Below are 144179 nucleotides of genomic sequence, written 5' to 3'. Positions count from 1 at the left end.
ACATTAGTACTGTTGGTACACCAATTTTTTGGGGCCCTCGTCTACAGTGTAATCCAATTAATTTTTTGCCCACCTGCATTAAAGCTGACGTTACCTCAGCTGTGCTGGGCACTGCAATGGGATATATTTATGTACCGTTGGTGGGTTCCTGGCACCCACCCATGCTGTCGGTCCACACGGAGTTGTAACTGCATGTGTCCACTTCTAAAGAACCCCAGTCTGACTGGGGCATGCAGTGTGGGCCGAAGCCCACCTGCATTAAACATGACATTACCTCAGCTGTGATGGGCAATGCAATGGGATATATTTATGTACCGTCGGTGGGTTCCAGGGAGCCACCCATGCTGTCGGTCCACACGGAGTTGTAACTGCATGTGTCCACTTCTAAAGAACCCCAGTCTGACTGGGGCATGCAGTGTGGGCCGAAGCCCACCTGCATTAAACATGACATTACCTCAGCTGTGTTGGGCAATGCAATGGGATATATTTATGTACAGCCGGTGGGTTCCAGGGAGCCACCCATGCTGTGGGTCCACAGGCACTTCACAATAGGGAGTTGTACCTGCCTGTGTCTATGAATTAAAAACCCTGGTCAGGTTGGGGCATGCAGTGTGGGCCGAAGCCCACCTGCATTTAATCTGACGTTAGCTCTGCTGTCCAGGGCACTGCAATGGGATACATTTATGTACAGCCGGTGGGTTCCAGGGAGCCACCCATGCTGTGGGTGCACACGGAATTCCCATTGCGGAGTTGTACCTGCCTGTGACTATTTATAAAAAAACGCGGTCTGACTGGGGCATGCAGACACCTTGACAGAATGAATAGTGTGTGGCACATAGGTTACCCATGGCTCCTGATGGCGATGGCACAGGATTAGATTTCTCATTGCTTCTGTACAGCATTGTGGGCTATCGCCCCGCCCCTTTTAAAGAGGGTCGCTGCCTAGCCGTGCCAACCCTCTGCAGTGTGTGCCTGCGGTTCCTCCTCATGGCTGACGCACTTATAAATAGACATGAGGGTGGTGTGGCATGAGGGCAGCTGAAGGCTGCCCAGGGACACTTTGGTGTGCGCTGTGGACACTGGGTCGTGTGTGGGGGGGGTTGGGCAGCATGTAACCCAGGAGAAGTGGCAGCGGGGTGTCATGCAGGCAGTGATTGTGCTTTGTTGGAGGTAGTGTGGTGCTTAGCTAAGGTATGCATTGCTAATGAGGGCTTTTCAGAAGTAAAAGTTGTTGGGAGGGGGGGGCACTCTTGCCGCTATTGTGGCTTAATAGTGGGACCTGGGAACTTGAGATGCAGCCCAACATGTAGCCCCTCGCCTGCCCTATCCGTTGCTGTGTCGTTCCCATCACTTTCTTGAATTGCCCAGATTTTCACAAATGAAAACCTTAGCGAGCATCGGCGAAATACAAAAATGCTCGGGTCGCCCATTGACTTCAATGGGGTTCGTTACTGGAAACGAACCCTCGAGCATCGCGAAAATTTCGTCCCGAGTAACGAGCGCTCGAGCATTTTGGTGGTCGCTCATCTCTAGTTATCATGTCATTTTTGCCACTGTGTGTATGCAGTAAAGACAAGACCCACCAGAGATGGCGTAATTTAGTTTTTTCCATTTCACTCCACTTAGAATTTTTTTTTAAGTTTTTCAGTACATTATATGGTACATTAAATAGTACCAATGAAAAATACAACTCGTCCCGCAAATATCAACCCTCACACATGTAATAGTGTAATACAGGTAAATTCTGAGAATCTAGTATGCATGTTGAGGGGCTGAATTAACAGAAATTCCAAACTATTGGAATCTTCTTTGGATGTTTGTGCGAGTTCTATTTATCTAATGTATGCATTTTATAGCCAATTTATTAGGGACATCTCTCTAGTAGCAAGTTGGACCTCGTTTGGCCTTCAATTCATCATGGCGTCCATCCACAGGTATCAGAGTGCGCCAAGAAAACCTTCCCCACCTCAGCATAAATCAATGACCACCTCCACCAGCTTTAGGGCTTATTCAGACGACCGTATATCGGACGCGTATTCATGCCGGCCGATATACGGCATCCCTCTCTGCAGGGGGAGGAGGCTGGAAAAGCTGGGAGCAGTGATCTGAGCTCCCGCCCCCTCTGCGCTATTTGCAATGAGGGGAGGCGGGATGGGGCGGGGCTAATTCCAAAAGTTAGTCCCGCCCTGCCTCCTCTCACTGCAAATAGTGCAGAGGGGCGGAGAGGGGGCGGAAGCTCAGAGCACTGCTCCTGGCTCTTCCAGCCTCCTCCCCCTGCAAAGAGAGATGCCGTATTCATGCCAGCAGATATACGGTCATCTGAATAAGCCCTTACTTACAGAAAAGGGTGATTGATTCATGCTGCTTGCACCAAAGTCTGACCTCCCATCAGCATGGCGCAACAAAAATCTGGACCCATCTGACCAGGAGATGTTTTTCCGCTGCTCAGTGATACAACTTTTGCGCTCTTTTTCCCCGCTGAAGTCTGGCTTTTCTGTTTCTCTTAGACACAATGGTGCTGGAACTTTTCGTCTGCTGTGTTGGCCATCTGTGTGGAGGAGCGGCGAGTTGTGTGTTTGAACACGTTACTTGGAACACTAACATTGTATCCAGCTTTTGCCAGATATTTTTTTCCGAACACACCATTCTCTGCTTCGCGAGAAAGCTGCGCAGGGTTGGCCGTGGGACCCCGGCTAGTCCAGTACTGATGAACAATTGCTCAATCTTTTCCATCCATGGTAAGTTGGATTCACATGGAAACTGATTCACGGACAACTTGCTCACTTGGGTTCGGGGTCTAATTACTGTACAGGGAAGCTCTCTAATAAAGTGACCATTCAGTGTGTATATAGCACATTCTAGAAAAGCTACAGAGGCTTTAGGATATCCTGAATTTGCCCTTTTAGTTTTCTTTGGAGAGTTCCTAGACTGATTGTTGCTTGGAAACTCCGCTGATCACTGTATGAAGGCTCTCTGTTTCCAAATAATCATTCTCACTGTAAGATAATGACCGTCAAACGGTTTGGAAATGGTTTGATAACCCGGTACAGAGTGATGAGCAGAAAAATTGCTTCTCTGAGTTCATGATGTTGTTTCTGCTCCTGGTGTTAACACCTGAACACTCTGAGCCGAGCTGTTGTCAGGCAGTAGGGGGCAGCGCGTCATGGTGATCGGATATACAAGAGTATTGTGGCACTATACAGAGAATTCATACATTTGCACTACCATTATGGTGGAATTTAGATACAGTTGCAGTTTATCTGCAGCATTAACAATTATTCTAGATGATTTGCCTCCACTGCTTTAGACGACACGGATTCATCACCTGGCAATGGCTGATCACAATTACAAAGTTGCTATGACTTTCTTAGTTGTCCCTGAAAAGAAAATCAATCTATATTAACCAATCCTGTGTATCCGGCTTATCTCCATGGAGCTGTTGTGTTTACATTGGATGGACTTTGTCTTACAATGCTTAGAAGTCTGCTCTTACATGTATCTCAGCTAATAGGGGGGGGCGGGGGTTAATAGTACAACATACTACAAAAACTGCATTCATATTTTCAATGATAAAGCTGAAAAGAGAGAGAGAAGAGTGCAGAGCAAATGGAGGAGAGATAGGAAAGGAAAGAGAGAAGTAGAGAGGAGAGGAAAAGAGAGACAAGTAGAGAGAGAGAGGAGAGAGAATAGAGCAGATAGGAAAGGAGAGAGAGAGAGTAAAGAAGTGAGATGGAGAGTGCAGCGGGATGGAGGAGAGAGCGAGAGGAAAGGAGAGAGAAGTAGAAAGGAGAGCAGAGAGATGGAGGAAAGAGGGAGAGGAAAGGAGAGAGCAGAGAGATGGAGAAAGGAGGGAGAGGGAGAGAGATGAGAGGAGAAGAAAGGAGAGAAAGATAGAGAAGAGAGAGATAAAGTAGCTTTGTGCCTTGATCTGATGGGACCAATATAACCCTGGATATAATTGTACTGTAACCATAATATGGGGGCATTATCCAATCCCAATGTGGGGATAGTTGCGTTATTGATAATATTAGTCTTTGTATGGTTGTTTTCATTGAGTAACACTATGGTAATATTAATGAGTCACTATTCAATGGTATTAGTCAGGATGTGTTGGTATTATTGTTGGCCTTGCACAGTGGTATCACTGATAATATTGGTCTTTGTATATTGTTTTTTGTTCAATATGTACAGACCTAGCAAAGTTTAACTTGACACTTACCATATTAATAAACTGCAGCACAGAACTTTTTCTTGCCCTCTCAATAGCTTTTCAAGGGTTTTTGTTGAGTAAAGATAATTTGTTACAGTACAATGTCAGTGTTGGGTTAAATTTTGCTGCATAGGAAGGTAATATTTAAAGGGTTTTTTTAGGACATGAAAAAGTTAAAATAATATGAAAGTTAAATAAAATTGCATATTCACCCAGCACCAGAGTGAATGAGCCACCGAGATAGGGGAGTATTCAATATTTTATATTTTAAGGCCGTATAACCTTATTTGATATAATAGAAAACCCCATTAATTACTGTATGGTGGTGATATTTGTTCATGGTGTATCAGCAACATTATGTCATAATTATGTATATCAAACTTTTTTTTTCTCTCATAAAGTAGATGTAATATCCCTGTGATATTGAGGAATACAAGAAAGCAGGCTATCTGTAAGCAGAAAAATGGTGAAGAACACTTAGCTAACCTAAATGAATTCAAGTCTCAAGGTCCAGATGAATTACATCCTAGGATACTAAAGGAGATAGCAGAGGTAATTGCTGAACAGAAGTCCCAGAAGATTGGAGAAGAAAAAACATCCTCATCTTCAAAAAAGGGAAGAAGGTAGACCCAGGAAACTACAGGCCTGTGAGCCTGACTTCTATACCATGAACAAATGATTAAACAGCATGTATGCAAGTACTTGAATGAAAAGAGAGTAATTAACCAGAGCCAGCATGGGTTTGTAACAAACAAGTCAGGCCAGACAAATCTAATTTCTTTCTATGACAGAATCATCAAATGGGTTGATCAGTGTTCACATGAGACAAATGAACTCCAGAAAATACCACATAAAACAAAAAAACACCACCCAAACAAATAATGGGAAAAGATGGGGAATCTAACCCTAATAACCGAAAGGGGAAAAATACACCTGCCTAAAATTAGGCGATTGTCCCGAAAAGAATGACCCCACGTCCTGAACCTAGGCCACCTGTACTGACCCTGGGTGGATACAGGAAATGTCAATAATAAGGTGGCAACAACTAATGGCAGTGGGAGCAATGGGAGAAACAATACAAAGATATACTGTATATTTGCTCTATAAGATGCACTTTTTCCCCTCCAAAGCGAGGGGGGAAAAAGTCGCTGCATCTTATAGAGTGAATGCCGAAATTTTTCCACGCGACCGCGATTTAGTTAGTGCAAGTGCGCGTTAACCCCTTAGTGACGAAGCCTGTTTGCGCCTTAGTGACGGAGCCAAATTTTGGAAATCTGACATGCGTCGTTCAACATAGCATAACTCCATAAAGGCTTTACATATCCAAGTGATTCTGACATTGTTTTTTCGCCACATGTTGTACTTCATTTAGGTTGTAAAAAGAGACCGATATAATTTGTGTATATTTATTAAAAGTACCAATATTGGAAAAATTTTGAAAAAATTGTCATTTTTTCACATTTTCAACCGTAATATCTCAAATATGTCCAAACATACTGTACAAATTTTTGATAAGATATATATTTCCATCTGTTTACTTTATTCTGAATGCACACTTAAAAAACTTTTGTGTTTTTTTTAACCATTTAGAGGACATACAAATTTAACATTACTTTTCAGCATTTTGAGGGACACTTTGCTTTCCTGCACCAAACCAAGTTTGCAAAGGCTCATAAGAGTCAGAATAATAGATACCCCCTCAAATGACCCCATTTTAAAAACTATACCCCTTAATGTATTCACTGAGGGGTGTCATGAGTATTTTGACCCCACCAGTTTTTTTCAGGAATTAATTCAATTTAGAGGAGAAAAAATAAAATTTCATATTTTTGCAAATATGTCATTTTAAAGACATATTTTTTCCTATAGAGCCCATGAAAATGAGGATTTACACACCAAAATGGATACCCCTGTTTCTCCCGTGTTCAGAAACATACCCATTGTGGCCCTAATCTTATGTCTGGATGCACAACGGGACCCAAAATGAAAGGAGTAGTCGGTGTCTTTCAGAACATAAATTTTGCTTGAAGGCGTTTTAGGCCCCATAGCACTTTTGTAGAGCTCTTGAGCGGCCAAAACCAAAGAGAGCCCCCACCAGTGACCCCATTTTGAAAACTAGACCCCTTAACGAATTTATCTAGGGGTGTACTGCCCATTTTGACCCCACAGTTTTTGAATGAATTCAAGCAAAAGCAAAAGGAAAAAATTGTGATTTTTGTTTTTTTGTCAATTCTGTCATTTTAAAAACAGCTTTTTTTGTACAGCACACACATGAATGAAGCCTTGCCCCCCAAAATGGATACCCCCATTTCTCCCGTGTTCAGAAACATACCCATTGTGGCCCTAATCTTATGTTTGGATGCACAACAGGACCCAAATTGAAATGAGTAGTCGTGTCTTTCAGAACATACATTTTGCTTGAAGGCGTTTTAGGCCCCATAGCACATTTGTAGAGCTCTTGAGTGGCCAAAACCAAAGAGAACCCCCACAAATGACCCCATTTTGAAAACTAGACCCCTTAACGAATTTATCTAGGGGTGTACTGCCCATTTTGACCCCACAGTTTTTGAAAGAATTGAAGCAAAGCAAAAGGAAAAAATTGTGATTTTCGTTTTTTTGTCAATTCTGTCATTTTAAAAACAGCTTTTTTTGTACAGCACACACATGAATGAAGACTTGCACCCCAAAATAGATACCCCAGTTTGTCCCGTGTTCAGAAACATACCTATTGTGGCCCTAATCTTTTGTCTGGATGCACAACGGGGCCCAAAATGAAAGGAGTAATCGGTGGCTTTCAGAACAGAAATTTAGCATGAAGGTGATTTAGGCCCCATTGCCTACTTGTAGAGCCCTTGAGCGGCCAAAACGACAGAGAGCCCCCACAAATGACCCCATTTTGAAAACTAGACCCCCTAACGAATTTATCTAGGGGTGTACTGTGTATTTTTACACTACAATTTTTGAATAAATCTAAGAAAAGCAGTAGGAGAAAAATTACAATTTTCATTATTTCGGCAGTTGTATCAATTTAAAAACAGCTTTTTTTGTACAGCACACATAGGAATGAAGACTTTCACCCCAAAATGGATACCCCCGTTTGTCCCGTGTTCAGAACCATAACCCTTGTAACCCTAATCTACTTAAAGGACACATGGCTAGGCCTATAATGGATGGAGCACCCATTGGATTTCAGGGTACAAAGGTATAAATTCCAGGCCCCATTGCCCACTTATAGAGCCATTGAGCGTCCAAAACGATAAAACCCCCCCACAAATGACCCCCATTTTAAAAACTAGACCCCTTAATGAATTCATCTAGGGGTGTATTGCGTATTTTGACCCCACAGTATTTGAATAAATCTAAGCAAAGCAGAAGGAAAAAATTACGATTTTCATTTTTTTGGCAATTTTGTCAATTTAAAAGCAGTTTTTTTTGTACAGTGTACATAGGAATGAAGACCTTCACCCCAAAATGTATATACCCCCGTTTGTTCCATGTTCAAAAACGTACCCCTTGTGGCCCTAATCTACTTACAGGACACATGGCTAGGCCCATAATGGAGGGAATGCCCGCTGGATTTCAGGGCACAACTGAATACATTCCAGGCCCCATTGCCCACTTGTACGGAATAAAAATTGACACCTTAAAAAAATATCCTCCCCCCCCCACACACACACACACCCACCCCTACCGCTCCGCCCTTTTCGGCGTTCCCCAAATCTTAGATAAAAGTAATAATGTGAACTGTGTAATATTTCCAAAGACGGGTAATTACAGAGGCTGGTTGGGATGGGCACATGGGGCTATAAAACCGTGTATCCCCCCTCCTCTCATGCGTTTTGGGGGTATTTCTTGACCTCAGTAGCGGGTATGGGGTGTAAAAAGTGGCGCTCTGTGAGTCTCCGTAAGCTTAATGAGATGCGGCGGTCTCACACAGAAGGCGCTCAACAAGCTGCTCCTGGAACTGCAGGAAGGCGAGCGTTCCCGGGGCTTCTTGTTAATTACGTATTACAGGTAGCGGTCTGAATAACGCCGGACTCACACAGCCGGGGGTGGAATCTGCTTGTGGAGGCCCGCAGCTGATCCCAGCTGTGAGCCCGGCTGTGACCCTGCGTACGGCCGCGTAATGTACTGCGCATAACTGCTTACTCACACAGGCGGTCATACGCAGTATATATATATTTTTTTGTTTGTATTTTCCGCACCGTCGCTTAGCGATGACCCGGGTACCCGCAGCCCGTATACAAGGTAGTTGCGTATGGGCTGCGGGTATATCCGCGACCATGGAGCACAATGGGCTCTATGTTGCCGATATCCGCAGTAAAATAGAACCTGCTGCGTTCTCTTTTCTGCGAGTGGATTACGCAATTCCAACCCGCTAATGTGAGTGGAATTGTGTAATCCAATGCGATTGATCTGCGTATTACCGCGGATCAGACGCATGCGGAATCCGTAATTCCTATCCGGTCATGTGAGACCGACCTAAGGTAGATCGCTACCTTTTTTTCACGTGACCGGGGAACGCTCAACGAGGCCACCCGTCGCTGCTCCAGGCTCTCGGCGACCGTTGGTCGCTGGGAGCAAGGAGATTTTAAATTTCCTGAGCTCCCCGACTGCTGCGCATGTGTCCGATGTTTTGCCGGCGGTCGCATGCGCAGAATCCGGGAACGTTCACGGAAGAAGATTGTGTCGGGTCGCAAATACGGAGGCCTCCGGCAAAAAGTTTCATCTCCTCTCACCGATCGCATCAGTGAGGGGAGATGAACCTTCACCTTTTTTTTACTTTTACGTGATCGCCATTATCCATTGGATAACGGCGAACACGTGATCAGGAACCGCTCACCGCGGCCCCCCGTGACATCTCCAGGCTCTCGGCTAAGTTTTGTAGCCAGGAGCAGGGAGATTTTAAATTACCACGGCTTTTGCGCATGCACCTGCCATATTGGCGACGGGCGCGTGCGCAGAAGCTGGGGTAAGGTCCGCGGATAAATCCGCGGGCCTTAGGTACGTCATTTCATCCTCCCTCATGGATATGATCCGTGGGGGGAGATGAAACGCAAGTTTTTTAAACTTTTTTTATTTAACTTTTTGCACTTTTTTTTTTTACTTTTTACCCCTTTTTTTATTTTTATTTTTTAACTTTTTGCACTTTTTTTTTTACTTTACATGATCACTGTCATCCATTGGATGACAGTGATCATGTCCCCAGTGACATCCCTCTGCTCTTGGCTACACATGGCAGCCAAGAGCAGAGGGATTTTGAATTTCCCGGGGCTCGAGCCCCTCTGTGCACGCGCCCGATGTCAATCATCGGGCGCGCATGCGCAGACCGGGATTTCTGGTCCCGGGACATCGGGACATCGCAGAGGACCGGGGGTGAGTATTTTCACCTCCCCTCATGGATCCGATCCATGAGGGGAGGTGAAACCTTACTTTTTCTTTACTTTTTCAACTTTTTCGCGATCGCCGCTATCTAATCGACAGCGGCGATCGCGGGCCCGGGGACCGCTCACAGCGGTCCCCGGTAACACCTCCTGGCTCCCGGCTACCTTCAGGAGCCGGGAGCCAGGAGATTTTACATTTGCCGGGGGCTCCCGGGCTTCTGCGCATGCGCGTGACGTCATCGTCTGGCGCGCATGCGCAGAAGGCCGCCGGCGGGTCCGGGAGGACGAGATCTCCGTGGGACACCGCCGACAAGCCGGGTAAGTAATTTCAGCTGCCCTGGTGGAGCCGATCCAGCAGGGCAGCTGAAGAACTAACTTTTTTGACAGTTTTCTTTACTTTTTTGCGATCGGCGCTAGCCATTGGCTAGCGCCGATCGCAATGCCGGGGGGGGACTGCCCGCATCCTGGGATGACAGCTCCATGCTGTCGGCTACCTGCGGGCACCGACAGCATGGAGCTGTCACGTCCTCAGGCCAGTGGGCATTAATCCAAAGAGGATGCATAAAACTACGTCCTCTAGGATTAAGGCCCACTTTCTGAGGACGTAGTTTCCCGATGGGGCAGTCGTTAAGGGGTTAAACTCATGATCGCACAAACAAATGTGTGATCGGTTAGCAGTTTTTTCTCCTCCCCACTGCCGCCCATATGTACTGCTGATTGCTGGTGAGCGCCAGCAGGGAACTGCTGCTTCTCCCCGCCTCCATCAAACAGCTTCTTTACTTCCTCCTGCTGCACACAAGCGCTGGCGTGACACGGTGCTCCAGTTTTTCAGAGCTCTGCTGCTTCTTATGCTCCATCACCTGGAACTATTCCCTGCGCTGTCCCTGGGTGAGTTCCAAATATGTTTTCCCTCTTTTCTTGCTCTAAAACGGGGTGTGTCTTATAGAGCGAAAAATACATCAACTATTCAATACATCAATATATTAATACATCAACTATTTAGCTTGATACAAATAGCAGCACCGAGGGAAAAAGGATTACACCAACTTCATCCATAAGAGATGACTTAGCCAGTAGTGTCCAGCCTGTGGTCCCAAATACCGTAAAACTGATGCCCCGACAGCAGGAGGCCGTTTACTTGCAGAAATGTTAAATGACCCCAATTTGCAGTAAAACCCACTTCGGCACAGTTTGTTTGGCTGATAGGGGTAGTATGTAGCTTATCACATACACCACAAGAATTTAGCACATTGAGTGTTACATTTTGGTCTGATCTTTTGCTCCCAGGGAGATAAATGGCACCAATAAAATGAATCAATGTAAACAGAAAAGAAACCACTGAAAATCTGCACTTCATCTTATACAGTTCATTAGAGTCAGTGAAGAATCACGGATTTCTTCTCGCAGTTAGAAGGGTGATGGTCACAGTAAAAACATTCAAAAGTGAAGAATCCTGTTGTTTAATTTCCTGCGTTTCTAATCGATTTCCTCTCATTTCTGAGAACATTTTTCTGCTTTTCATCTTCCTCCGTTGCATGGCTTCTCCTGACATGATGCACACTGACATAACGCGTTTCAGGATATTGCTCAGCTTGACCTCTATTAGTTCAGAATTGTTAATATCATGTGTTTTTTCCAATATACAGAATTGGGGGTGCAAACGTCAGATGCCCCGGTCATCAGGGCCCGTGGCGCCTCCTTAGGCGGAGCAAGAAGAAGGGAAGCATAAGTGAATTAATACGGTTTAACCCTTTCCAATCCACTGTCTGACGTCTAAAGACATTATGATTTAAGGCTGTACAGCTCCGATGTTGGAAGACGCTTGCCGGGGTTCTCTTACTGTATATTGACAGCCTCTTTGCTGTCGGAGCCTATCCAACGTGTCACCTCATGCAGTACTGGCTTTAGCCAGCATATCGCGCCGTTGTATAACGGCAGAAAAAAAGTAAGCCCCCTAGGAAAACCGGAATACAAATTGGATTGGAAAGGGTTATCATCATAAATTCATCAAGTGCTTTACAATACAGTAAAGGGGATCAGTGTTAGGCGGTAGAGCAAAATATCATTGTTCTCAGTACAAGCAACAACATAGTCTTGTAGGTATGAGACCTTTTAATGACCAACAAAAAGAAATGATGTTGCAGCGAGCTTTCAAGGATACGTGGGCCACTCTCACACAACTCTTTGTAAAAACGCAGCTTTTTGTGAGCATGTGCTTTTTTTGTACTTCATATTTTGTGCAGTAACATAGGCAAAGTAAGCTGATGTCCCCATTTTTCCCCTCACGGTGGAATAGTAAGCAGTGTTAAAAGTGCTGTAAAACGCTGTACACAGTGTTTTAAATGCCATTTTTAATGCATCCCATTCATTTCAATGGCACAAGACATAAAACGTTCGTTTTTGCGCGGACTGTAAAGATTGCATCAAAACGCCCGTGCGATAAGCTCCATTGAAATGAATGCAGACTTAGTGCCGAGGTTTTTATTTAGCTTTGAAAATGCCCACTAAATTCTGTAAACGAAAGGTCAGTGTGAGAGAAGCTCAAGTCCTCGTCATCAGGTGCGTATAACAAACTATCCGAAGAAACACATGTATGTATATTTATCATGCCTGGTGTATATATCTGCATACATATATATATACACACACGTGCAAATGCAGTGATTTTGACATCTCATCTAACCAGATTTTATTCCCAATAGGACATAAAACACGTATCAGAGATTGATGGCAGCAACACATCTCACAAAAGTTGGGGCCGGGCCATGTCCACCATTGTGTGGGATCCCCTCTTCCTTTTACAACAGTCAGTAAAGGTCTGGGAAGTGAGGAGACCGATTGCTGGAGTTTTGGGAGAGGAATGTTCTACTCTTGTCTGCTGGATTTTTTTTTTATAATGCGCCACATATTTTCTATTGGTGGACAGTCAGGACTGCAGGCGGCCGGTTCACCCCGGGCTCTTCTACGAAGCCATGTTGTTGTGACAGATGCAGTATGGGGTTTAGCATTGTCTTGCTGTACTATGCAAGGCCTTCCCTGAGAGAGACGTTGTCTGGATGGAGTATATGTTGTTCTAACACCTCTGTATACTGTCAGCATTGATAGTGCCTCTCAGGATGTGTGAGCTGCCCATGCCATAAGCCTAACGCAACCCCCATACCATCAGAGATGTAGGATTTTGAACTGTGCGCTAATAACAAGCTTGATGGCATGATTTTGCCTGATGAAGAACCATAAGTAGATTTGAAAGCTTGCTGTAACATCATCTCTTTTTGTTAACCATTAAAAGGCATTTTATATTCAAGATTACTTTGTTTCTCTTATTGAGAACAATCACATTATTACTGTTGGGTACAGGTGTCAGTAGGGAGTGTGCCCACCATGAGCACCTATACGCACTTGGATCCTTGCAATCATTGAACCAATAAGTGTTTGGATATCTAGTTGCCTGCATGAATTGTGCAGTCTGTTGTTGTACATTTTGTGGTGGGTGGCCATGTGACGTAATGCGTCTACCCATGGCATCCCAGAAATGCTCTATTGAGGATAAATCTTGGGACCACACGGGCCAATCCATGCTCATAAGACCTTGAGGAAAAGTCCTGTGATGGCTGCAAAATGCAGACAGGAATTATACTGTTGGAAAATAACATTTTGGATGATGGTCATGAAGGTTATGACAACAGGTTGTCCCACTCTGTCCACGTACTGGTGGGCAGTCATTGTGCCTTCAACAACCATCAATACCCTCCTGCTGTCATTGCTGATTGTCCTCTAAACCATAACTCCAGAGATTGAGCATGTGTGGTGTTCTGAAATCACACAGGGTGGGCTTTCTCCAAAACGCAGATGGATACGTTGACGATTGTCACTTTACTTGAGACAGATTCGAGATTTGTCACTAAACACAACTGTTTCTGATTCATATGCCCAGCTGAATCCACCAGTCCACCAAGTTAGTTGTCGCTGGCAGTAAAATCAGGTTAACAGAACACACTGCATGGGGGGCTGAGAATGCAACCCATCTTCAATCAATTGGGTTACAATTGTTCGAGGGGTGACTTTGACTCCAGTCACTGCTCAGATCTGTGTTGCAGTCACCCATATACGAGTATCAGCAACTGCCATCCGCACAATTTGGCAGTCTCACGTGGCGTTGTCCTTCTGCATGGACTTGTGCCAGATCTGCGAGTACTGGGGCCTTCCTGTGTCTATTGAGCAACTGCTCTTTGTACCGACACTACACTATGGCTAGTCCTTCAGAAGATTTCATGATAGGATGCCCCCATTTCGAACATGCCAATTATCTAACCTCTCTCAACAACAGACATTGTGGCATTTTGGTGTACGGAATTCAAACTCTATGATTTGGCATACTTTGTCAACAACAATCTGTGGACAAAAAGGACCTTCTTACATAAGAACCATTTACCATTTATAAACTAACATAATGTAGGATTTTGCATAACAAAGAGCCCCATAATTTGCATACTAATAGACAGAATTTTTAATTATTCAATTCCCTTTCATCGAAGTTTCATACATCTTCTGCAACTCTCTGTGAATGTAACACTTTCATTTTCCACTTGTGTATTACATATATATATTTTTTTAAACATGTTTTCCCCCTCTAAGATAACAATGTAAAAGATCTGTCCCTTTCTGATGACAGCGTCCCTTTAATACCAACATCTCATTTATCTGCAAGAGATTCTTGTGATCACACAATTATACATTTGCAGAGATGTGCAAGAACAATTTTACTATAAGCCATTTTTTTCAAACAAGTTGGGAACTGACTGAATGTCTAATAAGGAACCAAAAGTACAAAGCTTAAAAAAAGAAAGGAAAAACAATTTTCTGGACACCTTGTCAGTAATCTTTTTGAAGGACACGAAACTCAAGGTCCCCATTCACATTAGACTAAAATTTAAGAAAATGGACAATTTCAAGCAAAACAATTATTTTCCTAATGAAATGTAACAATGAATGATTGCTTCAGCTGATTGATGGCACACAGTCATCATCTAGAAAGAAGTTGACTGTGTTTGAAATTTTCTTCCGATAGTTAGATAAAGATTAGAGATGAGTGAGCACGCCCGGATAAAGCAGTTACTCGAGGGAGCATCGCTCTTCTCGAGCAACTGCTTACTGGTCCGAGCGTGCTCGGGGGGGGGGGGGGAGTGGCGGGTAGAGAGAGAGAGAGAGAGAGATATTGAGTACCTGCTTTATCCGAGCGTGCTCGCTCATCTCTAATAAAGATCTGTCCTTCATAGGAAACATCCGTCGCCCAAGAACAATTTTTCTTTGAAAGACCATTCCCAGAAAGATCTTTCGGCCGTCGCCCAGAGTCATTGATCATGTATGACCAGTTTGAACAACCTCAATAGCTTATATGGGCAAACAAGGGTATGGTGGCATCTGTGAAATGATCATTCACCAGACAATCGCTTGTTCAATCACCAACCTATTTTTATGTAATCTGTGGAGCCAACTTCAGCATCTCCTCAGCCTGACTGGGATGATAAGTAACAATAGATTTTATAAAATTGTACACTAAAAATGATAATCTAAATGTTATAGCCACTGTCCGGTGTGACAACCACACTAGGTATGGAATCGGTCTTGAAAAGTTAGGGTGAACAACCATTAAACAAACAATCATCTGTTTTGCCTGCATGGACATGGGATGACCCTTGCCTGAATTTGCGGTTTGCAGTGATAATTTGGCCGATAATCAGCCCATGTAGAAGTACCTTCAGTCATACACATTTTAGTCCATACTATTAAAGTTGATAGAAAAGAGTGGAAGCGCCAGATAAACAATGGGTCCCTGAATGTTCCAAAAAGGAAGGATGGTTTCTGGTGTATCAAACCAGATGTCTCACCTCAATGCCGACTTTTCGTAGATCTGTATTTAAAATAACCCACTTTTCACAAGGGGAGAGTCGCTGGGAAAAGTTAAAGGGTCCATCAAAGGAACCCCCATATGAAATGCAAAGAAATAATCATTTAATAAAAAATTCTTTCCTGCGCTCACAGAACCCACTTATAAAGACATGGTGTAAATGTTGATAAGGGTACATTGTGTACCGAAACGCGTTGTCATTATACCATTGTCTGGTTGACTTTAAATAAATACAAAAGGAGAAACTCTTGGCTGAAAGAAAAATCTTTGGTGGCTGCATAGATGTGTTGGAACTAGGAGGGGGAACGTTGGACATCATAAACCGCTCCTCCAAAGTAAGTCTCCTTCTTTTGGAGGAACATTTATACTATGTCTTTACAAGTGGGTTCTGTGAGCGCAGGAAATAATTTTTTATTAAATGATTACTTCTTTGCATACTATTAAAGTTGTTTAAGCTGGCCCTACCTGTTCGATGACACCGGGTGATGGAAGAGCAATCTTTCTAAGAACGCTTTTCAATAAAGATCTTTTGTGAAAATGAAAGAGCGTTCATCTGACTACCGGATTCAGCATGGCAGACCTATTTCCCTAGAATTATAGACTGGTAGAGTTGGACGGGACCTCCAGGTTCATCGGGTCCAACCTCCTGCTCAGGGCAGGACCATTAACCCCCTAATGACACAGCCTTTTTTTTCCATTTTCGTTTTTTCCTGCCCCTTTTAAAAAAAATCATAACTCTTTTATTTGTCCATCGCCGTAGATGTCTGAGGGCTTTGATTTTTGTGGGACATGTTGTATTTTCCAATGCATTTAATGTACTGAAAAACTTATTCAAAATTCTACGTGAAGTGAAATGGAAAAAAAAACTGAAATTCTGTCATTAAGTGTGCCTTGTTTCTACGACATACAGACTGCAACAAAAATGACATGATAACTTTATTCTGTGGGTCAGTATGATTATTACAATACCAAACTTATATAGTTTTGTTTTTTTTCTGTACTATTTTGCATGGCTTCGTAGGCAATTTGCAATGACAGTCCTGGGGCCTTTTAGAAGGCCGCCTGCTGGAATGGCAACCCACGATTTTATTGCGGGGGGCAGTGCAAGACCCCTGAACATCAGTCGGGACATGTAAATGCCGCTGTCAGAATTGACAGTAGCATTTAAAGGGTTAACAGTGCGGCTTATCATAAGAAAGAGCTGGCACCTGCGTTGTATGAAGCGAAGTTGGCCCCCGAACTCCCTTCATACATACCCAGAAGCTGCAGGACGTAACTGTATGCCCTGCAGCATTAAGGGGTTAAATCATCCCAGACTGATGTCTGTCCAGCCTCTGTTTGAAGACTTCCATTGAAGGAGAACTCCCCACCTTCGGTGGCAGCTTGTTCCACTCATTGATCTCCCTCACTGTCTAATATCTAATCTGTGTGTCCTCCCTTTCAGTTTCATCCCATTGCTTCTAGTCTTTCCTTCTGCAGATGAGAATAGGGCTGATCCCTCTGCACTGTGACAGCCCTTCAGATATTTGTAGACAGCTATTAAAGGGGTTGTCTCGCGGCAAACATCAAAATTTTTCATTAGCCCATTCCCCCTGTCACCCCCCTGGCATAAAATAGCATTTTAAAACGGTTTTTAAACCGCTTGCTACTCACCGATGTGATGAAAGATGAACTTATAAAATTCTTCTCCCAAGATGGCTGCCGGTCCTTTCCCAGGGATGCACTGCGGTTTTCTCCCATGGTGCACCGCGGGTCTTCTCCCATGGTGCACCATGGGCTCTGTGCGTTCCATTGCCGATTCCAGCCTCCTGAGTGGCTGGAATCGGCACACGTGATGGGGCAGAGCTACGAGATGATGCGTAGAAGGGGCGGAGCCAGAACGCCGATCGTGCCCAGACCGTCCAGAAGGTAGAAGACCCTTCTGCGCAAGCGCGTCTAAAAAAGCAAGAAGACCCCGAAATTAGACGGAGCCATGGAGACGGGGACGCCAGCAATGGAGCAGGTAAGTGAATAACTTCTGTATGGCTCATATTTAATGCACGATGTATATTACAAAGTGCATTAATATGGCCATACAGAAGTGTATAACCCCACTTGCTTTCGTGAGACAACCCCTTTAAGTCTCCTCTCAGCATTCTCTTCTGCAAGCTAAACATTCCTCATAGGAAAAGATTTGTCCTTTGTGTTTGCCTTTTTGGCTGCGGCATCACATTGTTGACTCATGTTCAGTCTTGGATCTATTTGTATACCCAAGTCTTTTTCACATGTGCTGCATAGTTCAATTCCTCACATTCTGGATGTGTTTTTTTTTTCAGTTTTCTTGCTCAGATGCAGGACTTTGTATTTCGCCTTGTTAAATACCATTCTGTAATATAGTTAAGATCTCCCACGATCACTGTCGTTGAGAACTTGGCCATCTGATGTAGAAAGCGTTCATTCAGTAAATGCCTATAATCGTGTCATTTCTTTGTGTATTCTTACCCAGTTTCTACAGCACCACCGTGCTCTGAAGCTTGAATCTCCATGGAGCTGATGCTTTCCAGATATACAGTGCAGCACTTCCTTCCCTTTTATTGTCTGTTTCCACATGATGACGGTTAATCATTGCTCAGCTAAAACGATCGTTTATTGTAAAAATTCACCCGACGAATGATTGTTCTAATTGAAATCGTCAAATTCTATCAACTTTAGGGCTAATGTCCACGGGTGTTTTTTCACTGCGTATTACGCGTGCAAGACACGGAGTGAATGGAGGCAATAGAAGTCAATGGACTTTCATTGTTCCATGCCCCCCCAGCATGTACACAGTGTTTATATACCTCAGAGAAATAAATCGCAGCATGCTCTATTTCTCTGCATAAGATATGGTGTCCTTCTATGGACTTCATATTAAAAAGATGACCCTATGCAGGCATTGCGAGAGGGCAGCGCTTCGAAACGCATCCCTGCTCTGAATTGAGCAGGGAATTGCAGAAGAAAAAGTCACAATACGCATGTTCGTGATATCAGATTCTTGGACATGCGCAGTCCATAGGCGGTCTCTGCCATGCCCATAGCAGTGCCCAGAATGACTACAATTTATAAATAATATTAGTCTATCTGAGGTCGTTCATTTAGATCTAGAACCGTCTTCTATTGATGGGACAATCCAGACAAAGGCTCATTTCAAACACACAGACTGTTATTTAAACTTTTCAAGCTGCCATAAGACAAGTTGGAAAACCAATATCCCCGTCGGGCAGTTTAAACGCATTAGAAGAAACCTCCTCAATTGTGGTATTTAAAGAACAGGCCTTGATATTGAAAGCACAGTTCACCGAAAAGGGATATCCTCAGACTCTGATGGATTCCGCTTACGAGAAAGCACTAATTGTGAACCAAACCTCTATAAAACAGAAACCGGTTTAGGCCAGAGAAGAAAGAAAAGAGAATGATTTTAATAAAAGAGCCCTCTTCATAACAAAATAGGACTCCCAATATAGTCAAATTGAGGGAATTTCAAGAAAGAACTGGGATATTTTGCGGAGGGATCCTTTTTTACATAATGAAATCCAGGAAAAAGCATTAGTATTTACCGGAGGAATAAGACACTTTAAACTAATGAACATAACAACAGAACCATCGACCGGGGTGTATCGGCGTGGCCAGAAACGCGGTAAATGCTGCCCATTAATAGAATAAGAGAAAAAGGAAATCTTTATAAACAAAGAATGATGAAAATCAAACAGTTTTTGAATTGCTCTGTATTTGTGGTTTATTTAATAGAGTCCTTGCAGGTTACACTATATGGGGCGTACAATCCCTGCTCATAGAACCCGTATGAACCAACATAGGTTCAATATCTCTGCAGCCTATACTAAGCACAGTGTTTCACGTCATTTCTTGGAGACACACTACAAAGATCAAAGAAATTGCAAGTTACCCCTTTGGAATGTATCACCTCTAAGTCATTCTCTCAATTGCGAGCAAGAGAAATGTTCTGGATCTATAGAGTGAACGCGTCATAGAATCACCAAACGGTCTAAATGAGATTTTAGAAAAAAGATTTTTTAAAAAACGTATTTAAAATTATCTTTATTTCTTGCATTTTTTTAGAGAAACCAAGGTGTTCACAAAGGTTTGTGAGGAAAACCGAAAAGAGTTTATATGAATGAAAAATTATTATTTTTATGATGTGAAGTGATTTTATGAGGTTTTTCTTAACCCTTTCCAATCCACTGTCTGGCATCTGAAGACATTATGATTTGAGGCTGTATAGCTCCGATGTTGGAAGATGCCCATCGGGGTTCTCTTACTGTATATTGCCAGCCTCTCTGCTGTCAAAACCTATCCAACGTGTCACCTCATGCAGTACTGGCTTTAGCCAGCAGATAGCGCCGTTATATAATGGCAGAAAAAGAGTAAGTCCCCCTAGGAAAACCAGGATACAAATTGGATTGGAAAGGGTTAATGTACCGTTTAATTCTAGCATTATTGATAATGTAACATAAATAGAAAGATTTTATTCGTATTGCCACTTTTGAAATATTAGAAAAGATCGCATAATTTGCTTGATAAGCATAGAATATTGCATGGTAGGTTAAACACATGGACTGGTTTACAGGATAATCAAAAGCTGGGGGAGCTATGTCTCTTCTATCCGGTATCCTGGTAGTCCATTGATACTAGTTACTAGGGAACGCTATAACATCCGGTATATTAGAGATGATGGCGTAGTAGGGACACATCATGCCACCTACGCCCGATGTTACATTAGACCTTGATAATCTCAGGACCAACAGGATTACCTCGCTAAAGTCAAAGTGTGACATCATCACGCCACCTACGCTTGGTGTTACAATGGAATGCGTTTGCGTTCCACAAATCTGAGAGCATGCGCCTATGGGACTACCTGACCAAGGGGATTACCCCGCTGACGTCAGAGCTGCACTGCGCGCCCGGCATCTGTACAGCGGGATCTTTTCAACACACTTAGATTAAGAGGTATGTATGGCTTTATATAGATGGATTGTATGTTTTGCCTTTTATGCTTGATAAAGGTGTTCTGTATACGCCAAAACGCGTTGCATCTGCGTTTCGTGGCATGACAATTGTATGTTGCCATATGTTCATATGAAATTGGATTGATATCTGCATTTTTTGTGAAGAATACTACTACTTTGGATTATATTTCCGGATCTGCCCATTTGATCCCAATTGCTGACATGAGGACCGCAACACGAGCGCAAGAAAGTTTTTTTCCGCTATTTCTTGACCATTATATATCAGATTATCTTCCCCAAATGTCCTCAAACTTAGTCAAACAGCCTCTTTTTTGATATATCCCCCTTTCCTAAAATACAACCTCTCTTATCTTTTGGGCAAAATCTCCCATACGCAAGGGAGCAGGCTGCATCCAACATGCTGTTATCAACTTCTGTACCTGATGTAAAGTTCTCTGAACTCCCAGAAGAGTATACCCATCAAGCCCATCAACAATACCCAATATACAAGTTCTGGGATTAAGACCAATATCTACAAGATGTCATTTTTTAATTATCTCTCATACCCCATTTCAAAATTCATGCAATTTTGCGCAATCTCCAACCAGGTGCATTAAATCTGCAACATCCATGTAACATTTCAAGGAAAGACTAGAAGCAATGGGATGAAACAGAAAAAGGGAGCAGATACAGATTAGATATTAGACAGTGAGGGTGATCAATGAGTGGAACAGGTTGCCACGGGAGGTGCTGAGTTCTTCTTCAATGGAAGTGTTCAAACAAAGGCTGGACAAATATCTGTCTGGGATGATTTAGTAAATCCTGCACTGAGCAGGGGGTTGGACCCGATGACCCTGGAGGTCCCTTCCAACTCTACCATTCTATGATTTCAGACAGTCTGAGTTTCATCTAATACCCATGTTAAACAACTTTATTGGAGTGCGATAAACTCAACCCCCCCCCAGCTTATACTCGAGTGAGGTGTTAAAAAAAAACAAAAAACGCAATACTCATCTCTCAGCCGGCGTCGCTCTACCTGGCGGTGAGGCAAGCTACTTCATTCTTCTTCCTGCTGTCATCTCCCTGGCTCGTTCAATTCCCCCGCCGTCAGCGCTGTGATAGGCTCGAGCGCCGGCCAATCACAGCCGGAGCTCGATAAAGCAATCACAGCCATTCAGTGATGCCACTGAATGGCTGTGATTAGTTTATCGAGCGCCAGCTGTGATTGGCCGGTGCTGGATCCAGTCACGCGCTGGCACCATCTCCTGCCGCACAGCCGCAGAGTAGTGGGAGGTCTTCTCCTCCTTCTGCTGCCGGGAGTCCCCATCCCTTGGTGAGTGCTGCTGCCAGTCCTCCTCTCCTCCCCGCCAGACAGTCTGCCGTCCCGAGAAGATAGTGGTGAGCGGCTCTGCAGCCCCGGAGCTTCTACTGCACCCGAAGGAGGGAAGATTCATCCTGCTGTATGTATGTATATAGTCTGTCCATATTAAGGGTATATGGCTGTATACTATGTATGTGTGTATATATGTGTAGTCTTTTCATATGGCTGTATATATGTCTGTATACTACACTGTACAGTCTGTGTGTAAATGGTGTGTATCTGTATATGTATAGTGCGTGTGTGTATATTTGAGAGTGTGTGTGTCAGACCCCCATATTCCTGTGTAGATGGTGTCTGTGTGTGTTTGTATATGTGTATGTGTATATACACACTGTATATACTCTAGTATAGCTAGACTTATACTCGAGTCAATAAGTTTTACCAGTTTTTTGTGGTAAAACTTATTGACTCGGCTTATACTCGAATATATACGGGTAAATAAGATATTACAGCCCTCGTAGCTCCAGAACACCCAAGAAAATTCACTAAATGGCGTTGAACCGTAAGCACAGATACTGACCGTCTGGAGCAGCAAACACGTTGTAATTGAAGTAACTAAAAAAAGTCACTATGAGGAAGATCATAACGCTCTCTAAATTGTTCAAAACTATAAAACAATGTACCTGTTCCAAAAAGATCACCCCTCTCTTCTCCCATGGTGAAAATCCATCCAACCTAAAAAGCTCTGACAATTAGGGTTCTTCCAGAGGGGGTGTATATCGTAAATCTATCTACTTGCACTAGATGCAGTCCCCTTTTCCCCTTTCATCCCTCTCACACAGTTTCAGGGGGGCTACAACCTGTTAGTGTAGGAACCAATTGGCCTTTCAGCCCCCCCCCCCCCATTTCTTTCTCCCCTTTCAAATGTTGCAATTGAGACACCAAATAATATATTCACATTGCCAACTCTTCAGACTGTTTAACCCTTTGAAGGGGCTCCAAGTTAATTGTAGCAGATGTGTTATTCCATAATGAATTCCTAAATATCATATGAAGTCTAAAAAAAGTATTGTGGTGGAATCAAAACCAGAGAATTGTGAAGTATATAAAAGGAGTTGTGGCATCAAACCCCTTCTAATAAGATTTCCCCTGCCAATTATCTTCAAACTTTTGTATCAATGAAAGCAAATTGGCAAAAATATGGTCTTGAGGCTTAGAAGATCCCCAAAATTTTTGAATTCCTTTATCAGTTGTAATTGCGTATGTTCCAATGAATAGTCCAACGGCAAGAGATCTAAGGGAATAAATTACAGCCCCCCCCCCCCAATTAGTAGTAAGACAACATCTTACCAAATATATAAAAAGTTGACATAATAGGATTCATTGATCTACTCTGTATACAACTAAATATCATCTACATATACTGAGATACATTCCTCAATTTTTCCATTCTGCAATCCAACTTTATCAAGCGATTGCCTTATCAAACCAGCCAGGGGCTCGACTGCCCAGGCAAAGAGAAGAGGAGACGAGGACACCCCTGCCTTGTGCCACTCTCTAACACCATTTACCCTCACTCTTGCCCCCGGCATTGAATAAAGCTGTTTAACCCATGCCAAAAATTTCTCACCAAAACCAATCCTATGAAGAACAGCCCATAGATAATTCCATTTGATGCTGGTAAAAGCCTTGGCAGCGTCAACTGATAAAACAGCCTTGCCCCCACAAGCTCGATAATTCATATCGGTCTACAGGTTGTTTGTTGTATTGCAACTCTTCCCCATTCACTGCTATGGAGGTAAGCTGCAATACCAGGCACAACACATGGACAGACGCGGAGCAGTTATGGGAAGAAAGCCGCCATGGTTTTCTAATCCTTAAAGGGGTTGTCCCGCGCCGAAACGGGTTTTTTTAGTTTTTTTTTAACCCCCCCGTTTGGCGCGAGACAACCCCGATGCAGGGGTTAAAAAAACAAACCGGGTAGTAATTACCCGAATCCCGGCGGTCCGGCGTCTTCATACTCACCTGCTGAAGATGGCCGCCGGGATCCTCTCTCTCTGTGGACCGCAGGGCTTCTGTGCGGTCCATTGCCGATTCCAGCCTCTTGATTGGCTGGAATCGGCACGTGACGGGGCGGAGCTACACGGAGCCGGCATTCTGCACGAGCGGCCCCATTGAAGACAGCAGAAGACCCGGACTGCGCAAGCGCGGCTAATTTGGCCATTAGAGGCCGAAAATTAGTCGGCACCATGGAGACGAGGACGCCAGCAACGGAGCAGGTAAGTAAAAAACTTTTGATAACTTCTGTATGGCTCATAATTAATGCACAATGTACATTACAAAGTGCATTATTATGGCCATACAGAAGTGTATAGACCCACTTGCTGCCGCGGGACAACCCCTTTAACAGCTCCTTTAATGTCCATGTAAGATTCTCTCAGAAGTCTTTTTCTAGCGGTCTAGCTATACTCCACCTCTTGAAAACAATGGCGCATGTGAAGACTCTTCCTGCCAATGAGCAGACATTACTAAACTAGGCATTTGGTCTCCTGATAGAAGCAAATCCAAAACAGATTTTGTAAATAGCAAGAAATATGGGGCCGATGAGAACTGGCCAGATGGAGAATACATCACACTTTGGCGACTTAGTATCCTTTGTCTTTTAGTGATAACGTGCATCAGAGATGAAGTCATCATTGATTTATGCAGCTCGTTTCTATGCAGTTTAGAGTAGTTATTCCATGCTACGGTGTCCAAACTCATTTCTACAGGCTCATTCATTTATGATCCATCAGTTTTTCCACTGGACAGCTGCTCAAAAGTTGAGGAGCAGAAACAGGGGTTTTTCTGCCAGTCCTATCTGTTGAGTAGTACCTTCTCTTCTACATAATTGGCTCCTCAGTGAGTTATCAGGGAGGGACAGGCCCAGGGTGGTAAAACAACATAAAAAAGCCATACTTATCTCCCCTGCGGATTCCCTTATGCCTCTGCCCGTCCCCTGCTGATCTTTACTTCACTCAGTAAGCCAGTGATGACATCACTGATACTAAAGACATGTGATTGCCTGCAGCCAATCACCTGCTTACTTTAGCCAGTGCCTAGCTGCAGTGGCCACGCGTCACACTGTCAGGGCGCCATCCCTATGTAGACAGAAGTAAAGGCCACAGAGATCAGGCAGCGGCAGAACAGGATCAGTGGGAGGGCCGAGGATGGCTTTTCTGCGTTTCACCAGCATAGACCTGCTTTAACAACTTTTCCTTCCTGAATAACTACTTTAAATGAAGTCTTATTCAGAGTAAAGCTAGCTGTATACAGGAAATACCTGCCGACACCCGGCCGCAACAGCCATGGTCACAGATAACTCTGGGCTTGGGTTTAAATGCTGCTGTCAGTTTTGATAGCGGGATGTATATGTCCCACTGGTCATTTAATTTTCCTGAATGCCCCCCCCCCCCTCCCACAAGGAGCCCTGTTCATGTGCAATACAGCTCAGGCTGCCATGCGTATCTGCCTATTAAGATGTGCCTGTGACATGTCCTAATAGAATGCCTGCAGAGATATGGAAATACTGCAGTATAATGTTTAAGCAATCAACAATTGTAAGTTCAAGTCCTCTACGAGACCTAAAAAAAAGTGCAAAAGCTTCTTTTAATAATTACCAAAAAATTAAGTTCAACCCCTTAGTGACCAAGCTTTTTTTTGATTTTTCCATTTTTGTTTTGTTCCTCCTTTTAAAAAATTGGAACTCCTTTATTTATCAATCGACGTCGCTGTATGAGGGCTTTTTTTTGCGGGACGAGTTGTATTTTTCACTGCTGCTATTTATTGTACCATATAATGTACTGAAAACTTTAAAAAAATTCTAAGTGGAGAGAAATGGGGAAAAAAAATGACATTCCGCCATCTCTCGGTGCAACTTGTTTCTACAGCACACAAACGAGATAATAACTTTATTCTATGGGTCAGTACGATTACTATGATACCAAATTTGTATGGTTTTAATTTTTTTCCAAAGAGAATTAATTTTTAAAAATTATTTTCTGCTGCCATCTTCTGACCACAATAACTTTTTTATTTTTCTGCCAACATACTTGTGTGAGGGCTCTTTTTTGTGGGACATCCTGTAGTTTGCGTTAGTACAAATACGGGATTACATTTGACTTTTTGATTGCTTTTTTTCTTGGAGACAGGGTGACCAAAAAGTGCATTTCTAGCCTTATTTTTTTTTCTGATGACGTTCATTGTGCGGGGTAATGTTTTACTTTGATAGATCGGACTTTTATGGACGCAGCAATACCAGCAGCAATGTGTTTTTGTTTTATTATTTAGATTCTTTTATAAATATGGCAAAAGATTTTTTTTTTTTAATGATTAGTAAAACTTTATTGATCTTATTTTTACTTATTATTATAGTCCCCAGAGCGGACAACAACTTGTGATGCTTTGATCGCTCCTGTAGTATGATGCAATACCATAGCATTACATCATACTGCTATCGGGCAGTCTATCAAGCCACCCCACGGGAATGGCTTGATAGGCAATCTGCAATGACAGCCCTGGTGCCTTTCAGAAGGCTCCCCGACTGCCATGACACCTGCACGGCTCCTTACCATCTCATCGCAGGGGGCCGTACAAGACCCCCGAACATCATTCAGGGGATTTAAATGCCGCTGTCAGAATTGACAGCGCCTTTTAAAGGGTTAACAGTTCTGATCAGCCTCACGGGTGATTGGGGCTGTTGCTGCTGGCTGTTGTATTTTTGGTCACCCTTTCCCAAAAATACAATTAATAAAAAATGAGCAAAAAATATTACACACGCCAAAATGGCACCAATAGAAACCACAGGTCACCCTGGAAAGAAAACATGCCTTCACACAGCTGCATGGAAAGAGAAATAAAGTTACGGCGCTCAGAATGTAATTTTTTTTCAAGACTATTCTTTTAAAGTAACATGCTTCCCTGAAAATAAGACACTGTATTATATTATTTTTGCCCCAAAAGAGACACTAGGTCTTATTTTACTTACCCAGCAGGCTTGGCCTAGGTCCCTCCTGCTACTCTCCACATCTCTGGCGTGGTTCCTGCAGTCCTCGATTGCCTACACAAGATCACTTTCTGGATATGGGATTCATAAATCTCGATTCCACAAAGTGATGGCTGTGATTGGTTCTTTGGATGCAGCTCTGCCAATTAATGCAGCGCTCGATGAACCAATCGCAGCCATTGCGTTGTGGAGGCGGGATTTATGAATTGGCTGAGCCGCAGCAGATAATCAGTGATAATCCTGGATTATGTCGCAACTCAGCCAATTCAAAAATCCCGCCTCCACAATGCGATGGCTGTGATTGGTTCATTGAGTGCTGCATTGATTGTTTTTTTTAGGTGCTGCTCTGCCAATCACAGCCATCGCTTCATGGACGTGGGATTTATGAATCTCATAACCAGAAAGTGATCTTCTATGGGCGGCCAAGGTCTGTGTGAACCACACCGGAGCTGTGGAGAGCAGCGGGAGAGACCTGGACCGAGCCTGCTACGTAATTTATTGCTATTTTTTTTTAATGTAATGCAGCTAGGGCTTTTTTGGGGGGGTATGGCTTAAATTTCAAGCCTCGGCAAAAATCTTGAAAAATCATGCTAGCGCTTATTTTCAATGTAGTTATATTTTCGGGGGAAACAGGGTAATATAGCAAAAAGAAAAACAATAAATTTGATATCATTGTAACTATAGTGACTCAAAGAATAAGGTTATCGTGTCATTTTTGCCACAGCGGTACGTTGTAAAAACAAAAGTCCCCCAAAGATAGTGCAACAGCGTTTTTTCCCATTTCACTCCACTAAGTCCCCCTGCACACGGGTGGAAATTCTGCAGCGGGATTTCCCGCAGAACGTCCGCCCATGCCCACCTGCATTGCAAAACGCAATCCTATGAACACAACCGCGATTTGTCTGCGTGAAAACACACGCGGAAAACAAATCGCAGCAAGTTTTATTTTTGTGCGTGTCTCCCCCAGGCCCGCACAGAAATGTCAGTAGTGCCTGGCCGGCTGCACTCTGCGCATTTTCCGGCTGCCGGCGCATAGCTGAGACCGAAGACGCCGGGAGCAGGTGAGGCGCAGGCCTCTGCAGGGGCGCAGGTCCGCATCTCGCTGCGAGAATTCTCACAGCAAGATACGAGCCGGCCGTCTGCAGGCGGACTTAGAACTGTTTACAATGTTTTAATACATTATAAGGTGTGTTAAATAATACAATTCATACTGCAAAAAACAACAAACCCCCAGACAGCCAGAAAAAAACGAATCTATGATTTTTTAAAGTCGATGGATTATATCAGCCGCTCTGGGGAACTTTTCAAATTAACACCAAAACGAGTCGCCCCAAATCCCATTCTTCCCATTTAGAGCTACAAGGCCGTGTATTTATCTCAGTACTTGATAAATGGCTACTAAAGATGAGTGCGACGTGTGGCCCAACCTATGGAGTCAGCATGGCTTATAACAGTTGGAGGACGGAAGAGGCAATTTTTTTTTGTAGCCATTTAGAGTTTTTCAGCACAAATATTAATGGAAGTCAGCTGAATACGTGAAGTAATCTCGGTGGAAGGTGTAGCGGCGGCTGGATGTGTGCGCTGTGGTCCAATCATGACAAACCTTCTGGGTATAGTGGTTGTGATGTACATGAAGTCCTTTTACTTAAATCCCCAATTAATTATCGAGTCTGAAGTGTCATAATTAATTGGATGTGCTAGGTATTTTTGCTTTTAATGAATGAGGGAGGGATCTTGTATGCGTGTTTAATTGTCTTGGGTGATCACTGTGACGACTAATATATATGGGGGCGGGGGAGTCTGAAGTCTGACAGTGCTGATGATGTTAGAGTGGTCTCTACTATAGTACTGAACTATTTGCTATTCATTTTGGTAGAGCACAATATGATTTATAGATTTGCCAATAATTTCTAAGAACAGAATTCTTTTTCAATTTACTGTCCATATATGGAGTACAGACCTCGGAGAATATTGTCCTGATCTTAAAGGCTCCTTCTACAGAAGAATTAAATTGTTCCAATGCACCTAAAGTACAGATTGAAGCAACTGTCCCTTGATTAACAATCTCCTAGGGGGACATTTATTAGAGGTTGTGCACTACTATTGGGGTGTAAAAAAATGTGCAAATTCGTAGCTCTTCCTGTCATTTTTGTCTTTTTTTTTCTTCTAAAAACTAGACCTCAACGGTAGAGGAAGGGTCTACAGTAGGCCAACAGAATTACAAGAATTTACACCCTAAATTTGTTTTGGGCAGTTTGACTGAATGTGCCAATATGCTTGTGACGGTTAATGCGGTCAAACGCCTGGATGTAGTCGATGAAGTACTTGTAGATATTCTTTTGATATGCTCAAGCTTTTTCCATGGTCAATCGCAGGTTTGCAATATGATCGCGGTTGCCTCGTCCTCGCCAGAGTCCTGCCTGTGCATCATGGAGCGCCGCTTCCACTACTGATCTCAGTCTTTCCTGTATGATTTTGACAAGGATCTTACTTACATGCAGAATGAGGGCCATTGCTCGGAAGTTGGAGAAATTCCAGGACTCGCCTTTCTTTGGTAGAGGGATGAAGACAGATCTTTACCAGTCCTGTGGCCATTGTGTGGATGTCTAAACTGCCTGCCACAGCGCTGTGATGGTTCTCACTGGTACTGGCAGCAAGAGCTCTGTCGGTATGTTATCTGTGCCTGGCGTTTTATTTTTGGCTGGTTGTTTCATTGCCATATCGACTTCTGGCCCCATAACGGGGGAGGCTCAAAGTCCTCAGGCTCCACCTTATGCAATAGTCCAGGTACATGGTTACAGAGATATAGTTCCTCTCTCTATTCCCTTCACCTATCCTGGATACTCTGTTGGTCATTCAGTTCCTTCCCATTGTGCTGTTGCTGCCATGAAAGGTTTTCGGGCCATCTTGACTTGTGAGAATAGGCCTCACATATGGCCTTTCATGACTTCTGCTTTATGTTGTCTGCAACTCCCATTCCGGTCCATTTCCTTATCTTTCATAACGGCTCGTTAAAAAAAAAAAAAAAAAAAAAAACGGCAACTTTTTCTTTGCTGCTGGCCGCCTTTGCTGTTCTTCTTTTATCGTCCATTTTTAGAGTTTATTCGGACAACCCATAGCGTTGTTTTTCACTGGCTGTTTCAACAACCGTGGACTGTATTTTGTGCCATAGTTCCTCTGGATGCTTTTCTTATGTGTCAAGCAGTTGGAATCGGTTTGTTACCTCAATAGTGTATGATTGGGGGATTTTAGAGGTTTTGATTTTTCTCAATAGAGCACCTTTCTTAATGCTACAGAATTTAATCTTGATCTTAGCTGCAAGGAGTTCATGATCCGTGCCGCAGTCGGCGCCAGGAAAGGTTTTTTATTGCAAGGACTGAACTTCGCCAATGATTATTACACAGGATGTAATCAACATGATTTCAACGGAGGCCATTGAGAAATGTCCACGTGTGCAGTCCACGTTTGGGTTACATAAACCATGCGTTTGTTATCCTGAACCGATTTTCTTGCCCTTTGACAGCACCGACCATGACAAGCTATGGCACACCCTACAAGAGCTGGGCGTATCGGCACATCTAGTCAAGCTGATAAATCACTATACCAATTAAGAAGCCACTGTGAGAACATAGTATGGAAACACAAATTGGTTTAGGACCGACAAAGGTGCCCGACAGGGCTGCATCCTCTCAGCCTTCATGTTTAACCTATATGCAGAAGTGATCATGTGGAAAATGGACCTAGACGAATTGGAAACCATTGTGAAAATAGGTGGCAGAAAAATCAACAATCTCCGTTATGCGGATGACATGACTCTGCTGCTAAGCAGGTCTGAAGCCGCTGATATGGAAGATTAAAACTGAAAGTGAATAAATGGGCCTCTACCTGAATGTAAGGAAGACTAAAATTCTGATCATTTCAAAAAATGGCCATATTAAAATAAAAATTAAAAACGAGGCCATAAGATTGCGTGCGAGACTTCATATTCCTTGATTCGAAAATTGACCAGGATGGAGAATCTACGCTAGAGATAAAATGTAGACTAGAAATGGGGCGAAGCGCTATGCTAAACAGGCAAAATCTGGAAAAGTAGGGATATCGGTATGGTAACTAAACGCGGGATAGTGCAAACCACCGTTTTCCACAGAGCCATGTAGGATGTGAAAGCAGGACTGAGAGGGAAGCTGATAGAAGACGGATTGATGTGTTTGAGCTGCGGTGCTGGCGAAAGCTGCTGCGTATGCCCTGGATGGAGAGAGGAACAAACAGAGAAGTCCGGAATCGTATAAGACCCGAGATATCACTGGAGGGCAAGGTGACCTGGGGTCAGACTCAAGGAGGAAAAGATGGCCAGACTCAGACTCACGTAAAATCTATAATGCTTGTTGGACAGATTAGTGGCAAAAAAAGACCCGTCCACCAAAGGACACGATGGCTGATACTGGCATAGATATCACACAACTGAAAGAAGCAGTGCAAAACCAAAAAACATGAGAGTGGGGGGAGCTTGTCTTTAGGGTCACTGAGGATTGTGAACGACTAAACGGCTAACAACATCATAAATTGGCTATGAGCTGGTGTAGATTTCAGTTTATGGCACATAGATGGCTCATGAAAATCCAAATGTATTAGGAGGTTTGTACCTCAATATATTTGGCACATCTTCTTTCAGCAGGCTTTAGATTAAAACCATCATATGAAATTCGAATCCTAATAAATTTCCCCATTAGTCAGAGCTTTAGATGGCAAGCAAAATGGTCACCGATGCACTCTAAAATTTGTAAATACAGACAGTAAGTTACATCCTTGTCCATTTGCGACTATCCCTGCCACCACTTTTCGGCAGCTGTAACTTTAAGAAAAAAAGCCATTCCACCTGTGCCTTCTAGACATGCCCAGCATTGTAGGGACATAAAGACCAGCTTTCAACATATGCCACACTCAGCTACTATTCTCAGGCAGCCCATGTAGTCTGAAGCTGGTAGCGCCATCTATAGGGAGGAGCAGCTTGTAGCATCCCAAGACTGTGGAGACACAGGAGGACGGCTTGTAAAAGGTCCGCAGCACCAAACGTCACTACTGGTGGAACTGCAGACATGTGTGTGAAGTTGTCATAAGATCCTCCAGAACTGCTTCATGGAGAATACAAGATTTACTAGAACATACAAGTCCTGAGAGGTTCTGGATCCTCTTTAAGATGTTTCCAGGGTGCTCATGCCGAGGATTTTCTGTGCAGAATGTCCATAGTGTTTAATAAATGGCTTTAGTCTCATCCACACTCTGCAGGAAAAGTCCACACAAAACCAGCAACCATGCAAAGGAGGCAGATCTTATCTACATGGTGCAGAACAGGTCCACTGCGGATTGGCACGCGGTACAGATTGTAAATTGGCACGCGGTACGGATTGTGGATTGGCACGCGGTACAGATTGTGGATTGGCACGTGGTACAGATTGTGGATTGGCACGTGGTACGGATTGTGGATTGGCACGCGGTACGGATTGTGGATTGGCACGCGGTACGGATTGTGGATTGGCACGCGGTACGGATTGTGGATTGGCACGCGGTACGGATTGTGGACTGGCACGCGGTACGGATTGTGGATTGGCACGCGGTACGGATTGTGGATTGGCACGCGGTACAGATTGTGGATTGGCACGCGGTACGGATTGTGGATTGGCACGCGGTACGGATTGTGGATTGGCACGCGGTACGGATTGTGGATTGGCACGCGGTACGGATTGTGGATTGGCACGCGGTACGGATTGTGGACTGGCACGCGGTACGGATTGTGGACTGGCACGCGGTACGGATTGTGGACTGGCACGCGGTACGGATTGTGGACTGGCACGCGGTACGGATTGTGGACTGGCACGCGGTACGGATTGTGGACTGGCACGCGGTACGGATTGTGGATTGGCACGCGGTACGGATTGTGGATTGGCACGCGGTACGGATTGTGGATTGGCACGCGGTACAGATTGTGGATTGGCACGCGGTACGGATTGTGGATTGGCACGCGGTACGGATTGTGGATTGGCACGCGGTACGGATTGTGGATTGGCACGTGGTACGGATTGTGGATTGGCACGCGGTACAGATTGTAAATTCACAGCATCTCAGTTGTTTGGTGCATATTTTCACTGCAGAAATTCACAGCATTTCTGCAGCGGGCAGAACAAAAATAGACGATAATGGTAATGTCTAAATGCACGGCTATCGTGTACGATCCGTTGGTTGCTCAGTTTCAACCAGCGTAAAATTATCGCTGATTCACTGGCTTCTCGCTGCGTCTGGACGCTCCCCGCTTCACATAGAATGTGAATCACTAGGCGAGAAGTTAGTGATACTCAGCGGTGATCTGCCTGTCTAAATGTTCTGCACGAGCGTGACCTTACGGTGACGTCAGCACTCGTGTAGATTGTTTAGCCGACAGGTCGTCCATTGTAAATAGGGCATTATACTCACCTCTCCTGGTTCCCTGCATCTCCCACGCCACTCCTCAGTATTCTGTGCCCGATGTTCTTTAACAGGCTGCAGCTAGGACATCACAAGCTGCTGCAGCCAATAACACCTCAGGGATCAAGTGCTGAGCTCCAACAATGGCTGCAGCTGCTTGTTATGTCCCTTAAACCCCTACCAGCTTCAGGGTGTACATTTATGTCCTGAAGCATCGGGGTATGTATGAAGAGAGCGCGGGCATCAGCTGTTTATTATAGCTCACACCTGCGGGCAATAGCTGCTATTAACCCTTTAAATGCCGCTGTCAAATCTGACAGCAGCATTTAAATCCCCCGAACGAAGTTTGGGGGTCCTGTACGGCCCCCCGCGATGAGATCGCAGGGAGACGTGCGCGTGTCATGGCAGCCGGGGGCCTTCTGAAAGGCCCTAGGGCTGTCTTAGCAGACTGCCTATCAAGCATTCCCATGGGGTGGCTTGATAGACTGCCTGTCAGATTGCAGTATGATGAAATGCTATGGCGTTACATCATAATGCAGGAGCGATCAAAGCATCACATGTTGTGGTCCCCTAGGGGGGGCTAAAGAAAAGGAAAAAAAAGGAAAAATAAGTTCAATAAAGTTTTACTAATTGTGAAAACAAAAAGTATTATAAATTTAAGTCACGCTCCTTTTGCCATATCTATAATAAAAAAATCTAACTCATAAAACAAAAATACATATTTGGTATCGCTGCACCAGACAGATCTATCAAAGTAGCGCATTATTTACCCCGTATGGTGAACGTTGTCTGAAAAAAAAAAAAAAAAAAAAAAAAAAAAAAAAGGCCAGAATTGCACTTTCAGTCACCTTGTCTCCCAGAAAAAACGCAATAAAAAGCGATCAGAATCATATGTATACCGAAATGGTACCAACGTAAACTACAGGATGCCTTGCAAAAAACGAGCCCTCGCACAATGACATCGACGAAAAAAATAAAAACGTTATTGCGCGCAGAAGATGGCGTCAGATATTAATTGCAAAAAATAAATGTCTTTGAAAAAAAAAAGTAGTACAACAAAAAAAAACAAAACATAAGTTTGCTATCGCAGTAATCGTGCTGACCCATAGAATACAGTTATCATGTCATTTTGTTGCAGTTTGTGTGTCATAGAAACAAGACGCACCGAAAGATGGCGGAATGTCCTTTTACTCTACTTAGAATTTTAAACAGCACCAATGGAAAATACACCTCGTCCCGCAAAAACAAGCCCTCATACAGCGACGATGATGGATAAATGAAGGAGCTACGATTTTTTAAAAGGGAGGAGAAAAAAAAAGAAAAAAAAAAGGGGCGTGTCATTAAGGGGTTAAAGCTCATGAACATGACATCACAGGAGAGACTCAGAGCAGCCAGCAGGGGGCACAGCAGGGAGTCAGGAAAGGTGAGTTTAAGGGCTCTTTCATACGAGCTTATATCGGCTGCCGATTTCACGTCCAGACGATATACAGTACGATGTGGGGTAAAAACTTGTGAACGGACGTACAAATCTAATGTTTGTGCACTTGTTCAGACGGCATGGGCACAGCTGCATATATGCAGAGGCCTCCATGCCATTGCCCTTTCCCTCCCCCTCGCTGGCTCACCTCCTCTCTCTTCCCCTCCGGCTGATTACAATGGGTGGGGTGGAGCGAAGTGCTGCTCCGCCCCGCCTCCTCCTATTACTGGCTGCGGACAAGGGGCACTTAGCTCCGCCCCCTCCCATTGCAATCAGCCAGAGGGGAGGAGAGAAGAGGGAGGGAGTTTAGCAGCGGCCTATGCAGCGGCCGACGTATTCTGGCCCAAAAGATAGTTCCAGGACTATCTTTTGGACCTGACGTAAAAACGAATGGCGCTATATTGGCCGGCCGGGTGCTTTTACATCGCTGGAATACGGCCATGTATTCTGATGTATTGGAATCCAATGCATCAGATCACAGAGTATATCGTCCGACCGTGAAAACAGCGGGCCGATATACGCTCGAGTCAAAGAGCCCTAAGGCTCCTTTTACATGGGATGACTATTACGCCGAGTTCACATGGGCATAAACGCATTTTGGCTGCACAAATACACCTAGAAATTCCACCATGTTTTTTGCGTTTTGCTTTCGCAGCGTTCACCGTAACCTGATAACCTTCTTATCTGATCGGCGCGATTACGGAGAGAATTCTTTTTTTTAAACCACTTTTTCACAATAAAAACATATTTTTTAAATCAAAGAATTTTTATTGGCATTTGGTTCATACAACATCTACAAGGATTAGGAAATTGTTTCGCAATCAACGTTTTACAGAGTTGCATGTTACAACTTATTTCTAAACGGGGAAAAAGGAAAGTTGGAGGGAAGGAGCAGGGGGGGGGGGGGGGGGGCAGGGGAAAATTAGGAAAGAGACTTAACCTCAACTCTAAGGTACCTAAACTCGTTGACACTGCATTTTCGAATGATGCTCCTATAAAGTCTTTGTTCTTGTTGTTCCGAAGAAAATACTCTTGTGGGTAGGCTTTGCGGTAGGGCATGCGATGGCCCCCGTCCCCCTGGAATATTTGGTGTGTTCCCTCATATCCTCCATTAGGCAGGGTTAGCGGGTAGGCGGTGCAGGATGGGAAGATAGAGGGGAGGGGAAGGGGCAAGGGGCAGAGGATGGAGAAGATGGGGACTAGTTCCCGACTAGTCGTAGCCTATTGGCATTTTCATTGTTTGGGTCCACACTGCCCAATTTTTACAAAACTGGGGTAGTGTATCTTTTTGATGGGCAATCAATCTTTTGTGTACACAGTTTAATGAGACAATATCCTGCATTTCTTCTATAGATGGAATATGTTTGGATCTCCAATTCCTCACTATGAGACCTCGCGATGCATGTAGTATGTGAGATACTATTACTCTGGGGTTTCTGGGTGTGTTTCCTATACCTATTAAAAGCAGAGCAAATTCAGGTTCTAATTTGTTTGAGGTGTGTAGCAGGTTGGAGATATATTGTGAAATTTTAGTCCAGTATTGGCATATGTGGGGGCAGGACCAGAATATGTGGAGTAGAGACCCGGTTCCCCCACAACCTCTCCAGCAAAGAGGTGAGATGTCTTTTTTCAACTGTGACAATCTTAATGGAGAGCAATACCATCTGGTTAAAAGTTTTTGGTATGGTTCCCAGTGAGGCGCAGGCGGAGGACTTGTGGGCCCATTTAAGGGCATCGCACCACATGTTTTGAGAGAATTTCTTATTCAAGTCTTTTTCCCAGTTTAGGAAATTTATCGTTTTCTTGAAAAATTGGATGCCAGAAAGACAGGTGTAGATGGTTTTTGTTAGTTTTTTCTGTGTTGCTATTTTTGCGTTTAACAGGTCGTTAAGAGGGTCTGGAAGGGATACGGAGGTGGCTTTATGAGCTTTTAAGTAGTTGCAGATACGCAGATATGTATATTGTTCTGATGGGGGAACTGCATATTTTTCCCGTATCTGTCGAAAGTCAAGTAGGTTGCTACCCTGGAACAGGTCTGAAATAGTCATGGATGCTTTGTGTGAAAAACATATTTTTGAAGAAAAACAATTGATACCACATCGCTGCATTCTTAGGGCGGTTTCACACTCGTGTTGGGGATTCCACCATTCGGGGAGTAGGAACGGGGAACGCTCGCAGCCAAACGGTTCTGTCTCTGGATGGAAGTGAACAGCGGCGGGTGAACCTCATTGACTACAATGGAGAGCGCCCCCTCTTCACCCAGCTAGCAGGCTTTGGGATGGAAGAAAAAGCACGGATGCAGAGCTTTTCCTTCTGGTATTTACAGCCAGATCAGCGACAGCCGCTCCGACGCAGACCGGAAAGCTCCGTACGGCTGCCCTCACACAGGCGTCTGTAAAAAAGCAGCAAACGCATTCAACAGCATTTTTAAACGCACCCCCTCACTGGCGAAGACCGGCGAAGACGCGTGAACACCAAAAGGACATACCTGTGCTTCATTGACTACAACAAGTTTAACTGTGTCGAACAGGACAAGCTGTGGAAATGCCTAAAGCAAATGGGAATATCAGAGCGTCTGGAAGAACTGAGAAGATCACTTTAGGAGAACCAAGAAGCTGCAGTCAAAGCTGCCTTTGGTAACACTGACTGGTTCGAAATCAGGAAAGGCGTCCGAAAACTTGTATGCCCAAATCATCATAAGACAATGCAATCTGGATGAATCCCCAATGGGAGGGAAAACTGGTGGAAGAAACCATCTTCAATACGCTGACGGCACGACTCTACTTCAATACCTTATTCAAGGAGTCAAAGAAGAGAGTGAACACATGGGACTGTATCTCAATATTAAGAACACAAAGCTGCTGATAACAGCGAGCAATGTTGTACCACGCAGAACAATCCACAATGAAGAAATTTAATCGGTCCAAGATTTCACTTTCTTTCGATACAAGATCAACCACACTGGTGAGACGGGCCTGAGATCAAACGAAGACTCAGCCTTGGCCGGAGAGCAATGCAAGGAATGGCGAAGATATGAAAGAGCCAAGACATCCGCATTACAGCAAAGACCCGAATGATCAATGCAATCATTGATCCAATAACTACACATACATGCGAAAGCTGGACACTCAAGAGAGTAGACAGAAGGATGGAGGCCTTTGAGCCGCGGTGCTGGCGGCGTATGCTGCGCATCTTATGGACAGAGATGGTCCCAAATACGGCAATCCTAGATGTGTCAGACCAAAAGTATCACAAGCAAAGACACCAAACAACAGCTTTCATACTGTTACCATGCAGCGGTGTGCAGGGTCCCGCGGTCAGGACACGTCCCCCCGACTTGTTGTTCGGCTGCCATGGGCATGGGTGCCTGGTCGGCGTGGTGCTGGTGGCGCACACCCAAGAGTGCAGCTGCTGTGCACAGGTTCCCTTTTATCATGTTCTGTTGGGAGTTGGCTGTCCCCCTCTCTCCGCCCCTGGGCGGAGGCTTTTGTTTAAAGATCTGGCAGAGACTTGCAATCACTGCCAGTTATTGGTTTCCCTCAGTGTGTTAGCTAGTCGTCCTCTGTTGGTCCCCTGCTTCTGTCATCTTGTCTGCTATACTTTGCTATTGTCCGCCAGGTTTTTCCATCTGCCTCGGTTCTGCTTAGTATTGTTCATGTTGGTTATTTACATCTGCCTTTTCTGTCGGTATTCTCCTCTTTCCATCCAGGTACGCCAGCGTCCCTTCTCGGTCCCTAGTGAGAGTAGGGACCGCCGCCCAGTTGCCCGCCTGGGGTTAGCCAGGAGTGGAGGCAAGCAGGCAGGGAGAGGGGTTGTGGGTGAGATCTAGGGCACCCGGGCTGGCGTATCAAGGGTAGTATACCGTAACACATACTTTGGTCATACAAGCCAATTCTCTGGAAACAACATTAATGTTCAGCACAATCAGTGAGTCCAGAAGAAGACGCCAAAGAACAGCTGGCCGGACGCAATCAAAGTTCACACGAAAATCTGAAGAGACGGGCCAAAGACAGGGAAGCGCAGCGTATGCCGATCCACGAGGTGACCGAAAGTCGGCAACGACTGAACAGATAAATCATCATCATCATCATCGCAATGGGTGATGAGGGGAGAAAAATCACTGAAGTAGGTCAGATAGTGCTTGAAAATCGTAGCTTTAGAAACGCCGCGCTCCGGCGCTCGTCTGAGAAGCCCCGCTGAAATCAGTGGAGGCGTTTTACAGCGTTTCAAACACAGCGCTAAATACCGTGAAGCGCCGGTGTGAGAGCGGCCGCAGACCCAGAACTATACTTACTGCCCGGAGGCGGGGCTCTGGGGGGCTTGTTTCATTGGTTCCTTCTTGGGGTCCCTGTGACTGCTGACCGCTCGGCAAATAAAAGAAAAAGAGCAATTCCAGCATTACTTCATAAAATAACATTATTTTTATACCGCTCATCTTGCATGAAAAACAACCAAATATTTCCCTTGTCTGCGTCGTCACGAAGGCGCTCACACCCATCAGGTGCGGCTTTTTACAACATTTTTTCACATATTTTATCCATTTTAAATAATTTTTTGTGAAAAGAAATGTTCTCTTTTAAATGTTTTTTTTGACCCTTTTTTTTAGTCCCTGAAGGGGACTTGAAGTTGTGCTCATTTGATTGCCAGGATGGTACTCTGCGTTACTTATGTAGTGCCTTCTACTAATCTGATGACAGCAGTCCAGCACACCCAGCAGGGAACTCCCATGTTACCCCAAAAATACACTGTCTTATATAAAATTTTGCCCCAAAAGAGGCAGTGTCTTATTTTCTATGGGGGCGTATACTCCCCTCGCAGCCGGCGTCTGTGCCACCCACAATGGTCGCCCCGGCGGTGCGGCAGGCTGCTCTGTAATCCTCCCCGCTGTCATCACTCTCTGGCAAACGAGGCTTTGACTTCACTGAATGGCTGTGATTGATTCAATGAGCGCTGGCTGTGATTGGCTGGCGCTCGTTCCAATCACAGCGCTTACATGCTGTAGGTGGGGGAATGACAGGGGGGAGGATTACAGAGCAGCCTGCCGCACCGCCGGGGAGACCATTGTGGGGGCACAGACGCCGGCTGTGAGGTGAGGATTGCGCTTTGTTTTTAACCTAGTGTGGCTACGGCTTATTTTCGGGGATGGCTTATATTTCGAGCCCCCTGAAAATCAGGGTAGGGCTTATTATTGGGAGACATGGCAATAAGCAGAGTTAGGCTGCCTGCAGATGGGTGGATTTGCATTGCAGAATCCAGCGCAGGCGTCCGCCTCCGGATCCGCAGCAAATACGGCCCATTGCATGCTATGGAAACCCCCTTTTAATGAACACGAGTGGAAATCACCGATCGCGGAGGAAACGTCGCGCCGCGCTCTAGTTGTATGCGGATTCCTTGTGGACGGCTTCCATTGAGGTCAAAAGAAACCGTCCGACCCGCGGCCCGTCGGCAAGAACATTTAGGAAGGGTCGCGGATTCTGTGTCATCACCTAGCAACGGCGCGGGGAAAGCTGGGATTTAAAAAAAAAAAAAAAGAAAAAACTGTACTGCGCACATCTGGCGGCTCGCGGTGCGGACCATCCGCAGTACCGCTGGCCAAGAAGAAAAGCAGCTGCCAGCGGGCGCCGGCTGGGCACAGGGGAGGTTCTGCTGCGGGCTGCCACATGTGGAATCCGACTCGGTTGGTTGCAGCCAGCCTTACATGGTAGACATGGAGGCCTTCGTCAGGCTTCTGGGCGACATGGGAACCAATTGGTACCTTGCAGGAGCCCCTCCCCCATCACCTGCTTACAAACTGCAGCTTTTAGTGATTGTGGCATGTGAGGGGTTAAAGGGGTTGTCCCGCGCCGAAACGGGTTTTTTTTTTTTCAACAGCCCCCCCGTTCGGTGCGAGACAACCCCGATGCAGGGACCTAAAAAAAAATCCACACAGCGCTTACCTGAATCCCCGCGCTCCGGTGACTTCTTACTTACCTGCTGAAGATGGCCGCCGGGATCTTCTCCCTCGGTGGACCGCAGGGCTTCTGTGCGGTCCATTGCCGATTCCAGCCTCCTGATTGGCTGGAATCGGCACGTGACGGGGCGGAGCTACACAGAGCCGCTCTCCGGCACGAGCGGCTGCATTCAGAAAAGAAGAAGACCGGACTGCGCAAGCGCGTCTAATCCAGCGATTAGACGGCACCATGGAGACGAGGACGCCAGCAACGGAACAGGTAAGTGAAAAACTTCTGATAACTTCTGTATGGCTCATAATTAATGCACAATGTACATTACAAAGTGCATTAATATGGCCATACAGAAGTGCTGAACCCCACTTGCTGCCGCGGGACAACCCCTTTAAGCTACCAGGATCTGAGGTTTCTCCGCTACTGGCTGTTAGAGCAGGAGCCCCGCTGTCAGTAGTCAGCCGAGCCCCCGCCGCTCCTGCTTCGGTGTGCCGCACTATAAGCCGCTCCTGCCCTCCAGTCTCCCGTACTATGCACCCCTGTATTTGACTCCCCACCGCAGCGGCCGCCGTCCTCTCCTCACAGATAACGGAGCTGCAGTCACATGACCGGCCCACCACGTGACTCCCATCATCGTAGGCGCGTCGTGCCGGCTCCCCAGGACTGCCGTGACGTCACCAGCCCCGCCCCCCACGCTGAGCTGCTGCGGCTGGTAGCGGCGGTGTGGCCGGGCCTGGCGGCCACGTCTGCTGTGCGGGAGCGGCCGGCCTGTGTGTGCACGATGTCCGGCGCTCGCCTGCTGCTGCTCCTCCTGTGCTGCTGGCAGCTGCTCCCCGCCTCCGCCTGGGACAGCGGCGACCTGGAGCTGTTTGACCTGGTGGAGGAGATTCAGCAGAACTTCTACCAGTTCTTGGGGGTGGAGCAGGTAAGTGGCCCCTCTGCGTATGGTGATGCCGGGTGAGTGGCCCCTCTGCGTATGGTGATGCGGGGTAAGTGGCCCCTCTGCGTATGGTGATGCGGGGTAAGTGGCCCCTCTGCGTATGGTGATGCGGGGTAAGTGGCCCCTCTGCTTATGGTGATGCGGGGTAAGTGGCCCCTCTGCGTATGGTGACGCGGGGTAAGTGGCCCCTCTGCGTATGGTGACGCGGGGTGAGTGGCCCCTCTGCGTATGGTGACGCGGGGTGAGTGGCCCCTCTGCGTATGGTGACGCGGGGTGAGTGGCCCCTCTGCGTATGGTGACGCGGGGTGAGTGGCCCCTCTGCGTATGGTGACGCGGGGTGAGTGGCCCCTCTGCGTATGGTGACGCGGGGTGAGTGGCCCCTCTGCGTATGGTGACGCGGGGTGAGTGGCCCCTCTGCGTATGGTGACGCGGGGTGAGTGGCCCCTCTGCGTATGGTGATGCGGGGTAAGTGGCCCCTCTGCTTATGGTGATGCGGGGTAAGTGGCCCCTCTGCGTATGGTGATGCGGGGTAAGTGGCCCCTCTGCGTATGGTGATGCGGGGTGAGTGGCCCCTCTGCTTCTGGTGACGCCGGGTGAGTGGCCCCTCTGCTTCTGGTGACGCGGGGTGAGTGGCCCCTCTGCTTCTGGCGACGCGGGGTGAGTGGGCCCCCTCCGCTTCTGGCGACGCGGGGTGAGTGGGCCCCCTCCGCTTCTGGCGACGCGGGGTGAGTGGGCCCCCTCCGCTTCTGGCGACGCGGGGTGAGTGGGCCCCCTCCGCTTCTGGCGACGCGGGGTGAGTGGGCCCCCTCCGCTTCTGGCGACGCGGGGTGAGTGGGCCCCCTCCGCTTCTGGCGACGCGGGGTGAGTGGGCCCCCTCCGCTTCTGGCGACGCGGGGTGAGTGGGCCCCCTCCGCTTCTGGCGACGCGGGGTGAGTGGGCCCCCTCCGCTTCTGGCGACGCGGGGTGAGTGGGCCCCCTCCGCTTCTGGCGACGCGGGGTGAGTGGGCCCCCTCCGCTTCTGGCGACGCGGGGTGAGTGGGCCCCCTCCGCTTCTGGCGACGCGGGGTGAGTGGGCCCCCTCCGCTTCTGGCGACGCGGGGTGAGTGGGCCCCCTCCGCTTCTGGCGACGCGGGGTGAGTGGGCCCCCTCCGCTTCTGGCGACGCGGGGTGAGTGGGCCCCCTCCGCTTCTGGCGACGCGGGGTGAGTGGGCCCCCTCCGCTTCTGGCGACGCGGGGTGAGTGGGCCCCCTCCGCTTCTGGCGACGCGGGGTGAGTGGGCCCCCTCCGCTTCTGGCGACGCGGGGTGAGTGGGCCCCCTCCGCTTCTGGCGACGCGGGGTGAGTGGGCCCCCTCCGCTTCTGGCGACGCGGGGTGAGTGGGCCCCCTCCGCTTCTGGCGACGCGGGGTGAGTGGGCCCCCTCCGCTTCTGGCGACGCGGGGTGAGTGGGCCCCCTCCGCTTCTGGCGACGCGGGGTGAGTGGGCCCCCTCCGCCTCTGGCGACGCGGGGTGAGTGGGCCCCCTCCGCCTCTGGCGACGCGGGGTGAGTGGGCCCCCTCCGCCTCTGGCGACGCGGGGTGAGTGGGCCCCCTCCGCCTCTGGCGACGCGGGGTGAGTGGGCCCCCTCCGCCTCTGGCGACGCGGGGTGAGTGGGCCCCCTCCGCCTCTGGCGACGCGGGGTGAGTGGGCCCCCTCCGCCTCTGGCGACGCGGGGTGAGTGGGCCCCCTCCGCTCCTCGGGGGTTATGTCTTGTTGTCTCAGTCCCGCCCCCAGCCACATCTGACCAATAATAATCAGCCGCCATCCTGCTGACCGCGGCTCCGTTGCTGGTTGGATCCAACCAATCAGGCAAAAGGGATCCGGATCTCCATGTGTCAGTGAAGTCCCAGCGACGTCCAATAGACGTCTCCTTTCCAAGTTTTTGTCGTGGCGCCCAACAATACATTGTCACTAGGAGTGAGCGTCTCCGTACTGACAACAACCCGTCACGTTCACCGTCTTCCTGTGCCGCCATGATGTTTCTTACAGCGGAGTTGTTGCCTAGCAGCAGTCCATGCACATGTTGGGTGATCGCCGCAGAGCTGCGGACGGCATGAAGGCTTCTGTAAACCGCAGGGTGTGTTTATGTCCTAAGTGCACGGGGCTAAGAGTTGTGCGGTTCGTGTTTTTTCCACTGGCCGGGCATGCAGGCTACACGGCACCTTATTCCGGTAGATCAGACGTGGCGTTGCCAAATGTGTTGGGGTTATTTTTTATTGTAAGTACGGACACGGGGTTCTATAAACTTTTTAATATCCTTTTTTATTTCTTTAAGTGGGGAAAAAAGTTTATTGTAGTTTTGCTTTTTTTATTTATTTTTTATTATTCTTTTTAATTTTTTTAGCCCTTAGAGGGGACTTGAACTTGTGATCGTTTGGATCTCAGCCATATAGAATCCATACTTGCCTCTCTTCTCCCCCTGAAGCAATGCTGGCTAGTAGAGATTAGCGAGCGTACTCGCTAAGGGCAAATACTCGAGTGAGTATTGCCTTTTGCAAGTACCTGCCCGCTCATCTCAAAAGATTCGGGTGCCGGCGGGGGTGAGCGGGGAGGAGAGAGAGATTCCCGCCCCCGCCGGAACCCAAATCTTTTGAGACAAGCGGGCAGGTACTCGCAAAAGGCAATACTCGCTCGAGTATTTGCCCTTAGCGAGTATGCTCGCTCATCTCTACTGGCTAGAAATCATGTGACCGCTGCGGCCAATCAGAGGCCACAGTGTCCCCTCCTGTCATTAGCGCTCACATCCTAGGCGCCAGGAGGTCAAGACATTGTGAACAACTCCTTAGACACCTTAATTATGGCATGGGCCTGAAAGTGGAGCGTGCGCTATACGCTGACACCCAACTGCAATCAGAGTTAACACAGATTACTGCAATAAAATCCCCTAATTGGCTTCAGGGGTCCCGAACAGCCAACCATAATGAGATCTTGATGTGTTGATTTGGTTGTCATGGCAACCAGGAACCTTCTGAAGGCTGTCATTGCTGCCTAGTATTTCTATCAAAATGTGCCTGCAGCCTGTCATAAGAGAATGCCTGCAGAAATACCATATACTGGGTATCATTGTACCTTGTCGCCACCATCTAGTACAGCTGGAGAGCAGTGACAGCCCGGTGATGCCCCCTGAACCTTATTGGGTGCTGAGATCGGTGCCCTGCAGGTCCTGGAAGGGCAGTATGAATATGCCCGGACGGCTGCTGCTGTCCTCCCTGCTGCTGCAGTAAGTCTCCCAGGCTCCCCGCACTGCAGTTCTGTGTTCCCCGTCCATCTCCCTTCTCTCACCTTCCCCGCTGCTGCTGTAGAACGCCGCTGTCATTCTCTCCCCAGGCCCATCGCCGCTGTCCGTGTGGCTTCTGTCCTTTTCCGGGTCCTGCTCATCGCCATTATCTTTCTCTCCTCAACGGCAGCGGGACATGCCGTGTATGGTGAGGCAGTGGCGGCACGACAGTGGAGTCCGGCCCTTCCCTGCTGCAGCTGCTTTAACCCGCTGTCACTGTCCCTTCTGTCCGGACTGACCGCTTGGCCAGGGGACAAGGGGCGGCTGCTGGTGGTAAACACATTGCTGCCTGCTGTGGAGTGATGTTTGCCTGCCGTGGACGGTTAGGCTTCAGGATTGCTTTGCTGTTAGGCTTACATGTTACAGGTATAACATGGAAGTATCTACTAGTAATCATGTAAGCCTAACAGGACAATTATCCCTAACTGTCCACGGCAGCCAACAATCACTACACACGCTGCTACTAGGACCCTAGACAAGATGGCCTATCGGGAGCTAGGAGTATGACAGGGGCATTCCTGCTGTCAAACCCCTAGCTTCCGGTGGCGTCAAGATACAATAATACCCATATATGAGATCTAAACGATCACAAGTTCAAGTCCCCTATAAAGACTTTAAAAAAAAAGTAAAAATAGGTGGAAAAAAAAAGTTTATTTTTGTAAAGAAATAAAGGATACCAAAAGGTTTTTTTTCATATTTAGGGTAAGAACTAAAAACCAACCCAAAACACATTTGGTATCGCCACATCCATGAAAGTCAGATCTACCAGAATGTGTTAAGCCCCATGTAGACAGGACGAATGTCGGGCAAACGATGCCTGACCCTCATCCTACACAGGAGCGAGTATCGCTGGCTCCCAGCGGGGCGGCTGCAGGTGATTTCAGTTAACATAGTGGCTGTTCAGTACTGAACAGCTGCTATTTACACTTCACTGTCATAGTTAAACTCATCGCTCGTCGTTTATGCTGCATAACATCCTGGACGGTGAGCTGATTGCTCAGTGTAACTAGCAGCTGTTTAGTACTGAACAGCCACTATGTTAATTGAATGGAGAGGGAGGAGGGGAGTGAGAACTGAAATCTGCTGCTGCTGCCCCGCTGTGAGCCAGCGATACTCACTCTTGTGTAACAGCGCGGGAGCCAGTTTGTATGGGGACGAGGGGCGGGCATTGTTTGCCTGACATTCGTCTGTCTAAATGGGGCTTTACACGCTGCATGGTGAACCGCATCAGAAAGAAAACAAACACGAGAATTGTACTTTTTTTGTCACCCGGTTTCCAAGAAATAATTCAATGTGCAGCGAAAATTACATTATGACAGAAAATGACGGCAGGGTTTTTATTTTTTCAATATATTTACTTTTTTAGGCCTCATGTCCACGGGCAAAAGAAGAATTAAAATCCGCAGCGGATCACCCGCATGTGGATCTGCACCCCATAGGGATGCATTGACCACCCGCGGGTAGATAAATACCCGCGGATGGTCAATAAAAGTGATTTTAAAAAAAATGGAGCATGAAAAAATCTGGACCATGCTCCATTTTCGTGCGGGTCTCCCGCGGGGACGGCTCCCGCGGGCTTCTATTGAAGCCTATGGAAGCCGTCCGGATCCGCGGGAGACCTAAAATAGGAATTTAAAAGAATTAACTCACCCGCAGCGGGCCGGGAAGGTCTTCTCTTCCTCACGGCCGGATCTTTCTTGCTTCGGTTCAGCGGATGTGCCCGGCGCATGCGCGCCGCACGTCGGGACGTGCCGCCGGTGTGACAAGTTCATCCGCCGGCCGAAAAAGAAGATCCGGCCGTGAGGAAGAGAAGACCTTCCCGGTCCGCTGCGGGTGAGTTAATTCTTTTAAATTCCTATTTTCAGCGCTCATGTCCGCGGGGCAGGAGGGACCCGCTGCAGATTCTCCATGGAGAATCCGGAGCGGGCCTGATTTTCCCCGTGGACATGAGGCCTTAAAAGTAGTACAGAAAAAAAGAACCTAAATGTTGTGGCGATTCTGACCCACAGAATAAAGTTATCGCGTGGTTTCTGCCACAATACGTACCTTGTAAAAACAAGACCACCCCTCCCCCCACAGATGGTGGAATTGCATTTTTTTATATTCCAAGTCACTCAATTTAGAAGTTTTTAAAAGTTTTTCAGTACATTGTGTTGATACATTAAATAGTTCCATTCGAAAATACAGCTTGTCCCACAAAAAACAAAACGGACCGCGACGGGGATGGAAAGTAGTAAGGTTTTAGTAAGTTATACATTTTTGAAAGTGAGGAAAAGAATGAAAAAAGCCTAAATTTGACTATTTCCCTTACGCGCTTCACAAACTTTGGCTCTTACTAGATTCTGGCTCACTAACATAGTCATGGCAGTTGTGGAGCTCCTCCGCTCACATGGAGCTCGCCTGCTGGGGATTTTCCACAGCAAAAAAATAAACTGCATCAAATTTGCAGCATTTGGTGAAGAATTTGGTGCAGATTTTTTGGGTTGCGTGGAATCCCCAGCACCTCGGCTACGTGTGACCGCCCTCTTTGGGAGGACCTTCCCTTTAAAAGTCTGACATGTGTAACTGGGCCAATAACTGTGATGGGGCTATGCTGGTGTAATCCCTCATGTGACCTGACGTCGGGGTTGGATAGCGGCTGCTGGAATGGGACAGTCGCCAAGGGGGTGTACCGCAACTGACTTTTATTGCCTATTCATAGGCCGGGCCGTGTCCACCATTGTGTGGCATCCCCTCTTCTTTATACAACAGTCTGTAGACGTCTGGGAAGGGAGGAGACCGATTGCTGGAGTTTGGGAGAGGAATGTTGTCCCATTCTTGCTGATGTAGGACCATCGCTGCGCCGCAGTCCTCGGTCGTCTCTGCTGGGTTATTTGTTTCATAATGCGGCAAGCGTTTTCTGTTGGTGGACGGTTCACCTCCGGACTCTTCTTCTGTGAAGCCATATTGTTGTGACGGATGCAGTATGGGGTTTAGCATTGTCTTGCTGAAATATACAAGGTCTTATCTGAGAGAGGCATTGTCTGGGTGGTGATTTTTTTTTTTGTGTTTCTGGATTGTGCTGATATTTGGCTTCTTCTTTGCATGATGCAGCTCTAACTTGCTTTTTTGGATTTCTATGTGAACTGTGTTCAGTTGATAATTTCTGGACGTACTCTTGAGCCCATGCAGTGATTTACATTACAGAATCATGTCTGTTTTTAATGCAGGGATCCCTGAGGGCCCGTAGATCTCAAGCATTCAATATTGGGTATTAGTGTATCTTGACGCCACTAGAAAGTGATGGGGGTGACGCCCTCTGTACCTGATTGGCTGAAAATGTGGTTGGCCTGTAGGTCCTGGAAGGCTACAAACGATTCCCTATCCCTGCTGCGGACCACTAGGCTGGAGTGGGGCAGCATTAGGAGTGGACAGTGCCCATCATGATTACACAGCCGATGGCCGGCAGCCAGGCCGTAGCAGACAGTAGGCAGTGGCCATCCAGCTGTCCCGCCGCCTGAGCACAGCCACAACCACCCTCCAGATTAAGAGCGATGAACTAGGGACTGGCGGTCATGGAGCAGAGAGGCTGCAGCGGGTGTCGGGACTCTGCAGTGAGGTGCTGGCCGTCCGCTGTCCCGGCACCGGAGCACAAGCACGACCAAAGGCAAGATCGCAGTGAGATGGGAAGCGCGCTTTAACAGTTCACATGCGCTGCGGCGGCTGCCGGTCGGGAGCCGGGGACAGACCGTCGCTGACTGTGCTTGCTGCAGTGTGTGCATTGATTACTGCGTGCCCTGCAGGCTTAGGCTTACAGTTACTTCTCTTCTTAGCCTTACATTATCAGATGCGGTAACATGGCAGCATTTACAGCTCGTAATGTAACGCTCACAAAACTAGTAACCCTCAGCCTAACGCTGCAGGGCACACAGTAATCAATGCACACTGCTGCTAGGACCTTGCATACTTGGCCCTATCAGGAGCTGGGGGTGTGACAGGGGCATACCTCTTGTTAAACCCCTAGCTTCTGGTGGCGTCAAGGTACACTAATACCCCAACATTGACCGTCGGCCTTGTCCCTTGTGAAGATGAATTTCTCCAACATATCTGAATTTTCGATGCTATTATGTACTGTAGATGGTGCGATAGTCAAAGTCTTTGCAATTTTATGTTGAACTTTTTTAATTGTTCCTCAATTTTTATACACAGTTTTACACAGATTGGTGAACCTCTGTGCTTCTGAGAGACCCGGCCTCTCTAACATGCTCTATTTATACACAGTCATGTGACTTAGTAGAACATTGACCCTCCAGCTTTTCTTCATTAGTAGCACTTACATTTCCAGCCCTTTGTTACCCCGGCCCCAACTTTTGTGAGATGTGTTGCTGCCCTCAGTTTCTAAATGAAGCTGCACAATGTCTCCCCTCCCCCTCTGACATGTGACCTATGTTCTACTGTTAATAGAGTATGGTTGGGCTGCTTTCACATCTGCGTCGGGGCTTCCTTTTTCCTTCTCTGTTATAGGAACAGAGGCCGACTGGTTCCGTCCTGTGATGGAGCTGAAGGACCCCTTTGACTATAATGGGGTCCGTTTGGTTTCCGCTCGGCTGTCTGCCTTTTTACCAGACCAACTAGTTTTGCACGCAGAACATTTTCTTCTGGCATCTCATGCTGGATCTGCGACGGAGGTTCCTGATATGAAGGCGGCTTATATCAGATTTACAAATCCTTGCTTTCTTTTTTTCTTCTAAACATTTTATTTACATTTTATTTGGCGACTCACATTTTTTTGACTTGTTTATACGACTGACGGCGCGGCGTTGTGCTTAGAAGAGTTCAGCCATGTTTTTTCTTGCGTTGCATTCCCACGTGGTGCTTGTATAGTATTCACGTGGCACTCTATGGGTAGCTTCACACAGGCGATCGCAATATCGCCGCAAGAAATTTCGCCACAAGCATTTTGAGAGGTAGGAACTCAGCTTTCCCAGGTTGATATCCACCTGGTATTAATGTTAGGACCCATCTGAGAGCTTGGTCACCTGGACGTTGGTAGATGGGCCAATGTAATTTGATCAAATTATATACTAAGAACCTTGCATTATTTAATGTGGTTAGATTATAGGTTTGTATACCTCTGATAGTGAATTTATTTTGTGTGCTGCTGACAATTTTGGTTTCTGCCTTTACTGTATGTTGCAGCCATGGTTTAGCGTGCACCTATACATTTCTATTGGGATATATTTCCAATGGGTAGTGCTGACCCCCCCCCCCCCCTTTTTTCCCTATATATCGCCGCAAGAAATTCGCAACAATATCGCAATTTTGCTCAGGAGATGGTGAGTCGGTGCTGCTTATTTTTCACAAAAACATGGCTGCCGCTTGCACGTTTTTGTGCGTAAGATGGGACGTGCCGCGACATGCAACATCCCATAAGTGAAAATAATTCTTCGTCTTGGCGCGGTCTCGCGAAAACCATACTTTTTTTTTTAAATCTCCCGTGTGAAACCGGCCTGGTGGTGTCTTTTAATGTGCGCGTCAATTACATATTAAAAGCGCGCTCAGAAAACTACATGCAGTTTACGATCCAGTTTGCTGCCGATCGGCTTCAGAAGGTGATGCGCATTGCAGTTATCTGCTTCATCTGCAGGAGTCAATCGGCAGAAACCCGCATCGCAAAACGGCCGCATGTCTGACATCACATAGCGAAAGTAACGTGACTAAATAATATGACAAAGTGTCTTTAAATCCCTCCATAAACTAGTGTTTCTCATGAAGACCACTCCGTCTGTATGTTCTAGTACGGCATATGGTCGTCGTAGAGGGCGGTCACCCCGTTCTATGAGCCAGAATGGAGAACCGCTCTATGAGCCCTCCGGCAGGCTCGTTCCTGGTTGACCACATCTTCGTCTGAAAAAATTTGCTGGAGGCCTAATAACATTGTATACTCTCTGTGACATACCTTCTACTAACGTCTGATACACTTCAGCTGGTATTTCCCTCCATTCATCCTGTAAACGTCTAGCAAGTTCTCTCAAAGAAGGACGTTTTTCATATTTCCTGACCCAACATTTCAGTTTGTCCCAGAGATGTTCAGTAGGTTCAGGTCGGACTCTGTGCAGCCGGTCCAATCATGGAACATCAATATCCTCAAACTAATGTAAAACGGCGTTGGATTTGTGACCATTCCCAGAGTGTTCTTACATTAATATTGGGGCTACTACGGGGGACCTCATTACTGCGGCCACTATGGGGGTCACTGTTAGTATACAGTCTTACAATTGTACCGTTTAAGTTGACCATAAGGCTAATGTGGCCCTCGGTGAAAATGAGTAAGGCACACCGGGTCTAGAATTTTATGGTCACCTCTGTGTTCATGGTCTGTCACTACAACCAACGGACCGAGACCATGCCACATAGCACATCCCCAGACCATAACAGAACCTCCGCCGTACCTCACTGTTGGCACAACACACTCAGGTATGAGGCATTCCCCAGGATCCTCCACACTCAGGTATGAGGCATTCCCCAGGATCCTCCACACCTGGGTACGTCCGTCTGATGTGATGATGGAGCAGTGTGATTCATCACTCCATAGAACGTTCTTCCATTGCTCATCTGTTCAGTGATGACACTGCTTCCACCATTGTAGACGGGCCAATGCATCTTAAGAGAAATCTACCTTGTTTGCAGGATGAATGGAGGGAAGTGTATCAGACATTAGTAGAAGTTATGCCACGGACAGGGTCCAATATCACTGGGGGCCGAGGGGCCCCACTAAGGATTAACATGTGGAAATAAATCCTGTAAATTCTCACTCAGGGGTCCAATTGCTTTTGGTAGGACAGTGTATGAGCGGCCAGCAGATACAAACGAGGGTGTCTGCGCCCATAAGGCTGCGGGCCGTGTTGCATCACAGGCTGCATGTGGCCTCCCCGCAGGCTGTGGCATCGGCTGCGCAACTACTGCATCCACAATATGTAAGTAGTGACATAAGAGACCTCTCGGAGCTCCTCGGGAATCTATCTGAATATAGTGAAACTCATCTGGACTATCTTTGGCCCACAGTTATCTGACCCCACCGCCTCATATTTATGAAGTACCCGCTCGGGGGGCCTTTATAGTATTAGGTTTTTATTAATCATCTATTAATCCATCAGTTTTTTTCCTCTAGGTTATTGCTGCATTAGTTGAATTTTTTGCTGAATTCTAATTCATGTATTTTCTACCTACCTGTGAATGTGTACTTACCTGAGGTGCCACGTCACTGGTGGAATGTAAAAAAAAAACCCAAAGTAAAAAAATATAGCGCTTATCCTCAATATGACTGCCACCAGGCCATATGGACTGCGGGCTGTAGTCAGCGCTGCTTCTACATGCAGGCCTGGACCTAGTAACCTACCCAGGCTCACATGCCGGCCCGTTTCTGGCCCTAGTAGACTTGTCTGGCCATGAGACCTCCGTGCCTCGTCCTCGGCTCAGTACTGGGTAGGAGCGCTCAGGACTCAGGAGGACATGAAGGAGACGCACCCTGGACCCGGAGGGAGGCAGAGAGTCACAGAGCCGCAAGTGGTGCCATTGCATCTGTATCGCCCTGTTTGTGAGTGGAAGCTGACCGCCCACCGCTGCCAAGTACCACCTTTGGCCGCCTCCAGATTCATCCTGCACGGTCCCCTCTCCCTCCAGGCCCGGTCATGGTCGCACACGCTGCAACTGTGAGCACTACGCCCCTGCCCTTAATAAAAAAGAAATAGTAAAAAAGGCTTACCTGCCTCGCCAAGTTGCCACGAGCATCTGGTGTAAAACAAAGTATTTTATTGTTTTAACCCTGTAAGGACCAGGCTGTTTTGTACGTTTTAAGGACCAGACACTTTTTAGGAATTTTACCCATATTGTGGTTTTAATGCCCAATCTTTTTTTTCTTCAGCTACCAAAATTGTTTTGTTCCCCCCCCCCCCGTGGCATATAGTACTAATATATTTCCCTGACTTTTTCCACCCCCCCCCCCTTTTTTTTTTAGTTTTATTGGGGGGTCAAAGTTTAAAAAAAAAACCTTTTAACATTTCTAGTTATTTTTTAAAAAAATGTGTGTATTTACGCTAAAATAGAGTATGGGAACGGGTTCCACATTTTGTATCGGACATTTTGATATATAATGTGTGGTTTTGGATTACAGAGCGCATACGGCGACAGTTTTGGTTGGTGTCTGCTTTGGGCTCTTCATTTTTATGTTTTTAATTTTATTCTGTAATTTTGTTTTACTTCATATGTTTTTTTTACTATCTATGTCCCCTTCATGATGTCATATAAGACCTCTGGGGGGGTATTCACATTTTTTTATTTTTTTTATTTGACACTTTCCCACTGTAGCTTAGGCATCCATAGGTGCCGTATCCAGAGCAGGCCCAGTTACAGGGAAAACAATACTCACTGTCAGCGCTGATCAGGGTCTTCTAGGACCCTATAGCTCTGCTGTGACAGGATCCTGGCAGCCAGCTCGCGTCGAGGAAGAACGATTTTCACTTGCACTCTTTAGTCCATAGCACTCATTGAGCGCTGTGTACTAGAGAAAGGAGAAGTCAGATAGGGTTAAAACCTTATTCTGGTCTTCTCCCACGGGTTCTTAGCTGTCACTAACAGCTGACAACCCGACGTGATTCTAATTTATTGTAGAAGCAGAGGCTTTAATCCTCCGACGTATTTTTACCATCTGCTGGGTTTAAAGCCCAGGACCAAGCGCTGTTAATTTACTGTGCTTGGCCCTAAATGGGTTAAGAAAGTTTACGATTTGTACTGGGCCAGATTCATAGCCATCCGGCCAACGGGCTGAACATCCCTGCCGTAAAGCATAAATACTGTATCCTGCTGCGCTGCCTCCAATATGCCCACCTCCAGGAAAGTTTAAAAGAAGGGGGAAAAAAGTACCTGAGGGACTCGACTCGCACCAGTTTTCTGCTGGAAAAAGAATCAATACCAACAATTTGCCATTGTTTCTTACTGCTGTTCTTGACCTTTTTAGTGGGCGGTGCTTAGCGGGTGGGGAGGGGCTTGAAGGATTTACTATAATTTATGCTAGAAACTGTTGGAAACTAAAGCACATTGACAGTTAAGATGCGCCAAAGCTCTTGGAGTCTCTTAAGAAATGTGGTGCTCTTCACTCCGGTTTAGGCCGGGCTCACACGCGTAATTTAATTGCGTATTACGCACGAATAATATGCTTTACATTGATTTTCATTGATCGTTCACACTTGCGTAGGTACATTGCGTACAATATGTGAGTAAAGAACGCAGCAGGTTCTGTTTTACCGCGTATTATGCGCAATAGAGCCCTATTCTCTGGGTATGCATGAAAACGCTGCACGTGAGCAAGTACGCCATTTTTTACGCATGTCTCTAGGAAACATAACTTAAAAGCTGAAGAAAAAAACAACTTGGTGATGCGCAGCTCCACACGCCGGTATGATGCTGCGTTCTGCCATCCGGTGGTGTGAGCCCGGCCTTGCTTATGATTTAGATTGGCGCAGGGAGCGCCGCTTGTAGTAATTCGCCGTTACTTCTCTTCTGCACACTTACATCTACAGCCAAGTACGGCCGGCATCTCTGGTAATAGATCTGCACTCGGACCGAAGCTGAAGCAGCGCCTCTTGACACGTCTGTTCTGCTGCGGTCGCAGTGACTTGCTAAATGTCTTCCAAATTTGTGCTAAATCGAAGATATCTGTATATCGTCACTTCTGCTTCAGTTATCGCCAGCCGACTCCTAAATCCTTTCTCGGCTGCTCCCCATTGCATACACTTAAAAAAGTTCTTCATTCACGTCTCCACCGGAGTAGCGGTGCCGAGTGCGGGAAGTCATGACAAGCTGAAAAACAATACTGTGTAATAAAAGGGATTGATGTTTTCGCTGGCCATAAATGGGACTTTACTTCGCCTGTAGGGGTCATACATTCATAAAGCCATCTCCTAGGCAGAAGTGTTGATGGGCTTCATGCTTCAATGGGAGTGCGTCGCACAGCCTGCAGCTTTGCGTTCGCTTTACGGTCCGTGTGCATTTGAGCAAGAATCACAAGTAGTATTTATTCCCATATGTTAATACTTAGTGGGGCTCCTTTGCCCATAATGACATCAGATACTCTGTGGCATACTTTCTACTAATGTCTGATACACTACAGCTGGTATTTCCCTCCATTCACCCTGCAAACATCTGGTGACTTCTTTTAAAGATGATGGACTTTGTTCGTATTTTCTGACCCGTTTGTCCAGTTCGTTCCAGAGATGTTCATCGGGTTCAGATCGGGACTCTGTGCAGCCGGTCCAATCGTGGAACATCCATATCCTCAGACCGACAGCGTTGGTTTTTCGACAAGGCTTCTTGTCTTGTTGGAAGTATGGCCGACCATTCCCAGAGTATTACCACATTGTCAGCAGCACATTATTGTCTAGAATGTCAGGGTCACCTCCGTGTTCATGGTTTTTGCCACTACAACCAACGGACCAAGACCATGCCATGTAAAACATTCTCATACCATGATGGTACCTACGCCGTACTTACCTGAGTGTGTTGTGCCAACAGTTAAGTCATTTCCCAGGCCCCTCCACACCCAGGTACGTCCATCTGGTGTGAAAATGGAGTAGCGTGATTCCTCACTCCATTGAACGTTCTTCCATTGCTCAACTGTCCCAACGACAACGTTCCTTGCACCATTGCAGACGGGCCGATGCATTGCACTTTGTGATGGAAGGCTTGTGTGCAGCGGCATAACCTGTATATCTAATGGCGTGTAGTTCTAGTCACAAACTATGGCTTAAAGTTGGACATGTGACCTGCTAGTAAGACACAATCCATTCTAATGATGGGGATGTCCCAATGGTAGGGTAGTGTACGTCACAGAATGGGCTCACAAGGGTCCCAGAGCCACCTCTGTTATGGAGAACGAGGGCGTCTCTGCTCCCTGCCCGAGTCACTTCTTCAGATCCGATGGTGACCCGGTTGTCCGCCATGTGCGTGGGTCCCTTCAGCCTGGACGACTTCCTCTTTTCACCCAAACCAGTGAGATTTCATTAAATCATTGCGTGTCTTGGTTGGGCCACGGATATCCCAGGTCAGGGGCCAAAGTCTAGATCTCCCAGATGGGTTGGAGCCTCACAAGCACATACACTCCTCTCCTAGTAAATGGGTTTTGGATGGGGTTAGAAGCGTTTTCATTAAGCATCCTGACGCCGCTGTTTATTGGCGTAGCTGTTATAGACGGTAATACGTGAGTTCGGGGAGACGCCGACCTTTCAGTTTACTTAAGTGATGTTAACAAGTGGCCTAATAGCGTTACATGGAAGATGAATGTTGGTGCGGCGGCGCGTTCTGTATGCTTTTAGGATGTGAGCGCCGAGCGGCTGTTTATTTTGCTTGATACATTTGATGCTTTGTAGCAGTTAATAATGACGACCCTTCTGTCCTGGTTTCTTTAACACTCCGGTGTTTCAGTGAAGACACATTCCAGTGTTAATGGCTCTTGAGATGTGGAGTTAATGCGTTTCAGACCCAATCGCGGCCAACAATAATGTCACCTAGTTGACGAGGAATTCAATTATTATGGGTGAATGTCAACATTATATACATTTTGACAGCCCATCGCTTCAAGAGACTCCGCCAAACAGGACTAAATGGGCTGTCAGTGTCATCCTGCAATACAGAAGTGATGCAGTGTATTATAAATGTTGTGTAGCCTACTAAAAGATGTTAAAACCCCCACTAGTAGCATGCTGACGTCCAATACACAAAAGGCAAGACTAAAGTATGTTTTTCTATAAAATATACTGGGACAGTAGACGTAGCGGTCTCGGGTTCATGCGGTCTGATTTGGGCAGTAGACGTAGCGGTCTCGGGTTCATGCGGTCTGTGATTCGGGCGGTAGACGTAGCGGTCTCGGGTACATGCGGTCTGATTTGGGCAGTAGACGTAGCGGTCTCGGGTTCATGCGGTCTGTGATTCAGTCAGTAGACGTAGCGGTCTCGGGTTCATGCGGTCTGTGATTCAGGCAGTAGACGTAGCGGTCTCGGGTTCATGCGGTCTGTGATTCGGGCAGTAGACGTAGCGGTCTCGGGTTCATGCGGTCTGATTTGGGCAGTAGACGTAGCGGTCTCGGGTTCATGCGGTCTGTGATTCGGGCAGTAGACGTAGCGGTCTCGGGTTCATGTGGTCTGATTTGGGCAGTAGACGTAGCGGTCTCGGGTTCATGCGGTCTGTGATTCGGGCGGTAGACGTAGCGGTCTCGGGTTCATGTGGTCTGATTTGGGCAGTAGACGTAGCGGTCTCGGGTTCATGCGGTCTGTGATTCGGGCGGTAGACGTAGCGGTCTCGGGTTCATGCGGTCTCGGGTTCATGCGGTCTGTGATTCGGGCGGTAGATGTAGCGGTCTCGGGTTCATGCGGTCTGTGATTCGGGCAGTAGACGTAGCGGTCTCGGGTTCATGCGGTCTGTGATTAGGGCAGTAAACGTAGCGGTCTCGGGTTCATGCGGTCTGTGATTCGGGCAGTAGACGTAGCGGTCTCGGGTTCATGCGGTCTGTGATTCGGGCAGTAGACGTAGCAGTCTCGGGTTCATGCGGTCTGTGATTCGAGCAGTAGACGTAGCGGTCTCGGGTTCATGCGGTCTGATTTGGGCAGTAGACGTAGCGGTCTCGGGTTCATGCGGTCTGATTTGGGCAGTAGACGTAGCGGTCTCGGGTTCATGCGGTCTGTGATTCGGGCGGTAGACGTAGCGGTCTCGGGTTCATGTGGTCTGATTCGGGCAGTAGACGTAGCGGTCTCGGGTTCATGTAGTCTGATTTGGGCAGTAGACGTAGCGGTCTCGGGTTCATGTGGTCTGATTTGGGCAGTAGACGTAGCGGTCTCGGGTTCATGCGGTCTGTGATTTGGGCGGTAGACGTAGCGGTCTCGGGTTCATGCGGTCTGTGATTTGGGCAGTAGACGTAGCGGTCTCGGGTTCATGCGGTCTGTGATTTGGGCAGTAGACGTAGCGGTCTCGGGTTCATGCGGTCTGTGATTTGGGCAGTAGACGTAGCGGTCTCGGGTTCATGCGGTCTGTGATTTGGGCAGTAGACGTAGCGGTCTCGGGTTCATGCGGTCTGTGATTTGGGCAGTAGACGTAGCGGTCTCGGGTTCATGCGGTCTGTGATTTGGGCAGTAGACGTAGCGGTCTCGGGTTCATGCGGTCTGTGATTTGGGCAGTAGACGTAGCGGTCTCGGGTTCATGCGGTCTGTGATTTGGGCAGTAGACGTAGCGGTCTCGGGTTCATGCGGTCTGTGATTTGGGCAGTAGACGTAGCGGTCTCGGGTTCATGCGGTCTGTGATTTGGGCAGTAGACGTAGCGGTCTCGGGTTCATGCGGTCTGTGATTTGGGCAGTAGACGTAGCGGTCTCGGGTTCTTGCGGTCTGTGATTCGGGCGGTAGACGTAGCGGTCTCTGGTTCATGTGGTCTGTGATTCGGGCGGTAGACGTAGCGGTCTCGGGTTCATGCGGTCTGTGATTCGGGCGGTAGACGTAGCGGTCTCGGGTTCATGCGGTCTGTGATTCGGGCGGTAGACGTAGCGGTCTCGGGTTCATGCGGTCTGTGATTCGGGCGGTAGACGTAGCGGTCTCGGGTTCATGCGGTCTGTGATTCGGGCGGTAGACGTAGCGGTCTCGGGTTCATGCGGTCTGTGATTCGGGCGGTAGACGTAGCGGTCTCGGGTTCTTGCGGTCTGTGATTCGGGCGGTAGACGTAGCGGTCTCGGGTTCATGCGGTCTGTGAGTCGGGTGGTAGACGTAGCGGTCTCGGGTTCATGCGGTCTGTGAGTCGGGCGGTAGACGTAGCGGTCTCGGGTTCATGCGGTCTGTGAGTCGGGTGGTAGACGTAGCGGTCTCGGGTTCATGCGGTCTGTGAGTCGGGCGGTAGACGTAGCGGTCTCGGGTTCATGCGGTCTGTGAGTCGGGCAGCATAAACCTGATAATGGGATCCATTTGAAAAAGAAAGGTAACTGGTTACTGACAGCGCCGCTACAATAGGGCTGCCTGTATTACAATAACTATACTCACCCCGCCGGGATCCAGCGCTGCAGCCGCGCTATGGGCCTGGCGCTCAGTGTGACAGATGATGTCGCCAGGAGTAAGGTGATCGCTGTAGCGTCACATTCTTGAACCCCTGGCATCGTGGCCCTCAGGATCTGAGCGCTGATGCCAGAAGAGCGAGCAGTGATGCTGCAGCAGTCACATGACTTCCAACGATGCCAGCTGTCAAAACACCAGGACAGCTGCAGCGCTGGATCCCCGCAGCGGTGCAGTAAGTACAGTTCAGCTAATACAAGCTGCCCTAGTGAAGCGGGGTTATGCAGGAACTGGACAACCCCTTAAGGATGCTGCCTTTTTAAAGAAAGTAAAAAATAAATTTTCCCCATTTTTGTTTTTTCCTCCTCACTCTTAAAAAAAATCATGTCTTTTATTTATCCGTCAACGTCGCTGTCTGTGGCTTGTTTTTTTGCAAGACTAGTTGTATTTTTTAATGGTACCATATACTATGCTGAAAAACCTGTAAAAAAATCTAAGAAGTGAAATAGAGGGAAAAACTCAATTTTGTCATCTTTTGTGAAGGGGCGGGGTCTTTCTACACACTGCAGCAAAAATGACAGGATAACTTTATTCTGTGGCTCCGTATGATTACTACAATCCCAAATGGATAGCGTGTTTTATGCTGCACTACTTTTAAAATGTATGTTTTTGCTGCCATCTTCTGACCGCTAAAACTTTAGAGAAAAAAATTGTTGCCATAGTTGTACAGAGGCTCATTTTTGGTGAGATGTCCGATAATTTCTATTGGTACCGGCTGGGTTCACACGGGGCGTATTCCCGTCGGAAATCTCGCGGTTTGGCCGCAGCCAAAACTGCGAGATTTCCGCCGGGAGAACCGCCGCGGTTTAAGCCGCGGCGGCTTTGAAGCGGCCCGGCCGCTTGCTTTTCCGTTGCGGCCGGCGCTCCATAGAGGAGAGCGCGGCCGCGACGTAAATAAACAAAAAAGAAAAGTAAATAGACATGCTGCATCTTCTGAAACCACGGTGGCCGCAGCCACGGTTTCAGCCGGATTTACCACAGCGGATTAGTTTTGTTTTATTCTTCTGCCCTAAAAGATTTCAGTTTGGTTTTCCCGTGGATTGTACAGATAGCGGGTCCCGCTGAGGGGGAAGGATCTGCAATGATTCATCTTTGGCGGCATTTTTTATAGGCTGTTGGACTTTTTATATCTGCTGTACGGCCTGCAGTTCTACTAATGAATCTGCAAAATTCAACCCTGTGGAAGTCTGTTCTAAATCTATATTCATGGGAGTGATGTCTTGTGATGGGATGTGGCAACACAAAGGCAGGGGGTTAAAAAAATAAAAATAAAAAAAAATTTAAATTGTGCAAAACAAATACAAACGGTCTAAAACTGTATCGCCCCAAATGGCAGAATAAATATACTGTAGTCGCACTACAAGGGGATAGCTTCCTAAAAATTGGTGGAATTGTTTCCCTATCCTCAAAAAATATTTAAAAAAGGCTTTATATTTATCTCAAAATGTGCTATTAAAAAAATCTAACTCTTTTGCGCAAAAGACGACTGTAAATGGAAGAAATTAGTTATGGGTTTCTGAATGTAGGGAGGAAACACAATTGTGTCCTGGGGGGTGGTCTCTCCATGAATTGAACTAAACCAATGAAATTAAAACCAGATTAAGTATTTTCCCTTTTTATAGTCCTGTTTTTAACTTCCACTTGTAGGTGCTCATTTAAAGTAATCTCATGGGCCGTAGACATGATGGATGAGGGAAGGGACGCATAGACTTCTAGGGGAAAGTGTTGTGGACATGCTCTATGACTTGTGCATTGAGGGGGAGGAGGTGAGCTGTGACATCACCTATTGTGAATGGCATATCATGTGTTATCTATATATGGGTGTCACCTCTCAGTGTAATCCTGTCTGTGATAACAATGAGATGACAGCTGAGAAGTTCTCTACAGTAGAGGAAGTGTCAGACTATTAGGCTTGTTGGACAATGTGCAAGGAGTGGGAGGAGGTGAGCTGTGACTACTGCGAATGGTGGATTCTGTGTTTGCTATGTATAGGTGTCCCCTCTCAGTGTAATCCTGCCTGTCATGATGATGAGATGACGGCTGAGAAGTTCTCTCTACAGTAGAGGAAGTGTCAGACTATTATTGGGCTTAGTGTTCAGTTTGCAGGGAGGGGAGGAGGTGAGCTGTGACTATTGTGAATGGTGGAGCCTGTGTTTGCTATATATAGGTGTCTCCTCTCAGTGTAATCCTGCCTGTGATGATGAGATGACTGCTGAGAAGTTCTCTCTACAGAACAGGAAGTGTCAGACTATTATTACGAAGCTTCATGCCAGTGCGAGAACTGCAGGGTTCTAGAATTTTTTTTTTTTAAATCTAGATGGTGACATGTAATTCTTCAGATATGTGTAATCTTCTTACTAATTCGTTTTGGGGTCTGTCTTGGCTCTAAACGAGACACATTTGCGTTGAATTTATATGTTAAATGGAAAGAAAACCTAAAGTTGTAAGAAGTGTTTAAGGCGGCTCCCACCGGCGGCGTTAGGGTCAGTTCAGGGTTTCCGTCTCTGCTCTGTTGTTGGAAGAGAAACTGAGATAAAACTGATTTCTTTTTTTACCCATTGATTTTAATGGGGTTTTGGACAGAAAAATAACTCAGACTGCGCTATTTTCCTGTCCAAACAAAAGCTGAACAGAAGCGAACCGTAGCCGCGCAGTTTGCTTTCTGTTTTTGTTTTTTAAAACCCATTTGAAAACAATGGGGTAAAAAAGGGATCAGTTTGTGTGGGTTTTTTTTCTTTACCCGTTTTATTTCAGTTTTTTTTTTAAAAAGAACAGAGCAGAGAAATGCAAACCCTGAACTGACCCTAACGCAGGTGTGCAATGTTGACACCCGACCGTTTTTAGTGTTTCATTTCCACCTTCCAAGAGCTATTGCTTTTTATTCTATTCTATTTTCTTTTGTGGTAACGTGGCACATGAGGGCTTCTCTGCAGTTAAAGTGGTATTTATTAATGGCCTCATTTAAAGCAGTATATAAAGTGCACGTTACGCCTTTTCTTTTAGGGGGGGTTTGGGGGGGGGGAGGGGTTAATTTTCATAAAGTTTACAACATGGTATAAATGACATTCTAGCTTTATCCTGCAGATCAGATGATAGAATATGAAATTATGTATATTTTATATATATATAAATAATAAAATAAATAAATTTTTTTTTGGGGGGGGGGGGTGTTTTACTAATGAACCTCTTTTTTTTTTTTTTTTTTCCCCTCACCTTTAAATTGCACCCTCTCATCGCAGTCTGAGACCCATGATGTTTTACATTTTCTTTACCTCTGATGGAGCTTTGTAAGGGCTGTAGTTTTTGTTGGTGTCATTCTTAATTTTTTTTATTGAATTTTTTTTCCTTAGGGGCTGCAAAGTGAACAGCAATTGTGGTAGATTTTATTTATTTTTTTATTTTTCATTAGCCGCATTAAAATTGTGATTAAGCTCCTATCTTCGTAGTTCAGACTTTTATGGATGCGCAGATTTTCTTTCATGCAATAAATCTGAAAATGGAAGGTTTTAATGAACTTTTTAACTCCTTCAGACTTAAAAAATCCTATTAAACTTTTTTAGTAATATTTCAGTCCTACTAGGGTACTTGAACATCCAATTGCTTGATCCTGGCCATTGAAGGCGGGCGTCACCCCTGCAGTGACACCAGCATGAAGGGGGTGCTGGCCAAGCATACACGGTCAGCACTACATTACATTCAGTGGGGCTGAGGAAATAGCCGAATGGCACCTGTTGGGCTATCTCCACGTTCCCGCTGAAAGTGAATGCCCCAGTCAGTCTCCTCTCAACCCCGCATTGAGGCTGATGGGAGACATGGGAGCCCCGTTCTGGAGACCCCGCTGATCAGCAGGTTGTCCTTTTATCCTGTGGATAGGGTTAACCTGTAATTCGGGTGCCACCCCTTTATATAACAGCTGTAGATATCTTACTAACCCCGTCAGAGTAGAGCTCTATGGATTTCGAGAAATGAGCAACCTGAAAACACAAAATATAATGACCTTGTGCCCCATGTGTCTCTTCTATAAAAGGGCTCAAAAACAAAATATTTCTTCCTCTGTGCCCAAAAAGTTACATTTTATATGTGAAACAGCCTATCTTTTTAAATGCCACATTAGTCATTGGGTGATCGAACTTCGCTGCCTTCATACCAACCTTGTAATGTATTCGCACCCTGAGACCGGCTGTGTATCCAGTATCCGTGTAGCCCTGGGCTCGGGCCTAGAAGCCGTGTAATGGGCCGCCCACCCCTTCTGGACAATGTCAGCAGACCTTTGCTCAGTAGATAGCCCATGTATTCGTTCTCCCTGCTTTCCCCTCCGTCTTCTCTCATTGACAAGTTAATCTGTAATTCATTTAACTCTAGGAAGGCCGACTTATTTAGATGATGGCCTGAAGTCCGTCTCCCAGCCGTGTCTCCATTAAATGTAAACAGCGGCTGCCTGCAGTCTGCACCATTTAGGTAGCGGCGTAATTTATGGCCTCCTGTTAGCAGACTGATGCATTATAACGGGCAGCGTTGGTTCGGCTGGTTTTTCTTCCCTCCGTTCTTTGTGATGCCCTCAGAGGCGCGCCCCGTCGGCACACTTGAGAACCATTTCTGATAAATTATCGCAGGCCGTATCCATCAAAGCTAATGCAGCTTCCATCTCCAAAGCTTCCCCCGGATTGGGTCCTGTAATTGCCGCACCGACCCACCATCATCATTCCTTACACTTATCTGCCAGATACTATCTGTATTATTTCCTGGCCTCGCAGTTTTAGGACATCCTAAGGGTTCTGTTCTCGAGGCACGGCAGAACTTCACATCGCGGTCCTGGAACGGCGTGGCGTTTGCATCCAATAAATATTAACGTGTGTCACCGACAATCTAAAATGTAACTTTAATTAGTTATCATATTAAAGTAGCGAATGCATTTTATTACATATTTTATTTTTGCACATGTGACTCCAAGATTGAAGGATCGCACATAGAAAAAAATGTGAGTGTGATCCTTCAATGGAGTCACATGTGCAAAAATAAGTATGTAATAATAAAATGTATTCGCTACTTCAATATAATAATTAATAAAAGTTAATCTTTAGATTTGTAGTTCTTTTTTGGTGATGCATATTAGTTCTCATAAAAACTTTCTGCCATTGTGTGGATTTAAAAAAAAAAAGAAAAAAAAATTATTTTTTTATTTTATTTATTTTTTTACTACATTTTAATTGTTCGTTAGTTAGATTTCATCAATCGTCAGACAGCCGGGCCTTGCGCTCTTGACACGGAGCCCCTGTATGATGACACCATTAGTGACCATAGAAGTAATGTCTTGCGCAGAAAGTCTACAAATCCGGCATTTGATGGATTGTAAACACTTTCTATTATATGGAAAAACCCCAAAGACCTGTATGACATCGGAAGCCTACAGAGACGATGCACAGGTGTGACGTGGATCCATAATACATTTATGTAAATTAGGTTGTTGTGATGGTAGGGTAGCCCCTTGCGCCCACCGCAGGGTGTATATTTACATAATTGGGATGTGGGATCGGTAGCTGACCCAGCTCCATGCACTGTAGGTGCCCACTGTCTGACAGCTGACATCCGCCCGCAGCAGCCATAATCTGCGTTCACACTGATTGTGGCAGCTAACCCCGACAGCATTCAAATGTCCTGATTGGTGTTTGGGGTTCCCAAAGGCGTCCCTGCCATCAGATTGTGAGCTGCCATTTGGTTTGATGGCAGGCAGGGGCCTTCTGAATGCCTCAGGGCTGCCATGTATTTCTGCCTATTAAGATGAGCTTGTGGCATGTCTTGATAGACTGCCTGTCAGAATGCAGTATAATGCAATATTATGGTATTGCATTATACTGTATGAGTGATCAAACAATTGCAGCTTCAAATCCCCTGAAAAAGTGATTATTTTTAAATTTTTTTTTTTTAAGATTTAAAAAAAATGAAGGATATTAAAAAATTTTAAAAATCCCTTTTGCCATATTATAATGAAACCTATCGGTAATTGCAGCATTTGTAAAAGTCCAATCTATCAAGTAATACATAATTTATGCTGCATGGTGAACGTCATCAAGAACACAAAAAAACACCAGACTGCAGTTTTTTGGTCACTCCAACTCCAAATAGAAAAAAAACAAAAAAACGTAAAAGGCAATCGAAAAATCCTATGTACTCCAAAATAGTACCAAGAGAAAAACTACAGGACGTCCTGCAAACACAAGCCCTCGCCCAACTATATTAAGGAAAAAAATCAACAACTTTGTGGCGGTCAGAATTTTTATTTTAAGGTTCTATTTTTTTAAAAAAGAAATACTGAAAAAATATAGCTGGAAGGTATCATTGTGATGGCACGGACCCCCAGAATGTCATCATTTTTGCTATTGTGTGTGCGCTGTAAAAATGGAACCCCTCAAAGATTCTGGAATTTTTTTTTCACTCCATTTATGGTTTTTTAAAAGTTTTTCAGTACATTATTTGGTACATTAAATGTTGCCATTGAAAAATACAAGTTGTCCCGCAGGAAGTGAGCCTTCAGACAGCGATGCAAAAATAACAGTTCGACTTTTTGGAAAGTGGGGAGGGAAAACAAAAATAAAGGTTCAGGTAAAACAGTGTAGTAACGCCTGAGCCGTGTGCAGGAGGCGCCACATAGGCTGAGCCGCTGGTACTGTGTGCAGCCAGACCATGCGCAGCGGGACCCGTGTGTTGCAGGGATGCTCTGTTATCTCTGTGAGGCCGCGCTCAGACGAGCGTATTGTTAATCTGTACTCTGGCGCTCATGTAAATCTACGTATTCACGCTCAGGGCCTTAGTTTTTAGCGCTGTCCTACTTTTGTCAGTTTTGACTCTTTGCATTCACTGATATTATTTTCTATTGGACAAGTAGGGATCTGTATTCACCCAATAGAAAATCAAACAAACGGCACCAAATACGGAAATAAATACAGATCAAGCAGCGATGACCTACAGCTGAGAAGCCGTCCAATGGCATCTGCAGCGCATCCCTCTTACGGACGTGTGACAGCGCTCCTCTGAAACTGCCTGATACATACAGAATGGGACAAAGTATCAACCGGGAGGGGCAGTAGAGCCCCATAGAAGCCACGTGTGACCCATTATGGTTCTGTTGGACTCGTGCAGGAGTCCTCTCAGTCCTTTACAGGGACCTGAATAATTGGGTCTCGTCAGTCTGTAGAATAAACAGAACTGTAGGATATAGAATCTATTCTCGAAGACTTGGTGCAGAAATGTATAAATGGGTTGATTGCCGGGGGAAGTAATGGCTAAACATAGTCGTTCCACGTGGACATCCCTTTAAGGTGGGTTCATGCACCACATGGTTTTGGGGAGAAAAAACACGGATTTGGTGTCCGTTTTCTTCATGCAGTTTTTTAAGCAAAGCCGGAATTGGAGGTCGTTTATTTTTCCCCATTTCTTTTCAATCTACTTTTAGCTTACAAACAATTGCATCAAAATGGCGACAAGAACCGCGGCTTTTTGTCAGAATAAGCAGTTTGACGCCATCGCAACAAGGTTTCCTGATATTTGTTCAAAATGCAGCCAATGTCCCATTTAGTGCTGGTGTGGCGGAGGCCCCGTATATATGTAATAGCGATCATTGTGATTTATATCCGTATGTCCAGAGCGTTCACACGGACCCGTAATAGCCGTATAACGCAACCCGCACGATTCTGCTCTGTTCCTCAGACGCGTCCAGCCCATCTACTGTCCGTGATCCATGACACTCGGAGCGCTCATGGACGGACGCTGGTTGTGTCTTCTGCTCTGTTCCTCAGACGCGTCCAGCCCATCTACCGTCCGGGATCCATGACACTCGGAGCGCTCCTGGACGGGTGCTGGTTGTGTCTTCTGCTCTGTTTTGACGCCCCAACATGGGCGTGCCTGCTGTGAGTAGGACCTTATAGATATACCGCTTCATACAATATCGGAGTCTGGGGCGATGCGCCGTTGTGGTCTAAAATGATGCTTTTTGTCAAATGTGGAAATTATCAACAACTGCCCCAAACTTCAATGAAAATGCCATTTTTCTCCCCATGTCCTCAGTTTATAAATCTTGTTGGATTTCTCCGTGATGTTCGCGAACCCTCCCGCCACTTGGGGACCGATGCAATTCCTTTTATTTTTCACTTGTTTCCTGTGAAGAAAATCCTAATAAATTACCCTGAAATCCCCCTAATTGGCCAAGTATCGGTGATTAGAGACATTGTAGCGGCTCCAACATGTTTCATGCATTCCGAAGCCTAAACGGGTCAGATCAGTGAAATCTCCCGGTTTTCCACAAGAACACCTTAATGTTGCAGCTGGATGATTTATATTAAATTAAGGGCCTCTAGGTGGAGCTTCAGCACTTCCAAACGTTGTGGAGCGCCCGGCGTGTCCTGCGGAGAGCGGCACATCACTCATCCAGGGCTGCTGCCTGCATACAGCCTCCTCCTGTAGGGGGGCTTCAGCAGAGCCCGGGGTACGAAGGTTTTGTTTTGATTGTAAAATGTGTGATTTATTATTATTTTTGTGTTACTTTCTAGTTTTACATAGCATTTAATTTCCTTAATATGGGGGGAGGGGGGTTCCCATTGCTTCCTATTAAAGTTGTGCACTTCAGTTGTTTTTCTCAGTTTGGTCTCTTTTTAACAATTTGTCATAATTCTAAAAAATGTTATTTTTATCCTTAAAATATAAATATTCCTTAAAAAATAAAAAATGTGCTTTTATAAAATGCCTGCTGCCGGTATTAATGGTTATTTGGCATTTATTTCCATTGTTATGGTAACAGGCAGAAGCTGAAGGGTCTAGATGTCACTTTGCAGCAGTTGCAAAGATTCAGCCAATAAGGAGACGCTTTACTGTAACTTAGTTATTTTCTATATAAACTTTCTTTTGTAATCAGACTTTATATATAAATTCCGTAATCTTGTGCTTCAATCATTCTCACTGATTATTGGCTGGAAACCATCCATAAGTCCGGAGGCATCACATGCTGTTCTTTAGCCTTTCGTAGAGCGTTTGCTATCCTCGCCCACGGGCGCCATAGTTGGAGATTTGACGACGATCCTATTCACCCCAATATTTAACTTTTTTTTTTTTCTTGGAAAAATGCCTGTATCAATGCAAAACCGAGCGGCCCGAGTCGGTCTCCTTCTGTGTATGTATCTACGTATTTGTCTTTTAATTAAGTAGCCTTCCTATTTTTGTTGCTGCACAGGCGAAGAATGCATTAATGACACATTTGTACTGAAACGCCTTTTTTTTTTTTTTTCTTGTTCCTCAACTTCCCTGTAAGGGTGCCGACCCACTACAGTTTTTTTTCACTGCGAAATTCGCAGCGTTTTTTTTCCCTGCAGGGGTCTATGGGACTTGTAATGTTAAAATCACATCGTGCAAAATCACAATTTACCGCAAAATCGTGATTTTTAACATTATAAGTCCCATAGACCCCTGCAGGGGGAAAAAACGCTGCGAATTTTGCAGTAAAAAAACTGTAGTGGGTCGTCACCCTAAGATATGTGATCGGTCCCTGTTTATATTGATGGAGGATAGGACCCCCATAATCTTCCCCCCGGCCCTCCGTCATCACATCTGCTCTGTAGGAGGGGGGCCATCGTGTTACCAGAGAGGAAAAACACTTTTTACAACATCAAAAATGTTAGTGAAAACATAAAAGGAAACACGAGGAGCGGAGTATATATATATACCTGGGGGGCAGATAATAAGGGTTCTCTCAACTTACTGGAAATACCAGAAACTGGAAAATATTTTTATTTGGTGAGATTATACTCTGTGCGGTGAATCGAGCAGCCGAAGGGTTAAATGGGCGATGCCCACGCGGCTGCCATTAATCATTCAGTGCCCAGGCATCCCCGGTGCGGAGGGAAGGCTGAAAGAAAAAGCTGAACTTCATGAGACTGGAAAACCACGCCGACCGGTCCGGTGTATACACTAAGATTGGCCCCGGGCCGATAACCGGCTGATACTTTGTAAAGGATTCTCACAAAAACCTTCCTAATAAACACAATTTTTGGGAAGTAGAGAAATGTGACCTTTTTAAAGAGAAAATGTATTCTTGGTGGCTAATAAAGCCCCCGGCTGCTATTCCCCATAAGGCTGAATTCCCAACAGCTATGAGGACTGATTCCTTGACCAGTCGGTTCAGTTTGAACTTCTAGGCAGTTTGCCGCTGTCCGTGCGATTCATTATCTGTTGGGGTTTTATTTATTTATTTTTTTTTTGTGTAATTTGGCAAACAAGAGGATTTAGTATTACTGAAAGAATTGTCTTTTTCCCAAAGTCTATTGGTTTCCTCCTCTAATCCTCTGATATTGTGAATGATTTGTCGTGTTTGGATACTTTTTATCTGTTTTAATTTATAACTACATTGGCTCAGATTAATGCTTCGTACCGGGTAGTTTGGAATCCCCTGCCCTAACTGAACACCCTGTTGTAGGTCACAGATGTTGGATGCACAGGAGTCCAGGGTTAGGTTAAAGGGGGAAAAAAGATTATATATCTAAAACTTTTTTTCCCTTTAACCTAACCCTGGACTCCTGTGCATCCAACATCTGTGAACTACAACAGGGTGTTCAGTTATAAATCTGTGCAAAAAGAAAAAGTGCTCCAGTAAGTAGGTGCGGAAAATGCTACAAGGAACGCTTTCAGAAATAGAAGTGTGAATAGTTTTTTGGTAAGTTAACAAAATGCAAAGTGAACGAACAAAATTAACAATCTAAATCCCATCAATATTTGGTGTAACCGGCCTTCAGCATCAGTTCTTCAAAAACGGTGTACACTTGTACACCGTTTTTGATGGAACTCGGCAGAGCTGTTTTTTCAAACTCCTTGTAGAACTCAGCACAGATCTATAGATGTCGGCTCGCTACTATCCTTCTGTGTTTTCATGTAATCCCAGACAGACTGATGATGTGAGATCAGGGCTCTGTCAGGGCCATATCCTCACCTCCAGGACTCCCTGTTCTTCTTTTACCTTGAAGATGGTTGTTAATCACCTTTGGCTTTAATTTTTTGGGTAGTTGTCCTTCCATTTTTTAAAACTTTCTCTGCAACATTTGTTTCTTCACCTGCCTAAACCTTTCCCAAAGGACTGTATATGAAGCCCCTTACTAGCAGTCGTATTTTAAGTAATTTTGTGGCAAAGGAGAAGCTCTGCCTAAAGTGATTTTTCTTGTGTTCCAAGACCTTTGTAAGAATGCCGTATCCACTAAGGGCCAGTGGGGCCCCTTTAATTGTCATACTACTTCGAATGTGATATTTTCCCGTGGTGGAAATTGCTGGCAACACGAAATGGGATCAGCAGTTTTCACGGTACTTTGCTCAGGGCTTGTTCAGATGTTGGTATGGGCTCCATTATGGGAGCAGCACAGGGGCCCCAACTAGCCGAGCGGACCCCGTTGACTAGTTCTTCCTGCATATTTTGTAGCGCTATTTCATCCTGTGTTTTAATTAATTTCCGCGATGGAAACCTGCGAAGATGATGTGAACACGTCTTAGAATATGTTGGAAATCTGAGGGGTGCCGTAGAAGTTTGGGTGCGGTTCACAAGTCTGCAGACCCCTCTTTATGGAAATCGTTAGGGATCCAAATGTTAACGGTCTTTACTGCTTCTTCGATATCCCCACTAGTAAAGCTTCAGACGATCGGTTCAGGCCGGACTTGGAATTTATAAAGTCTGAATTTATCTCCTTTATATTTTAAAACTACTTTTGCCCTAAATGTTAAAATCTTACAATTTTTATTGTTGGTGGTATTTTAGGTTTGAAGTCTTTTTACGTTTCTTTTATATATATATATATATATATATATATATATATATATATATATATATATATATATATATATATATATTTTTTTTTTTTTTTTAAGCTAGATTTTTGGGATATCCATGGAAAACCCAGAACAACTAATGACCTGATATTCTGTTTTTGTGTGTCTGGTGATGGAGCTGCTCAGAGAGAAGTATCCAGATCTGGGATTGCTTTCTTGTGGTTTTCTTCTGTTGCCGCTGTAGATGGGGGACATAAACTTACGCTTAGATTTCTGTTAAAGCCCATATATTTAGGATAAAGGGAAAAGTGACCAAACGAACATTCAGTGTGTGTACATTTTACCTGCAGGTGCTTTATTGTAGACGCTAACAATATCTACTATTATTCAGTATTATTTGACAATTAACCATTTAATGCCTACTGAGAAGAGATTGTGTATTTAGTAATGCTGGTTCTTAAGAAGTTTGTGACACTCGACTTTTCCCCACAAACTCCTAAGTGAAACCTAACCTGTATAAACTGGTAAAGTGATGGGAGATCTTAAGGATGGAAGATATTAAGGATGTTTCTAGACTCGGTGATGAATCCTTTGTTTGGTCGCATCAAAAAGGTTACATTGTAGTTAATAAAAACTACTTTTCTCTTCCCCCCCCCCTGACCATATAGCAAATAATCACAAAATATGCGCCTCTTTATCAGAAGCAGAGGATGTCCGTAGATTCCGGGTCGAATCTCTGATCTGTTTTTGTTTTAGACACCCAAGCCGCCCGAACTCATGAGGGTAAAGCTGAGTCTAATGTACGGCTCTTGTGTGTAACTCTTGGCTTTGTCTTGGGGGGACGCCATGCGCCTCGGAGTCGTCTCTATCTTGTAAAGCTTTGCAGGTTAATAAGTCTCTGAGTGGTAAAGTAGATATTATTTTCTTTAGAGGGTGGGATATGATATTCACAGACATGGGGAAGAAAGTGAAATTAGGCTGCATAATTGTTCATTCATGTGGGTCTCCTTGCTCCCCGATGTCTCGGATTACATCGCCTTGGGTCCTGCGCTGGGTTGGCTATCTCTACATCTTAACGAGGCTCTGGGAATTTCAGCTTCTTTACAAAAGTTTGCTTTGTGTTCCCTCATCTCCCTCCCACCTCTTCTTGTTTGCAGGATGCTACAGCTGCTGACATCAGAAAAGCCTATCGCAAGCTCTCCTTAACGCTGCACCCCGACAAGAACAAGGAGGAAAACGCCGAGACCCAGTTCAGACAAGTAACTCCACATATATACCCTGGGAGCGTGTATCCACTTGTTTGTGTTCTGTCTGTTATATAGTCCTGTTTAGTTGTGTTAGTCACAAATTCCAAATATTTCTAGATCTTTTTTTTTTTTAATGGCAAGGAGGCGGGATATTTTATAGCTCTTATACTTTTCCCATATTTTGGTTTTCGGAGTCGTTGTAGAATTTTTATTCCTTTTTTTGTTTATAAACTGTTTACATTATATTGTAGTTGGTGGCCGTCTATGAAGTATTAAAAGATGAAGAGCGGCGAGCGAGGTAAGAATCCCTTATATCCTGTGCTTTGGTCCTGGAGATACTGCAGTACAAGGTCGGGGCGCGATGGGGGACCCCCAATAGTGAGCTGGTGGGTGCAGATACTAGGTGGGATACAAGCCGAAAGGCCGAGAGGAGTTTGGATGGTTGTTGTAGAAAATACAATTTGGTAATAACAATCGGTGGATCTTATTGACCTAAAAGAGCTCCATAATAAGGAGGCAGGGTTTTTTTTTCTCTAATTTTATTGTTTACTGCGCAATTTTTTTTTTTTGTTTGCATTTCATATTGTCAATATTCTGGCCATAAGCAGCATATTTATGAATGTTTGTTTTTACCTATTGATGCCTAAATGTCTTACCACATTTGTCTGTACACGTGCAGCTGTGAGGTCACTTTTCCTTACAGTATTTTGGTCCGTATTTTCTCCACTCTTGATTCTGGATTATAAATAATGATGCAAAAATCCTGCCTGGTATATTGCTCTGTGAAAGCCGCCTTAATCTGGACTGTAGTCGGCATTTATTTGTAAGGTTTGTCGCCTCTTTTAGCTGTAGTGTAAAAAAATATATATATTTTTTTTCAATTTTTAGTACAAATCCTCCCCTGTCACAGAGAGAAATGCATGGAGAAATAAGCTGGCCGACTACAAAGGGTAATCGTGGCCCACCGGACTATTACGTTCCCCCCAGACCTGTTACTAAGGCAAGGGGCATCTATGGATACCTGCGCACATTGGTTCCCCCTTTTAGGGGTCCAGTGGTAACGTGCCATAGACATGAGGTTGGAGCTTAGTGCGTTGCTCCAGGCACACATGCATGGGCAGCAAACCAAATCCTTCATGGACTCTCAGCACTGCATTAATAGAAGCTGTTTGCTAACATTAATTTTCTTATTTACTCATCTCAGACACTTCATTAGACACACTTTTTGGCCACGACGCCTGGCACCAAACCGCTAAACAACCCAAAAGGGAGAAGGAGCTGAAGTGTGTGCTTTAAGCCCTGCCAAGGCAGCAGATCCTTATCTCCAGGCTGGTCCAGTCGGTGTTACTCTGTGACATTCTAGATGGAGCGCTGACATTGCTCAACCCTAATAAAGTGCTATCCATCATTCTGGGCAGAGAATGGAAACCCATGTGATGTAGTGGCATCAGAAGTACCCGTTGTAGATCCCACTTCTACTCTGGAAGTATTACGAGCCCCCCCCCCCCCCAGCCTAACACAATATATAAGCCCCCTCCATATATCACTCTGTGCCTGTTGTAGTTTACATCACCAAGTCGGAGTCTTTGCAGATACAAAATAAGCTGTTAATAGTCTGTAATAACATTTTTGTATTAAGAGGAGCGCGTTCTGCGCTCTGGGCTGTTTCTGGGATTCATCCATTGCTTTTACATTTTGGTCGCTGAGGCATGAAAATATCAGTTTTTCCCAAACGGCGTGCAGAAGAGTCCTGGGAATCGCGTGTCTTAGGAGGGGACCCTGATTCTTCACCCCATCTTTGACGTCTGCCCGTTTTATTTTAACACTCAACTTCAGCCGTCCTTTATTGGTTTATTATACAGCACTTTCTCTTTTTGGCCTTGTGCCTCGATTTTGCTGGAGGCGAGCAGTAATCCCCCGTAAACACTTAATCTTTTGGGCCTTTTTGGTAATTGAGATAAATATATAAATATCGAAGCCATTTCTGCCGGGGCTCTGCTGGTCGACTTTTTCCTAAAGAGAAATAGGTATTCTGTCGAGAAAAAAAACGAATATTCGGGGCGGGTAACAATTGAGGAGGGCCGTCATGTGCAGAGGGATGGGTAACGATCAACTGTGACATTGTAATTCTGATGGGATGCAAACCATTGTCAAGGCTGGAGATAAGAAAAGGGAACATGGAGCTAATGAAAGTTATAGAGCCTAACGTTTATCATATCTGATGCAAAAGTATAATACGTATATATGTGTGCATGTATAATATAAAAATAAAATATATATATTATGTAATTTTTTTTTATAACCCCGGTCATAATAATATATATATATATATATATATATATATATATATATATATATATATATATATATATATATATATATATATATATATATATATATATAAATAAATATAATTTTTATGACCGGTGTTTTAGTTTTGTAAGAGTTTAACTTTTTTGCATAATGTTTAACTTTTGAAAACTCTAGTAAATATGATGACACGCAGAATGTGTTTATTACCTGTTATGATGTTCTATAGGGCCATCAGTTGTGTCCCTGAACAGATATGTAATATATTGTTATCACACACATATAGTACACGGACTCGTTAGGCCCTGTTCCCATAAGGCCTCTCAATCTATATTCCCCTATTTAGTATGTTTTTGGACACGTAGAGAACATACAAATAACATGCAGATGGCGCCCTTGGGTGAGTTACAATGTTTCTGGAAGCGGTTAGGCTGCGTTCAGTGGTGATTGCTTCCTGGTATGAGGATGGCTGGACCACCATACCAATACCGCTATTAGTTATGTAGCCTTTGTATTGTTTGTTGCGCAGTTTGCGGTAACGTTGGCATTTATAATGTAATATTGCGCTATTGGCGCTGACACAAGGTATAATGTCCCAATAGACAGCGGTTATATTTCGAATGCAAAAAAGCAGCTTTCTTCTTGGCTCGGCTAATGAAACCTGTCAGGAATAATAGAGAAGGAAATTGAGCGTGCCTTTTATTGGTGCAGCGCGGAGCACCAAGGTATACACGGGGTTTCTGGTCCATTTGGCACTGGGAGGGCTCACATCGTCTTCAGAATTCCTCAGATCACAATCTTGGTATGTTTTAGAACACAAATGGCTGTTTTTGAGAACTTCAGAGTAGTTTTGCACAAGAGGATAATCTGGGTCCTTCTGTAAGTTGGCGATTCATACATATGAGGTCAAGTATTACCCTGTTTCCCTGAAAATAAGACACACCCTGAAAATAAGACGTAGCATGATTTCCCAGAATTTTTGAGGATGCAGAATGATTTTTCAGGCTTTTTGAGGATGCTTGAAATATAAGCCCTACTCCAAAAATAAGCCCTGCTAACAGTTAATTAGAAAGTCAATTTAAATAGTGTCCAGGCAGCCATACATGTAAAAAAGTTAAACCTTTTTGAACAAAAATTAATATCACACTGTCTTATTTTCGGGGAAACATGGGTATATATGTTAACACTTTGGGCCAACAGTTTGTGCACTTTAAAGAATAAAAAATTGGAGCCATCAGAAGATGATTGTCTGTAAGCTGGCATTAGAGTTTACTGTCCCCTCAGTGGTCGGCCCTTGTCTTACATATAGCTCGCCCCAACCCCACATGCACACGGCTTGCGATTGGACTACACTTAGTTCCTTGCAGTTAGGTATCCCCCATGGTAGCCGTGTAATAGATATGTGTATCTTTATGTAGAATCGGCTGCAGTCTTACACGTGACGGCGTACCGGAGCCGTGTAACAGTTGTATTTATTTTTTTTAGCACTTAACGGCCATGCTCACACGGGGTGGATTTGCCGCAGTGTTTCAGCGCGGACCCTCTGCATGAAAAATTTGCAGTAGCAGCAAAATGGATGAGTTTTTGAAAACCTCGACCACATGCTGCGGGAAAAATCCACCAAAAACCCGTGCGGAAATGGCCATGCGGTGCAGGATATAAACCCGCAGCGTGTCATTGTATCACACTTCACGTTGCAGAATTCAACCACTCAAGAAGGAGGTGAACTCCATATTAAAATCTGCGGGTTTTAATGCAGACTTTCAGCTGCAGACATTCCTCAGCAAATCAGCGGTGCGAACAAAGGGGTGTTCAGGAATATTACACTGATGGCTCAATGTAGACGATGGGCCGTTCATGTATAATGGAGTCTCCTATCTGGGACCTCTGCGATCAGTGGGGCGCAGGGTGTGAGAGGACCTGGGGCCGCAGGTAGCTGAGGGCTTATCAGTATAAAAATCCCAGAATACCCCTTTTAACCCACGATTGACTGTTAGGCCAATAGGCCTGTTTGCATATGCATGTATGTAGATAGCGTTATGATAAATGGTAGACTCCCCATTATTGATAAAATAGATTAAGGATAACACTGTTACACCGGTTCAAACCTTTTTTTTTTTTATTTTTTTTTTTTTTTTAAGGGTTGTCCAAATTACAAAAAAAAGGAAATAAAAAATCCTTGCTCCCCATGTATAAAACATAATTTAAAAAAATCCCGTACCCCTGGTTCCACTGCAGCTTCAGCACCACATCTGTAGCAACGTGTGTACAGGACGTCAGTCTCCTGCAGCCAATCACAGACCTCAACATTTGAGTACTGAGGTTTGTGATTGGCTGCAGCAACCTGTCAACAAAAACACGCCTACAAGAATGGAGCTGTGGTTCCGGAACTATATATAATCCTTTATTATAGCCAGAATGACAGCCAACAGTTTTACTAACAAATTAGGAAACCCAAATTAAATGCTATAGATGTGATGGGTCTATAGCGCACAACAAGCTGCGCCTCCTGAAAAAAAATTACAGCTTTTTTTTTTTCCCTAACATGCCCGATCCAAATGCACCTTTTATTCAGATTGTGAGGGTTTCATTTCCATAATAAGTGACCGGCTACAAAGACCTTCCTCTAGTTCTTAGTAGAAACGTGGTCTGAAAACAGAAGGAATCATGGGAGCAGCACTTGTGGAGGATTTGAGACAAGATTTTCTTAGTTGTTTTGCATCAAAGTGTAGCAAACACAAAAAAAGGACAAACTTCCTATTTCAGGATTGTTGGGGAAAATGTGGCCATGCAGCCAGGAAGCTTCTAGTAGTTTTCGCAAATTACATTGAGGTCCTGACCTGTTCTCACCAGCGGACAGGAAGGGGTCATCCACTCATACCGCTTGCATAAAATTCTGACCTCTTATCTGCATGGTGCAACAGGCTGGATTCATCTGACTAGGCGATGGTTTTCCGCTGCACGGTGATACAAGTTTTGCGCTCTTTTGCCGCGCTTTTTGTGTTTTGTCTTTATAATGGCTCTCAAACTGGCTGGCTGCTATTATAGCCCATCCGTGCTGAGGAGCAACCAGTTTTGCATTAAACCATATTACCCGGAGAACCATGGCTTTATTTGACTGCAATTTGCTTGTTTTTGCATTAGATCTGATTCTTGACATCCTCCTGTGACCCCTTCCGCCAGTGAGTTTCCATCCACGGGATCCCCTCTGGCTGGACGTATTTTCTCACTCGCTCTATTCTCTGTATAGTATCCACCATGTTGCCCGAGACTCCATACGGTTGCAGTGAAATCCTGGCCCCAGCTAGTCTAGCACCTCTTCCAAAGTTGCTCTGCTCACCTGCTAATGTGGATCGACGAGGCGTCTGCTGTCGGAAATGCATTGAAGTATCTTTACAGATTTTTGGCTGGATTTTTAACTTTGCCCCAAGAGTTCTGAAGAGTTTTAATCCTGAGAGCTGGATAAAGCAAGTAATGTGGGTCCACAGTGAAGCTAATTCACTGCAAACTTGCTTACTTGATTTTAGGCGGCACTTCGGGGGTCGCGGGTCTAATGTCTGTACAGGGAATCACCAGTCATGAGGGGGCTGCTGTCTCTAATAATGTGGCCATGTAAGTAGTAATACGTCTGCTGCGTTGTGACGAGGCGCAGAACAGTTCAGTTCTTCATCTAGAGTTTAATGGTCACCTGATGGCAGGTCTGGTTTGTGACATCCGTACTCTTGATCCTTCTTTTGGGTGTTTGTGTTCTTCTATTCTTCAGCTGGGGCGCTGAAGAGCAAGAAATGAAAACTTGGACAAAGCAGCTTCTATGACAAACCCCGTGTATTCTCGCTCGCGCCCCGTGCTTCTATGACAAACCCTGCGTATTCTCGCTCGCGCCCCGTGCTTCTATGACAAACCCCGTGTATTCTCGCTCGCGCCCCGTGCTTCTATGACAAACCCCGTGTATTCTCGCTCGCGCCCCGTGCTTCTATGACAAACCCCGTGTATTCTCGCTCGCGCCCCGTGCTTCTATGAAGGCCAGCCAGACGAGCGCCGATCTCATTCATTGGTTGAGATTGACACTTATAAAAGGACCTTAACTCGCATCTCTCACTCTTTATCATTTGCTCATTCTTGGACTTGACTGGATTTGCATATTTACATATTCCTGGATGTAGCCATGGTAACCGGAATAAAAACTTCCAATCTTTTCTTTTTTCTTTTTAAATAAAACAAAAAGTTTAGATCTCTGCTACCCTACAATTAAAAAACAAAACCCTCAGCAATAATTTTGTGTGAATGTGTCTGCATTGAGCATCATAATGTGCTGGAAGTCTGACCTCCCCGTTGGCTGGGATCTAGCGGCTGCATTCTGGAGCCCCCTTTGACATTTCAGTGTAGCGGGGCGATGTCCTCTAGTGGTGAGCGGCCCGAGGGCTCATTACACTTGCTTTACACTCAATGCGCCTGCTGGCTGCTTCTCCACATGTTCGTTAACAATGTAAAGAATCCCCCCTTGCTCCTTTTCTGGGCTTGTCGGTCCTTGTGTAGTCCAGTTCAGTCTCCCATCAGCGTACGAGCCATCTTTATGATGGGAGCGGGTTTAATGCTCAGTGGCGTCACTAAGAGGAGCGACACAGAATCTGAGCATCTTAAGAAAACCTCCCCGATAAGATGCGCTTGGTTTAGTTCTTTTCTGTGGGCTTCCCCATTCACTACCGGATGTGTGACCAATAATGGAGATGACCAGTCCTTGTGTATGAAGTCAGTGCTGTGCCCTAAATACATCCATAGCCGGTAGAGGCGACTACTAAACGAGCCGCACAAGATGACTGGAGGGGGGAGGGGGGGGGGTGATGCCACAAGACGTGTTCACAGAAACTTGATTGTAACCACAATCCTTAATTGTTGCAACTTTAACTGTTCTAAGATTTTAATCAGTGTGTATATATGTGTGTTTGTGTGTGTGTCTATGTATATATGTGTGTTTGTGTGTGTGTCTGTATGTATATATGTGTGTTTGTGTGTATATGTCTGTATGTGTATATGTATCTATGTATATATGTGTGTTTGTGTCTGTATGTATCTATGTATATATGTGTGTATCACACACATATATATATAAAAATTATATAATTTCCCGTAACCGTTGTGCTGATATCTCATGTGATCGTGTGACTTGGATTAAATAAAAGAAAATCCAAAACCTTTCATGAGACTCCTAATTCTGTCGTCCTTCATGGTTCCGGCATCATAAGCCATAATTATAAATGAAGCTCTCTTATTACGGTATATCATGATTTCCCCTGGCCCGGTCATGTGAGGGTTCGCTGCGTGTCCAGCTGTATTTATTTGTATCATTTTAGGCTGTAACCTTTGAGGGGGAGGGGGAGGGGGGAGGGGGGGGGGGGGACAGACAAGAAAATGGCCATATTATTTTTTGGTTTATATAAATGTTAAATATGAAGTATTAATGACACCTTTTTTTTAGGTTTTTCCTCTTTTGCACAATAACTCTTTTGTGAAAACTCCCCATTTTGTATCGCCGCATTCAAAGGCCCATAACTGAAAAATGATTTGTGTTTTGTTTGCCATCATCAGATCTTTTTTCCATGATTGGCCATAGTTTTTGTTGGCACCGGTTTCATGTTTTCTTTTTGTTCGTTCTGCCATTTTTGCCCAGTGTTTTATTTTTACGTTTTTTGCAGTGTTAACCTTGCCGGGTGAAGGTACGCTGCTTGTTGTATGAGTCGGTACGGATGCAGCGATGCCAAATGTAATTTTTTTTTTCCCCCCTTTTTCAAAAATGAGTGCATGAAAAAGGTGGTCTTTACTTAATTGTTTTTTCATGTCTCCAATAGGGGACTTTGAAAATATGATCCTGTGATCACTCTGCTAATGTACCGCAACACAGTAGTAGTGTATCTTCTATGTTTTACACTGGCACCTATGGCATGCTTGGAGGCCATTGTAGACATCTGGTTGTAATGGAAACCCATTGGCCCTCTGTGGATGTATTGTAGCGGGCCAATGAGGTGACAGATGGAGCTCCCTTACTGTCAACCACTTATATGCCAAGGTCTGCTTTGACTGCAGCATCTAAGTGATTAATGGCCCAGATTAGAGTTATCTGGCCATTGAAGTGGGACATTGGCTGTCGGTTACACCCAGCTGCCACTGCAGATTGTAGGGTCTTGCCTTCTGAGCCCACGCCATAGATATACAGCATTTCGTGTTAAGGTCCTCCCATGCATGACATAAATGTACATCATGGGGTGGGATTGTCTCACTGATGACATTTATCATGTATCCACAGGATAGGGGATACATGTCTGATTGCTTGGATTCCAGCTGCCAGGACCCAAATGGTAATGACATCTGCGAATCCCAAGATCCCCATGATGATTGGGGCGGCAGGGCACATGCATGACCATTGCTGCATTCGTTTCTTTGGAATGGAAGAAGAATTCTGAGTGCATTGATCTCTTCCCAATAGAAGTGAATGGGAGTTGTGATCACACCGCAGCTCCATTCACATGGGGTATCCAGGGTATACAATGTCGGGATTACTAGGTCTGCGCCCCAGCATTCAGATGTTCCCTATCCTGTAGAAATGTCATTTTTTGGGATCACTTGGCAAGGTTTTTTTTAACATTTTTTTACATCTTTTAATTTCTCTTTAGAGGCTGAATAAGCTGAAGATAGTTTTTTTTCCATGTAACAGAACCTTGTGCGTTATTAGTTGGCCCAGATGTTAAAGGCCTTGTCGCGTTTGGACACCTGAGGTACGAGCTGATTTTGGGGAGCTGTAACGGCTTTCATGATAACGTTTCTAATAAGGGCGTGCGATACAGAAAGCCCCTTTAATACTCCATCCTGTTGATGCTTTCTTGATGCCTCGCCGTACGCGAAGTCGTCCTTTGTATTCTTTTTGCTCGTTATACCATATTTCGTACTTTGCATTGCTACGCGGCTTTTTAAAATTTTTTTTTTTTACCTTTGTTTTTTCAGCCTCTGTTTTAATGGAAGCGATCTTCTTTTAGAACGGACAGTTGTGCGAGCCGCGATGTTCATTGATAGTAAAATCAATGGGGGATTGACTGTAAGGATTAATCCGTGGAGACGTTTGCTCAGAGCAGCAGACATTGTTGAGTAAAGTGCTCTTAAACATCTAATGCATTAAATGTATACCGCATTAACCCCGTGTGGTCAAGGTAAAGCGTAAAACCACATGATTGTGGCCGACCCCGAAACGTCATTTTGTAACGTTAATTTGTCTTTTTTGGCTTTTGTAGCACAATCGTGTTTGTGGTTTTTCTATTTATCTGCCAACCAGCAATTAATTTTCCTCGTCCGCCCGAGAAACATTTCGACTTGAAATACATAAATAACACCTTTCTATTCCCCTCCGTTCTGCGTCTCCCTCTCCCCCAGCCCGTCTCTCCTGCCGCCCCGGCGCTCTCCAAATAACACTAGGTATCAATTTAATAATAAGGATGGAAGTAGCAACTGCATTTGTTGGTTTTAAATTGATTTACATGTCAAGACTGGCAGTTTAGCAGCTGCGCTATTATGCCTCGATTGGTCAATTTACTGGAGAAAAACCTACTCCGGCGTCCCGGTGACCTGCATGACAATATAGGCCCCATGTCTATTCCTGTAATTAGGCTTGCCACTAACTCGGAATATTTTTAATTAAAATATTTTGGTCAATGTGTTGCTCCAAATTAGGCTTTTCAAAGCTGATTTTAATTCTTGGCAGAGTGTGACCAGAATCCCCGATGACGGCTGCCGAATTTAAGGTTAACAGGTTGTATGTCTTTACAAATAATAATAATGCTTATCTCCCCTCCCCCCCCTTCTTTAATGATAAACCCGAAATTCAGACAGAGCTGGATGTGCTTTGTTGGAACTATTTCTGTAAATTCTGTGTATATGTGAAGCTCAAGGTTTTTCTTGGGTTTCCTTAGCCAATCCAGGCATTGACTTGAGTCAAGGCCGGACGAAACCAAGAAACCTGTTGGCTAATGAACCTAGAAGTTTTCCGGTGGTGACGAAGTCTTTGAACTATTTTCGGTTGATCTCTGTGTATCTAGGAGTCGATCAAGGTCAGTTTATTTTTCTAGCCTCTAAAGGGTTGATCCATCCAATCACAGGCAGATTATCTGCTCATGTAAAACTGCCCTTAGACGAGGTGCACATATATTGGGTCTGTGGGATTCCACCGACAGCGCGTTGCCCTATTATAGCCTATGGGGCTATACTCATGGATGGTTATTCATGTGGACCAATGATCTGTGTGAAAACTTATTGCATGTTCTATTCCTGCCCATTGCTTGGTTGACAAATGGGAATGTTGGTGCATGTCAATGTGCTGTGTCCGTGTATATGGAATAACAGTGGTCTTGTTCCATATACTTGCCGTTATGGCTAGTGTGCAGCTAGGCCACACAAGATATTCTTGCTATTATCCCCTTTAAAGATCATACATTTCACAGCATTCTGTATTCTGCCCATGCCATTGGCAGTAGGTGTCGGCTGACTTCAATCCCAGGATGTAGTTGTGGCCCATGGCACCTAAGTGGTTATACCTAATCAGATGTTGGCTGCATGGTTCATCAGTTATGTGTAGCAAAGCTGTATCCTCTAGAGAATTGTGATGTTTTGTGCCAATTACAAGATCGTGGACATATTGGTCCTTATTTATGAATGTGTTTACAACAGATTTGTGTCTAATACTGCGCCAAAATTAAGGCGCAGAGTTTGAAAAATTTTACCAATAGTTTGTGCCAAAAAGAATGAAAAGATCCAACAAGCTCGTCAAATTCCCCTCCCCTCCCCCAGACCCAAAAGCTAGAGTGGCAAGCTTCTGATTTCCCAACAGATTTATGAAGCGCTATTACAAGGATGTGTCAATAGGTGGCGCTAATAAAACCTTAAGAAAGTTGGTGTAAATGAAGAGGCATTGGGTGCAAATTTGTCACAAATCTAACTACATATTTAGCATGTTTTTTGGTTTGTTTTTCTTGAATTTTGCCACTTTTTTTTGTTCTATCATTATTTTGACTGTTGACCAATTATTTTATATTAGTAGGTGATGCAGAATCACATTTGTGGATCAACCTGTTTCCAAATGCAAACTGGTACAATTTTGGCTCGCCTTGTAGTGTGATGCGGAAATTGTCGCACTTTGTGGTGCAAAATAAGCTGCGTGTCGCAGGGTGGTTTTCCATGTTTTTGCCCCCATTTTATGTGTTGAAATAAGTAATTAAACTGACCTAAATTTTTTATATTCGTTCTTAAAATAGAATTTGTGTTGCAAAACATATGGCAGAATGCAAATTGTTGCATTTTTTTAGCACACAGTGTTGCTATGCAAGAATTGACACATTTTTTGCACTTCTTTCCTATTTTTGGTGCCGTGTGAATTGTGCCAAATTTACAAGTCCTTGGGCCGCTGTGTAAACTGAAGGATTGATGCTGAACTGATAAGTCAATCTGTTGTGCTGAAGAATCAATATCTCATTATACACTTTGTTTTCCTTGGACAAAGCGCCTAGGAGTTGTCATTTTGTGCAAAACTCGGCATGCGGCTCCATCTGCAGCAGTCTTGTTCCTGTCTGGGATTGCAGCTCAGTCCCACTCATTAAATGCACTATTGAAGAAAAATCGCGCCCCTAGAAGAAGTTCGTGTTTTGCTGCAAAACTCGTCCGGCAGTTCCATCTCAGGCAGACATGCGAGCGATGAGAGTTGTGGTGTGATGAGATAAGTCTTGCCATCCGCGGCCCTAAAAATGGTTCCACTTTGGGTCACTAGACACTAGATGCCTCTGAGAGACTTTTTATACAACACTTCTTCCGCTTGTAGAGCTTGTTGGCCACTAGACGCCTCTACGACGCAGAGAAGAGATTTCACCCCGTTACCAGAGGGGGCGCATTATTGGGATGTGAGAAGCTGGATAGTTGTATTGTCCTCCACTCAGGCCATTCTGACCGGACTGTTAGGAGGGGTCCAGTGCCCTGTCTGGTCGCCACATTTATCACTAATAGAATATGTATGGAACCAACTAGGACACCAACTTCAACAGCCTACAAGTTTGCACGATTTTGAGGTTCAGTTACAGCAAATGTGGATTGATATGTGGCAGGATACCATACGGAACCTGTATGCCTCCATGCCCGTCCGTATCACATCTTGTATCCAAGCTAGAGGCAGTACAACAGGGTCCTAGAGCCTCCATGCCCGCCCGTATCACATCTTGTATCCAAGCTAGAGGTGGTACAACAGGGTACTAGAGCCTCCATGCTTCCCGTATCACACCTTGTAGCCAAGCTAGAGGTGGTACAACAGGCTACTAGAGCCTCCATGCCACCTGTATCACATCTTGTATCCAAGCTAGAGGCGGTACAACAGGGTACTAGAACCTCCATGCCCCCCGTATCACATCTTGTATCCAAGCTAGAGGTGGTACAACAGGCTACTAGAGCCTCCATGCCCGTCCATATCACATTGTATCCAAGCTAGAGGTGGTACAACAGGGTACTAGAGCCTCCATGCTTCCCGTATCACACCTTGTAGCCAAGCTAGAGGCAGTACAACAGGGTACTAGAGTCTCCATGCCCGTCCATATCACATTGTATCCAAGCTAGAGGCGGTACAACAGGGTACTAGAGCCTCCATACAAAGGGTCAGTTCTCCACCATAAATGACCCTTTTGCTCTGATGTTGTAATCACTTATATCAGCGTTACAATCACAGAGAAAGTTTCATCCATCCAACAACTTCTATGGGAGGGGGGTTACTGACAGCGAGTGTTATTTTTATATATATATATATATATATATATATATATATATATATATATATATATATATATATATATATTCTTCTAGGGGAGGATCGGTTTGGCAGTGCATCTGCTCTAAATACAATAAAGATGTCCTGTGTGTTGGGCTCGGCCCCAGTCTTGGTTTGGTGGTCCTCGGAGTAGGTCACGTCAGCGTGGCATTTTCCTTCCATCACACAGCAGCATCTGCTTCACCTGGTAGATGGTAATGATTGTAATAACCATTGACAATTGTCAGCCATCCTTCTTCAATTACAGCACTCACACTTTTGACCATTTTCTTAAGGTCTAAAAGCATTTTGAAGGTAAAATTTCAGCGTTTTACAGAATGATGTTCTGCCATGTAAAAGTACAGTGGTGTCTCTAACAAATCACCTACTCCGTGGAAGAGGAACGCTGAACCCGCGGTAATTGGTATCCAGCCAGAACCTCAGAAGATTTGAAAGGGTTTTGGCCTATAAATTGTAACCCCAGACTTTCAGATCTCTCACCTTACGAGCCATGTGTATGTCAAAGGCTTTCCGGTAAATCCTGGTAGGAAAGAGGAAACTGTAGGCTGCTACTAGGAACAACAAAAGTTTCCGCTCTCTCGTCTTTCGCACCTTTCCACCGATTCCACAAAGACATTGACAATTACTTGCCATTAGAGTGCACCTCCAGCTTATCCAGAATGTTCCAATGTCCGCACCCGAATACAACGAGGTCATAAAACGCCAAAGTCTTAGTTTTTTCAATGAAATGCCCTTTTTTTATATTAGACAAAAGAATCGGGCTGTTCGTATCACGGCTATTGTTTGTCTGTATGCTGGTAAAAGCTCCTGAAGAGAATATGTGGTTTGGCACCCATAAGTTTGGGGTTTTTTTGCTGGATTTATATGAAAGTGATTAAAAGAAAATTATGGAGTTCATCACACTCAATAAGTAAGATGAAATGCTTGCAGGGCAGAGTATGGTGCTGTACGGAGGCCCCCTGCATAATACCTAGAAACTTAACCCTTTGCAATCCAATTTTGGAATCAGGGTTTCCTAGGGGGCTTTCTCTTTCTGCCATTTTAGAATGGCACCACCTGCTGGCTAGAGCCAGTACTGCGGCATGGGACATACCACGGAGGCCCCTGACAACAGAGTGGCCAGTAATATACAGTAAGAATACCCTGCCGGCCGTCTTCGAACATTGGAGCTGTACAGGCTTCAATCCGAATGTTGGAAGACGTCAGACGGGGTTGGAAAGGGTTAATGCTGCCATATAATTACTTCTTGCGCGTGATTTTGCTGAGACTTGTGCTGGGGATAAATACTGGAAATTTTTCAGCAGAATATTGAATTCTGTAAATTAGATTTCACATTAATGTTCTGTGAGAATTCATAACATTTCCTCCAATTTAGCGGTGATTAACGCGCTCTTCTTCCCTGCATTATTGATGTTTATTTCCTGGCTGTACACTGAAGGCTGCCAATGGTTTTGTTGTCTTAGGTACGATGATATCCTTGTTAATGGACTCCCGGATTGGCGACAGCCTGTGTTCTATTACAGGCGGGTGAGGAAGATGAGCAATGCCGAGCTAGCATTGCTCCTGTTCATTATTTTCACAGTGGGCCATTATGCGGTGGTTTGGTCCATCTACCTGGAGAAGCAGCTGGTGAGTATTCAGAAGAAATGGGGATTAAAAAGAAATCATTATTTCTAGCTGTCTCTCCATTTTATTACGTTAAGGGGGATCTATCACTGAGAAATGTTTTATGTGCCTTTTGTGGCTCCCTGGAGCACACAGCTAGAGAGAGAGTTTAGTTTTTTTGTTTCATTTTGTTTCTTTTGTTCCTCAACTTTATCAACTTTTTTTTTTTTTTTTTTTTAATATTTTTGTGACCTTTTCTAGTATATTGAAAGAAATGTGCGGGGCATTGTTAACTTCTTGTAAGGTGTTGGCCTGGCTTTTGGAGGACTACTTGTAAAGCAGGAGCACTGTCACTTGACCGGAATCTTGTGACTTTCACACGGCTTGAGTCACTGAACTTTCCATTGACTTTTAGGAAATGTTGTTGATGGTTACTGACCTATTATAGCATCTTCAGGACCCCCAGAGCTGCTGGAATGGAATGGGTGGGCTTGAGCTAGCCACATATAAGGACTGCTAGTCATCTGAATGGCCGCCAAGTAATGCTGTATTTCTGGTCACAGAAGGTTTTGCCTGTTTGCTGTAATATGTGAAGAGTTACATTATAAGGAAAATTATGGCCAGCAACAGCTTCCTCCAGAAATAATGGGTAATCACTAGGGATTCCAAGAGCCAGACTGGTGGCGGTTGTTGCTAATCTCCCAGCCATAACACATCACGTTCTTATGGCCGCCTCCTACTTTTGACATCTGCAGCACGCAGCCCATGAAGGAAGTGACGTGTCGCGGGCTAGCTTGGGTGGTATATAGGGTGTGCGATACCCACATATCACCCGTTGTTGGATGATTATTGGCTTTCGGGCCAAGGCTGGCAGTATTTCCCAAACCGTGCAGTATGTAAACTGTTTGTGAAATGCTGTGCTGAAAGTGTATCTTGAATGGATAAATGCACCATTGGGAGAAACTTGGAAACCGGGGGTCACCACGTGCCCCTGATGTGAGGTGAACGTCTGCCGTGAAGGTGCACGAGGGCCGATCGGTACGCTACAGTGTGGCAGCTCACCATGAAAATGAACCAGGAGGCTCCCAGACGTCTCAAACAGTTAAGCGAACCCTACGGTGTAGGGGGCTCCCTAGCAGACGGATGGTTGCTGTACCTATGCTATGCCACCAATGGTGCAAAGAAAGAAAAGACTTACACTTGCACAGCAGTATCAGAATTGGACCACCGCTGATTGGCAAGGGGTTGCCTTCTCTGAGTCACATTTTCTACTTCATTGAATGGATGGACGTTGACATGCCGGCCAAGGAACATTAGAGAGCAAACACCCTGCAACCATTGCTGGAGGAACACAAACTGGTGGTGGCAGCACTCCGGTGGGGGGAATCTTTTTGTGATATTCTCTGGGCCGCTCATCCATGTGGAAGGCCCTCCTAACCCATCTGGTTGTGAATCCATCCTTGCAGATCACATACACCCATACATGATGTCTGTCTTCCATGGGGCAGATGGGATTGTTCAGCAAGACGATGTAACATCTCACACTTGTAGAAATGTCCAACGGTGGTTGGAAGAGTGCGACCAAGACTTCCAAGTAACTTCCCTGGCCCCCGATTCCCCACACGTGAGACCACCTCAATCATTGGGTTCTCTCTATTTATCCTCCCCCATGCAACCTCGAGCAGCTGTAGGTTGCACTGCAGTCAGCATGGCTCCAGACACCTGAGACCACCTACCCGCAGTTTCCATAAATAACTTTTTTTCTTCCCTTTTGAAAGTGTACCTGCAGAAAACGGCTTTTAAAGTCTCTTGCGCTGCATGCAATAGTCTGCAGTCCAGTGGGCGGGCTCGGACCATCTCTTCTGGACGTCATTGTTGGCATAAGCCCTGCCCACCTTTACTACAGGGGTTGATATCCCCTGCTGGAGCGCTTTTATCTGCGCAGACGTGAATGGAAATTCCTCTGATTCAGCGCTTCGCCCCTGTAATTAGTTCAGTAGTGTTTAAATTGGAACCTATCAAAGTTTAAAGGGTTTTTTGGGGACATAAGTGTTTTTGCATAAACTTGCTCAGCCTGCTGTAAAATAACGGATTACACACTCGCCTCCCTACTGGCCTTCACTTTTGGGTGTAGGGTGCTGGCGATGAGGATCATTGGCTGTAGCACTCACATGACTTAGTGTCATGTCATCACTCCCCTCCCGCAAGTGACGTTCAGCAGGGACTGAGTAGAGGTTCAGCAGGGACGGGGGGAGCGGGGGAGGTGATGATGTGTTCTCTTGCTTTACTATAGCAGGCTGAGCAGGATATTCCTAGATAAGACACTTTTTTTTCTTATAAAAAGGTTTTTTTTTTTAATTACTTGCAATAAATGGTTCATTACAGCTGAGGAGCTGCTGACATTTAATGTTTTATGTTTAGGATGAACTTCTCAGCAAGAAGAAAAAAGAGAAGAAGAAGAAAGCTGGAGGAAAACTATTAGAAGAAGTGAAATCTAATCTCTTAGAAAAAAATGAGCGGTAAGATCGCGGTTTCTGTGCAAAGAGGTTTTCGTGGCGTTAAGTGGCGGCTCTACTGTTCAGTCTTCAGCGTGGAATTTCTTTATTCCCTCTTTAAAGATACCTGGTTATTTCCTGCTCTGCTGTGGATATACCATAAGTGTCTGTCTTCAGGATATATATGTTAAAGGGTCACTCCGGGGATTTGGGTTTTAATTGATTCACTATGGAGCTGTCCCCCTAGTATACAAATTGACTAGTTTTACTTTGGTTAGTTATTTTTCTTCTCAGATGGTCATGTGATCTCATTTCTGACCACTCAGATCTACTTGGGGTTATGGATTCATTTTCTAGTCAAATTCTCAGTCTGTGTCATGCTGCTGCATGGATCGATCACATAAACTGCATAAAGGGGGAAACAAACACCTGTCACAGTTACTGATAATAATCTCGCAGCTCCTGTCACACAGGTATAATAGAGGAGATCACAGCTCATCCTCCTGACTGTATACTTATGGGCTGTAACTTATTTAGGTGAACATAGAAGGTAATTTATAATTAAAATGTCTGCCCCAGTAGGAAAATTGGTCTAGACTCTAGCTAATAATCTGCTGATGCATCATGGGATAGAAGTAAAGCACAGTGTAAAATCTCAGCCTCGTGATGGTGTCCAATAAGCATCAGACAAGTGGCTGCGCTGCAGGGAAGTGGCTGCAATACACAGAGGAGACCTCTATAATCCTGCCCCGTGTATTAAAGGGATTCCGCCCACTTAAGACATTAATGACATGTCAGTAGGTTATTCCATCGGTGTCCATTCCAGCTGATGTGGCCTCCGATGATCACTGGAAGAAGGTGGCAGCAGCGTTAGGACAGCGGCTCTTGTTCGTCCGGCTTCTGGACACAATGAAACAAGCTGAGCGGATAGAATCTGCGAGGTGTCCCGTTTGTTGGACCCCCACTAAAGAGGATCCGTCTGTCTTGAAATATCAGTTTTAGTAAATGCTTGAATATCCCATAGAAGATAAATTCTGTAGCCTTTCATTAGACCCTTGCATCGTACGAGCAGTGCTTCATTTTTGAAGGACTGTCTACTTACTGCGAATGGAGATGGGTGGGGGAAGAACGCTCCTCTATCCGCTCCCTCTCCATTCCGGCAGCCCTGTGAGTGATGCCAATGATACTCGCTCCTGTGTAAGAGCACAGGAGCGAGCATCACTGGGACAAGCTGCCAGGCATCCCATGTAAAAGGCCCATTACTGAGGGATCTCCTATTAATACCCGGACTGCAGTTTCTATATATGGTGATATGTAGAAGCTCAAGAAGACAAACGCTGCAGAATTGTTAATGAAACCCGATTGTAAAAATGATGATTAGCCCAAAATACATGCATTTAAATAAAGCAAAATGACCCCCCAAAGGTGTCCATAGCATTTGTGTTCTTGACAGTGCCCAGCTAATATGGTAATACAAGGGCTTGTATAGGAGCCAAGTACACGTAATCGAATGTTATCAAGTCGCTGCAGGTTTTTAAACCACAAATTTAGAGATGTATCTCTGTGTTTACACGCAACATGAAGGCCCAACCGCATTATTAGACAGTCTACACGGCATGTAAAACCACTCATGAATTACGAGGCACATGAAGGGTACCCATGATGAGGTAACATTGGAGTCGTCAAAAACGGGAGTTAAGCTGCAATGAATCATGGGAGGAGGGGGGGGGGGTACTGTTTAACCCCGTGTGCAGTGCTGCAAGAGCATAGGGAATCTAATAGGCCATCCAGTGGTCCCCGGGAAAAGTATGCAAACTGGAAGATGGAAAATGCCTCTGGAAGATGGCTACCCTGTGTCTCAATGTGTGACCTTTTAGCAGGCTTTTCAAAATGAGTCGAGATGTAAGCCAGACCAGAGTCTTCATCATAAGAAAAGATGACCCTCTACAGACAGCTGTTTCTGTCCCAAGGGTGCCCCCCCCCCCTCCCCCCACCTCTACCCCCACCTCTACCCCCAGCCCCTCATCATTGCCGGGTACATTTCTGGTTGGGAGGCTAAGATCATCGATCTAGGGACATTATGGTTTCTCCTTGTGAAGCGCGCCTCAGTGCAGTAAATCCAAAGCATGCCAATGATACCGTGGCTCAGTGATGGACCAAAGTATCATTCCACAATAAGGGTGAATGGATGGAAAGAAATCGGCTTTTTCCTTTTTGGGGTGTTTCTTATTGTGACTTTTTTGATCCCACAACAAGTGCAGCAACGTTCTGGATTACCGTAAGATCATTGTTTACCTATAGAAGACCCAATCTGAGGGAAACTTAGGAAATTGCAAGACTCTTGACTTTGTAACTCTGTTCCTCTTTAGGGTTACATTGCGGTTACAGTAACCCGTTATTTCGTCGTCATGGGCCCCTGGTCTCTGAATGCAACTAAAGTGATAGAATTTTTTTGACCGTGCAAGAAGCATGAAGATGATTGACCTCCGGCGCCGCTCTGCATGGACATCAGGATACTTTGTGGTGGGCGATAATGAACGCTTATGATGAAAGCTTCTACCGGATAACATTCGACTTTGTTCTCGGCCTCGACCCTATAAAGTTGGTGAAGTAGAAGCCGTGTTTGGCAGATGTAGGGCTTGGTGGGTAATGGCATTCAGTGTCCTGAAAGATAAAACCATTTTTCCTATTGACTTTTAGAGAGAATTAAAGCATTTTTGAATAGTTCGCCCAGCAGGGGCCGAGAGCGGGATCAATGGGAAGAGGAGATCAGAGGCCGTTCTGCCTGTTTTCTATTCTGGTGACATCAGCCTGTAATGCTTCACTGAACTGCTGATGACATTAATGTTGTTTTAAGACATTGGCTTGTTTGTACAGCTTTCCAAACTAGTTATTTCAGTATTGATTTTAGGACCTTCCTATAATGACTTGTTGAGACTTTTGGTTAAAGCATCCTACTTATAAATGTGTGCTGGATGGCCCCAACCATATCCGTGAAGGGAGGCTCGAGGTTAGCGCTCCATTGTTAAGTGCTTTTTGAATACTTGGTTTGTTCTGTCCGGTGCTTGGAGGAGTCAAACCCTTCAAAGGGAAATAATGGAAGCCTAAACGATAAGGACACCAGACGGCAAGAACAGAAGCTGTAAGACTGACTTATTGTGGGACTACAGGGCTAGCCATGTAAATGGTCCCAGCCATAATGACTCATCACACATCCCGTGAAGCTGGTGGATCTACAGTAATACGGCCCTCCTGAAGATTATAGTCATTTTAAAGCCATATTATGGGGGTGTCCAGCTACGAGCTGTTGATGGCTTGCCCTCTTGTTGGGTCATCACATTGGCGGGTCCGCTACTCTGAATCTCTGGCGATCAGCTCTTTGTCATGCAGCTGCACTCGGCCACTCAGCTGATTTCTGTTGGAAGCCCACAGCTTTGTTTCCATTGCAGGGTCCGGCATGGTATTGCAATTCAATTTGCCATTCATTTCGATTAGAACTTGGACTACAATACTAAGCTGGCCATTGCAAAGGGAACTGAGCGGGCAGAAATCTGCTGCATGCCTGAGTGCAGCTTCCTGGCAAATAGCTGATCGGGCTAATCTGACAACTGGTCAGTCCCTTTAATTCCAGGGCATTGTTTGTAGAAAAGGTTTAAGTATATACCAGAAAAAAATGACCGCGTTATTGAGTATTGGCCGGCAGGATACATACAGAACAACCCCATGTTCCAATCTCAAGTCCTGCTCACCGCTTGGTGCTCTTCGCTTGCAGCATGGAGGCCCTGGGTTCGAATGTAATGGGATTAACAACTGTGCGTTTGATCTGGTTTCCGCTCCAAGAGCACAAGCATTTTTCTGGCGTTGACCTTGAGATGCGTAAAGCAGATTGATAGGAGCCCCCGATGAGGGCATCTGCTGCAGAACATGTGGGCTGTGTAGGGGCACTGAAGGGCTCCGGTCACCTGTGGGCGCTCTGCTGTTTTCACTAACCCTAATTTTGCGTCCTCCTTGGTTTCCCTTCTTTTGCTTTTGTCATGATCTTGTGTTACTTTTATCTTTTTTAAGGGTCATCGAAAAACCACAGTGGCGAGATTTACTTCCTTTCAAACTGGGCCTCTGGTTTTATCTGACGGTCCGGTCCCTGCCGCAGCTATTCCAGGTGAGCCGCGGTGTAATTGGGCATGGAAGCGCTCGCTCACTAATGCCCACCTCTTCCACCTCCGTAATGTGAAGATTAAACAGGCTCTCTTCTCGTTGGTGTCTCTTGGTGTTACCGTGTTGCTATCTTGCATGTCTGAGGCTTCTTGCGCCTATTTTCCCATCTTTCCAAGCACTGGTTGTGTTGTGGATTACATGCATTACGCTCGGCACACGTTGGCAGCTGTCATTCTTTGTAGTTATATCCTTCGTATGAAAACGCTGATGATACGCTGCTGTAATAGTTCTCACAACAGGTAATAACAGGCTGTCCAGATGTAGACAACAGCAGCCCGGCTCCTGATAGAATCTGTCAATGGAGGCTGACACCAGCGAGCCTGATACTTCTAGAAGAATTAACCTGCTATTGAGATGATACAGGAAACGTAGAAACGTTGTTGTGTTCTGACCAATCGCATCCTTCCACATGGGAAACTGATCATGTAGAACATTCTTCATCCAAATCTTATCGATCTAGTAAGCCTTATAAGTTAATGCATTTTTTTTTTGCACCCTGGAAAGTGCTTTATGCTGAGGTCCTTATAAACAGTCTGCCGTATTGAGAAGGAGAGTGCACATTAAAGGCTATGGAAAGCTTTGTGCATGAAAAAATCAATATACACATAACTTACTAAGTCTCCGCTGAAAAAGATGCACTTATCTGTTTCTTTGTTTGTTTTTTTTTTAATTGAGTTTTCTTTCTAAGCATTTAGAAAGCCTCATACTTGGTTTGCAAGCCCTCCTACATTTGGTGCATTCCATGGTAACGGACAGGACACGCACACACATTTTGTTTTTTTTTATAACTTTTTGTCAAACTTTTTAAAAATAGCTATAGGTAGTTAAACTATGCACTGTGACAAATGTCTGTCATACCTACCTCCTAACCTTCTATCAACTCTCAGTAAATGACATGTGACTTTTAGTAACAGACAGGACATGCAAATGAATAGCAATTGCAGAATGCTTGTTTTTTTCCAAAATTTCTGTTCTAGTTTTATATAATCAAGACTCTTTCGCATTATTTTCTGTATACTCTTAAACTGTCTGTGTTGTACTTGTTCTCATCTGTTAGTTATAAACACCCCTAATTTATTTTTTCATATGGTAACAGACAGGACATGCGGGTAACAGACAGGACGTGTTTGAATGTAAACTTACTAAAAATAAGAATTATCATTGTTTTAGATGTTTTTTTCAGTAACCGGTAACTGCAACATATATGAACCTTATAAGACTTAAATTATGAACTTTTGTTGTAAATTATAATGACCATTAACGAACAGAGCGATTAATTACACTTTCTTGGTAACAGACCGGACATCTAGTTGGTGGGCTATTGATTGTACTATAAATTACATAATATAACACATATAATAAGTTACATTACCTCACTGGCTTATATTTGGTCACATGTGTTCGTTAAAAACATCTATTCACTTCTATACTGAAATGCAGACTGAATAAATCTTTCTCTTCAATCTGTCAAAACTTGTGTGAACTTGCATGGTCCAGTGTGAGTGCGGTATTAGATCGGATTGTTAGAAGAAATGCTTGAGAATAGTAAAATATCCTCTAAGAGTCATAAAAACATAAAGCATCAAAAATATAAACATAAATATATTGATATTTTTTTCAAAAATTCCCTCTTTAAATGGAATGAGCCATTTAAGTTTCTGGCTCTGGGGTGTTTATAGCGCTGATCAGCTGGTCTTTCATAAATGTGCACAAGCTGTGCTCCCCTTTCCCTCTTTTACAGAGGCTGTGTAGCATAACAATGGCCACTCAGTACTACACAGCTATTTCTCTATTTCAGTGTTTATCAACTCCAGTCCTCAGGACCGCCCAACAGGTCATGTTTTCAGGATATCCCTTAGTACGAATACCTGTGGCAATGTCTAAGGCACTGACAATAATTACATCACCTGTGCAACACTGAGGAAATCCTGAAAACATGACCTGTTGGGGTCCCTGAGGACTGGAGTTGGGGAACACTGGTTTACTTCATCGTCTGAGCAGCTGCTGTACTGTTACCCTCATTACTGATCAGAGCACTGTCATACAGCCCTCTGTAATAGTAGCATTCTTTGCTCTGTCCTCTCGATCCCCTCCACCATCCCCCGCACTGTCATACAGCCCTCTGTAATAGTAGCATTCTTTGCTCTGTCCTCTCGATCCCCTCCACCATCCCCCGCACTGTCATACAGCCCTCTGTAATAGTAGCATTCTTTGCTCTGTCCTCGCTCCCCTCCACCATCCCCGCACTGTCATACAGCCCTCTGTAATAGTAGCATTCTTTGCTCTGTCCTCTCGATCCCCTCCACCATCCCCCGCACTGTCATACAGCCCTCTGTAATAGTAGCATTCTTTGCTCTGTCCTCTCGCTCCCCTCCACCATCCCCCGCACTGTCATAGAACCATCTGTAGTAGCCCAATAGAAAGGCAGTGAATACACTTGACAACAGGGGAGCAGCTAGGGGGCAGAATTGTCAGTTTACTGACAGAATTTGCTAAGATTTCAGTCCTCTAGTCTGCAGAGGCTTAGAAAACAGTACAGACATAGAAATCAAGTCAGAAATTTTTAATGAAAACCAATTACAAAAAGTCACTCCTCTTCTACCTGTTGAACTACGCAGACCCAGCTACCTCTCTGTGTGAGGCACCTCCCTCTCCCCTTCTCTCTCCCCTTACCACATCCAGCTCGCAGGTGCATCGGGCATAGGACATCGCAATAGTCCCATTTCACACAAGATGGTAGGGAAATCTGTTTTCATCTACACTGAGTAAACTGTGGTAAACATTTGGACCCGATATATTCCTCCCCCCCCCCCCCCCCCCCGTACCCATCCCCTTTCCTAATACAGATTTCTGTTTATCAGGTTGGAGGTATAATGCAAATTCTATTTGATTGTTCGAGTTCCTACTCTACAGACAACCTCCCATTGTTATCGTTACCGTATATACCGGCGTATAAGACGACTTTTGAACCCCGAAAAATCTGCTCTGCAGTCGGGGGTCGTCTTATGCGCCGGTAATACAAAAAAAAAAAAGTGTAAAAAAAAAAATTCATTACTCACCTCCCACGGCGTTCTGTCACGCTCCGGCAGGATGTCGCTCGCTCCTCGTCCCCGGCGCAGCATTGCTTTCTGAATGCGGGGCTTGAAATCCCCGCCTCCAGAAAGCTAATACACACGCCGGCAGCCATGACAGCATTGAATGGCTGTGATTGGCTGAAGGCGCACGTGTTAGCAATCACACCCATTCAATGATGTCATTGAATAGTGTGATTGGCTGAAGCCACGTGCGCCTTAGCCAATCACAGCCATTCAATGATGTCATGGCTGCCGGCGTGTGTATTAGCAGAGGTTCCCAAACTTTTTTGCCCCGTAGACCACTTGCTGATTTTCTTTTGTTCTCCGTAGACCCCCTGCCTGAGGCTTTATTCACACCAGTGTATATTGGCTGAGTTTTCACAGCCGGCCCATATACCTGGATTCCAATGTATCGGTTCAGATGGGCGGCCAGAAAAGATGGTGCATACGGTGGGCATTCCAAGAACACACACAGCAGATGGGTATAGTTTACGCAAAACCTCTTGGGCTCTGGTGAATCGCGTGAAAACCATGTGCAGGGAAAGCTTTATGGGTAAATTAGCAGCTGCGCCGGTCTGTATTGTCCGTCGCCAGGGCCAAGATGTTTTGCGCTAACTCTATATAAACCATTTTATATAGGCTGGATTCACACGGGGCAAATTTGCTGTGAAAATTCTGTCCGGAATTTCACTGTGGCAAATCCGCCTGCTTCCCGGAATTAGCCCGCCATGTGGACGAGATTTTTTTTTTTTCCCATTGTGGCCAGAGCGCCAGCTGCAATGGAAAAGCATGCGGCCAAGCCGCTCCATAACCCGCCGCAAAAAGACGTGGGTTTTGAAGCTGATCTTTCTTGGCGGAAATCTTGCGTTTTTCCGCTGCGGCAAAACTGCGAGATTTCCGCCGGGAATATGCCCCGTGTCACCCCAGCCTAATTGCCCAACACACTGAAAGAACAGGTAATGCATATGTTCATAAGGAAACCTATACCGGCCCGGTCACATCAGGCGATGGCAGGAAGATGCTGTGAGAGTTACTGTTATTGATGGTCGGTCATATATCCCATGCGGACCGTCCTGCGAGAGCGATATGCAAAATGATGCAACTTGTTGTTACGATGCAGATGTTCTTGCTGCTCACTGATTGGTAGACATATAATAATCATGTAAGAGATCATGTGATCTGTCCGCCGCGCCGATCACGGTAAGCAGAGTATAGAGCCTAACAAGCGCTGAAGTTAGTCATAAAGACGATTCATTAGAAGAACTAATTCTGTGAAAACCTCAGAAGAATCTCCTCTTTTGAGGTATTAATTGAGAATTTAAAGGCTTTTTAACGAGTTTTAGTGGAAACTTTCTGATTTTCATGTCCTTTTAATTCAAATGATTAAACAGGATGCAAAGCAGTTTTATGGGGAGTACAGCGAGAAGAAAATGAAAGAGAAGGAGGAGGCTGAAGCCCAGGCGGAGCTGGAGACCCTGATAAGTACGTTGCTTCATGTCTGTGTTAGCCTGGGATTATCTGTCCGACGTAACAAATGGCGCAAGGCTGCCCTGCGCGACCTCCGAGCGTGCGGCCGTGTGTATACGGCTGAGAGGGAGTTGTGCCCGAGATCCCCAGGCGCGACTCGCATTGCGCAGCACATAGACACCCGGCACGTGGGACGTACGGGAGGCCACACCGGCAAGTCTGTCTGCATGAAAATAGGATATGATGCACAAAGCTCGCACGTTCTTCTCAGCCGTGTAAGTACAACCACCGATTTTTGTGTATGTAAGGTGCGTTTTGGCATTAATGTACGTGTGGTTTTCATGTGTGTGAATAAAGAAAATGTAGTTCTAATGGTAAAATGCTATAAAAACTGGTGGCGCTCACGTGCAAATTGCATGATACATGAGTGTAACGTGTTTAGGGCTCCAATAAAAAATTATGGCTGATTCCTTAACAAGGTTCACCCAAAATAGGACCTTTTTCCATCTGGTGGACGGTCTGAGTGATCACTCATGTGAATGAACCCGCTCCAATGAGTAAGTTCTGTCAATCTTTAAATTGGGCAGAACTCACAAGGGAACATCGCCCATGTGAATACAACCTTAGAGGGTGACCTATCGGTTCTCGGGTGTTCGCCCAGCGTGACCATGTCTGAGGCCAACACTCCACCAAAGACCCATCACTAGTAGCAGATTAAACATTTTGCCATAACCACATTTTATGGGTCACAGTTACTAATGAGGGGGGAGCTATTGGGGGGATGTATCAGTCTTTGGACCAGAATTCTGGTACAAAGAATTGAAGGGGCCCCCAGTGTCTCCACTAACTTCAGAAACTGGTGTAAACAATAACGCACCTCCACATGTTCATGTCTGGAGGCCTAGGAATAAGTGCCTCAATCCTGCCCTTGCTGTGGAGCAGCACACAGCACACTGCCCCCTGCTGGTGCGATGGTCTGGGGGCCATCGCATGTGACAGTCGGTCCCCCTAGTGGTGACACGAGGGATAATGACAGCTCAGCAATATGTTCAGGACATCCTGCAGCCACATGTGTTCCTCTCATGGCGGCTTCCAGCAGGATAATGCTCAGCCGCACACACAAGGGGGGCACAGGAAGCCCCCACAACATTGTCACACTTGTCTTTAAAAAAAATATTAATGGGTGACAGACAATGGTTCAGCCAACAGTTAGCATGATTGATACTTTTTCTTTGCCCCGTGTGTGCTATACTGATGGGTCTGCAGGATTGGTGTCTATTTCCAGGACCAGCAAGTGAATTCAACTGCAGGTATTCATTGGGCGCCTCCCGTGTCCGTCGGGGCGCCTCCCGTGTCCGTCGGGGCGCCTCCCGTGTCCGTCGGGGCGCCTCCCGTGTCCGTCGGGGCGCCTCCCGTGTCCGTCGGGGCGCCTCCCGTGTCCGTCGGGGCGCCTCCCGTGTCCGTCGGGGCGCCTCTCGTGTCCGTCGGGGCGCCTCTCGTGTCCGTCGGGGCGCCTCTCGTGTCCGTCGGGGCGCCTCTCGTGTCCGTCGGGGCGCCTCTCGTGTCCGTCGGGCGGCCCTGTGACTTGGCATCTGTTTAAAGTGAAGACCACCATGCAGATACGAGCCCTAACTGTACGATGCGTTTAGCGATTTATTTAGAATGATTTATTTCCTTTGCTTTGTTTGCAGAAGAGAAGAAGCCAAAAGTGAAAAAGCCAAAAGCTGAATTTCCTGTCTATTTGGCTGCGGATTCTAATTGTGGGGCTTACATCCCGTCATACGATCAAGGTGTCAGCATTGAGGACATCGAAGAGCAAATGGATGACTGGCTGGAGAATCGGAATAAAACACAGAAAAAGAAGGTACGAGACCCTTGTTGAAAATAAGCTTTTGCCGCAGAAGTAGAACTGTTGATGCTACATACTATCCTACCAAAAGTAATTGGACCCCTGAGCCAGAATCACTAGTAGTAGTTTGTTAATCCTTCTCCTTTGGCCCTAATGACTTCCGATGCTCTCCGTGCATGCTTTTTTTCTAACATTTGATGCACTTCAGCTGGTGTTTCCCTCCATTCATCCTGCAAACGTGTGGTGAGTTCTTTCAGAGAAGATGGACTCTGTTCATATTTCCTGACCGAACATTCCTGTATGTTGCAGCCATGGTTTGACAGAAATCCATAGGTGCTTATTGGGAAGTGCTGACCTATTGTATCCTTTTGTACCAACATTGCAGTTTGTCCTAAAGATGTTCAGGGGGTTCAGGTCGCTCAGGCCAGTCCAATCGGAAAACATCCATATCCTCAAACCTATGTAAAATGAGGTTTGATTTGTGACCTAGGTGCGTTGTCTTGTTGGAAGTATGGCCGACCATTCCCAGAGTATTGCCACATTGCCAACAGCACTTTTTTGCTGCCGACAATGTGACTTGGTTCTTTGTCACTACAACCAATGGACTGAGACTCCCCCCTGTGTAAAACATCCCAGACCATAGCTGAACTGCCACCATACTTTACTGTTGGCACAACACAGTCGGGCAAAAGGCCAGGTACCTCCCTCCATCTGATGGATATGGAGTAGTGGGATTCATGTTCCTTAGAACGTTCTTCCATTGCTCAACTGTCCAACGACGACGTTCCTTGCACCATTGTAGACGGGCCGATGCATTGCGCTTTGTGATGGACGACTTGTGTGCAGCGGCATAACCCGTACATCCAATAGCTTGCAGTTCCATCACAAACCATGGATGATGCCTCCAAGGGTCGGCACCTTATGTAGTATGGTTTAGGACATGTGACATGCGATCCATTCTACTGATAGGGGGTCCAAGTACTTCTGGTAGGTTTGTGTATATGTGCAGGGTATTATATGGAACATAACACTTGGGCTCCACTCTATAGCCCATAGAGTTGCACACTTTAGAGGACTTGTCAGCTCTTCTGACATGTATTTGTGCAGCTCAGTCACTACATGACACATAAAACGTACAAAGCTGACAGGCCTTTGGAAAAAAAAATAAAAATCCCGATGGATGGATATACGTTTTTAGTAAGTTCTTGTATTCCCATTGTATGAATAAAGTGACAACTGGGTGTTACCATTCCCCATGTCAATAGATTGTGTCTCTACACGGTCTGACACTGTCTACACTAATTCAACAATGTCAGACTGTAGGTTACACATTTTTACCATCATAGATGGGGGATTCTTTACTGTAAGAGCAGTAAGACTATGGAACTCTATGCCAGAAGATGGGATGATTATTTCCTCCAACAATCCTTTTTTTTAAAGTATTTTATTACAAGTTATGGCTTCTAGATTTCGGGAGATGGGAGTTTGATACAGGATTTTATTCCAATTTTAGTCTTTGGAGTTGGCAAGGAATTGTTTTTCTCGTAATATGGGTGATTGGTGTCCACTTCATGGGGGGGGGGGGGGGGGGTTCCTTCCTCTCGACCAACACGGTAGGATTGAAGATTAGACTTGGACCTGTGTCTTATTTTAACCTTATTTATGCAACCAAGCTCCTACAAGCTCTGTTTTCTGCAGTGTTAACCCACATAGCCATCTAGGTTGACTTGTACCTGATAAGAACTTAAGTGGTCCCTGAGATCTCAAGTAACTTGTGGTTATGTCCTAGCCAGTGTGATAACTAGCAGCAGTCCAAATTGCCTTATTTACCTAAAATAATGACCCTTATGCTGAAAAATCCCTCAAAAGGGTCTGGCCACTAGGGGGCTCTTCTCCTTCTTATTTCCAGTGCACTGCTTAAGGCTAGCTACACGACGAGTGCGATATCTTCCCGATATCGCACTTGCTACCATGTGAAAACCCCGTGGATGCGAGGCATTTTCATGTAAAAACAGCCTTGCATCACATTGGGGATGAAGGAAAGAGGATTGCGGAGCTCTCCCATAGCCTTTCAATGGGGCTACAATGCAAGACCACCAGAAAGATAAAGCATACCGCCATGTGTGTTTTTTTCCCCCGCATAGCATCACATTGCGGTGCCATGCAGGAAAACATCGCTCATGTGTTTGAACCCATGTGAAACCGGCCTAGTGAAGTCCATCTCTAGTAACTGAGATAAGTCCGAGAACAGGAAGTGTACAAGGGTGAAGGGAGACAGAAGCAGAACCTCTCACAAATGTGGCTGCCAGAGCTAATGGCGAACTTCTGTAGTGTCCTTCCTAATTATGGACTTTGTGTGTTACAGAGAGTTAGGGAGCAGAATTTGCTGCTTTCTCCATGTGCAGTGTATAGAAGACAGCAGTCTCCTCCTATCAGCTCAGAGGGAAGTTAGAGTCTGTAGAGCAGTGTTTCTCAACTCCAGTCCTCAGGGACCACCAACAGGTCATGTTTTCAGGATATCCTATGGTAAGAACACCTGTGGCAATGTCTGAGGCACCAACAATAATTACATCACCTGTGCAACACTGAGGAAATCCTGAAAACATGACCTGTTGGCGGTCCCTGAGGACTGGAGATGGGAACACTGCTGTAGAGGGTAAAACTGGTCATAAATGCCGGATACAAGTTATATAATGGCCAGAAATAGTCCAGAGATGTTGTTAGTCCTTTTCTGAGGTCGTGTACACTTTACGTTCTGAGCGGAAACATGTCTTTATATAATAAAGAAGGTATTTGGCTTTACATTTTGATTGGCTCCCTCTCCCTCTCCTGGGATCCATGCCGTAGCGCCGCTCAGTTTTGTTAGTGGCATTGCCTTGGGTTTACCTTAAGTTCTGCATGAATGTCCTGTGCAGGTGATGAGCTTCACCTACCGGTCAAACCTTTCTGATGTGATTTGGTTACCAGCTGCAAAACGGAGAAGACATAATCCATTCATTTGATGAGCAAATTGTAATTGTAGCAGTGATCCCCCTGTAGTCGGCAGTCACCAAGTACCACATGCAAATTATAATCAGAAGTCCCTATGAAGTAATGCATTAGCTTGTGTTCGACTTCACAGGATGTAAGTACTGCAGTCTGTTTCCTGATCTACATCACTGTGCGGAGGGACGTTCTGCCGCGTTACCCTGCGCCCTTTTTATCTTTTACCTTGAGTGTGTTCCTGTTGCTAAACAACCATTCCTTTAATCACTTGATACAATGTGATCAGCAACTGCGAAAAAGGGCAAATTGTGCACAAACATGTCTGAATATGTATATACAGTATGTAAACATCTCACCAGTGGCTGGCGGCGCCCCTGTTGGCTGGCGGTGTGGTGGCGCCCCCGTTGGCTGGCGGCGCCCCGTTTTCTCTTACCATCTCATTCTGTCACATTTCCTATATTTTCCCTACATTATAAGGCATCTGCCATCACTAGGAAGACATTGTGCTGAATATTAATAGTAACCTACATGATAAAGTGTTTTTCACCTGTTTTACCATCTTGGAGAGGAGCTCATGCTCTATGAAGAATGGGCGTGGTCGGACTAATTGGGGGAGACCTGGATTTTGTTCATCGCCACAAACTAACTTCATGTAGACTTCTAATCCTGCTCGCTGGCATCTCTGTAATCAAGGGGAGTTGGGGGACGCGTCTGCAGCGATGGCTTTATGCTAAGACATTTCTATTATTCCCTTAGGAGGGAGCTTTGCTCCTTAATTGCACGGATCACTTTAACCATGAGCTCATCTCGTCTTGCGGTGGGACCGGCTCCCGTGCCAACTGGAGGTTTTTTCCTGCTATGTTTTTCATGTCTTGTGCGACTTCATCTTTGCTTCCACGCTGAAATTTGAGACTTGGCACATTTGTAGCAATCATGGAATCGACCTTAAAATGGATCCCCACTTTTTATCATCATCACTTTTAGGTCTAAACTCTATTTTTCTATCGTTTTGCAGCGGCTGCAGCGCCGCCGTCTTTTATTTCTCTACTACAACGCGCTAAATCCCCTGCAGAGACCTCGATGCGAAGGCATTGTGGGCTTGAGAAATAAATACTTGGCCTTTTGAGAATGCTACAAAATAACGTTGCGGACTGCGCTATTCTATAAAAAAAATACGGAAACGGAGCGATGCAAGCTGCAAAGTTTTCCCACTGAAATCAGTGGGGGGGGGGGGGGGGGGGGGAATGCTAAGTTCCGTTTTTCTGTTTCAAAAATGGAACAGATGGATGGAAAGTTCTGGCATTGATGCGATCGTGCCTTACAAAAATCGCACATGTGGGACCTGTAATTGTTTTGCTTGTGTTCTGCAGTAACATTTTTATTCCCGCATGAAGTTTATGAAACGCCCTACAATTGTCGGGCTGCCGGCTTATTGTAGCCTTTCATCTGTTCGGTGTCTAACTTGGTTACTTTCTTTCCTAGAAGTTCTGCAAACAAGGTGCCTTTAGCGTGTCACTCGTCTTCCTTTCATTTCGGCGTTGCGGTGACCCCCTAACCTGCGCCTCTTGTTCACTATTTTCAGAAGATTAGCTCTTTTGTCAGGCTCATATTACCAATTGTTCCCTTGATCTTCCAGCGCCGTCTTTGCCGTATACAAGCGCTCTTCTGTCTTCCATCAGTCACTATCTGATTATGCCAAATTCCAGCATGGCTGCTGCTGAGGGTTCACTGCTTTGTTACGTAATTGAATTATATTTTCAGTCTCGCTGTTTATATGGCGGCTGTAGATCCACACGTGACGCTCGGATTATGCAGATTGGTATACAGGAGTTGCTGCGCAGGTGATCAGTCAGTCGCTCCCGGGATACAAACGAGCCGCGGTCCAGGTTTACAGACGGTCCGTAAAACTGTACTTTCTAGAATATGGTTGTTCTCTGAAGCTGATAACTTTGTGGTAAGACGCTTACTTGGTGCAGAATTTTTTTGCACTTTTCAGTTGCTACAAGTCCTGTGCAGAATTTTAGTGGACATTCAGTTTTCAGGGTAAAGTTGCAAAAATGTGATTTTACTTACTTTGCGGTCTACACCACCGCCTGGCAGTTTTGTTATTTATAAAAGGGGCTAGACAATTGATTTTTGCAGGAAGCGGACAGCTCCGTTACTACCGCAGTGGCCAGGCGTGGTATTGCAGAAACTCAACTGAATAGGAACTTTGCATGTAATACCAAGTCTGACCACTGAAGCGGGAACAGAGATGTCTGTTTCCTGCAGAAATCCGCACCAGTAAATGAAAGCATCAGGCTAGCTAACAGCTGACCAGTGGGGGTTACGGATGGAGGATCCCAACCAATGTGTTATTGGTGGCCTGTCCTGAGGATAGGCCATCAATAGTTTACAACCAGACAGCCCCTTTAAGACCGGCATTTCAAATGCCAGCCTTAATAAATTTCCCCCTTTAGGTCTCCGTGATAAGAGTATAAATATAACTTTTTGTTTAGTCTGATTTCTAAGAGACCTCCGGTGATCGGACACTTATCCTCATTGGTTTGAATGTTAAATATTGCAAGATTTAGGGGTTTTTACCCATAAAATTGCACCCCACACCTGTGACAAGGCAGCACCCTAGGCGGTCGTCTGCCCTCGCCTACCCCTTGTCCCAGCTCTACAATCGTGAAGGCTGACCAGACTGGCATTTCACTCCCTTCAAGCCTTTTATTCTTGCCCTAGAAGAGCTCCATTAACTTTGTGTAAAATTAAGCTTAGCATGAACCTTCATGTTCAAAAAGAGGTTCTGCAGCAGCGGTGGTGAAGGCCATTGAGGGATCTGTAAGGAATGGTAACGCACTGGAAACTGATAAATGTACACGGTTTCCCCCAAAAATAAGCCCTGGCATGGTTTTTAACGATTTTTGAGGTTGCTTGAAATAGAAGCCCGACTCTAAAATTAAGCCCTAGTTACAGTTAATTTTAAAAAGTCAGTTTAAAGTAAAATCTTTTGGAGCAAAAATTAATATAAGACCCTGTCTTATTTTTGGGGAAACGGGGGGTATCTACGAATTTGTAACGGCGCACGAGGAGCCGCGTCATCTTCTCGCATCACTGAAATTAGCTGACGGACTCCCTTTGAAGGACATTTGCGGTTCCTGGACCTTTCTGCGTCGCCCTCGCTGCTCTACGAAGTGCCTGTAACTCTCGTGCTGTTGGTTTTTCTCGCATGAAGTGTCCCGTTTCTTCTATTATAGCATAGCTGCTGGGATGAAATGTCTGAGGACTCCTCTGTTCCTGGGACTGAACGGTCCCCATTCTTCATTGTAATTACGGTGAAGCTTCCTGGTGACTGATGAGTAAATGGTTAATGATTGCGAACTGCCAGGCCGTCCAGATCAAATACTCTTTGAACAGAACCTTCAAAGTGTGTCGCAGGAATTAGATGTTGGAATCTGAAGGATTTAGCGGCCTTGCAACTCCTTAAGGGGGCTACTTGATAAAACACTGCCGTTCCTTGTGCGCTGAGGTCTAGTTGTCCTGTTGTAGGTGGGCCGGCGCCCTCCAAGGCTACAGCTGGGTATTGTACCATGTTTGCACATGCCAAACAATCTGACCTCCCTAATCCACCTGCAGAGAGTCCTGGTTCCCGTGGACGGAGACCCCCGCACGCAGACTTGGGAATCGCTGATGTTTGGTATTCCTAATTAATTCTTCCTGCGCGGTGGAACACTGTACGCCAAAACCTGCGGCGCACCCAGATCCGTTGTCATGCATGGTGAAAGTAGCAGCATGGAGAAAAGATGGGGGAAGACAACCACCTGCGGCGGAACACGTTTTTAGAGGGGACGCAGAACCTATAGGGACGATACCATCTGCAGTGGGGCAAAGACCGAAAGTTTTAGTTTTTTTTTGTCGTCACCAGAAAATAACTGGTAACCGAAACAAGCGCACTTGGGCCATCAGCGCCAAACCAGCTGCACCTCCTACCCGAGGGACAGCAGTTTGCTTTCCAAGTTCAATAAAGTTCCTCGGCATCCAGAATGTGGCAGATCTCTCCCAGGAACTGCGTTTGTAAAGGCTGCTGACCAGCCCGCCACAGATTGACCCTGGGTACTGGAGATGTCTTATGGCCCTTCTGGTAAGACCGGCCTCTTCTGAAGAGATGGCGATAGACGCCATGACCACCCCTCCCTCAGTGGGCCAACCCCTCAAACCTGGGGACACTTCAGAGGAATTATACAATATGACTTCTATCCTGCATTTATTACCAGTTCCCTCTTTTGAAGGCTTTATCTGTAATCTTCAGTTCTGAACTTGTGAGTAGAAGCTTCTGCTATCTCACATACACTGCAAGAATAAGCGGTGATCAAGCACCCCCATCTCTCTGTAACACACACCTAGCAGTCTCGTAGAGAAACATTATACAGCAAGACTGAGCAGTGTAGATGTGATTTCAGTAGTTGTAAATCACTTACCAGTAAGCTGCAGGGACATCTGTGTGTTTGGTTCTGCCTCTTCCCCTCCTCCTCTATCTTTTGAGTAGTCTCTCTCATTCACTTCCTGCATTCAGTCTCTGGTAACACATAACAAGACTGAGATCACATGACAACAGGCGTGGACAGGAAATTAGAAGCAAATGAGACCCCTAGTCTCCCCCTAAAATGTGTTTGTTTTGTTTTTTTGGGTTTTTTTGTGCTGAAAAATCCCTAAACTGCTGAATAAAGTTGCACTTTTGTTCGGCTCCTGCAGGCGCTTTTTACTGCGATTAATGCGCCGTTTTGAACGCCGTGTTACATGCGGTATAACACGCCCATTTAAATCAATGGGGCCTGGCATATGCTTTCCAGCGCCGTGATTTTCAAGCGGAGTCTGTTCTATATTTAGCCGTTTTGCGCGCCTCGTCACCCATCACAATGATGGGGGGGCGCTAAAACACGGTCAGCCGCAGGGAGTTCTGCTGAAAGTGAAAGTAAAATCGCGATGCCTTCCCACCTGTACTCACCGGGAGGGCGCTAGAGGAGAAGTTAGAGGAGTCGAGCGCCACTTCTACAGACCTTGTACATTAAAGAGCGCTGTATACTGCAGTATATAGTACAAGCGATCAAAGGAGTGCAAGTCCAGGTCCCCGGGGGAACTAAAGAAAATGTAAAAAATATTTTAACAGCAAAATATTAAAAGGTCTTAAACCCCCCCCCCCCCCCCCAAAAAAACCCTGAAAACAAAAAACCCTGAAAACAAACCTCTCCAAGTCTTCCCCATAAAAATCTGAACAATTAATAAAACACATATTTGGTATCGCCGTTAGAGATGAGCGAGCGGACTCGAAAATGGCAATACTCACTCCAGTAATTTGCCTTAGCGAGTCCGCTCGCTCATCTCTAATCGCCGTATATGTTAAAGTTAAATGTCACCATTTACCCCGCACTGTGAAGGCTGTATAAAAAAAGGTTAAAAATAATAAACTTTTTTTGGTGTCCTGGCTCCCCAACAGTGACTGAAAAGACGTATTTCCCAAAATAGTACTACTGCAGATTATATCTCCCCCCGCACGAAGCGAGCGCCATCACATCCCAAAGAATAACGCTACGGCGCCCAGAATACGGCGGCAGCGGCTTATTTATTGTTAAGAAAGTAATTTTATTTTTTTAGAAATGAGAAAAACCTAAAACTCGAAGTGTAAGGTGTATACAGTATATAGCTGCATCGCCGGAGTATGTCACATGTTCACTGCACTCCTCCTCCCTCTGAATTGAACGGCTGCATTTTTTTCTTTCCGTTTTTCCCCACTTAAACATCTTTAAAAGTTTTTCCAAATATTATTCGGGGCAATAAATGGTACCATAAAATAATCCAACCCCCCCCCCCCCCTCCCCCAAAGGAAACGAGCCGCCATATGGTGAGCTCAATGGACAAATCAGAATCTTTTTTTTGTTTTTTTGTTTCTCTTAAAAGGCGGGGCAGAAAAATGAAAATAAAACTCTCCTGTCCTGAAGGGGTTAAGCCCGTGTCACCCCAGTGTTTGTGCGCGGACTGCATGCAGAAAACTGGAAGAACTGATTTTAATTGGTTTATTCACAAGCGCAGATATGCCGCCTGCAGACCGATTCTGGCTGCACAGCCCTTTGGCTCACCCGCTCCCGGCGGCTCCTCTCTGTGCTGTGTGCCGGCCCCTCACCATTTACATTTCTGTGCGGGCCGCTGCAAGACCCCCACTGGAAACGAACCGCGGCAGGTTTTATTTCAGTGTGTGTTTTCCCGCAGACAAATCCCGGCCGTCTGCCTAGGATTGCGGTATTTAATGCAAACTTATGGAGCGGCCACAGGCTGACATCCCGCCATGGAATTACCGCCCGTGCGCAGGGGGCCATATTGCGTGTGCAATTGCATTTGCTTCCCCCCTCCCCCCATACCCTATTTTCCTCTGCATTTGTGCAGAATCTTGAACTCGTTGCACTAATTGGTCAGTTTAATGCCTGAGAGCAGTGTTGCATTTTTTTATTTTTTTTATTTTGCAGCTGGCGGGGGGGGGGGGGGGGGTGCAACTTACACTCAAACAAATTCTCTGCTGCGCACACATACGCAGCGTCCAACGGGCAAAAATATGGCACTAATATGCCTCCACTCATGTGACCCGGGCCTTAGAGGCGGTTTTCTAGCAGCGTCTCTCGTACATTGTACTCGCGTGCGATTGCGGCCTTGCTGGATTTTTCGTGTATAATATAGTATTGTGTGATGTTGTACTTTTATTGGTATTTGCGCCCTCAGCCGGCGCCCGTCTGGCTTTATGTGACAATAGAGGACTCTTATAATAAAGTGAAAACCTCTTATGGCTCCTTCAGACTGGCGAGCGCGATATCGTTGCGAGATAATCGCGGCACAATCCGTTTTCTTGTGATAAATCCTGTATCGCCGCCACCCGCAATCTTCTTGCATGAAAGTCAGTAGGATTCGGTAATGTTAAAAGCGCATCGCACAAAAATCACAAGTTGGTGCGTTGCGATGCGATGCGGGCGGCTCCATAGGGAAAGATGGGCTAGAAAAAGAACGCAAAATGCAGAAAGATACGACCTGCTGCGATTCGCTGCAAATGGGAATGAAACTATTAAAAATCATTGGTTTAAGGATTCCGCGTTTTCACTCCGCCTCGCATCGCGTGATTTTACTGCAGGTGTGAAGCCCCCTTAAGGTTTTAGTAGGAATCCCGGCTCCTTGCTCCTTCTAGGGACCCTGTAAGGCCTACATGGTATACCCCCGCCCCCGCACACGGAGACAAAGGCGGCAGGTAATCGGCGGCCCTGAACAGATGGCAGTTAAACGTTGCTGATGCTGCAGTTGCTGCCGCCATGCTCCTCCTGGACCGGCGTCCATTATGTCTGTTTTATTTCCTTATAATTGTATCGGGGGCGTGATATGAATGTTTATTCTGCGGGCGGCCGCGGACGCGCACAACTTCCCCTCAGTATTCAGTATGGAGATTCAGTCGGAGAGTCGGCCCTTGTTCTTCTCTTGATGCAGAATCTGAATGCGAGCTGCGCTCCGCCAGCTGTCCGCTCCCCATGTGGCGGCCTCCGCCGCTCCGCTCCGATGTTTCAGTAATATTGGCCGCACATGTTTCCAAGTGACAGCAGTATGCTCATGCCTTCATCTGAACTACAGCTACAGTTGGCTCCATACTAACGCCTTCACACCAGGGCCACCCTAGTGGTTGCGGCGGCTCTGCCCTGTCTAGATACAGTTAACTAGTGCTGCTTTGGAGCGGCGCCACCGCTGTGTGCACTTGGCTTTTGTGTGTTCGTTTTGTCCGCAGCGTCCTAGGTAAGATGCGTAATATTTAGGACCGTATTCACATAGTCCTTTTTTTCCTCCTCCCATAGGTCAGTAATATATTTGCCCGTCCGCGGTTTCTACCCACAAACTTCCTCCAGCCGTGTTCTTAAATATTTTCTATTCGAAGGCCTACATCTCCCACACCATATTCCAATGTCCGTACGGACTCTTGCAGGTTTTGGCATTAGCCCACCCACCTCAGCTGTTGAGTACCCCGCCGTCCACGGAGCGCTTTGGTTTCTCGCACATCTGCAAAAAATTTTCCAGACCGGCGCGTGCGCAGATTCTGTGTGCCTTCTGTGAGCAGTGTTGTCGTTACCAGCCGGATGAGAGGGTCCGGCACGTAGACCAACCGCCAGCATTGGAATACGGCACAGGAGTTTTAAGAGGTTTCACACAGTTATGCGCTCAGAGGGAATGATGGTTATTTACGGACCGCGCTGTAGTTCACCGCGCCGCTCCTGTGGTGCCCCGCCCCGCTCCTGTGGCGCCCCGCGCCTGTAGATCCTTTTTAGTCGGGTAGAAAACTCTGACGGTTCACTTTAACAAAGAAATGCAACAAAAATGGGAGTTTGAAACCGTCCCAATGACCCCGCAGGTTATCGTATTGGGGCTCTTCTGCACGGAATGGTTCTCCTTCAAAAATGTTGGATTGTGTGAATTTGAACAATAATTGTCCGTTATCGTTCAGTGACGCCGCGGCCAACGATTGAGACCTAATTCGTTGGTTCATTTTATGCAGACATAAAAAGCATCGTTTAGTGGTACAATGCCCCGAGGGCCCGACCGTCCCGCGACCGAGTGACGAAAAAATATAAACCCTTATCTGCGTGTAAACTGAAAGCATTTTAAGCAAACTACAGATTTCGCACTCTGTGTAAGAGCGCCCCAAGACCTTGGGCTACTGGAGTTTTCAAAAACTTCTCTAAAACATCCCAGGTCTTTGGCCGCTGTTTGCACCCGGGTTGAGCTCCATCAATTCAGTTTTTCCATGTAGGTTTATTTTTTCTGCTTCCCTGCTGCTTGCAATCCACTTACAGGCGGGGGAGGGGGCATCCTAAGCCGCCATTCTGCCAGTACTTAACTGTCCTGGACTTCCTCGCCCACATTTCCCATGCTGCCTTTCATAGCCTTGCTCCAATTGGCTGTAAGGTAGCATCTGAGTTCTCACTCCTGGGTTGCATGTAGTAACTAGCTGTGCCCCGTGTCCCTATTACTAGAGAAGCCAAATTTCGTATGTGCTGGGAGACCCCTAGTGGCAGCCGCTTGCATTAAAAATAGTTATTTTTACCTCTGAGAATAAAGTATTTTACATGATTGATAAACGGACGGTCAGATCAGCAGAAGTTGTTGGGAAAAGTTCATGTCCATTGACTTCTGGGATTCCCCTGACGGCCACCTGAAGTGTCGGCGGCTCCTGAGGTTCTGTTCTTTTTGATCAAAGTAATTTGGTCTTTGCACACAAACTGGAATATTCTGCAGTGGAAATCGGCACCAGACTGAACCCGTCCGCTCGTGTGAGCCCCCATAATGATTACAATTAAAAGTCTCAAAATGGCATCAGACAGGAAAAAATTGAATTAAACAGAAATGCAAAGAAAACCGCCTTTTGGCGAATTCATTCGGTGTGAATGAAAGTAAGGGGATACAGATGTGCCACGGAATTGGTGCAGATTTCACGTCAAATATAACCTGATGTGGATGGAGGAGGATCAACAGATTGGGAATGCTAAATTTCCGCTCCCTATTCTTTTGTTCCCCATGAGATAAGCTGGCATAAAAGCTGTCCAGTGGCAGCTTACCTCCCTAAACACCTGAATACTCACCAGTGCTGTTAGTGGCAACGAGAGGAAACAGTTGCTTGGCCGACAGCGGTGGAAGGTGCATGGACGGGTGAAGGGGAGGGCGCACTGGCGGGCGACGGGGTGGATGGACGCACGGTGGGCGGATCCACGCACCTGGCGCTTCAAATACACAACTGAGACCCGCTGCTGAGCTGCGTCCGATAATAACCCCCCGCAGTCTGTTTTCTCATCCTACAGACCTGTGACTGCAGCCTTATTCGGTGGTCTTTGTAATCGTGGTGGAAACTGTTTTTATTCCCACATATCCCGAGTCCGTGAGACGCGTCCGCCATGTGAAGGGGATTTATCACGCCGGCCGCCCAAAAACTGCAAGTCTATTAGAGGTTTTTCTAAATTTAAAAGAACAAAGGATCACGTGGGCCGGAGGAGAATGATTGCTACAATCCCGCCTGCGATTGGCCATTATTTAGGGACTCCTAAGTGGCAGGTTATATTTATGCTAATGCATCTGCTTCAGGGAACATTGCTGATAGCAGAACAAAGTGAATAAAAGTAGTTTGCTTTGCAAATGAATGCAAATGGTGGAGCCTTTCGGGAAGCCCTTTAACAGGGGCAGTGCTCTTTGATTATGAGTGAAGCTGCCATTTGGACATGGTGAAAAGAGCACGCTTGAACCATTGATTAGGGGAGACAGTGAAAGAAGTCAGGAAGGCCCCGTTAAGCTTGCAGTGCGGCAGGCGGATGTCAGCGTAGTTAGAGCACAGTGGGAGAATGACAGGGAGGATTAGTGTCAGCAGAAGCTTTGCTGCAGCTTGGGAGATAGTCCCTGGGGTCACTCACCTCTGACTGTTCTCTGCTGATGGCTCGCTAATGAAAGTGCTTGATGCATGGCTGTTCATTATCAGAAAAGGTGATTAGATGAGGTATTTATCTGTAAAGGTTATGCTTCTCAGCATCGCTGCCTCTTATTGTGCTTCCAGACAGGTATGGGCCCGCTGCAACGAAAGAGGAGTGGGAATAAAGCTACAGATGTAGCAGAGCTTAGTTGGTTTTAGCACAATAAATGACCGCAGTGCGTCGTCTAGGGCAATCGCAGCAGCAGGGTCTGAAAACCAATAAATTAACACTTCTATTGCTGGTAATTAAAACCCAATAAATCCAAAAGGTGTCACAATTACCAAATGTCCAAACTGCACCATATAGATCAGTCCGTCCCATTAAAACAGGTACTGCTTGATGGTAAAATGATGATAGAAAAAAAACGCAGCGCACAACATGAATAAGTGTGGACATAGATGAGCCGCATTACGATTCAGACACATCACTTCAATAGAACGAAGGTTAGCAAGCAACTGGCACCCTCTCACTACTTAAAAGTAGGATAACCGCCCTGACAAGGGTGACCCCCACCTCTCAGTGGCTATGCCTCAAAACTGTCTACTAGTATGCTCTAAAGGCCCCTTTTACATGGGTTGACTGTTGGGCACATTAGTGCATGACAGCTGTCCCGACGACTGTTGAACCTGTGCTTTACACAGCGGTGATAGTTCTATAGATGGAGATGGAGCGAGCCGGGATCACTCGCTTCCGCCCGCCTCTATTTACGGTAACTGGTCAGTCTCTCAAAATTGTGTAATTCCTGTTTACACGGCCCGACAGTCGCTTGGTTTTTAGGTGAGTTACAAACCAAGCGACTCAAACAAATGAGCGATATGTTCAGTGCCGTCAGCGGCTGCTTGTATGCGGACGACTATCGCCTGAACTTGCCATTTGTCCAGCCACCTTTAGGTGCCAAACATCACATCAGCATCTCATGAACCCAACGTGTTTCCCCGTCTTCTGCATGATGGTTCGGGGGATTACCAGGTGGGATCAACATATCACTCAGGTCTACCTGCAGGATAAGATTCATGTATGGATCACACTCGTTAATTCCTTGATGCGCGACACACTGGATGGGGAGATAATAATCTTTATATAGCGCCAACATATTCCGCAGTGCTTGCAAGTTGGGGGGAACGGAAACAAAACCCTGGTTACCTGTAGTAATCAGCTGATGGGGACCGTAGGGGTGCGGGGCTCCAACCGGCTTACATACTACAGATAATGGAAGGATACAGCAGGTAAAGGGATGGAGATGTGCACGGTATGGCGGGTTGGAGATGCGCGCGGTATGGCGGGGTGGAGAGTGAGGGATGCTATACACACAGACAATGGTCAAGTTGAGCCGTAGAGGGGCCGAATCGTAATGACTGCAGAGGTGGACAAGATCATGAAAGGGTGATGTGATGTTTGGCACTTAAGGCATGTTGCTCAACAGTTTTGAGGGTTGGCCACCAAGAAGTGGGGTCGCCCCTGTCAGAGCAGCTATCTTATATGTAGGAAGTAAGAGGTAGGTTGTATCTAACAACTATGTTCACACTGATTCAGGATTTTTGTGTAAAAAAAAAAAAATGAACACAATAGGGTTTTTCGGATCATGTTACCGTATTCGCAGTGTGTTGGCAAATGTTCCCTTACATTGGACTGTAGGAAATTACTGTGCAGACATCGCAGCTCCAAAGAGTTAAATGACATGTTGGCTCTGCTACATCAGTGCATCCACTAAATAAAGGATGTAGCGCCGGCTTTAGGATTATGTGGGACTCTTGATCAATATTTGAAATGGACCCTCAGTCTATAATGCAATTGGCTTGACTAGTATAGATGACCAGGGGTGAACTACTGATACCGGGCTAACGAACCCTTGGTGCCGGCTGTGTGTGTGTGTGTGTGTGTGTGTGTGTATGTGTATATATATATATAATTTATTACACACACCACACGTGTGGGTGAACATCTGTATGTGTGCACGCTTCATATGCTACTAGACGCCATTGTTAATACTTCTCTTTGCTGCTCTCCATTCTGCAGCTCGTTTTGGTTCCTCGGCTGAACGATGACCTCTTTTCTCTTGCAGTCCCCAGACTGGTCAGAAGAGGACCTGAGCCAACTGACGAGAAGCATGGCCAAATTCCCCGGGGGGACCCCTGGCCGATGGGAGAAGATCGCGCATGAGCTGGGTCGATCAGTGGCAGATGTGAGTTGATTTTCGTTGTGACAAACCCAACCAGACGGGCGAGCTGCAGCCCAACGCCGCTGACCGCGGTCCTTCTAGGTCCTGGGAGTGGAGCAGTAAGTGCAGCAAGAAGCAGATGTGTGCCGTCCCGCCGCCGCCAACGGCAGCTGGAACTGATCAGCTGGACCGGGGATTTCACTGCTCCCAAGTTTAGGCTACTGTAACCCGAGCGCAGAAAACGATGCCACTTACGCTGCAGTAACCCCTCGCTGTCCGCAGGGAAGATGGCCAACATAATATCTCCTTAACTATACAAATTCCTTATTTTACTGTCCCCATTCTGGGGTCCATATAAAGTGTTGTAGAACGTTTATTACACTTAGCGCAATAAAAACAAGTGCCTCGGCATCGCCACATTCGTATTCGTCCGTCGGCAGAGCTCTGTGGGGCTAGTGGATTGCTGGAAGTTGTTGGTTGTATTGGTGTCACTTTGAGGTCCATCTGGATGCTGGATTGCTTTTTATTAGTTTTTTGGGGTTTTTTTTTTTTTTTGCGACACAAGAAAAATGGCAATTCTTGTTGGTTAAATTATTTTTTCAGCGTTCACCTTGCGAGATAAATAACATAATTATTTTCATTGTTTGAGTCGTTAGGGACGTGCTATAAAAAATATATATATTTTATCCATTTAAATGGGTTTATGTAGGAGAAAAATGCTTTTTAAAATGTTTTTTTTTTCTTTAAATTGAAGTTTTTTCACCCTTTTTTTTTTTTTAAGTCCCTGAAGTGGACCTCAGTAGTGCAATGTACTGCCCTAGCGATCAAACAACCGCACCTTTAATATAGTCAAATAGACTGAGTTACATGACAGACATGGAGGCCTTTGTCAGGCTTCCAACTGCAATGGGAACCCATTGGTACCTTGCGATCACACTCTGCAAGGTGTTGATGAGGGTCAGAAAAGCCCCCTCCCTCTGATATCTGCTTACGTGCTGCAGTTGCTATTGATTGTGGCATGTAAGGGGTTACACTGCCAGGATAAGAAGTTTCCCCATTCCTGGCTGTTAGAGCAGGAGCCCCGCTGTCAGTCAGTCAAGCTATATGTGCAGGCTTAAAGACCATCAGTGAGGTCAGTAAAAAGTCATTTTGTCATGAAACGGTTAATGAGCAGTAGCCAGAGAGTGAAATGCAGACCAAGTGCCGGGTGTGGGCTAGCTGGTGTCTCCCAACCCACCAGAATAGATGTGTCCTCAGTCTCTGGTCAGTCAGGGTACCCTTACATGGGACTGTCGGGTTCATAAGTCTAATGGAGCGATGATGGTTTAAGTGAATGGAGGCGGAGCGGTCGGGAATCATTCTAGCCGCCCGCCTCCGTTCACAGGAAATAGTCACTCATACATTAAGCGACTGACAGCTGGGCCGTCTCTCGCTCAATACCCTGTGGGCGGACGCGGGTACACGGGATGATTGCCACCCGATCGCCCACTATCACTTAACCATTGGATAGGTGATAAATCTGATCGATGACTGTCTGACTGCTGAGTCCACCAATCCTGAAAACGTGTCCCCCTCTTCCTGTCATGCGGGGTTGATACTCCCACCCGTAGTGACGTCAGATTGAATGGAGCGCTGGGTGCGCCCGCATGGTCGCCGCTCCATTTATTTCATTAGGGTTGATGGATATAGCCGAGTACGGAGCGTAGAATGGACTGTAGATCCCCTGGAACCTGTAAATGTATTCATCTAAAGATTTATTATGGGATAAATCTGCTAATTGCACAAATCTTACTGCACTCTAATTGGCTGACTATAACTATTTTTTCCTCATTGTTTGTATGATTGGAGAGTGCGGTAAATAATGAAGTGCCATCTTGTGCCCTCCCGGCTCCCGAACCTTCAGGAACAGATGTTTCATCCTATAAATAATTGCTTCTCCGCGTTGCAGATTTGTCCATTGTTCAGGCTCGCACCTTATTTACTTTAGACCATTTTGTGTCGTTTCACCCGGCACATAATGGGTTCATACATTTCTCTGCCGGGAAGGGTTAATTGTGTTTGTTTCCCTAAATGATGACGAGAAGCCAGATTGTGATTGCTGTGATCGGTTCCTGCCTGTTGACCTGGTTACCTGTAGGCCGGTCTCCCCATCAGCTAATTCACATCTGTTCCTTGACCCATTTTCCGTGCTCAGCGTGTCGCCCCAGGCTTACTACCCATTGCCGTTCCTCAAGAACAATCCAACCAGTTTATTTCCCCCGTCCAGTGTCTCTTTACACAAATGACTTGGAGCTCACTGCCTTGAACACTTTGCCACATGAGCGCACAATGTGGGGGTTTAAAAGTTTTTGCCTTTTTATAATTTACACCTTTCTTGCAGAGATGTGGGGTCTTCATGTGATGATGATCCATTAGGAACCGGTCTGAGCTCTTTTAAAAAAGTATTTGACACATTGAAGCACAAAGCATGTTTCCCTGTGTGGCCATTTACATAGACTGTACCGCTATTGGTACGTTCTGTACTGCTGAAGCAGATCTGCCAGGTCTCTTAATGAGGAGAAACACTCACAGGAAAATCTGTCAATCACTATGAGTGGGGGGAGGGACTCTCAGGATGTCTGTTAGAGGGTGGAGGGGGAGGGACTCACAGGATGTCTGTTAGAGGGTGGAGGGAGAGGGACTCTCAGGATGTCTGTTAGAGGGTGGAGGGGGAGGGACTCATAGGCTGCCACTGAGTGGGTGGAGGAGGAGGGACTCACAGGCTCTCTCTGTGAGTGGGTAGAGGGAAAGGGACTTGCAGGCTCTCTCTGAGTGGGTAGAGGGGGAGGGACTCGCAGGCTCTCTCTCTGAGTGGGTAGAGGGGGAGGGACTCGCGGGCTCTCTCTGTGAGTGGGTAGAGGGGGAGGGACTCGCGGGCTCTCTCTGAGTGGGTAGAGGGAGAGGGACTCGCAGGCTCTCTGTGAGTGGGTAGAGGGAGGGACTCGCGGGCTGTCTCTGAGTGGGTAGAGGAAGAGGGACTCGCGGGCTGTCTCGGTAGAGGGAGAGGGACTCGCGCGCTGTCTCTGAGTGGGTAGAGGGACTCGCGGGCTGTCTCTGAGTGGGTAGAGGGACTCGCGGGCTGTCTCTGTGAGTGGGTAGAGGGACTCGCGGGCTGTCTCTGTGAGTGGGTAGAGGGACTCGCGGGCTGTCTCTGTGAGTGGGTAGAGGGACTCGCGGGCTGTCTCTGTGAGTGGGTAGAGGGACTCGCGGGCTGTCTCTGTGAGTGGGTAGAGGGACTCGCGGGCTGTCTCTGTGAGTGGGTAGAGGGACTCGCGGGCTGTCTCTGTGAGTGGGTAGAGGGACTCGCGGGCTGTCTCTGTGAGTGGGTAGAGGGACTCGCGGGCTGTCTCTGTGGGTGGGTAGAGGGACTCGCGGGCTGTCTCTGTGAGTGGGTAGAGGGACTCGCGGGCTGTCTCTGTGAGTGGGTAGAGGGACTCGCGGGCTGTCTCTGTGAGTGGGTAGAGGGACTCGCGGGCTGTCTCTGTGAGTGGGTAGAGGGACTCGCGGGCTGTCTCTGTGAGTGGGTAGAGGGACTCGCGGGCTGTCTCTGTGAGTGGGTAGAGGGACTCGCGGGCTGTCTCTGTGAGTGGGTAGAGGGACTCGCGGGCTGTCTCTGTGAGTGGGTAGAGGGACTCGCGGGCTGTCTCTGTGAGTGGGTAGAGGGACTCGCGGGCTGTCTCTGTGAGTGGGTAGAGGGACTCGCGGGCTGTCTCTGTGAGTGGGTAGAGGGACTCGCGGGCTGTCTCTGTGAGTGGGTAGAGGGACTCGCGGGCTGTCTCTGTGAGTGGGTAGAGGGACTCGCGGGCTGTCTCTGTGAGTGGGTAGAGGGACTCGCGGGCTGTCTCTGTGGGTGGGTAGAGGGACTCGCGGGCTGTCTCTGTGAGTGGGTAGAGGGACTCGCGGGCTGTCTCTGTGAGTGGGTAGAGGGACTCGCGGGCTGTCTCTGTGAGTGGGTAGAGGGACTCGCGGGCTGTCTCTGTGAGTGGGTAGAGGGACTCGCGGGCTGTCTCTGTGAGTGGGTAGAGGGACTCGCGGGCTGTCTCTGTGAGTGGGTAGAGGGACTCGCGGGCTGTCTCTGTGAGTGGGTAGAGGGACTCGCGGGCTGTCTCTGTGAGTGGGTAGAGGGACTCGCGGGCTGTCTCTGTGAGTGGGTAGAGGGACTCGCGGGCTGTCTCTGTGAGTGGGTAGAGGGACTCGCGGGCTGTCTCTGTGAGTGGGTAGAGGGACTCGCGGGCTGTCTCTGTGAGTGGGTAGAGGGACTCGCGGGCTGTCTCTGTGAGTGGGTAGAGGGACTCGCGGGCTGTCTCTGTGGGTGGGTAGAGGGACTCGCGGGCTGTCTCTGTGGGTGGGTAGAGGGACTCGCGGGCTGTCTCTGTGGGTGGGTAGAGGGACTCGCGGGCTGTCTCTGTGAGTGGGTAGAGGGACTCGCGGGCTGTCTCTGTGAGTGGGTAGAGGGACTCGCGGGCTGTCTCTGTGAGTGGGTAGAGGGACTCGCGGGCTGTCTCTGTGAGTGGGTAGAGGGACTCGCGGGCTGTCTCTGTGAGTGGGTAGAGGGACTCGCGGGCTGTCTCTGTGAGTGGGTAGAGGGACTCGCGGGCTGTCTCTGTGAGTGGGTAGAGGGACTCGCGGGCTGTCTCTGTGAGTGGGTAGAGGGACTCGCGGGCTGTCTCTGTGAGTGGGCCAGGGAAGCAAACATTCATCTATTGTGTATGACTACTACTAGTGCCATCGGCCAACCTGTTATAAATGCAGTAATGTAGTCTCTGCAGCTATATCTCTTTACCTGATGGTGTCTATTAAATGTCCTAATAAGGTTCCTTCCACATCTGTGTCAGAGCCACCCGTGCAGATGCGGCATGAAATCCCAGACAAAGTAGTGCAGCATGCTGTGCTGCTTGGTCTGGGAAATGTTATGCCCACATGCCGGACATTCTGACCCCATTAAAGCCAACGGGATCTGTTCGGCACCTTCTGGGTCCAGCATTTTCAGCTCTTCTGTGACTCGGCTAAGGTGTGGAGCCAAACAACTGAAGAGAGAACATGAATGTGAACCTAATCTAAGGGGTGACTACTGAATGGCATCTTGATCTCCAGAAGGGTCGGGGTGTAAGTCTGTTGTTGGGCAGCATGCAGTAAATGTAAAGCTGAGCTCCGTGTGGCTGGATTCATGACACCTCTATAGTCAAAAGGTTATGAAGCTGAGGTCGGGGTTCGCCACTGCAGGTGTGATTTTAGTTTTACCTGTTGAGCGGTGTTGGTCGTGACCAGTCATGAGCGAACTTATGGTTTGGCTGGTTTGCCAAACTTTTGCAAAAGCTTGGTTCAAATTAGTTTGAACCAGAATGGAATTTCATCAAAACCCCTAAAACTGTTAACACTGCTGGAGAAGCTCTTTATAAGACTGCGTGTTACACAAGACCTTTAGGACTCCTTAAACAGTGTTGAGCAGTGCTGTGGAGTTGCTAGAAATGTACCGCCTCCAACTCGGCTAAAGAAATTACCGGTAATATATATATATATATATATATCATTTTTTCCCCCATATATTCAATGCAGAATTTGTTTTATATTTCATAGAAATTTAGGAAAGTTTTGAAATGTCCAATAAATTATGTTCTGTTCGTCTAAGGCTCTACTTGTCAAAAACCGTCATAAATAGGATGTGGAAACGGCAATAGAAATTCAGCTATTGCCTTTATTCTCCATTAAGCTACAGTAAGTTATCCTTATGCTGCCTCTTCAATGCTTTTAGTTAAGATGAATCTCTGCACATGCTCAGTAGTGAAGCTCCTCCTCTATAGACCGAATATTTTATGTTCTATCTAAATAGCTGGATTATTTTATCATAGTGGTAATGAAAAGCCTGATGCATTTTAATACAGTGAGCAAATCACTAAAAAATAAGTCCTATATGAAGGAGTCGAAGGTTTGGCTTACTGACTCCACAGCCCTGGTGTTCGGGGCTAGTGTTAAGTGAGCCAAACCAGTAGAACCCTCTTAGATAGAACTTTGTTAAAAGTTCAGTTTGGCACGAAGCAAACCAAGTTTTTAGCAAAGTTCGACCCAAAATGATGGTGGTCTGGTTTAGTTGGCTCAACACTAGTCAAGACTGTTATGTTGTATGGATGGCATTAAGATCCTATACAGCAGCTACGTGGATGAGCCTTCGTGAAGACCTCCATGAGATCGAGGACTGGGGCATGATTCCAAACTGGGACCTCAAACGTCTTGTTTGCCACAACCTCTAGAGCCCGTCCCCCTCCAATCCCCCGTTCGTAGAGGTCTCTTATGTTTTGAGCTGACGGCAGGAACAATATGTGAACCATTATGTGATCTCCATGGCCACACACGCTCTTCGCACGGGTAAAATGTTTACAATGTTAATTTATAGCTTTCACCAGATGATTTTTGTAACCACAAAGGCCACTTAAATAGTAAAAATAACAGGAAACACAAACTGTCTGGCATGCAAAACAGGCCATAATGTGATTATTAGCTGCAGGTTTTTTAAGTTAAAGGCCACAAATTCTCGGGTTTCCTACTTGTGAAGTAGTCCGCCTCCCGAGCCCGAGAGGATGTAAACCGATTCCGCCTCTCTCTGTGGTTACTAATCTCCGGCATTCAGGTTGCGATAGCAGACTGATAGGGGATTTGCCGGCTGCCTGGAAAAAGGGCTCAGGTAGGCAGGAAAACAACAGACAGGTGGATAGATGTAAGATGACTTTCTTAATTACCGGCCAGCCTTGCCATGTGAGCAGAAGCGCTCGGCTAGATAAATTGCCCCTCTTGTCTCCAAAGAGAAATCGTAGAAGTTAATTTAAGGAACACTAAACCCCGCGACTGCTGAGCCATTTACATTCTGCACAAATGTGACATTTGCATCGTGTTTCTCCTCCGAGCCGCTTTCTGCCGCGGTTGTAAAGTTGTTTTTTTTCCCTTTCTTTACAGCTGTTGTAGACAATGGCTGCGGCTTGTATTACAGGAGCGTTCTAAGGGGATTTTACAGCTCGGGAGCAGACATGTTTCTGGGTGACTTCTGTGAAGATCCGCCACCGTCCTGACAGCTCAATGATATTTTTGGCGTTTGGCGGCGCTCAGATGTGATTGACGGGTTGAGGCTTTCTTCGTCGAAATGTCTCCTGGAGCCCCGTTATGACAAGCTCTATATAAAATGTGTAGAGTACCTCATTAAATAAGTACTTAGTGCATGAGGGGAATAATGCCCCTTCTGTCATGTAAGATGACGCCGCTAGTAGATGGAGCCGGTTATAGATTCTTGCATCGAGGCCCAAACGTTCCTCCCCTTGTAGGGAGCTGCTGTGTGTGGTTTATGTAGGCCTGTTTTATGGAATGAAAGACTTGGCTGCGATTTCATTGTGAGTGGATTTATATGATATAGTGGGATTTAATATGTAGCAGGAGTTATTAAACCGCCCCTGACTTCTGCTATGTATTAAAAAATCCAACTGGATTCTGTGGATCATAAAACATTTCTTGCATTTAACACCTTTCTGGGTGCACATGGCTGCATACAAGCTCCTGTATGTATGTGTGTGCAGCTATTCCTGCCGTATACTTTAGGGGGTGAGCTCTAAGTGGGAACACTTCCACTTTACTTGGATCACTTAAGTGCAGGATGCATGACCCAAGCAATGACCATCACTGGACGCACCCGCGCCCCTGCCTCATTCCATACTACCGGCTGGGTGCGGGGCTTATGATGTGGGTCAGGAAGAGTAAACTGTATCCTTAGGGAGAGCACCTAGTAGGTCTGAGGAGACTTAGAGCCATGCATGCTCCTTTGGGAAATATGCAAATAGAAGATGGAACGATGCCTCTACAGCGCCACCTATTGGAAGGGAGCAATCCTGCAAGTCAATGTCAGAAATTTTCCAGAAGGAAAAGATAACACTACACGGGCAGTCTGGGGGGTTTTGCCCCTCATCAATGTAAAGTAGGTTGCTGGCTGGGTGAGAGGCCTATAAGGTGGGTTGGGAGGTGTAACGTTTCTCATGTCATAGGCCTCTCGCTCAGCCCGCTAGCAACCTACTGCACACTGATGGGGGTGAAACCCCTGAAACAGTCTGTCTGTACACGGTTATCCTAATCTGTCTGGAGAAGACTCTGACTTTGGCATATATTCCCAGTAATTGTTACAAGACTTGTTAAAAGGTCTGACAATTACTTGCAAGAACGCTGCATTCCAATTGGTGGCGCTATGGAGGCTGTGTTCTGTCTTATTTGCATAAACTTTCCAGAGGAGCATATGTTGCTACTGGGTGCTCCCCCTAAGGAGAAACTTTACCCTCCTGATCCATACTACCTGCACATGTATGGGATGATCCGGTCTAAGGACAGTTGTCAGCTGGGCCCGACGATGTGCCGCTGGACGCCGTTGTGCGTGGGTCACTCCTCTACTTGGCCCATTTTAATAATTGTCACATTTCATTAGGAATTTCTGTTCTGTAAGGAGATCTTTCTGTTTACATGTGTAATAGCAGTAACTTCTCTATAACCGTACAATGAAATGGGACATATGAGAAGAACACGTCAAGACGACTGCAGTATCATTTATATAGATAAAGTTGGTGCCCATGCAATGGATAACACAGCTGCTTTGTTCCAAAAACAGTGCCACTCCTGTCCATGGGTTGTGTATGGTATTGCAGCTCCACACCATTTACTCCAATGGAGCCGAGCTGCATTACTAGACCCACCTCAAGGACAGGAGGGAAACATCCAAATAGAAAGTGAATTGAGCAGCACAACCAGTGATCCCAGATACTTTCTTTATTGATCCATAAGGGGCAGAGCAGCAACGTTTCAACTCCTTCTAGAATCTCCAGAAGGAGTTGAAACGTTGCTGCTCTGCCCTTTATAAATCAATTAAAAAATACTGTCTGGGATCACTGGTTGTGCTGCTCAATTCACTTTCTATTTGGTGCATCCCAGTGGAGTGCTGCTGCACCTGTTTGCTTATTAGGAGGGAAACCTCCATCATTTTCTAGTCCTGTACAACTCCTTGAGTCCATAGACAAGTATCTAGAGGAAAGACTGTCAGAGCCTCAAGCAGTATCCGTGTGACGGCCATCTTTCCTGGTGCTAATATAAACGCACTTCGGCACTCATACATATTTAATATGTGAATAAAATTGTACAACTGTTTACCCTAATCAGATGAAAATTCAAGGTTCTTGGCTCATATTTTGATGGAAGCATGCAGGCCCATCCACCACACCCAGACAACCCTTTTTGGATGGGTGCCTTGCTTTGACACCTTTTTGAGGCAGAGACCGCAAATTGACTCTGGGGAAAAACTGGATACTTGGCTATATACTCTCATTGAAGTACCTAGGGCAGATGGGTGAATGGAGTGCAAGACAAAAGTGAGGGCCGCCCCTCCCCCACCAATGCAATGCATACAAAAAGCAAAAGTCAGCACTTCCAAGAAATTAATTGTTAGGCCTGGCGGATGGGCCCACATCCTTAGATCAGAATATGTTATAAGAACTTTGCCTTTTTTATGAGGTGTTTGTTACTGTTTCTCTTGAAGCCGCGGCGTACACGCACCTTCACATTTAATGTTTTTATTAGAACTGCTGACTTTTAGGGGGTTTGTATGCATTTCTTGCTGCTAATTAATGCCACCCACCTCCGCCATTTCAAGCCAGGACAGAAGGACAAGGTGCTCATCAATCCCAACCCCCTCCGCTTGTGTTTGGTCCCTGATATTTCCAGCATCCTCTCCGTGGTCCTCGGTTAACTCGCTCATCAGTATATTTTTGGGGGTTTGTTGCTCTCATGAGGGGGGGGGGGGACTCGCTGCCGATATAGGTAAACTCACGTCTTGGGTTTGACCGCATGGTGCTTAATATTGGGAGGTTATCCGTCAAGGGGGAGGATTTCACTCTCCTCCCCCAATTAATATTATGATTTGCTGTTGACATGTTATTATTTTTCCTGCCTTGGTGGATCAAGGCAGGAGCGGCTTTAACAGTTATTTGTCTTCACAAGAATCCGCTGACCCTTGGGTTTTCACATCTACCCGCCCTCCTCCACTACAATGGGCTTGGCCGGCAGCCAGCGCTAATGTGACTAATGAAACAAAGTTAACCCCCAACACTACCTCCACAGGGTAGTTGCCCAATTCCAGCTTACACCAGGGAATCCAGTCTTCAGAAACTACAGGACCCTCCAGAAGTTTGGAAACACCCCTTATATGTGTACAATTGGCAAGAAATAGTCATAAATCTCAACGCTTTGGGGCATTCGTATTTATAAGACTTGGAAACAAAACAAAGACCTTCCAACTAAAGGTAACTTTACACGGGACCGAATGTCTGCCAACTAATTGCTCCAAAGAGCGAATGAAATGATAGTTCAGTGTAAACACCAACAGGGGGCGAGCAATAAGTGGCCAGTTTGTTTCAGCTTACCAGAAAATCAGTCGCTAGTAGATCAAAGTTGTCAGGTGTAAAGTCAGCCGTTCGGATTTGAATGACTTGTGAACCAATTTTGGAGAACCTTTCTGACTAGTAAATTGTGGTTTGAACCTGGAGTGCTTCCAGACTTCTGGCGGTGATGTATGTTGTACCTCCATACAGGTCGTGTTTTGTGTTCAGATATGACCTGCCCACCATGGTGGCAGGCATCCGTCAGCTGGGTTGTCGAATTTTGGGGGGAAATTTTTTTTATTTATTTATTTTTTTAATCCTGAGGTCTTGAAGAGCCTTTCTCCCCCTCCCCCTACAAATAAAGAACTTAGCCTAGTCCTTCACAACCCAGTTGTGACCATGATGCAGAGTATGGCCAACCGTGGTGACGACCGGCGTTTCTCCCTTTGAGCTGCTGCCTTTGGCGTTTTAATAGCAGCTGGAATGTATTTAGTTTCTTCTCGGTAAACAACTTGGCTGAAGACCTTGTGTACTACGGAGTCCTAAAGACAATGGGGATGCCCCCCCCCGCTCCTCACGCATTGACTGGTATTTTGTTTCAGAGTGAATTTACAAAGTCTTATTTTTGTGCAGGAAGATTTTCATAAATGAAGAACTTTTTTGTATAAATTGTTGTAATCGATTATTTCATTCTGCTTCTGTTTTGTAGGTAACAACAAAGGCGAAGCAGGCCAAGGATTTGGTTTCCCATGCCCCAGGTGCGTAGGAGTGCTGGACAGAAGGGTTTGCTGCATGGAAAATATAGCTTATCTGGAGTCTGGAGGGTTACCCCACTCATGCCATTTTAATAAGAGGGCAAAACTTGCTGGGAGGGGGTGTGGCTGCCCCGCCCTGACGGATTTGCGCAGAGTGGAGGCGGAGTGGGCTGGAGATCTCTTCCCGCCTCCCACCTCCATTGTTCATAGATGTCATTCATTTTTTATGCCTGCATGAACTGAATACAAACGATAAGCGAATGAATCCTCCCTGCAGGCGTTTACACTGATTGATTCATTCGGATTCCCGTCATTCAGAGAGAATGTGAACGATAATTCATTCTGTGCAAAAGTTCCCTGATTTTCTACTAGAAACTGGTGTAAATTACCCCAAGAATTCCCTGCAGCTTTTGGCTGGCGGACATTTCTTTAGACGCCTCCATGATGCATGTATGAACTGGTGTAACTTGTACCTGCGTGGATCATGGCAGACCGCCGTTGGAGGTGCGGCTCCTCATAGATTCCCCCCATCTGTCGTCTTTTTCTCAAAGTTTTTGTTTGATTACAAATTCACATTTTAAAATTAGAGTCAAATGAGTGAAAACCATAAAACTAAGTGCACTTACCTGTCCCTGCACTCCGCGATCCAGCGCTGCAGCCCCACGATGCTTCCAATCTCTGTTAATGGCAGAAGTCAGGTGACCGCTGCCTGCCAATCAGAGGCTACTGCGTCACTGCCCCTTCTCCTGGCATCAGCACTTGGGCCCTGAGCGCCATGAATCCTTACTCCTTAGTCCGCAAGGATTTATATTATGGATGGATATTTTGGATTATCAAGGTAGCAAAAACCGTCACGTTAAGCAGCAGCACGAGGCCTGACCGTACTGTAAGCACAATCTGCGATTATTCCTCGAGTCTTAGAGCTGTTCTTCTGCAGTCGTCTGTTAGTTTAGAGAGTCTTGATAGTTTTGCGGTTCTGTCCGGGAAGCAAGAATGAGACGATTTAGAATTTTCAGTCAGTTGGATGCCGGATTAACGGAATTTTATTGTACCCACCCGATTAATAGTGATGGCGTCCTACACTTTGCGGTACACTGAACCGTTTCTAGAATTGTTCTTCTAGCAGGAACAATGGAGTCTTCTCGTTGTGTAATGTGATAAAACCGTTTCCTCTCCGGCTAATAACGATTTTCCTTTTTTTAGGCACCGTTCGGTTATGTGACTTGAAATGCACAGCGAAGGCGAGTGTGATTTTACCTGACAGCCTAATGACTCAGCGGGAGGAAGAGGAACCTGATTATGAGGAGCGGGACGTCTCTGCCTGCCAGGGTGACGCCCTGGTGACAGTACGAGCCCGCAAGAGGAAGAGTACCAAAACAGACCCTGCCGCCTCAGCCAAAGACGAGGCAGAGGAAAAGGTCAGAGGCAGGCGGCAGAGAGACTTTGATACAGAGCAGGAGACTGAAGTACTGGGGGACAGCGATGATGAGGGCAGAAAGGAGCGAAGTCGAGGATTAGAAGAGATATGGACTCAGAGCCAGCAGAAGCTTCTGGAACAGGCCTTGCAGCAGTATCCAAAGGGGACAGCGGAGCGATGGGACAAAATAGCCAAGTGTGTCCCCGGGAAATCGAAGGTAACGGTGACTGATAGCTGTATATTACAATCAGGGGTTCCCCGAGGCTTTATGCTGCCTGAAGCAAAGTGTGAGAGTGCCCCTCCCCCACCCCGCAAGAAAGAAATGAATCTACTTTTACAGAAAGTAAAAACGTCAAAACACTCGACACATTATTGACCCATTGAGACTTGTCTGAAGTGAGAGTATTTGTGGCCCCAATCGTAGTAGTGACCCTCTTAATGGTAGTACCCCAGTAGTACTAGTGACGCCAGGGGGTGGAGCTTAGTGAAAGTTCAGGTGTCACAGCAGCAGGCTGGGTGAGTGAATTGCTTGTCAGGTTGCCCTCCGGCCGGCTCATATAAATGGCCCATAAAAAATAATTACCAGCCAGATGCCAACCCGCCACCCCTCCAGAGGCCCTAGAGGCTGCCCAAGCCGTGGCTGCAGTTACAAGCGCCAGCCACTACACAGAGGTCGGCGCAGAGACTTCAGCTGCTTTCGCTCCAAACTGTGCGTTTGCGGTGCTATCGGCATGCTGATCGGCCGGGGTCCCGAGCGACCGACACCAGACGATCAACTATTGATGACCTTATCCTGAGGATGGTTCATTAGTAGTATTTTCCACGAAAAACCCCTTTAAAAAAAAAAGTTGGCCTTATAGTCCCTTTAAGTAAACTCCGCACAGGGTTGCTCCACCCTTTCTTTGCACCAGTCTAGTAGCCGATGCTTCCTTTGTGATTATGCACCCAGGGAGCTATGAGGACTCATGTAGCTGCTTGATGATCTTTCACAGCATCCGCTCCCATCGAATATTTCTGTAGCTAAGTCATAGAATGGAGACATAATGGGATTTAATATATAAAACTGCCTTCTGTCTCACAAGGACAACCCATATCCAAATCGCTTTTTCTGGTGAAAACCTTTTTTTGCCTTTTTATTGTAAATATTTGGTTACTTCTGCAGAGCTGATATAACGTTCATAGAAATGTTATGGCCCACCGGACTCGTGACCAGTAACGGTGTGCGCAGGTGACAGCTCTCCGGGAAGTAATGGAATACATATGTATGCTGGATTATGACCGCCCAATGTCCGATTCTTCTAGAAGGAGCAGCCGCTACACTGTTATTACTCATAGGTCTCATTCAATATAAAAACAAAGGTTTCGGTGACCAACAAGAGGCCACCATGAAAGCCATTAGAGCACAAGGCAGGGTCTTTGATCTCAAGTAGAGTCGAGGGTGCTCCGCGTTTTCTTTCTTTACCTTTGATTCAGGCTTAGAGTCCACTCTACAAGTGGTCGGCCTTATTCGACAGACGTCCGCATTTGCTCTTTGTAAGCCGTTTTGAGAATTTCTCATTTCTTTTGCGGCCCTCTCCTCCTTTCTCTGTTTCCTATAATCACTGTGGCCATGGTTACCAGCACGCACGTCCCGCCACAATGGATGACACATGAGGCTGTAGAGCACAAACTCCAACATCTGCCCGATTGTTAAGGAGGACACAAGTATCCAAATTACAGACCTCTTTCATGTTCGTTCAGGGCTGTGATGAACTGGATGGAGAACCCTGGTCCATAACGTTCTCTAGAAAATAAATGTCTCTCTCTATTAATGCAGTTGTCTTATTAGGGCAACCTATGTCCACCTGCCCTATTAGGACATAGAGAGGAGATCTTCTAAAGGGCAATCTCACTCTCACGGACCCATTTGAATGGCTGCTTGTGATATTACATTGACAGCAACTTTCACTAGCAAAATCTGCTATGTTTTGAATGACTCAATATCTTGAAGGACTCGTCTGTGATGAGACATCACCTTACCCCTAAGCTGAAAGTACTGTCACTTGTCAACATAACCTCCCTCTTGATGTATACATTTTTCACAATGTTGACCTCATGGTTGCATGGCCACTGTAAGCGCTTCTTTAGGGGTCTGTTGTGCTCATTAGAAAATCCCTGATGAAAGAGCATCCATCATTGGAAAAAGCCAAAGATCGCTAGGTGCAAGGTTGGGTGAGATGGGGACTCAAGAATTACTTGAAAGTGAGTGTCCTGAAGACACCCTGAATACGGACCACCTGACTATCAGGAGCGTTGTTTTGGTATATTCACAGGACCTACCTGGAGGAAGCTTTCTGCATCTTCAGGTCTCCACTCAGGATGGTGTCTACAGATCCTACGGGTCTTCCAACCACTTGCTCCATTCACATAATCCTGTTGTCGGACCGGGTTTAAAGGGTTGGCAGCCGCGAGCCGCATGAACGCTTCTCTTACGGGCGATGTCTGCTGTTAAACACAGCTGGCACCTGCTGCGTATGAAGCGGGATCCGCTTCCAATCCTGCTCCATGCAAACCTTGCCACCTGAGGGCATACTTGTAAGTCCTTTAGGGTGAAGGGATTAAAGTGGCTCCAGAGGTGAAGCTTCTGATCTGGATGCCATTTCACAGTACTACCCGCAGTAGTCTCCAACCAGTGGCTCTCTAGCTGTTGTGAAACCTAAACTCTGCATAATGGGAGTCACTGGAGACCACCGCTATATGTTAACAAAATGACCACCTGCTAAACTGTCCTCCTGGGGGGAAGGTTTAATGGGATCTTCCGATTTTATCTAGGAATATACAGACTAATAATCCTGCTCATTATCTGCCTGCCTTACGGCTGCTGACAGATGAGCCTATTCTGGACGCAGAATGCAGCTGTGCGGACCTAAACTCTGAGCGTCCTCTTCTGTTACCAGCCTAAGGAGTGTTTCAGACCATTGTAATGCCAAATTATATATTATACTATACCTTTTAGTCATGTTTCAAAACTGGTTGGGTTAGATAATGACTTGTAGGAAACGCAACTTCTAGTAGGTGGTGCTGTAGAGGCATTGTGCTGCGTCTCATTTGCATACCCAATTTCTCAGAGGAGCATTGCATGGCTTCTACGTCTCCTTATGACTACTTATCACACTCAACAAGGAGAAACGGTACTCCTCCCAACTGAGGTTAATTTAGGTAATACTGATTGTGTTTTCTGTCTTTTCTGCACTTCCTCAGAGGTCAGGTCTCCTAACGGTAACTAGATGCCCTCACACTTCTGACCCTTTTAGTGCAATCACACTTCTCTGTCGTATTATTTTTCCGTATTCTTTCCAACAAGTTGCCTTTGTTTGGGAGTCTGGCTTACAGGGCCTTATCTAGACTAGCGGTAATAGGAGGTGTAACCCTCCACTGCAGAAGAATGTGCCGTATACAGAAGTCAGTCATCCCGCGTAACTCTAGATCTGGTGTCGGGAGGTCTGCAGATACCATGTGTGTCAGATGTTGCTGCATGTTCCTTCAGACGTGTAGAATGGAGCGCCACAAGGTCTAATGGATGTGTCTTCTTCCCTGCAGGAGGACTGTATATGTAGGTATAAGATGCTGGTAGAACTGGTACAGAGGAAGAAACAGGCAAAAAGCTGAGTCCGGATGACGGAGGAGCAGAAGATGGACAAGCCGTTCCTTGGACCTCAGTATTCTCAATGTGCCTTAGAATAAATCTATGACTTTTAAAACAAATGCCATCTTTATGTGCAGAATAAGTAAAACATATTTTTATACCTTAAACTTTTTGTCTTCTCATTTTTGATATTTGTGTAACTTGGAAAAGAGTAAAAGGGTTGTTGCTTTTTAAGGGACCCCCAGTGATGCCTCGATCACAAGACGTTCTGCTGACCTCTACCAAAAGTAATGGGACACCTGAGTAAGAATCAAAGTATTAGTTTCCAGATGTTAATCCTTATTGGCTTCCTCCAGACAGAGAGAGATGCTCCTTGTAGCCGATCTCCGGTTAATAGATGAGGATCCTGAATGACGGAATTGCCAAATGGGGTACCTTGAAAAATGTGTCTGTCTCTAAACGTGATTGGCAGATAAAGGAATCCTTAGTCACAAGTGTTTTCCTGTACGTTCGCGTGGTCCAGTACTGGCGTGTCCGAGCGCCGCCACCACCTTGAAGGTCAAATCAATTGATCAATATTTCTGAGAGTTGCAATGGAAATCCCAGTCCTTTTCACATGTGGCATTCCCTGCAGCATTCAATGCGTACCGTGTGACTTATTTAACTTTTAGATAGTATATCGTAGACGGTCCTAAAATGCACCAGATTTATCACAGTAGCTCTGCTTAATGAGAGAACTGCATTTTAAGACGCTCCAGTCTAACCTTAGATCATCTTTAAGTTAGCTTCGTTTACTCCAAAAATTGTGCTAAAATTTTGGCGCATTTTAGGTCACTCCCCTTTGTACGAAGGAACACCTCTTTGTTGGACACAGCAAAAAAAAAATGTCCAAAAGCATCTAAAATACATTGTCAAACATCCTTTGTGTCACATTTACTGTTTTTTATTGTACTTTGCGCCAAACAGCTGTTTTTGTATAGTAAATCGGCCCCAGTGGTTTCATCATAGAGGAGTTCCCCATTTGGGACCAATAAACTGTATAGCAGCCTGAGCAGTGATGCTGTAATGGGCAAGGGGGGTGTTATTGGCTTATTACTGGTTCTGACAGACTTGCACTGATCACCGAGGGAAGAAGGGAAAATGGATGTACAAAAGGGGATGTCCTAATGAGCCAACTGTCTAAAGTTTTCTGTGCCACTAAGGGCCCGTTCACATCTGCTATTTTTGTTTTATTTTTCTCCAGTGTGGTGGCTCAGTTGTTGGCACTGTTGCTGGAATTGTAGGTTCGAATCTGACGAAGGGTGATGTCTTTAGGGAGTGTTTCTAAATTGATGAAATTTAAACCTAGGACCCCAGCGCATTGCAAGGCAACAGTTCTAACCACTGAGCCACATTCACTGTAGCGCCTCCACCGCTGCTGGGTTATCTTCATGTTCCGTCCACCTCCCATTGAGTACAATGCAATAAAAAAAATCTGTATTTTGTTCAACTGACAATGGAACAGCAAAATGAAAATACTGATGTGAACGAGCCCTAAAGGGGGAAAAAGACCTGATTCTGCTATGCGGGGGGGGGGGGGTGTCTGTAGCTGCAGTGGTGGTTTTCAGATGAGGCATCATCAGTAGGAGTAGTAAGTATTAGGCATGCAATTTTTAACTATCAGCCTGCTGGACCAAGGCTGTTCATATTATGGGTATAACGTATTTACTTAGGGCTATACTATATACAATAAGTGTATAATGTATACCCGATGTGACGTTCCCCACCAGCAATTTTTATTTAAACAAAAATTCTATGCAAACATATATACCCGCCTGGTGCCAACTGGTACTTGCAAGGCCTTGGGGCGCATACAGCCGGCCACAGAACAGTCGCTTGCCCACTCCAGGATGGCATTGCTTGTGTTCTGCATGTGGCACATGTGAAGTTATAGGAGACAATGAAATGAGCAGTTTATATGTGGGGATGGTAAAAAGTTTGGACATGTTCTTGTAACGATGAGGATTTAGCAGACTGTCATTCTGCTGGTGTCACAGTTGATGTTCTTGTGCTGGAGAGATGCGGTTTATGTTGCAGCCATTTCTGGCCGTATATCCAATTTGCAGTTGGTTACATGTCCAAACTCAGTAAAAAAAATCCTCATTCCTGCCTCCATATGTAACCATTATAGTCGATAGCTTCCAGGCAAACAGAGAAACCAGAGACGCTGCAGGCTACAAGTGCACAGATGATGTCTCCGAGATGTAGTCAAGGTGATGTCGGTTGTCACAATGAATAGCACCGAGTCCATTTAGGATTAATTAGTAATTTCTGCTCTACATCAATGATCTGGTAGTGAAATGGTTAACATGGCAGTTATCAGCGTGATTTTTCTCTCCCTGGCACAGGCTTGTTATAGTTGTCTGTGATGGAATAACCTCAAGGCTCCGGCTGCAGGGAATCATCTGTCTGCACCGAAATCCTGAAAGGTATCAACGTAGTGAAGCAGGTTTTCTTTTTTCCATTATCACCAATGTGTCAAATCAAAATTAGGTGAAGGAGCACATGGGTAACGTGCGTCTTCCTGCTGATAGTGATATGCGGGCTGAAATGGTGCAGTTACTGTCATATTAGTACAAAAATGTAGCACCCGTGTATGAACATCGCTCGTCCGCACAGTGGAAACACGTCTGGCTAAAAGTATAAAGGAGTCCTTTCGCTCTACCCATTTATTGGGTACCCAGTTTGAAGAGTCCCACTATTGACACAGAATTGAAACCTCTTTAACCCTTCCATGACGAGTCTTCATTGCCTAAATCATGTCGGAAGTAGAAGAGACTAAGGCTCTGGCGTGACCTGTTGGTGGGTAGCAGCTCAAAGGAAGGTAGAGATGGTAGACTAGGTGCCTCTAAAACGGCACTTTATACCAAACCAGCAGCTGTAGCCCGCTTCGAAGCACACAAACCTCTTCATCAGACAGGAATTTCCCTAACTATATATATGTATTCCTCTAAGTGTCTGATAAGCATAAACCTCATGACTAGAGATTGGCAAACTTTAAAAAAGTTTGGTTCGGCAGGTTCCCTAAATTTCTAAAAAAGTTGGGTTTAGTCTGAATTAGTTCAAACCGAACCATCACCAAAAATGATGATCTTGACCAAACAGTGCTGGTAGCACCTGTGACTCAGCAATTAGTGCTGCTGCCTTGCAGTCCTGGGGGGTGGGGTGGTCCAAGCTTCAAGTCTGACAACTGCATAGAGTTTGTAGGTTCTTGTGTAGCATAATCACTTTATTTAATGCCATACTGATGTCCTTGGTCAGATTTGAACCTATGATCCCAGCACTGCAATGCAGTAATACTAACCAGTGAGCCACCCTGCTGCTTACTCTTCCACCATCATCTCCATCAAGGTGACACACAAACACAGGGAGAACATACCAAGTCCTTGCAGATGTTGTCCTTGATCAGATTTTACCCTATGACCCCAGTACTACAAAACAACAGTGCTAATGACTGAGCCACCGTGCCGAGGACCTCCTCTTTTGGGTTGAATATTATTAAAAGCTCAGTTCACCCAAACACTTTGATTGGTTCAGTTTCTCAACACTACTTATGACCACTGGTGGCCAGTGGGGGAGTGTACATTATGAGGCCTTTTAAAGTTACCCGGTGGCTACCCATGGTCATGAGGTTTATGTGTATTGAACCATGAAGAATTGGCATAACCATATAGCTGTATCCAGCTGTCTGATGAAGAGGTCTGCGTGCCCCCAGAGCGGGGTTTGGAATAAAGTATTGTGTTAGAGAAATTCATTCAAATGTCTCCACCCTCAATTTGAACCGCTACCTACTTACGAACTGGATGCGCCGCAACCTTAGTCTTTTACTTCCTTTCAGCACAATCTGCAACACCGTGAACCCCATTGAACCAGCGCACTTGTCTGACATCACCTATTACACCTGTACACTACCCTTGCCCAGAGTTCTATCCCTTAAGCTACATTCCCATGAGCGGGAAATTCGTGCGTTGCGAGACGTGCAAAACTCGTTGGAATATGAACTCCATTCTTTTGAATGCAGTCATACACAGGCGTCCTTTTTGCGTCCTTTGAAACGCCTCGCCCATTGTATTCCATGGGACAGTCAAATGCTTTGCATGTCGTGCGATGAGCTATTTCCTATTTGAAATCCTCCGACACGTGACACGAGCGCCGGAGGATCGGAATTTCAGCTTAGTGATGTGAGGCGGGTTAGCATGAAAAACATCTTGAATCCACGGGTAAAATGCATGTTTACAAGTGCGATATTGGGCCGGGCTTCTCAGCCAAGTATTGCGCTCGCTCGTGTCAGTGGAGCCTTAGGGTGTATTTACTAAATGCAGAGAACTCGCATGAAAAGAGCCCTTAGTTTTCGATGGTTTAATTTCCTCGAGCGATTATTTGCTTGCACCGATTGTGCAAGAAGTAAGAGTTGCTGAATGTCCTATTTTGTGTGATTGTTTAGGAGTTGCGCACGATTTCCTACAGGAGACAAAAAATAAACTGCATCACACTTGCAAATAAATGCGGTTTTTCATGTGAGTGCGATGCAGTTTTCTATTTTTCCTGTTGGAATGTGTGATTTTTCGTGTGAAAAGCGCATGAGCGGCAATGTGACGGCACCTTGTAAATACAGCGATAGCCCCGCTGTCCCTCCTTAGTGCCTATCTGTCCACAGCTAAATTTACCCTTTGTAGTGATACTTTCTGAGGGGACGTGCTCACGGATGTGGTTTCTGTCCAATTTTCGAATAGAAATAGGAACTTTTCATTACTTGAATATCTGAGTAAAAAAAAATTAAAATTGCAGCGAGTCTGATTGTCCGACTCACGGACACACATGGTATATGTCAATGTGAGGTGTCCTGTACATCAGTGCTGTCCTGGCCGATAGGAGTTGCACCTAAGCGCAACTTTTTCAGTGTCCATTTCCATGTGGCCTCATTTAGATGGCTGTAGTGTAGCTGCAAAACCCGGCCAGGCTTTACAGCATTTTTACCTCTACTCGTATACCCTGTTGTCTTTCAGAATTTGACCCCTCTCCTGCGCTTGTCTCAGATGCACCAGATCTATGCCATAAATTAACTGACATATCACAGCTGTTGAAATCCACTGACGGGCCGCAGCCATGTGATGCAAGAACATCAGTACAAGGAGGAGGTTTATATATATAAAGGACTGTAAGATGTGGGAGGCAGAAAACATGTTTGCAATCCTGGAATCAGTTGCTCCACAGTGACACAAACTTCTAGATCCACGGAGTGAAGGCGACTTTGGAGAGTTCTACGTGATGAAGAAGACTGACGGCCTGACAGACCGCGGGTCGTGTTGTGGTTGCTAGGTTACAGCCTTTTGAAGATCACTTTCATCATCACCTTTGTAAGGACTCTCGCTATCGATGAAAGACTTTACCAGGAGCTATTTGAAGTCTCCGAATCTGATCGTGTTCACATATAGCATCCCAGGGGGACTTCCTGCGAGACCTGCAAATTGGAAACTGGGTTCCACTTTTAAGACGTCTCGCCGTGCGATCCTCCATCAACGGTCTTTAATATTAATCTTGACACTGAGCTAGAGACTGAGGCTTCTTACAGAGCCGGACACAATGTATAGCTGTTCTGGGTCTTTTTGCACCTACATGAATTCTCTGCACCGTTTCTTTTTGGTTGTGTGAGTTTCACTACAAAACTGTAAACAGACGTGTGCGGAGCGGTGAACATACAGCAGCCAGGGGGCGCTATTCTGACGAGGCCAAAAGATAAAATGTACAATAATATTCTGCATCTGTTGATGCAAGACTGAGCGGAAACCTAATAACGCTCCTAATGAACGAACCAATGCCTGGAAGCCAAAGTGCTTAGAAGATAAACGAAAACGTATTACAGTATGAGTCTAAAAGAGGAGGTAAAGGCTTACAAGAAGTAGAAAAGTAGCCGTGAAATAATTGACCGAGCTCGGCTCCACATCCCAGAGACGGCCGAGAAAAATAAAAGGATAAAGGGAAAAAAAACGCTTAAAAGACGTCCTGATGGGTGCGCCCCCCCCCCCCCCCGCCTTATACTTACCGTACAGAAGGGGTAATCACGTATAATAACGCCTCTGTATTATTCTAAGGGCCCATTCACATGGCTGTATTTTCTGTCCGTGTGCAGTTAATACTTTTTACTAGCTGGATACAGTATAGTAAACTGCAGTGTCCAGACTTGCATCCATTATGCGGATCAATATTGCCAGGAGACACTGAGGGCACACGGGAAAATGGATTTAAATAAAATACCCATCTGCAACAAAAACACTTGCAACATACATTATGTTGACAAACGTATTTTATATTTCTTCCCACTTACAAAATTTTTATAAATGTTCCCGTACATTATGGGGTTTATTAAATGGCAACGTAAAAAAAAATACAACCCGACCTGCAAAAAAAAAAAAACCCCAAGCCTTCAGATGGCTATATCAGCGGAAAAATTAAAGAGTTATGGCACTTGGACGTTGGGGATGAAAAAAAAAAAAGAAAAGTCTTTCTCCTGAAGGGGTTAATAAAAATTAATTTATTGTAATCTTGTTTATAGCCAACCACCCATAAAAAATCTCAAAATTGCATTTTATTTGCATAAACTGGCCTAAGAAACAACTCCATGACTTGCATGTAGGACAGCAGAGGAGCTGCGTACGTGGGGCTCTAGTTTTTGTCATGGGGGTATGGAGGGGGGGGGGGGGGGGATGCAGAAACGCAGCGCTGAGGACCCGATGCAAGAGGAAAAGGATTCAACCCGTGCCAAAATCCCTTTTAGAAAATGTATTTGACTGCAGCTTTCCCCTCGCAGCCCCCATTTGCCCGCTGCGGTTTCCTCGGGGCTCCCGGTTAATTGTTGGTGCCGAATGCTGATTGCAATAAAGAATGAGTAATATTCAGTACTTCTATTGCCTCGCTGCTTTCTGCTCATGCGGCTGAACCCGCCGCTCCCACCTCATTCACTTCTGTTTCATTTACTACCTACATTTTTTGGCAGCAGAACTTCCAGGCTTTCCATGAACTTGCGGCTTCTGTCTGGAAATATATTTGGGTTGGCTCTGGTGCTCCGCGCTGAGGTCTGACATGTGCCTCACGTGGCACGTACGCCGGTTTATGAAAGGAAACTCTATTTATAAGACGCCGGGTCTGAGATGAGCCAAGAACCTAACTCTACGGGGAACAGTAGCCGTGGCACCTGCTGACCCAGCAATAGAGCCCGTGGCGGCGCCCATCCTGGTATAACAGACATTGTAGAACCTGCGCACTTGGGGGAATCGGCGTTACTCCATTTGGCATCTTGCAGCAAAAAGTTTTGATTTTTACTCCAGCCTCGCGGGTCTTGTGTGGGACCCAGTGGCAGGGGGCGTGGCCTCCACAGCTTGTCACATTTACTGTCTTATGCCAAAACGTAAATTATGACTGAAATCTACGCCAGCTGGAAGCCGATAGAAGTTTCTATTGTTGGCACAGGAATGGCTCGAAATGCGACCCCTGTATAGAGATGTGCACCTCTCAATGGATTAGATGTGTTGTCTAAACGAGCTGCTGCACATTACGGCCTCGGTCAGACGAGCGGGTTGTTTTTTTATGCACACCTATTTGCGCAAAAAAAAAGCGCTCCACGGAGGTGCAAAATGCGCGTGACAGAAGCTTTGTGCTACTGGAGCAGCTGTGCTTGTAGAAGCGCAGCTGCTCCACAAAGGTCCCCTATGATGGGACTCCCCGTAGGGACAAAAGAATCCCCTGTCACAGCTGTGGCAGAGGACTGCAATGCCACCCCATTGAAAGCAATTGGATGAAGGCAACTCCTGCAGTGTGTTTTTTTTTTGGGGGGGGGAGGGGGGAGTGGGTGCTTGAAATATAAGCCCTATCCCGAAAATCATCTCTAGCTGTTAAAAAAAAATGTAGCCAGGCCTTATTAAATTGATCAAACAGTATTACTACCTACTGTAAAAGTTGCATCGCACCGCACGATAACTGCGTGGCAACACAGAGGAAGGCTCCATAGGGTAACATGGCCTCCAAAACATAGCAAATCTCACAATGCAGCAGCCTACAAAATATTGCTAATGTGAAGGAACGCTTCGGAAAGCATGGGCTTCACAGACATGCCATTTGTAGCACTGTCGCATCGTGCGACTTTGTCACCCGTGTGAAAGTAGCCTTATACACATAATGACTGAAAAGTGACAGCAGTATATCCAGCATTGCCAACCCCACTTCAAACGGCTGTAGCTGTGGTTCTATAAATGCTATTGACATGCTTTGGATATCCTCTTAAAGCCATGGCCGGCGTCTGCATGGATGATCCGGAGCAAACACCATGCATTGAAAGGCATGTACTTTCACTTTTTCCTTCACACTCGTGGTAACGAACTGCGATTTCTGCGAGCGGCGAAAAATTGCAGCATGCTGTATTCTGCTGTGGAATGCCTCCATTGAAGTCAATGGAGGTCATCCGACCTGCATCCCATCCGCACTTAACTTTGCAGATAGACTGCGTGTACCCATGGCATCGCCTAGCGATGGTGTGAGGAAAACAAATATTTACAAAACCCTGTACAGTGTATGACCAACGGCGAGCGTCCACGGTCATCTGCAGTACAAGAAAAGAAAGATCGCAGGGTTGCCAGCCACGGTCAGAGACTGATTCCTCTGCAGGCTCCCCCTGCAGAGTCCGACTAGTTCGTGTGAGACTGGCCTAAGGCTAACTTCACAGGGGCGAGCGTGATATGGGGCCGTGAATCCCACCCCCTTATCGCGCTCACCATCCATGTGAAGGCCGCGGCAGAGGGCTGGGATTGGCTGTCACAGCCATCATATTACTGGAGAACATGCTGATTGGTCTCCAGGCCAAGCTCTGTGATCTGTGCTGTCATTAGGCTTTCAGATCACAGAACTTCTGCACAGCAGGGGTGGGCTCTAGGGGGATTCTCTGCAGAGTTAGATAAGAACAGCCTTGATGTTTATAGTTTATTGGCGGTCCAGAAGTGGTTAGAAATGTTTGTGTTTATTCCCATCAGACACTTGTGGCACATTCGCTTTACTTTTTTGAGGGAGAACTTCTGTAAAAACTTCAGGACTGACGAATGACTTGCGGTCCTTACGTGTGTATGGGGTGGGCTCAGGAGCAGAGCTCCCTCCATACCCGTCAGCTGTTTCTGACCGCTACCGCTAACTTCCACGATCAGAGTCCTGTTTAGGTATTATGGTCAAAGCTGACTGAGTGTCTAAGCAGTCAGCGGGGGGAGAGACCCCTTCCTGGACCCCATCAACACGTTCCGCAGCGTGATCACAGGAGGCTAGCATGACCATTGGGGGCCTACTAAAGGCTCCCATGCTTGGATGCCTACCAAGCCCTACACGAGGCATGAAGCACGGCTTAAAAGGCAACATCAAAAATGGCTCTGCACACTAATAATAATACCGTACGGCTGCCAGAATCGTTTTTTTTTTTTTAATCGCGTTTCCCAAAAAATTTTAAGAAAAAGTAATCAAAAAGATGTACCGTATGCACCCCAAAACGGTATCAATAAAAGCTACAGCTTCCTCGGCAAAAAATCAGCTCCCCCACGGCCCAATTAACATAAATGTAAAGACCATTTCCAGAATCCTGCGGCGGAAAGCAATTTTTGTTTAGGAAAAATCTGTATTTACTTCATAAAAACTGAAAAAACCTCTAAGTTTGGTGTCGCTGTAATCATACCGACCCAGAACAGCGTTTGTCATTGTTACTACACTGAACGCTGTAAAAATTAAACCCTCCCCAAATATTTTCATTTTTTTCAGTTTTTTTGTCCATTATACAGTACATTAAATGGAAACTTTAAAAAATACGACTCGCCCTGCAAAAAACAAGCCATCACATGACTACATCATAGAAAAAGGTTATGGGCCTTGGAAGGTGTGGGAAAAAAAGGCTAAATAAAACAAGTGCTAGCTCTCTGGTCCTGGAGGGGTTAAGGGGTTGTGCCAAGTCTTACTCTCTTATTCTCCCTGCTGGCTGTGCTTCCCGCTCACCGATTGGCGTTTGAAGTGACCTATCAGCTTGCATCTCCTAGTATACAGAATAACAGGTACAGCTTGCCCTGCCGGCTCCTGTGTCTTTTTAGCGTGCGCTCACTTGCGCTACAGTCCACTCCTCGCCATGCAAACAAAGGGCGCACGAGGAAGACGCCTGGGGCAGATGATTCCTAGCAGTCCAGTCTCTATAGCCCCCACATTAAGGCTCCTGCGCTGCGGCTCCACGGTTCACATACAGATGTTGATGCCATCAGACTAAATTATATTGTGTAATCTTGGAAGTGGTAACCTGCCAAGCCGGTGATTAATAGGGTGCGAGTAATGTTAGGGCACGGATTCCTGCTCCCTGCGTCATGAAATAAAATATGGTGTACTTTGATCTGCTGCTCCTAAATGCGTTGCACATATGGGAAGAGCGAGCGGGCTGCTTATTGCAAAATCTTTAATAAAAAGGTAAAAAATCAGTGTCCCTGCCACATCGTAAACGGGCCGCAAGAAAGGTTTACTGAGTGACGATGAACTCGAAAATGCCATGCCAGCGTCCGGCGGCAGAACCACCTGCGCGCTATTCTGTGACGCTTCGTACGTGAAGACAGCGGACATGATAGTGCTGGTGCCATCCAAGTATGGAGAAGTAGCGCTGCCCGCCGCTGCCCATTGGCGAGCCTTGCGCTGACTACCTGCCGCACATTCACTACCGCAGGAAAAACACAAAAGCCAATGTGGATCTCCGGAGTTCTGCAGGTCCGAATATCTGGAACTCACCTGTATACATGGCACTCACCTGGATACACAGGAACTGGAGCATGGCACTCACCTGGATACACAGGAACTGGAGCACGTGACGCCGAGTAGACAACTTTTTCAGATTACTGAAGTTTTAAATATCTGGTTACCCAGTCGCCTGAATATTTACTATTACGCTACTTTCTGAAATGTATTATTTCTTAAGGGGGTTGTTTCAATATTGGGGGTCTGCCTTCAACCCATTAAAGGGGCTTTCCAACCACTTAAAATAGTTTCACAACAACTCTGTCCTTCCTGGTTGCTGCTGAGCAGGACATGTGTGCTGCAGCCAATCGCTGGTCTCAGTAGTAACCTTCTCTAGCCAGTGATTGGCTGCAGCAGTCACATGTCCTGGTCAGCAGCAATTAGAATGGAGAGAGTTGTTGTGAAACAATTTTAAGTGATGGACGACCCCTTAAGGATGCGGCTTAATTTGGTTCTAAGGGCGTGACGATATTTTGGGAATTTTCAGCTCCACTTTTCAAAAGCCATACCTTGTTTTCCTGTTGACCTGGCCGTAGGAGGGCTTGTTTTTTGCGTGACGAGATGCAGGTTTTATTGGTACCATTTTGGGTACATATAATGTAAACCTTCTCTTACATCTTTTTGGAGGACGGATAGAAAAAACAATTCTGCCATTGTTTTCTTTTTTGTTTTTTTTTTACAGCGTTAAGGGCTTATTCAGATGGGCGTATGTTGGTCGGGTTTTCACACCTGGCCGATATACCCTGCTCTTCTCTGCAAGGGGGGAGGAGGCGGGATGGAAACTTAGCTCCGCCCCATCCATCCCATTGCAAACAATGGTATGGGGCGGAGAGAGAGCGGGAGCACAGTGCACTGCTCCTGGCCCATCCCACCTCCTCCCCTTGCAGAGAGGGCTAGTGTATATCAGCCAGGCGTGAAAACCGGACCGATATACGCCCATCTGAATAAGCCCTCAGCGTGCAGCATTTGTGACAATTTTTTTCTTTCAGGTTGGTACTAGAGATGAGCGAACGTACTCGTTACGAGTACTTACGCACCCGAGCACCGCCATTTTCGAGTACAGCAGTACTTGCGCGTAAAGATTCGGGGGGCGCCGTGGCGGCACGGGGGGTAGCAGGGGGGAGTGGGGGGGGAGAGGGAGAGAGAGAGGGCTCCCCCCTGTTCCCCACTGCTCCCCCCCCGCACCGCCGCGCCTCTCCCCGCCCCCCCCGAATCTTTACGCCCGAGTACTGAAGTACTCGAAAATGGCGGTACTCGGGTGCGTAAGTACTCATTACGAGTACGTTCGCTCATCTCTAGTTGGTACAAACACAATAATACTAAAACAGCATATATATTTTTTTTAGGTTTTACCACTTTTGGACAAGAAACCCTATTTTTGTTGTAAATTATTATTTTTGCGCTGCTGTGTTCAAAGTCCAATAACTTTATTTTTCAATGAACGCAGCTGAAGTTTTTATTG

The 144179-nt window shown here is 45.9% G+C and overlaps 1 protein-coding gene across 1 annotated transcript; it reads left to right on the top strand.

Moving 5' to 3' along the window:
• The first annotated feature begins 41409 nt into the window (after window positions 1-41409).
• DNAJC1 (DnaJ heat shock protein family (Hsp40) member C1) lies at window positions 41410-132054 on the top strand. Its single transcript, XM_066585444.1, has 12 exons — window positions 41410-41652; window positions 72050-72151; window positions 72391-72437; window positions 86756-86921; window positions 89319-89416; window positions 93458-93551; window positions 98073-98163; window positions 99840-100012; window positions 115562-115681; window positions 126800-126848; window positions 128049-128479; window positions 131842-132054. The coding sequence occupies exons 1-12, from the start codon at window positions 41509-41511 to the stop codon at window positions 131908-131910; spliced, it is 1584 nt and encodes a 527-aa protein (XP_066441541.1). The 5' UTR covers window positions 41410-41508; the 3' UTR covers window positions 131911-132054.
• The last annotated feature ends 12125 nt before the right edge of the window (window positions 132055-144179 follow it).

Source organism: Eleutherodactylus coqui, chromosome 12 (genome assembly GCF_035609145.1).
Source record: "Eleutherodactylus coqui strain aEleCoq1 chromosome 12, aEleCoq1.hap1, whole genome shotgun sequence".
NCBI classification, from domain to species: Eukaryota; Metazoa; Chordata; class Amphibia; order Anura; family Eleutherodactylidae; genus Eleutherodactylus; species Eleutherodactylus coqui.
The sequence above is the reverse complement of the archived record's forward strand: the minus strand, read 5'-3'. Positions and strand labels throughout refer to the sequence as shown.

What these genes read in the sequence shown, in the direction of transcription:
- DNAJC1 (XM_066585444.1), top strand. Translation starts at nt 41,509, where the DNA reads ATGTCCGGCGCTCGCCTGCTGCTGCTCCTCCTGTGCTGCTGGCAGCTG. An exon ending in GGAGCTGGAGACCCTGATAA is followed by an intron (nt 98,164 to 99,839) that starts GTACGTTGCTTC and finishes CTTTGTTTGCAG; the next exon opens with AAGAGAAGAAGCCAAAAGTG. An exon ending in ATAAAACACAGAAAAAGAAG is followed by an intron (nt 100,013 to 115,561) that starts GTACGAGACCCT and finishes TTTCTCTTGCAG; the next exon opens with TCCCCAGACTGGTCAGAAGA.